This window comes from Electrophorus electricus, chromosome 4 (assembly GCF_013358815.1).
Source record: "Electrophorus electricus isolate fEleEle1 chromosome 4, fEleEle1.pri, whole genome shotgun sequence".
Taxonomy (NCBI): Eukaryota; Metazoa; Chordata; class Actinopteri; order Gymnotiformes; family Gymnotidae; genus Electrophorus; species Electrophorus electricus.
In genome coordinates this window covers 8,935,377-9,048,149 of record NC_049538.1, presented here as the reverse complement: position 1 = coordinate 9,048,149, position 112,773 = coordinate 8,935,377, and the positions used below count along the sequence as shown (strand labels likewise).

At 43.1% G+C, this 112,773-nt stretch overlaps 3 protein-coding genes and 1 long non-coding RNA gene across 9 annotated transcripts; 3 read left to right on the top strand and 1 right to left on the bottom strand.

Moving 5' to 3' along the window:
* The first annotated feature begins 11,187 nt into the window (after nucleotides 1-11,187).
* arid1ab (AT rich interactive domain 1Ab (SWI-like)) lies at nucleotides 11,188-59,991 on the top strand. Of its 2 annotated transcripts, XR_004775867.1 has the most exons (21): nucleotides 11,188-12,382; nucleotides 30,839-31,051; nucleotides 33,523-34,113; nucleotides 34,647-34,763; nucleotides 45,987-46,224; nucleotides 46,499-46,588; nucleotides 46,798-46,965; nucleotides 47,859-48,165; nucleotides 48,968-49,107; nucleotides 50,344-50,447; nucleotides 50,984-51,193; nucleotides 51,382-51,586; nucleotides 53,787-53,919; nucleotides 54,080-54,258; nucleotides 54,498-54,642; nucleotides 54,754-54,876; nucleotides 55,012-55,108; nucleotides 55,293-56,118; nucleotides 56,434-56,564; nucleotides 56,678-58,677; nucleotides 58,809-59,991. XR_004775867.1 is itself a non-coding variant. In XM_035525130.1 (20 exons), the coding sequence occupies exons 1-20, from the start codon at nucleotides 11,480-11,482 to the stop codon at nucleotides 58,562-58,564; spliced, it is 6,807 nt and encodes a 2,268-aa protein (XP_035381023.1). In that variant the 5' UTR covers nucleotides 11,188-11,479; the 3' UTR covers nucleotides 58,565-59,991. The 2 variants fall into 2 exon arrangements, 1 of the variants encoding a protein (XP_035381023.1); XM_035525130.1 differs by having other exon boundaries at nucleotides 56,678-59,991.
* Nucleotides 59,992-67,327: 7,336 nt separating this feature from the next.
* zdhhc18b (zinc finger DHHC-type palmitoyltransferase 18b) lies at nucleotides 67,328-88,156 on the top strand. 5 transcript variants are annotated; one of them, XM_035525475.1, is made up of 11 exons: nucleotides 67,328-67,607; nucleotides 68,072-68,406; nucleotides 68,863-69,023; nucleotides 71,550-71,705; nucleotides 72,205-72,342; nucleotides 72,859-72,910; nucleotides 73,109-73,211; nucleotides 73,347-73,459; nucleotides 77,557-77,653; nucleotides 79,232-79,308; nucleotides 80,186-80,273. In XM_035525475.1, the coding sequence occupies exons 2-10, from the start codon at nucleotides 68,165-68,167 to the stop codon at nucleotides 79,271-79,273; spliced, it is 1,104 nt and encodes a 367-aa protein (XP_035381368.1). In that variant the 5' UTR covers nucleotides 67,328-67,607; nucleotides 68,072-68,164; the 3' UTR covers nucleotides 79,274-79,308; nucleotides 80,186-80,273. The 5 variants fall into 5 exon arrangements, with proteins under 5 accessions (XP_035381368.1, XP_035381369.1, XP_035381370.1 ...); XM_035525476.1 differs by having other exon boundaries at nucleotides 79,232-79,312; nucleotides 80,186-80,230; XM_035525477.1 differs by lacking the exons at nucleotides 79,232-79,308; nucleotides 80,186-80,273 and adding an exon at nucleotides 88,139-88,156.
* LOC118241230 lies at nucleotides 83,079-98,094 on the bottom strand. The gene is made up of 4 exons (XR_004775907.1): nucleotides 97,813-98,094; nucleotides 85,828-85,890; nucleotides 85,325-85,413; nucleotides 83,079-83,562 (listed from the first exon to the last, which is right to left on the bottom strand). It is a non-coding gene; the product is annotated as an uncharacterized LOC118241230 (long non-coding RNA).
* A 516-nt stretch (nucleotides 98,095-98,610) lies between these two features.
* On the top strand, nucleotides 98,611-106,495 carry tent5bb (terminal nucleotidyltransferase 5Bb). The gene is made up of 2 exons (XM_035525683.1): nucleotides 98,611-99,077; nucleotides 104,857-106,495. Exons 1-2 carry the CDS (start codon nucleotides 98,922-98,924, stop codon nucleotides 105,871-105,873), a joined length of 1,173 nt encoding a protein of 390 aa, XP_035381576.1. The 5' UTR covers nucleotides 98,611-98,921; the 3' UTR covers nucleotides 105,874-106,495.
* Nucleotides 106,496-112,773: the final 6,278 nt, after the last annotated feature.

Below are 112,773 nucleotides of genomic sequence, written 5' to 3'. Positions count from 1 at the left end.
CTGTTAAATAACAAAGCAATTAATATTTCACTGAGGAATGATTAAACGTATAGCGACTAAGTGTCGACCGATTTTCCTGCAGAAAAAAATACACTCACATACACACAAGTGATCCGCGGAAGAATCCATAAGGTTGTCGGTCTGTGCTTTGTCTCTGAAAGCACACACAGTAAATTGAAGCGAGAATCGTCTTCAAAACCCGGAGTGGATTGTGATGTTATCAAGTACGAAAACCTCACATAAAATAAAACAGAGATACTATTATGTTATATCACTTGCAATTCCGAAGTTACTTAATAGTGACCTAAGAATGTAAATTATACGATTTGATTTCAAGGTCCCAATACAAGTCATTTACCCCTTCTTTCCCCGTGTTCAGTCCGAGCTGCCGACTGGCGTCTCCTGGGAGCCGGATCGGCTACTCTGACCTCTACACACATTTGATAGTTCTGGTAATGTAACGGGGATGAGTGTGATAGGCCTTAAATCCCAAGCAAAACACGTTAAGGACCGACTCTGTATGTCGGGTTAAAGGAGGTTGCGTTTCACTTGTTTGATGTTTTAGTAAAAGCACCCCAGTATATTCTGTATATTGTGTTATCATATTTAAAATCAAATATTTGAAAAAGTTGTGGCACTTTTTAAAGCTTACAGCGCAGAGCACCATTGCTGATACTAGCAGTTACTGTTCATGAGTCTGCACTGGTATGGAGGCACAGGTCCCTGCTGCCAAGCTAATTGGAAGCCAGGACTATGCAAGGGATTACTCACATTAATATTTGTCAGGTATTTGGGATTCCCTGCCAAATCTTGCTGTCTCCTGTTGACTGGCTCCTGCTATTCTGGCTCCATGAGTGTCTGCCAGTGACACGCCCCTCTGGCACTGCCGTCCAGTCAGACAGACTCTAGAGAAAGACCTCCTCCATGAGGAATCCAAGGGGAATTCAATCAAACATTGGGGGGCCTCTGTGTTCCATGCCAGCATGCCACTGTTTCAAAGAGATGACATATTAAGCGATTCAGAGTATAGAAAACTCACCATCTTATGTGAAATGAATCCAAACCCACGTCTCTTCACCAGCACATATCACAGAGCCCCTCTTATCAAGCCACACAAATGTCATAGACTAATACGAAAGATCTCAGTACATACATCGCGCCTCTGATTGAAAGGTCAACCCTAGCTCACGCTGCCTTGTTTTGATCCTGACTATATTAGCATCAGTTGTTGTTTATCCATGCCCGCCCTCCACACACACACACACACACACACACACACACACACACACACACACACACACACACACACACACACTAACTCAAGTACCCCTCCACCCACTCATCCTTGGCCTCGTCCTGCTTGTCACGTCTGGTTGACATGCAGCGCTGTGGTGACGAGGCTAGCCCCCTCCTCTCTTCGCCCAGCTGTCGGCGGTTACATAATAGCGAGGCCTTGTCGGCCTCGGCTGCAGCCTTTGTGCGCCTGTCACCGACTACGATTGTGGGCGAGATTAAGCAGCGGGTGAGCAGCCCCCGTGAAGGGGTCTCTACCTGATCCTCAACCACACCAAACCCAGAAGAAGCCCCCTTGCCGGCACTGAGCTGAGGGCCAGGGAGGCAAACAGCCGCCTGTTGGGCTTTTTCCACGCTCACTTTCATTTGGTGATTTGTTTGGGTTCGCTTTGCTTGTCTTTGCGCTTAAATCTCTTGGTCACATTAAAGGGGGCGGAAGACCCAGCAGGAGCGCGTTGGGCTTGTTTCCATGCTTGTTTTCGTTTCGTCTCGGGAGATAATGCGATATAAAGTGATGGTTCAGACTGTCACGCACACTTCTGCTGTCTGTTATGTCAGGATTCATTGCATCCCTGTCTTTTAGTCTCTATCTCTTTTGTTGTGAATTTGAAGTTGTCTTGTTTTGCAGGTAACATGCGATATATTGTCAAGATAGTACCTGACAGGTGAGACTATTATAATGCTAAGTGTGTACTGCTGTGTTCACTCCAGACGGCCTATGGTATAAACAAGACCGACTTACAATCACCATCAAAGGCTGGGCTTAAGTTTTGGGTTTAGCTAGCTTCATTGAAAAATATCCAACAAACACTGCTTGGACACAAATCCACGATCAACAGCAAATCCATGATCTACTCAGGAAAACCTTGCGTTTCCTTGAGACTGCGTTGAGTCTGGAATTTACACTGTCAAATATTTACTGGTCGCAAACACATTGTGTTATTATTTTCTTTACATGCCATATTAGGTTAATAAAGATCAGTTGTCTCACACCACATCCTCCAGATAGCTAAATCTCAAATGATCATGCATTTTAGATAGTGCCCTGCCTTAGACACAATGCCAAATACACCTCTGTGTTGATGAAAATCAATACTAGCAATTCAGTGGAGGTTTCTTCATTTAGTCTCTTCATTTATTTGTTCACTGCTTTTTCTGAATCTTGTCTTGTGTGGCAGATGGTAGGCTTTGTAGGCTTCTGCGTCTACAACAAGGATGTGCATGTGCTTCTAGTAAACATGCCTTCATAACAAGGTTATTGAGCTAGAAACTATAAAAAAAAAAATGGGAGCACGAGGCCGGGAGCATTGTCAATTTATAGCAAGGGTCCCTGATTTCCCCTGGGCGTGGGTTGTTAATTTAATGCAGTGTGGCGTTGTATACCCACACCACAGGAGTATGGAAAGAACAGAGACAAGATACCTTTCTAGAAGTAGAGCACCATCTCTCTCTCACAACTGCAGTCGAAGTGTCAGAGAGAGATGGCTGAGATAAACAGTGGTGCTGAATTCACAGCCATCTTACATGTGTGGAGAGCCTTTTCTTTTCCTGCTCCCCTCATCTCCCCATGTGTCTTGCCTTGTGCTTAGATCCAGGCCAGCTTTTCTCTCTCTCTCTGCCATAACAGGGAGCCAAGCCTTACATTAAATCTGTGTTTCTGCATAACCAGGGCCTCTTGTGTTTTTTCTAGGCTGCTGGGCCTCTGTCTCTCTGTCTCTCTCTCACTCTGTCTCTCCCTCTCTCTCTCTCTCTCTCTCTCTCTCTCTCTCTCTCTCTCTCTCTCTCTCTCTCTCTCTCTCTCTCCATCTCTCTCTATCTCTCTCACACACACACACACTCTCTCTTTCTCTCATGGAGCAAGTGCCTTATACAGGCAAATCCAGCCTCAGTAAGCCTCTCCCTGTATATGTGCATGACACGTTCCTCACCCAAAACAATAACCTCATGGATAGAAGGCAACAATCATTCAATTAAAAATGCACTTCAATCATGACGCATTAGTCCATTATTTTAGCCATAAGTTGTTACTTATCATCATATATATTCATCATATATATTGTGCTGTTGTGAAACCATCCCCTCTTAAGACAAGCCTTTAGTAGAGTAATAGACCTCGTTTGAATAAACAAGGAAAACACTTTTATTTTAAGCCAGTGGAGTGTATCTCCTGGCCTCTACCTGCAGAGAGGTGAAGTGTTTCTGTGAATATGCACTGTGGAACAGCGAAACACTCTGAAACCTGCTGTTGGCCCTGGCTGTTTTCTCAGAACACTTTTTATTATTACAGCTTCACTGCAGATCGCATTTGTGGCACCCGCTGCTATCAAAGAGAGCAGATATCAAAAAATTCTGTGTCCTTCTTTTTTTTAACAACAAAGAGAATACAAGCTCAATGGCCTGCTCTCTTTGCCTATGGGGACCTGTGTTTGTAGATATGGCAGCCCGATCTGTTTCACCAGGACAGTCACTGTTCATTAGAGAAAAAAAGGTGTATCAAGCAAATTGTTTATGTGTTGGTTTACATGTTCCCCTTTAGTACCACACAGTGACCCGGTCACATGCGACAATGGTCATCTGGTCATCGGCAGCGTTAAGTCGTTTTTGTTTTCGTTTTTGTGAAAGTGAGTAGCAAGCATGCTATGCCACAGTGACACATGCCAAGCAACCCCTTGGTTGGCACTTCGGCGTGGGCAATGTGCCCTTCGCCGGGCTCCGTGTTTGACGGTTGGGTGCCAGCACTGAGTTAATGCTTGATTAGGCCAGAGCAATGCTCAGCCCAGCAGTGCCTCCCAAGGTTCCAATTCTAGTGTCCACTCCAAATGTATGTGAATGATTTCCAAAGCTTGAGTGTTCCAAATTCCAAAAATAACATATGTCTGAGGTCTGGGCCCTCCATTTAGTCCTTGGACGAAGCCAAATTCAGCAGATTTGTGTGTTAAATAATGTACGGAGAGGATTTTAATACCTGGCAGCTAAGTTCCCTGTCAGTTATGACTTTTTATTGTATAGATAATAAATTCAGTCCGTCACTATATAAAAAACACGATAGTCAGAATAACCACAGGATGTCCCTGACGTTATAAAAACCGGAGGTTAGCTACCCTCAACTGGCCAGCACTGAGCATAAATGCTGTCACTTGCCAGTCCCATACAGACACATTCAGTATGGAGGCGTGGCCGTTCAGCAGCAGTGAAAGAGGCAATCGCCTCCTGATGCTTTCATCAACATTTCAATGAGCAGTATTAGAAACCCTACTCCTAACCGCCCCACCCCTCACCTTGTGCCTTCTCCCTGGGGTAATAATCAGCCACGGTAATAGCCCCCTCTCAACCCCCCTAAACCCCTCAAGGAGCCTGATGGCCTCCCTGAAGGCCTGCCACAAAGCCAGGCCGAGTTCTGTTTTCACAGTTGACTGGTGGGTGGTGTAAGATTCCCGAGCGCAGCAGTCAGGGGGTCATGTCTGGAGTGTGCCCACCCTGTGCCAGACCACAGGCTGCCTCCACTCTGACACAGACACGGCACAGGTAGAGCATGGCAGTTTTTGCTGAAAACCTACCATCCCTGAGAAATACTGTGGACATCAGTAACCCAGCATGCTTGTGGATGTGTCGTGTGTACGTATTCATGTCCTATTTCTGTATTGTTGCCCATGTTGTGTGTGTGTGAAACTTGTTTTTGTTTTTTGCCTTTTTATGTCAGAGAAAATGTCTTTAGGGTTAATTTACCTCGTGTTAAAAGAGGTTGATCTTGTTGGAACTACCTAGTAAAATAAAGGTTTGATAAGACAAAGAAAGGGATAAGGAACATATGCTCTTACATAGGGAAGTGTGAAGTCTTCCCAATCTTATCACATTTCTTATTACTCTTTCCTTTTTCCCCTCATCTTCCTTGCCTCTTTGATCCCTGTGTTCTGTGATAGCTTTCTTGATTTCCCACTAGTGCCCTGTCTCCTTTCTCTCTCTCTGTGTCTCACACACATAGGCCAAACTGCGCAGCTAATATATTCCTTAGATTTGAATTTTGCCTTCAGCTTAGCTTTTGTGAACGGTGCTGCTTACATGGCAAACAAGATAAAGTTTAAAGTGGGACCTTCTCTGAGACCCATGACACAAAGGCCCTTCTGAACACCACCGTGCTTTCACACCGAGCAGTGATGGTGTGTGATTGTGTTCCATGGAGTCACAGGCAGGCTTTTTTTTAGGGGGTGGTAGAACCCTCATGGTCTAACTTGGATGACTTGAATCCAGCATAAACAATTCTAACTCAGTGGTGGGTCTTTTTTATTTAAAGTATGTGTTTTGTTTTGTTTTTTCCTTAAAAACATTATTGTTTTATTGTCAAGCTAGTCTACTGTCATTGTCATCCTGAAACTTCAACGATAATATATGTTCATTTTGTCCTCACTTACCGGTAAAGATCTTCCTCAGGAGAAAACGGGCTGTCTGCTGTTGGCCAGATCTCTTTTTCACCTGCTCCATTCATCTTCACACACTGTCAAGCTGCTGATTGATACAGGCCATTCAAGGCCCATGCTCAACCTTTGGCAGCTTAATCATTCAATCTACTCCCGTGTGTCTTCTGTCCAGTGTGGAAGGTTTAGTTCTAGCCTGAACCTGGTAGCCATGCTTGAAGCCTGTTGGCACTACCTGTACCATTAGTTACTTCAAGCCTGACCCAGCCACTCTCTCATCTGCCACTCAGATCAAAGAGGAGAAGTGAAAGGGAGAACACACACATGCACACACACACACACACACACACACACACACACACACACACACACACACACACAGTGTAACATTATCACTCTGATCACTGATCAAAAAATATTCAATTTGTATGTAATTCATATTATTTTTAATGTTGTTCTCCCCCAAAACACAGAATGAAAAGTAGTGTTTTAAATATATAAATTATACTTTATGGCCATTTAACTATGAAGTGGCGTGACGGAGCTCTTTGGGAGATAATGAGATCAGAATGAAGACAGGTGAGACTAGCGTTCGCCTGAAGGAAAATGGAGCATAATGCCCATAACAAATTTCATGACCACACAGACATGTATTTTTCTTCCATCTTCATGACGAGAGCGGTGCACTTTGCTTGGGATAAAAGAGAAGGAGCCACCAGGACTGTGTGAGTGCTCTTAACCTTGCAGAGCTTTAGTGATGCCACGAAGCCTCTTCACAGGCTCCTACGCTCTGCCAAAGAGAAACTGGCAGTGTTTGGAAATGTGTCCTTTGCCGTGGATTTCGTAAAATGAGGGATTTTCAAGAATGTCAGGGAAAATGCCCCAGGCAAATTGCAGCTGCAGATAAAAGAAAAAAAGAGAGCAAAATGCCTTTTTTTCTAAATGGAAAAGGAGCTGGTGGAGACTATGCTCCTGTGCACCCTGAAACTGTCCCGTTTAGCCAGGTCTGAAAGCATGCCAGGCTGGGAGTTACACTCTCCACTGGACTATTTTCACCTTTGGAGTGGAAGAGGATTTCGTCTGGGGAGATGTGGCACATCGGGCTCACACTGTGTCTATGAAAGGAGATTTAATGGCCACTTAGCATTTAACGATAAAGCTGTCAGGATGGCATTGGGAACAGTACAGGATTTTACTGTTTTTTTTTTTTTAAGTGAGCTGAGCTTGAGTCTACTGCTGATAGTAGTGTCAGGAATATGACTATTGTATATCTTATAGTTATGTGAATGTTATAGGTCCCTTATACAGATTCTGTAGGCCTTGTCATAATACAGCAAGTGGTGTTCATATATTCATGTATTTTCTTTTATGATCATTAGAATACTACAATTAATCCATTCTACTATGGCTTCAGAGCTGAAGGGTCAGTTATCATGTAAATGTGGGATGTGTATTTAAGAAAATTCTAAAATGGTCTTCTTATTATCTGTTGGGTACCCCACGATACCCAACATACTGCATAATGATTCAAAAACATCCAAGGAAAAGTGATCTCACTGCTTATACTCTAAATTTGCATGAGAGAAAGTATGTGTGTGTGTGTGTGTGTGTGTGTGTGTGTGTGTGTGTGTGTGTGTTGTGCGTGTGTGCATGTGTGCATGCGTGCGTGTGTGTGTGTGTATGTGTGTGTGAACAGGTATACCTGCTGCTTGACTGTGCTGATTATCTGTCTGGGAATGAGTTGAGGTTCTATTGCAGTACTCAAAGTGGCACTTCCTTCCTGAGCACACTCCAGACTATGTGTTTCACAGCTGCCCAGCAACCTGCTGGAAGGAACCCAACCATGTGTGTGCATGTGTGTGTGTGTTTGTGTGTGTGTGTGTGTGTGTGTGTGTGTGTGTGTGTGTGTGTGTGAGTGTGTGAGTGTGTCTGCACATGTGCATGGAAGTTCCCATGGGGGTGTGTCCTCAGTGGTTCCTGTGAGCTGGCACGACTAAGACAGCATGTTGCCTAATGACATGAATGAAATTTGAGGTGTGTGTGTGTGTGTGTGTGTCTGGAGAGAGGGAGGGGATAGCTTTTTGAGCCAGGCTCTCAAATATGTGTGTGTGTGTGTATGTGTGTGTGTGTGTGTGTGTGTGTGTGTGTATGTGTGTATGTGTGTGTGTGTTCCTGTTGCGCCAAACCTGACTCCACTCTCGTTAGGAAATTCCATTCCACATTACTGGGTTGTCTTGGCAATTGAATGGCTCAGGTCCCAGACTGGTTCCCATGAGATTTAAAAAAAGAGTGAATTAACTGTCATCAGTGAACTTTTGCTAGGCTTGACACTTTCACCATTAGTTGACTATGTCAAATATTGCCGTTCATTCATTATACTCTTACAATTTAACTTTTTGCCACTGACCAGAAAAACCTCTCTGTGGTTAAACAAGCAAGATCTGTGAACTTTTTCAGTTTATGGTTGAGGGAGAAGCTGCAGATGTAGTGGGCCTGCACCCTAGTGTGGTTAACTCAGCCGATGGCGAGTCTGCAACTTCAGAATCCTTCACCTCGGTTGTGAAGTTAAATGTGTGGTTTCAACCTCGTAGCAATGGCAGAACAGCATGGCTTCATGTGCCTATTTGGTGAGCTTTCATCTAACACGTGCTCCAGAGCAAAATACAATGAGTCATCCCCAGGAATGCCCTGTGAAGAACCTATAAGAGCACTTGAGGGTTTAGGCAAATTTGAGGCTCGCTTGTATATGTAGGTCGTGTCAGTTTTACTTGCAAACATATTCAAGTAATGGTGAATGGGGTTTGATAGCACTGCCTCAAACAACGCTAGTGGATTTTTTATCTGGTGGCGAACGTTTGGTGACTTCTAAAGACATCCACCTTAAAAATAGACATCCACCTTAAAAAGCATGTCATAAGCCCTGGTCAGGATGCCTTGCATAAGGATTACTGAATACGAGGACTCTGCACATACTCAGGAAAACCTTAAATGTGACCACTACACTGCAATAAGTCATTGTTTGGTATCAGCTGCAGCAAATAGACATTTCCATGCCACTGCATAGAGGGCTTGGTAAACAAAACTGAGTGAAGGGTAGCCTTTTTGGCTTTTAAATAGCACCTGTTGTAATATTAGCAAGGTGGAGGGGCAGCTTTCTACAAGTTCACATTGTTTTTGCATGCCTTGTGAGCATCATTTCAAGATTAGCCACATTCCTCTAGAGGCCATGAAGGAAAAAAAAGAATTTCTTAATGCTAATAGGTAGATGCTCAAATGCTATCAACAGGTCCTGGTGATATATTGCCGCTACCTACCACCCTTGCACACAGTGTTGCTCGATATTTAAGTAAGGGTGGAAATCTTGAGAATAAAGCTGACTTTGGGCCAAATCCCTGCTGGCTGGGTTCCAGCCTTGTCGTCGTGGAGACGGGGGAGACCAACGCCTGCAGGCTGTGGGTGATGCATCATGGTCAGGCCTGTGGGGTGGTCGTGTAGAGGGACAAAGTAAACATCATCCCACTGCCACAGACAGAATGTATTTCGGTCCCCACGTGGGGAGCTCCCCCATCAGGGTGACCCAGGCACACGGTCCTGGCAGTGCATGCTGCTCAAAATTTTGCTTTCACTTGTCCAAACTAGAAGGGTTTTACAAACCAGAGCTGAAATCCGGCTTGTCCAGCATCTCCATTTATTGCTGTGCACAGACTGACCAAGAAAAGCAATGCAAATCTGAAAATGTGCATATGTAGGTGTGAGTGTGATTCATCCACTCCTAGTGAAGAGGGTCTCTGGCCAAGCATTTCTGTTGCTATACAACTTTGCTTCTCAGTGTAAAGGCCCAGATTCAGCCTAAGCCAGTCTGTTCAAAGAGGAGTGCCACCCCCCAAAGTCAATGGTATTCAGTGAGCTCCAGCTCTAATGGTCTTTGTGTTGGATTCTTAGCATTCAACTTGAATCATTCCTCATTCACAAGAATGTGCTTTAGTATTGATCAAATGCTTTAATCCTACTTTTAAATAATATGAAAAAGTCTATGAATTTACAAACAAAACCCATTTCATTCCATATTTTTTGTTGGTGAATATCTTGGAACAGACCGCTCAGAAGTAAGGCTCAAAGTAATTCATTAAGCAGATAAATAAACATAAATTTTATTCTTGAGGCCTAGAGATATCTCCTGTGATCTGCTCTATACTATGTGTTCTGTTCAGCACTCATAGTTCTGCTGATAGGATATATTCAGCAGCTGACCCCCTCCTACACATATAAAAAAAGGAGAAACACACACACACACACACACATAGGCAAATGAATTTGTCACTGACTAATACATCTCTTCCTGTTTTACAAAACAAAAGCAAAAACTTAAACTGAGGGGGATTCCTGTATCTGTGCAGTGAGCAAGGTCAGGTTGGTCGGTGAAGCTAGCACGAGAGACTGCATTGTGAAGGGGAAACAGAGCTGCTGCGCCCGAGCCGTGCGCTTCGCTGCCCCATCCCCCACACTCCGATAGCGAAGTTCTGCTGCTTTTGCAAAGCACTGAGGCTGCGCCGCTGAGAGAGCGCGAGCGAGCGAGCGAGCTCGGGAGAGCGCAGGCAGGCAGAGAGAATGAGAGGGGGTGGGTAGAGACTGAGAGAAGCGAAAGAGCGCATTGGAAGAGTGGGGGAGAGAGCATGGCTGTTCTCATTTAGTTGTTTGCTTTATTCGAACCAACCAGTTATTTGGGCACTGAGACAAATTGTGATTTTCACATTCATTTTACTGAAGGTGTGGTAGGGCAGATTTGTTTACTGAGGCTTAAGTAGGTTTTTTCCGTCCCTCTTTGCACTGCATTTCACTTTTTTTATTTTCACTTCCTGCTCTCAGTCCATCCCCCATCCTCCTTCCCTTTCTATCATCTCTCTCTCTCTCTCTCTCTCTCTCTCTCTCTCTCTCTCTCTGAAGCGCACGCACAGGCTGTAATTTCATGCTTTCCTCTCCACAGATCAAGCTTTATGCTGCAGTTATTAGCCCCCAAATTTTCTGTCTGCACATGTAAAAGTACACTTTCAGCCTGCTTAAAGGGATAAGTGAGACTACAGCAAGCACCCTGGTATAATTATGAAAATGTCATTCTTTTATGTTTTTTCATCGTATACATTGTAAATTCGATATATATATATATATATATATATATATATATATATATATATATATATATATATATATATATATATATATATATATATATATATATAAAACGTGTCATACACGTAAGCAAATATAAGAACAGAGGATTTAGTATTTTTTTCATGGGTTAATCAGTCTTAATGCTATCAAATAGTTTGATGTATAAACGCGTTTATTCCTTTTACAATATGTGAACTGAAACTACGCTAGCTCTAACTACATTTCAGACGTTTCTTCCCCACTCCCGATCCGTGCATAACGTGAAGATCCACCCCGGGTATTGCATTTAACTGCGTGCCTCGGTAAAATGGCTGTGTCTCGCGGAGCCTCGTGCTGGTTTGATCGGTTTCTCGCGCATACTGTCGTTCTGTAACAGAGGCCCCCCCACATTTTGTCGGTTAAATTAATTCCCGGGACCTTTATTTATATTCTTCAACTAACTTTTTTACTCAGAAACTGCAGAGAGGACCGGATCCGGTCTGGAGGTAGGGGGTATGATCCGGGACACGGGTACATTGTTATAAATAATTGTATTTATATTCAATGCTGCTCAGAGCTTGATTGTGACTGACTCGCTTTGAAAGAGAGGGAGAGAGAGGGATATCATGGCCGCTCAGGTCGCCACTCTCAACACAAGCCCGCCCGCCGAACTTAAAAAGCCGGATCGGGACCCACAGGAGGAGTCGGTACCAGGAGAGAAGCAGCAGGAAAATAAGGAGTCGCGACCAGATAGTGGATCTCCGGGACAGAAAGAGCTGCAGGACGGGGCCGATGTAGGAAATGCAGGGGGAGGAGGGGATCCTGACATGAAGAACGGGAACGGGAATTCGTCCAGGGTGAACAATAATAATAACCAGAATGATTCCGGGGGACCTGAAGGTAACAACCATCCCGGGATGGCTCACCACCACTCGGGTCCTTTCCCTCCACCTCCTTACGGTTACCAGCACTACAACCGGGCCCCTTTTCATCAACATGGCGGACAACAAAGCCCTGGCATGGCAGCTGCAGCGGGGCCGGCTGTGCAGCCGGGGAGCATGATAGACCCCTACCCGCCCAACTCACACGACCACGGCTTCCCTAACCACTATAACAATTACAGTCCATTTCCGAATCGGACACCGTATCAGGGTCAAGGATACGGCATGAATTCCCCGCGAAATAACCAGCCTCCGCCGGCTGGGGGACAGTCAGCCAAGCAGCAGCAGCCACCAGGAGGAACTACAGCAATGGTCGGTTCTTATAATAACCAGAGGTATAACATGGGAAACCCTCAGCCAACTTCAACCCCAACTTTAAATCAGCTTCTGACTTCTCCAAGCCCCACAAGAACCTACCAGAATTACCCACCAAATGACTATAACAATCAGGATGGGGCTAACAAGGGACCAGGGGACATGGGCAGCAGTAATCAGTATGGTGGGGGCCATCCGGGTTGGCAACAAAGAAGCCATCATCCACCCCCCATGAGCCCGGGAAACACTGGACAACCACTCAACAGAAATCAGGTAAACTTTGTTAGGCTCAGTACTTTTTCCCACGTTCAGACTAGTCAACGTGAGCTTATAGAGACCTGTAGTACTGCATAGAATAGCGAACTGCTGTGGACCTGCCATTGTTTCTCTATGTCTTCTCTAAAATGGCTGCCTCTGTTTTCCTCCTAACACAATTTTATATGAGGATCTTTTACGTGCTATAAGAGTGTAATTTTACTGTATGTCTCCACTTCTGGATGCTTGCATAGACTGATTTGTATTGCATGGAGTAGGTGTGAGGGGGCATGACTTTGCTTATGGAAATTGAGAAGTAATGGTAATTTTGTGAAGCAGAGGCACCTGAATGCACCAAAAAGACTGCGCAGTCGCTTTCTGTCTTAAGTTTCTTACAGTCAGTATTTAGGAACAACGCTGAAATGTTCATAGTTTAAAAACAAACGCTCTTTAGGCCCTGAGAAGTAACGTGCGTACCAGGATATATCTGTTTCGTTATGTTTGATAAAGGCGAATTAATTCGTACGTGGGGCCATTGCTGCGATACACAAAATGGCCAAACTCTTTCTTGCGAGAGACGCGTTGATATCCGAATTGTTTGTAACATTCTCGCTAGTAGACTCGAGTACCCGTTGATTTTTAAATAAGCATTATTTATTCTTTTGAGTATTGTCGTTTCGCCAGCGTACACCGTAATGTAGCGCTGTTCGCTGTCGCCTGGTAAACACGGTCAATGATTTGAGTAAATGCAGCCTGCTTTGCTTTGGGATTTGAATTATGGAGGTAAAATCCTTCTGTCAAAGCCAGGAGACAGTTGGTCTTGGGTTGACATGCTAGCTGAAATCTGATTGGCTCACATCTCCTGCTCTTGGCCATTTATAATTGCATCTAATGTAATGGCGCAAAGAGCCCTGCTGACGGGCTGCTGCTACTGCTGCACTTGACAAACATTTAAGACAAGGTTTGCCTGTTAGATGTGCAAAACACACACAGATCCAGTTAAAACGGCAAGTTATCAATCTGTGAATAGAATAACATTTAAAAAAATTCTATCCATGATCCTGTGTGCGTGTAGTATGTATGTATGTATGTATGTGTATGTATGTGTGTATGTATGTGTGAATAAAGGGTATGTATTATGTATATCTGCACTTTAATTGATCACACTGAGCTGCATTCACTTTCGTTGTCTGTAAACTGGCACTTGAACATGTATGTGATCTGGATAATTATTGCAATACTGCAGTTTTGCTTTGTAGAGAGACTATGTAAAGCACTATTCCCAGTAATAGAAATAGAGTATAATATAAAGTATATAAGGCTTTTCTGGTATAGGAATAATGCTTATCTTCATTTTAATTTGTAAAGCCTCCTTCAGATATTTTTTTTAAACTAATACTTCTCCCATCTTTTTTAAAAACAGAATACTGATTTCATAACGTAGATGCATGTTTTACTGATTCAAACAAAGCTTTTTCTTCTGATTCTGACATTAGATGCACTAGGTGTGGTGGTTCCTTTTTACACAGCATATGAGCATGCTGATCTAAGAACAGCTTATTCTCAACGTGTCTGTAGTTCTGACAAACTGAGGCTGTGTTTACAAGCCATGTGGATGTCAGCCAAGTGTCACTTCTTTGTGCGTCTTATGCATTCTCATTCTGAACGTGTAACCATGTCAACACTAATAAGCTTGTACTCGGGCTTGCATTAGAAATATTCAGAGTAGGATTTATGCATAGTGTTGGTTATTTAGCTTTTTGCCAGAAACACATCAACCAATTTGTTTTAAACTGGTATCATACATATTAATTTGTGATTCAGATGTTAAGAACACCACTTTTTTTATTTTTTTTACTACTGTCATTTCTAAGTTTTATTTTATTTTTTTTTATTTTTTCTCATGTGATGTTGCTGTGTGTAAGGGACACCCTGAAGCCAGGACTTTTTTAAAATTCAATTTGTGACAACCTCTGTAGGCTGATAAGAGTTCACTCTCCATGTAGGCTGATAAGGTATTGAAATTGCAGAGTTCACTCTGGTAGTCGTCTTTGAGAATCTAAATACATACAGTTGTCTTAAACTCAACAATGATTTTCCATGTGTAAATGCACAAGCACATTAGAAGCATTGTGTTGCAACTCAAATTCAGGCCTTTTTTGTTTTTTATATTGGCAAACCTGTGTCATGTGTGATTGTGCAGAGTGGATATTGTTGTACTCCTTCATTTTAATTTAATCCAAAGGTGCAATGTTGCTTTCTGTGTTGTTGTGCTAGAGAAGTGTCATAATGTATTGTGGTTTCATGATATTTAGGCTACATGTTTTATTTGTACAGTTGCAAGCTTGTATAATTCACAGTATTTGCGGATTAATGGGGTCAGTTACACATTTCTTATCAAAATGTCAGCTATCTACACGTGTGTGCTCAGATGCTATTTAACTTGCTAAGGGGGAGTTAGCTGAAGTGCAGCCGAGCTGGAAAGATTTAATCTGATTGCTGACTAACAGTAGCTAGTTAGCATCCGTGAAATAGTCTCTTCACCTATGTTAAAACCTTTTTTTTTTTTTTTTTTTTTTTTTTTTTAAATTGCACTAAAGACGTTAGTCTTTATCTGAAGGTAACCACTCAGTTTAGGTCAGACATTATTTAGTCTAAGGTATATTTCACAGTCATAAGTGAAGAGTTGCTAACAAACAAGATATTTTTGCTGTGCTTAAACAGCAAAACAGGAATGTAATTCCCTTGTTTAGGACTTTGTTCCATACACTGCTGTATTGCAGATATTTGACAAGCTATATTTGGACTGTTTTTGCAGCATTTTTCTTAAAACGAGTTTGATATATTTTTTTTGTCAATATTGAGAGCTCTGAAATGATCTTTGGCAATTTTACAGTCTTCAATCAGCAGATAGGATTCTTGTAGCAATTGTACATGGAAAGCAGCCTGAATCTTCCCCTCCACCCAATTGAAATGCCCCCCCCAATGAAGTACCTTGCCAGTAAACTAACTGACCTGGACCCTGAGTATGTGCCTACAGTGTAGTTCACTGAATATATTGAAGATTAGCCTATGGCCATACTTCGCACAGATGTTTTCAGACTGAGTTTCCCCTCAGAGTTGTAGTATGATGGAAACTTGGAAATGAACATGCATAATTTGGGAGCAGACTTTTTATTTTATTTTTTTAACAGGGAGCACTTGCCATTGGGAGATTATACTACGGTGTGTCCTGGCAAAACTGTGCGCTTGGATTTTTTGACCTCTTAAATTCATTCAGATTGTGTATGAAGTCATATTGATCCTACAGCCAGCCCCCCTGCTCAAACTACTGTTAAGATGAGCTATACAGGAAACACTTGCTAGACAATCAAGTTTGCTAAGTAGCTGGCTAGCAGAGAAAGTAACTGTGATGCATCAGCTGTCATGTATAGATAGTGTAATTGACTACCTAAAACCCAATTTGAATTTAGCAAATCGGATGTTTTTTGAATCTTACATATTTCATCACATTTTATACAAACAGTTTTGTATGACTTTTTTGCTGCTGTGTGAGCACAATGGCTTCTGGACAAATTCTGCTCTTGAAGTCTGCAGTTATGTTGACTCGGTCCCACTGCAAACTTGTAACAAACTTCATTTATGCTGTTGAACTAATGGAAAAGCCTTTACAATGCCACTGAAATTTCCCAAAGCTAAAAAAAAAGGCAGCAAGTCAATGTTTAATTAAAACAGTAGTGAAATGATATCCTACATTTGGCTAAAAATGCACTATAGCAGAGTAAGTAATTTGACTAATATCTGGGTATTGCTACTAAAAAGCAGGTCTTAACTAAACTAAATTTAACTTCTTTATAAATGTGTTTAAAGTTAATCTTCAGTAGTATAGCCTTAAGTCTGCTGCACACTACACAATTTTAGCCTGGATTTTGCTGTCGCAGACACATTTTTGGGCTTGGCGATAAATGGCAGCATGCACCCATGACGATGCACGTGTAGTTGGAAGGGTTCGGTGGTGTGATTTTTTTTTTTTTTTTTTAATTTTTCCCCGCTATGTGAGCTGTAATGGATCCTCCGATATTTTCAAACGTGTTTGAAATCCTCACCGATGAATCGTGTTAAGTCTTGTGAGTACCTTTTGCGTCAGGTAGAAGGAGCAGTGATGAGCAGCAGCCAGTCAGAATGCAATAGAAAGCTCTGGCAGAATGACTGGACTGCTGCTACTGCTCTATACTATCATTCTGATTACTTGCATCTTATACTTTTGTATGACTTCTGAAAAGCTGAAGTTAACAGCTGGAAATAAAAGCTTTTAAACTGTGAATCTTACTGTTGTCAGTGACATTTGTTAAAGTGTTTGTAAGAGAGAGTGACATTCATGGTTTGACTTTTTGGGAATTAAGACCTTTTTTAGCCTCTGCTGTTTCAGGCTCCTTAGCTTTCATTCTTTAATTCTTGACAACAGTTGAGTGATGTGTAAAAATGGGTTTAGCTAAGTAGAAACAATTACTATTAGAGTAGAATAGTGTTGTACACCTCTAGAAACCCCTAAATGTATGCATGGTTGTATTGTATGCATAGACATGGGTCGTTTATTTGCCCATGAGTGAGGGTGGATGTATTTTTGCATTAAACCTGGCTGTCAGGTTGCACAAAATACATAACCATTCCTTATATGGTTGGCCTGAGTGAACTCTAACAGCCTCATAACAGCCTGTGATCACTTGTGTAGTGTGCACCTCTATATCAACAAAAATAAAACAGGCCACAGGTGATAAATGTCATATATATTGTGAGCAGTATAGTGATTCTGAGATTTTGGAAGTCATGTATAATAATAATAATAATAATAATAATAATAATAATAATAATAATGAGTAATGTAGTATCCATTTGGTGTTATTTGTCCTATGTCAGACTGCAGTTCCTTTGGTGGTCTTTTGTGACCTTGTGACTTCACTTTGTTATGGGTGCTTAGGATGTCACATGTTGATGGTATGGTGCTTGGGTGATGTAGACCAGTCTAGTATGGAGCAAAATGTACTGTAGTTATCTTCTGACTGGTGCATTGTACAAATGTGCTTGTTTTTTTTTTCTTCACCATTTTTCTATTCAGTCATAAAGAGGACAATGTATAAGGTGGTAATATTTTTTTTGTTCTTGTTTCCATTCTTGTCTGATCTGGTTACATCTGAATTGTAACCCAGTCATTTTAAAGATCAAAATGTTAATTCCTTGCTGGACAAACAAATTTCCTTATCTGTGTATAGATTGTGTATTTTATTACTTATCATACTTCATTTGTAAGTTGTCCATAATTTATCTAATAATTTCTAATTGTGTAAAATGTTGGGTTTTTTTTCTGATATATTTTTTCCCCCTCAAGATATTCTTTTGTCTTTCAATTTGGCTATGTAGTCTTGAAATTCCGAATAACAAATTGCTGCAAATAGCATGACAAAAGTTTGGCACCTTCAGATGGTTGTGTAGTATGTTTTAATGTCAATTTCCTATTTGGTCTTGATTTGGACTCGTTGGGCTTTAGACTTGTTTTGAATTAGCGTCACTCTTCAGTACATAATTTGACAATTATCTTCATTAACTGCAAACTCCCATCATTCTTTAGTCGAAGTGGTTGTTCATTGTGAATATAAAGAGTAATCCTACATGGTCTGGTTATTTACAATTCAAACCAATATTTCAAGTAAAGTAAGTTTTAGGCACATTTTTAGGTTTAGGTAAAAGCATAATGATCTCCCCATGCCGATTTTTAATCATTATAAAACACTTTTTGAATTACTGGACAATTTGGTTTTGGCATCAGGATGATACAGTTGTTTTGGCAGGTGCGGAGTCACTTTTGAAACATGAGGAGTTATTCCTTCAAGATGGTGCAGATTTTAGACATGCATGCATCATTCCTAAATGGACTCATTTGTTTGGTCTATGCACAGGACTGAAATCACTGATTGAGTGAGGTGGGGTGTAGCCTACTTGCCAGTGTAGTTTGCCTTTCAGTGATCTGTAATTTGCTATTATTGCAGCATATGCATGCTGTTTAAAAAGATAAGTGGACTAGCTGGTTTGAGTTGGTTAGTATGGATGCACAGTTGGCAAGTCTGGCTCGATGGATAATTTAATTGTAACTACCAGTTGTTTTGAATATAAAATGGATTAGAAATCCTGAACATAAATTCTCTGTGGTTGTCATACATTACCACAGATTTTAGGTGTGCTACTATGCCAGAGGGGCTGACCAAGAGCGAGGCAGCTCTCTGAACCCAAGGCGCTACATTCCTGTGGCTGAAGCAGTGTACTGGCCTTGGACCTACGACCATGGACCCGGTCGTCGTGCTCACAATGACTCTCTAGGCTTGCACCTTTTGCTCTGTATGTTGGCTCTCCATCCAGTCTTTGTATAAAATACATTTATTAAAAACACGTGCTAAGAAGGCACTTGAGTCTCAGAGGAAAAGGGGTGGAGACTTGAGCCTCTTATTGGGTCTGTGTACACATGTTTCACTAGAAACATTGACCATGGAGGGGGTTTCTGTCCTTAATGTAGGTGCCTATAGCTCAGTGGGCTTTAGGTGATCGGTGAAGGTTTGTCTGCTGCTGCCACCCCAGGGTGCTGACTGCACTGCTGAGTAATGATTCCCAACATGCTGTCTCGTGCTCTGTGTGTGCGTGCACGTCTGGCTTTTTGGAGGTACGTGGAGGGTTTGTTGTGAACGATCCTTTGCTGCCTGGCGGTGACAGCTGTGTATGTGGGTGACGGGGCTGGGATGGGGGTGTGTGTGTGTGTGGGTGTTTGTATTCTTGGTGAACGCCTGAGGATCCGCTCTGACCTGCTCATGCTCCACGTGCCACTGCCACTCCGTCTCTTCAGGAGTGGCGGGGCTTCCAGCACAGATGACTTCTGAAGCGTAGTGCATACTGCCTCCTCACGCGTGCCATCCACGCGCTCCTCTGGCCTCGCTCGCCCACTCCTGCACCGTCTCTTCCTCTAACTCCAGTTCTTCAACCTTTGTTTCCTTCATTCTTATACCTAGACTGGCTCTTTCTTTCTTTTCCATTTTTTTGACTACCTTTCAGCTTTTTGCCATTTATATTAATCATTATATCGAGCATTTTCATAACTTCTTTGTCTTCTTATATATTTCAAATTTGTTTTCTGTGTAGTCAGAGACTTTTTTTTCCCCCCATTCTGATGTTTTATTTCATTCTGTTCGTTTCTTTTCTGTTTGTGTCTTTCTCCTTTGGATTGTAGCTTCCAGTTTGTGTATAAGATCAAAGGACTGTCACCAGTAGTCTAGGCCAGGGATGTCAAACAACAAAAGCCTTGGATAGAAGTTAGACTTCTCCTTGCTTCTAAATGCCCCATGAATCAGTAGCTAATAATCACCCCTTCAGTAGTTGAATCGGATCTTTTAAAGCAAGGAAAATGCACTGCAGTTTGTGGGAGCAGATGCGTGACTCCCTTAGGGTTAACCTACTTGACCAGGTAAAAAAGATTTAAGATTTTGTTTCAAAGAAATGTTGGATTTAAGATGTATTTTTAAGAATCATATATATATATATATATGTGTGTGTGTGTGTTTGTCATTTACTTTTAAAATGCAGCAGATTAGCATAGTAATTTCCTTCTCTAAACCTTTGGGTTGCATCTGTAGATTTAATTTACATAATGTCTGTGTTTTTGGTGAAATGGTATTAACCTTTAGATGGGGCCTAGAGAGAATAGAAGAAGCATTGCTGAATGTGCTAGTGGAAGGCAGTGTGGAGACGACGGTACAGCTGTAGAGCCACGGTTGTCTTTCAACACTCACGACTATACAAGTCATTCTGTGCAAAAAATGAGGGTTTTACACTTTCTCCCTGTGCTTTTTGGAATGCTTTGCTGTGTACTTATGTTGTATGCGACGTTTTAATGCATTAGTTTCCGGTTAAATATGGATTTGCAATTTCTCGAGTCCATTTGGAAATTGCTGAGCAATATTGCTAAATGTTTTTCTATTGTTCCAGGTATGTAGCAAAGGTCTTGCAAACATTTGTTTTATATCATGGACTGGTATGTATTATCAAGCTACCATCTTCTCAAAGTCTGATGCAGTGTTTTTCTTTGATCTTTATGAGGCTATTTTTGTTTGTCTTATACATTATCTGAAGATCACAAAGTAAATGTTCCCCGTCCCCATACTGTTCACTGTAAATTCAGACTAATTTTAATAATGAAGTCTGTTAACATGACTTGTATAATAAATCAAATGCATAGTTTCTTGACCCTCTGGTAGAATGTCTTGTGTTGTATTTTGTTCATCTCAGTTCATGTTGTATATTGGAAAGTGTCCTCATCTGAATTGGTCCTTGTAGTGGAGGCATTGTTTCCAAGCAAACACGACCTAGTTCATCTGAAAAATGCCTGAGATTTGGAGTTTGTTAAAGATCTGTCTCCGAAATGTCAAGAACAATGACCTTGATGATGCAAGACATGCATAGCTGGTATACTCTGGGTAGGAAATGATGTAATAAAATGTAATTGTTCATACTAAAGCTTTAATAAAATGTATTTGAGAAGGGCCAAGAGGTACTTATTCATATATACCCATACTGAACCCATTTCAAAATAACTGGGCCAGAGTGAGGTGCAACCAAATTTAAAGCTTGAACTAAGAGGTTCAGATCTTTATGCTGTTCTGTCAAATAGTCCAGAGTTTGAAAGACTTGTTCATTTCAGTGCAAAACCTTATCTGTGGCTTAACTATGTTCTCTATAAAGGTTTCCCTACTTACTCTACATATGGGCTACAACGTGTCTCAGTGTAACCATGTGACTGACTTGCATAAAGAATACTCAAGAGTACAGGAAAGCATTTTGTTGGTCTCGATCAGGGGAGCCCAGCTCCTGAGGTCCTGGGGATCTACAGAATTTCATAATCTATTACACCTGATCCAGATGTAACCAAGGTGTTCAGTGGCACCTGAAATTAGATCTAGGTGTACAGGAACTAAACTGCAGACTGTGGTGGATGTCCAGGACCCAGAGTTGCGCACCCTCATGGAGCCCATTGAGGTGTTTGGCCTGTTCTTATGTTCAATGGGAGAGGCATCTTGCTCTGTTTTGCTCCAGCATGACTTGGGGAAGGCGGATGGGGACATGGCTGCACTTTTTTAAATGTGTTTATTAGAATTGTCTGATATGGCATTTAAAATGTTCTGTAGGAGACATCTCAAAAGCTGGTTCTGCCCATCCCTTAATTCCACCCTTTTCTCTCAAGCTCATATTTCTTGTTGGGGCAGGTGTAATCAGGAGAAATGATAGTATCTTTCACAGAGAAAGAAGCATCTAAAATATATTGATTAGAACCCTTTACAAATTAAATAAAATGCATTCCCTCTTATGACAAAAAAAAAGAAGAGGGGGGGAAAAAGCAGGGTAATGGAATTTCGTGCATTTTCAGACGGGCGGCAGTTCAGATTGTAGCAGTGATTAGAAGCTTTACCGTTGCAAAGACAGGTGATTAAAATACGGCGACCTGTACATTACACCTCCTGGGATGACTGTTTAGAATGGAAATCACGTTTTGGAAGTAAAGGTGAATAAAATATTCTCTTCATAGCTTTGTGATGACAGTAATATTGTACATTTTAAAGCTGTACTACACCAAAGTAATAATTCCCACAGTGGACTACATCAGGCCAGGTAGATCTGGAGAGCATAACAGTTTTTTTTTTTTCCCCCTCAGTCTAGCCTGCCTGACATCTCCCTCCATTCACAATTTGAGGCCTAAACAGACATAAAGGATGAAGTTCAGACTGTATCTGTCATTTGTTTTGTGAAGGGCTTCAGAATTGTGTGTGTGTGTGTGCGTGTGCAGGGAACGCCCAGCCAGCACTGCAGTCTCACACCACTCACAGTACTGTAACACAAACACCAGCTCTGTGGCGTCAGGTCCTCTCATACACCTAAACACGCTGGGATTTGCATGCTGGGATTCTAATTTTGTTTAAGTGCGGCTTGCGAACAAAATTCAGAGGCAAACAAGGCTGTTTTGGCTCCATTTTGATCAAGTCAGCAGGCAAGTGAGAGGCCATGTCTCTTACTCGTGCAGTAGATGCTGTTGGTGCACATTCCTCACTTTATGCATTGAAGCTCCATGGTGGGATGTGTAAATGTACTCCTTGTAATGCTTTCTCTCTAACCACAGCTACTCTGACTGATTGTGCTTGGTTGTGTGTAGTTCACTCACAGAGGACAGTGGATTCAGGATGTTCAGATTCTAATGAATGTACTGTTAGTGAGTGCTGCGGCAGATAGCAGTCTCTCCTCTCTGTCTCCCGCAGTCCAACGCTCCCGACGCTCTGAGCTCCAGGGTCTGCCTGGTTGCCCCTCACCTGACTGATCAGGCCCTCTCTCCTTCCACTCTGCGTTTTCACAGCAGAGGTGTGCTCCAGGGCCAAATCTCAGAGTAGGCGCAAGAGCGAGGGTGAGATGTCATGGTACTGATAAAAGTGCTTCATCCATGCTCTATTCGCATGGTTGTCAGGAAAGCCTGGCAAGTCAAACTGCTACCCCCACCCCCCTCCACCTTGGGAATTTCAAATGAGGGGCCGGGAAGATGGGCCAGGAGGACAGGCTGTCATCCATTCAGCAGCCAGCAGCGAGCAGTACTCCCTCTCCAGTCAGTGTGACATGTTGACAGTCCAGGCATGTGGCTGTCGGAGTTATTTCAAAGCGGTTAGTTTCTACTTCAGAGGATGGCACAGAACTCTTAGAAGGTGTTTTTTGAGTGCTTGAGCCCAAATTTTTAGCCCAAGCAGAATGCCCCTGCCAAACTGCTGTGTACTCGAACACACACTCCATGTAACACAACGATGAGAGTGATGCGTAACATCTATCTTCTCCCAGCTGGCTAAAGTAAGCCATTTCCACTGCTGATCGATCTCGATCTCTCTCTCTCTCTCTCTCTCTCTCTCTCTCTCCCCCCCCCCCCCCCCCCCCCCAGTTTTATATCCACACACTCCAAATCTTTTAGAACGTTTCTGAACAGCTGGGTGAACATCTGGGAGGAGTGAGTGTGCGTGTGCTACTACTTAGCACAGATGAGGGGTGTGGCATAGGCAAGGCTGATCTCTGGGAGAATAAAGATGTCTCTGCTTTGAAAATCCAAGCCCAGTAAGCACTTCACAGACTTGAGTGTTTGGGATATGCTGTAGTTTCTTACCCTGCTAGTTCCACATACAGCTGGACAGGATAGAAAAGCAAGCTGGCAGTGATGACCTGGCTGTTTATAGTGGTGGAGATTGAGGTCCAAAGAAATTAGATAGGCACCTAATGTATACGATATAAAAAATATAATGCAGCAGTCAAACTTATAAAAAAACTCAAAAACTTAATTACATTTGGCAGTGGCTAAAGCTGGTACTAAACACTTCACAGAAAAATATTGGTTGGATATTTAACTGGACGCAAATGGAAATTATTTTGGCAGTTATGTTCTTGGTATATTTTAGCCGTTTCCCTAAAATACTGCCCCCAGGTCAGTGTCGGGTCTCAATTCCCTTGGGTTTTTCCATGTAGGCTGGCACATGTAGCAACACATGATGAGACGTTTTGAAGCAGCTCTTAGTTATGGAGTAATGAGGGTGGGAAAAGCAGTGTTGCCTGTTTACTGATCCTGGTCACAGCCTTTATGGTCTTCTTAAAACTTCCTTTGCCTAAATCATATTAACTGCTGTAATGAATTGGCAGCACTGGTCTCAGAGTAGTGCAAAGCAAACTGCCTGAGCATTCTCTGAGTGAGTGGTGGTCTTAGCTCTGTTATGGGGTAAACCCAGATAGTGGTGTGTGTGGTAGAACAATAGTCCTGGGCACCGTGGCTGTGTGGAGGATTAAATTAGCAGCAGTTGTTTATCGTGTATCCCTCGTCCATCTGTCTGATTCTGAAGAGCCAGTGCTGTCTCTGCAATCAGACACTGCTTCACCAACCCTTCCCCACCAAAACTCACAGAGAATATTAAACTCTTTCAGAATCAGTAGTTTTGGTAATTAATCCTTTAGGAAATTTATGAATTAAGTTAAATGGCCTTTTAAAATAATGAGAAGTGAATTATTTTTTATCTGTGATTTGTGATGCTAGGGCCTGCAGTCAAGATAAATGCCTTTTGTGATTTTTCTTATGATGAATAAAGGAAACTTTGAAGTTCACTTCAGAATGCTAAAGCAGTTAACTAAGTCTCTCTGGAAAAAGAAAACGGTCAGACAGGAGAGAATACTTGAGCTACATCTCCACAGTGGTGCATGTTGTTCAAGTATGTTTTGGAATAATTGAGGTGGACAAGGAGACTCAAAGGTTTTACATTTTCCAAAGTTCCAACAGTAAAAATGAACATGTTCTCAGTGAGCGTTACTGTCAGACGTTATATTTATTTGCCAACTGTTTTAAATGGGGAAACATGAGCAAAACTTCACACGCACGCACACATGCTGCGAAGCCTTCCTATCTCTTTGCCACGTGCTCGGCAGTGACTCAATCTGCCTAGTGGAACCTCCTCTGCCAAGAGGGCTTGACTTCTCTCTATGCAGATTAGCCATGTGCTAATTGCAGTTACTTAATTAATTATTTTTTTGGGAGGGAGTGTGTGGATGCTCTCCTAACTCGCTGACTTATGAGAGGCTGGATTGCAGCGGCGACAGAATCTGACTGGCTCAGTGTTTAAAAGGGATGGGCTTTTATGGTAATATGCGCAGGGGTATAAACAAATGCAAGACTTAAGCAAATATGAACACATCGTAATGTATCTGGAGCAGGGAGGTCAGACTCGTACTTTGGCCTCCGAATACAGGCACATAAGAAGTCTGACACTTTACTCATATACCAGGCCTTCTGTGTAACTGTGGTTTAGATGCAAAACAATGCGCTTATTTACATGTTTGGTTCTGTTTTTGTAAGGCTTTAAGATGTTTAAAGCCCTCTCTGCCTTTAGATATCATTGTTAAGGGGTTCTACACATGGATCCAGATGATGTCCCTTATTAACCTTGTAAGACTGTGTGCCGGATTAATTGTTACCGTTCATAGAAGCAGGATTTCTTGCTTTTTTTTTTAAAAAAAAAGGCTTTATTCTGTTGCAGAGAGATCTTGCTCTCTCTGACCTCCGATCAGGATAAATGAACAGCATTTCCTCAGGGAACAAAAGCCCGACTAGTGCTTCCTCCTCTCGCGGCTTTTGCCGAGGGGAAGCCCAAGGTGTGTGTATTTTGTATACAAAGTACCCCGTAGGTGAGATTTTTAGCAACTGGGGTGTTTTTGTAATAAATGTGTTGTACACCTCCATGTTTTGGGCATGAGGAGCTGATGTGTGGATTTCGATGGTCATTTAATTCAGTTGGTTATGGGGCTAGTTGATACAGGTTCCCATATTCTGGAATCAGCTTTGCTTTAGCAGCAGAAATATTTCGCATCTAATTGCTAGCGTTGAGTAATCAGGAGGAGTCTAGCCTGTTGCACTCAACATAATGTATGCATTCATAAAGGGTTGTTCTCTTTGTAAATAGACTACTGCAGTCGTTTATACGCCCAACAGTATTAGCATGCCTCTTGCATTTATTAGCGGTCCTCACTGTAGCTGATTGATAGTGAGACTCCGTTTGCATAATTTGTTTCACTTTGTTGTGTTTTGAGGTCAAGGCTCGAGGAGAGGTCACTACTGTGAGCCCTGTGGGCCTGACACCTGTCTCTCCTACAGAGACGCCAGAGCTCCGGAGTGTGTGGGGGATTTGACTTTAGTTGTTTTGTCAGCCTCTCTCGCAGGTCTGTGTGCATGTGCTCAAGGGCCTTTCGGTCAGAACCAGATTCACTAACCTGGGTGTAGCAGTGCTAGCCAATTATAAAGGCGCAGTTTAATACTGTAGTATACCTGTTAAGGTCGCAGTACTGTCCTGCAGCCATGTGCTGTGATACTGCAGGAGATCGTTACTGTAGCTGGCACACCAGCATTGTGCAAGAGAAGTGTCTTAATACTCTGATCATGAATTAAGTAAGTGAAGTCAACCTGCAGAAATGCTCTGAAGTTTTTACTTGGAGAAAAAACACATTTTGTCCTGTACAGCTTTAAGTTTTCACTGCACATTGTCAGATGAAACCATTAAAAGGCTTTATTTAACAAAAATATAGAAGTGAGAAGAAACAAACCAATCTTGTGTGGTTTTCTCCCTTCAGTCCAATCTCCTATTTTCAATGCATCAATTACACAAAGCACAGTTACATGGAGGAAAATTGGGGATGTTGATGGCCTACTCACACTACGGTCAAGTTCATGTTTATTTGGGACATGTCCTGAATAACGGTGGGCCTAAATCGCATTTGGTTTTGGAAGAAATAATGGCTGTTGTACATCCCAATCTTTTAAAAATCTTTTGCTCAAATAAAGAGGAACCTGACTGAAGGCCCAGGCTTCCACATTTATCAGCAGAACGTCTCGACGTGCTGCGACCAAGCAATGAATTTCTTGGAGATTTAGCAAGATTGTCAAAGGCTTAAACGACTGTCTCGTGTGGCATGTGTTTAAACTGACGAGGAGCTGCAGAGCAGCGGTAAGGCACTTGCTGCCGTCACCTGGCACAGGTGAGAATGTCTCCGGATCCACCCCCACTAGAATGAATGGGAAATGTAGCCATGATTACTTTAAAGAAAGTGTTTACACAGAATAAAACAGCGTATCCCCCTTGTCATCAGTTCTAACCTTTAGCTGTCTGATTTATGCAGTGTAAGCAAAACTTTGTTTAAAATGAAATGAAACCAAACCAATGCGGGCCAGTCCAATATGCTTTCTCATTTGAATTGATGTTGGTAGTGTAAAAATTGTATTATACTTTTATTTTATTTTTAGAAATAAAACATTGGCCACAGGTGTGACATGTTCAGCATGGGTTTAGCAACAGGAGACATCCATGTTTCCACTGGGCTGCCATGTTATACAAAAATCACCTTTCATCCAAGTCCCAGAGTGTATCTGGATTAGCCATAGAACAGCAAATTTCAGCTCCAACTCTTAAATAAGAGAACATGAACACTTCTTGTAACCATTTTCCACTTGACTGGTAGGTCATGAATCAAAACATTCCAGAAGGTGTGCTGAAAAACGGCGGACAGCTGACCCACATGACACACTCTGAATTGTAATGTCTGTTCTGTCGATTCCACTTCTACATGCTTAGTTGTTACCCTCTGTCACCATTACTGTTTTGAGCTAATCAGACTCCAGAAGAACCATGACCGTGTCTTTTGTGTTGGAGAGAAGCTGGTTCAAGATCAGCGCACAGGCTCCTACGTCCAGCCCAGACTCTGTGGGTGCACTTCTATCATTCATCCAGTGCCAAGAGCTCTTTATTAAAGCTGCAGGAGGAGCAGGACTGGCTCCAGTTCAGACACACACACACACACACACACACACACGAGCGCACATATATGCGTATGCGTACACACGCAGCTGGGACCTGTTACACTCTCACAGACAGACTGCCCTGTGTCTCACAGCTATAAATAGCTCTGGTGGTCTTCTTCAAGGAATCAAGCGGGGGGGGGGGAGTGTGTGACTCCGGTGGAAGTCGCAAACTGAGTTGGAGCGGCATGGTAATCGTGAGAAGCAATTAAGGTGGTGTAGTCATGTCTGTGTGACCTGGGAGAGGTAAGTGTGAGTGCCACTGAGGAGTGAATAAAACATGAGTCTGAAGATACACACACGCGCGCGCGCGCACACAAACACTCTTGCTCTTAGAAATGGCTTATATTACATACTGTGATGCCTTGTTTCTGTTAAAGCAACCTGGCTCAGCTTCCTGAACACTAGAAGGTTCAAACCCCTATTAGTTGGGGGGTGGTGGGGGAGAGAAGAAAGAAGGAGCCCCTCCTTCGTTCATGTGCCCTGTCATGTTGCTACAGGAAAGCCCAGCATGCAAGTGAAGCTCACGGAGCTGTTCACGGCTTTGAGCAGGTTTCAGTGCATCACTGGGCTCAGATATTTCCCCACTGGAGCTGTTCATCAGTAAGGAGGTCTGTTTAGTTTGTGTGTTAGTTTGTGTGTGCGTGCATGTGCAAATAATGAATCCACTAAGTGCTCCTCAACTACTCCACTGGCCCTTTACCTCCTAGCACTCCTGTGGTATGTGATCAGGGCCTGTAGCACACCGATGAAGGTGACTGGGATTATTGAGTGATTTATAGCTTGGTCAGATTTTTGTTTTTTAAGTTGCTGCTTAACATTTAATAAGCAGAACTTTGTATTCGCTTGTTTGTTTGATTCTTGTTCCTGTCATCCTGCGTGGTGTGTTTTTGTTTGTTTGTTTGTTTTTTTGGACCCCTTTTGGGGTTTTTTCTATGTGGTGGATTTCACTGTTCTGGCAGAAACACACACACACACACACACACACCTGTGCATTCAGAACAGCCTGTCAAATTCAGCCAAGTTGCTGAACTTGTTTGTTCATTCATTGATGCTACACATGCCATCTGTTTTATTTGATTTTAGTGATCAGTGCTTGAGTTGGTGAGTATTATGTCTCATGCATTGTAATTTGGTGAATTGATCTCCCAGTGCTCAGGCAAAAGTTGATGTGAGTTTCACACATGCATCAGTCTTCATTCTGTAAGTGAGGTTCACACTCGTGTGCACACACACCAGTCTTCGTTCTCCAAGTTCTCCGGTGTTTTCAGAATATCCGCCCAGCAGAATGCTGTGTGCTTGCTCTCGCTCTCCCGTCACCCCCCGATTGAAATACTCTGTGTGTAATCTTCCGCAGCTACTCCAAAGAAATCTGACATTGAATGAATCTAAACTCTTAAGGGCCAAATTTATAAAACCTCCTGCTAGATGTAACACAACATTTAACAGCAAGTAGCATTGTGGTAGCACGATTCCTCATTCATAAATGTGGATTGTCAGTGCGTTTTACCGTTTGCCCGATATATGTGGTGCTACTACAGGATTTTGTCTCATTTGCATATGACATCAGCAATTCATAATAGAAAACGCCACCTGAACCTCTCCAATGGTAAATTGAAAGCCGATGTATATGGGATAATCTTTTCTCTAAAAGTGTTTGGTCACACATGCAAGTCGTCAACAAAATTCTGCACATGCATGCATTTAACCAATTAACAACATTATTTAAAGGGCTGTATCTTGCATTTTCCTTTTCTATTTTCTCTTGATGTCTCCTGACATTTGTGTTTCTTTGGTCCAAAACCAGCCATAATTGGTTTTAATGAGATCGCTTTCCAGCCTCTTTATCCCTTTCACTTGAACAGGGTCTTTCTGCTAATGTGCCTTTTAAGAAGAATATGAAATAAATAAGCTCTCTTCTGATTGGTTGCTCTGTATTGTTTCTCATTAAGAAAGCATTCAGAGCAGAAATACGCCAAAGTGGGAGGGACTAAACTGCTTTAGGCAGAATTGGCAGAGATATGTAAATGAGTTTCTTCTCTTGAGAGAAGACTTCAAAACAGGCTGTTTTTGAAGTTGCATTACCATATATGGACTTTTTGGACTGGGGAAGTCAACGGTGTGTTTTGAAACTTTAACAATATTTACATGTTGCTTCAAAATTCCATATTTCAATAAAGTGAGAACCTCAGTTTTCCATGGTAGGGGCCTTTTTAAAAGGCACATTTTTGGTCTGTTAGGAGTCAGCATGATGACAAACTCTGCAACTGCCATAGTACACAGGAGGATATGAAGAGGAAGGTGACTTGCTTGCGCAGGAGTGCCGAATGCCATGGAGGAGAAGGAGGAAACTATAAACAGAGAGGCTGAGGAGAGATGCAGTTTTGCTGTCCTGCCATGATTTAGCAGAAGTACTGAAGGCATCACCCAAGCACTCGGCTCATCCGTGTAGTTCCTATCTTGGTGAAAGTTATGTTACGTTTTTATGTAACTGGCAGTTTTCTGTGCAACACTGGTCTCACCTCTCGGATTAGTCAGTCATCTGTCTCTTGCCGTGGGTTTTTATTATGTATGGCTTCATTTACATGTCAGGTTTGATTGGCCTTCTCCCAGGGCATATTTGAGTTTAGCGCAGTGGTAACTGTACACCGATTGCACTAATTATTGCCACGGTAACTTTATGAATAGGGATTAAATATTGTGTTTTGCATTTTGCGTGCTGTAGCGCAGTTACTGTCAAGTATTCTAGAAATAATAAGATTTGGGGTCAGATTCAGAAGTTTAACTTTGATAAACAGGTTTCTTCCTTCAAATTTACCAAGTATTTAAAAGCAGGTGAGGCAGAGCAACACAGCTGAACTGCTAATGTGACCCCACGTAATGTCCGTTTTGGTTCATTTGAGATTGTATAATTGGTCGAACTGCCACTCACAGAAAATGTTGCGTTAATGTTTCAGTAATTTTGTTGTACTGCTACTGGAGATGACTTTCTCTCTCTCCCTCTCTCTCTTTTCTCCCTGTTGTCCATGCAGCCTCCGAGCCCAATGGACCAGGTGGGCAAGATCCGGGGCCAGCATTATGGAGCAGGAAACCCCTACTCCCAGCCTCAAGGGCCTCCTCCAGGGGCCCAGCAAGGCCCTCCGTACCCCGGGCAGGGATATGGCCCACCAGGGCCGCAGAGGTACCCCATCGCCTTGCAGGGGCGTACCCCTGGAGGTATGGGGGCCATGCAGTATGGACAGCAGGTGGGTTCCGCTTGATAAGGTGACTTCATTTGTGTTCGACATGTTTCTGAAATACCCGTAGTGTTTTTCAACAGCACAGCAACTGCGTCGCTGTGTCTCAGGGCAGTGTTCCTTTAAGACCGCAACTACTCTGGTGTAGACAGACAAAAATGCAGACGTGTGCACAGGTGTGGAGCTGGCCTGTCTGTGCTCACCTCCCCCCTACCATCAGATGCACATCCTGTGCGTGTATGAAAGTGTTAGCCAGTTTACTATCGCAGGTTAATAAGTACTATCGCAGGTTAATAATAAGTAATATAGCAGTTTACTATCGCAGGTTAATAATAAGTAATATAGCAGTTTACTATCGCAGGTTAATAAGTACTATCACAGGTTAATAAGTACTATACCAGTTTACTATGGCAGGTTAATAAGTACTATAGCAGTTTACTATGGCAGGTTAATAAGTACTATAGCAGTTTACTATGGCAGGTTAATAAGTACTATAGCAGTTTACTATGGCAGGTTAATAAGTACTATAGCAGTTTACTATGGCAGGTTAATAAGTACTATTGAGTTGTTCGTTTGAGCTCGGTGCTCAAACGAACAACTGTTATCAATTCAGAGATGTGTTGAAATATTGGTAGTCCAAGTACTATAGCAGTTTAGGTCATGCATGCAGTCGAAGCTTTAAAAAATTTATGAATTGTGGGTTGGTAGAAACAAAAGAGAAAACATTTGATTTTTCTATGTGACAAATGATATTTTTGACCATTTCTTCTTGTAGAGCAATAACTTTCTCTATTTTTCCTTTATGAAGAATACATAGAAAACACACGTAGGACAAATGCCAAAATCCAAGTATTTCAGTCATTCTTGTGCCAAACATACAAACTTATTTTGCAGTATGACTACAAATAATTCCCCTTTACATCCTGTTGATTAATTTAAAAATTCAAAAGCTTTCAAAGTAGAGACTATAAACTGCTATGCAAAATGCTGCACTGTTTATACAGTTTAAATGACAGCTAATGAGAAAATGGTGATGGCAACCACTTAGAAGTAAAATGTGCAACATTTAAGCCTGGCGTCAGCCAATAATGGTGGTCAGCATGGTGACCTGCCCTACCACGAATAAAAGAAGGAAAGTGAGGCACAGCATGCGCTTGAGTGCTGGGAGCCCCACAAAGACCGAGAGGTCTCCAAACACCGTGGCCAACCCAGATATAATTCTGGGATTTGACACAGGAGCACTGGAGGACCACGATGGAGGCGAATGTGAAAGTTGCATTAAAGAAGTACCGTTGAGTTGTCGGCATGTGCTGTGTCAATCATTATGTCCTGAAGGATCAAGGTTTCACGTGGAGGAGGGAGAAGAAATGCCAATACAGATGTATGGTCTAAGCTCATACGGCCTTTAGTCATCAACCTAGAACGTTTCAGATAAGAGAATACTTCAGCTAGGTCGCAGGCCCGTGACACAGCAAAATGGTATAATGGCTAAGCAAAGCAATCCTGGCTTTGTAAAAGCTGTAAGCATAACAGCTGATAGCAGTGCATTCTAAACGTGGGTGTTATATCTCTTCTAAACATGGGTGTAGATTCTTCTAAACGTGGGTGTAGATCTTCTCCTCATGTTTATGAAAGTCGAACTCTGGCTGATGACATACAAGCTGCACGGGCTCTGCTACTGATCCACCCAGCAGAGTTAACACTCCTCTGGAACATGATCGGCTGTCAATAGTAGCTAGTGATTTTGAAGGCAGGTTTTTTTTTCCCCCAGTACTTGTTAGTACAGTTGCTGATGTTTTGTGTGTTGCAGTGGCAGCTTTGCCGTGTCTGTTAGGTCATGCCCTGGGCGAAGACAGGAAAATTCGAAAAATCTCTCCATAGCTCATTTGACTATGATTAGCTTTGGGTCTTGAAACGAAGGTCTTATTGCACACACGATATGCTCTTTCCATCTTGGTATGAAACGGTGGTTATTGTGAGTGTGTAGTAAAGCCAGCAGTCGTTGTGTGGCCTCCAAGTGCGCATGGGTGCGTGGTGAGGGGAGGCTGGGACGGGGCCTTCCGTGGGTTTGCTCGCCCACCGGGGTGCGTGGTGTTCCCAGAGAGCACGGAGACCCAATAGACTCTTCAGGTTGTTTTGAATGACTCTTTCAGGGGGCAAGGGGGAAATAAGTGCCCACCTTGTCACCACCAGACATTTTGTCTTTTACTGTAGCCCTTGTCTCCAGCAAGGTGGGTTCTTACTTATAAGATGCTTGGAAGAAGCAAGAAATTTGGGTGTTTTCCATAGGACCGTGTTCATCATGTTTGCTTCAAGTGTCTAAAATTCTAAGTGGACAGCAGAGAAGCTGTTGAATCAAAAAGTGAAAAGATGTTCCAGCATATTACATTGCAGAGATGTGCGTTAGTTAACTGAGGTTAGTAGATCGCCGTGTGGTGTAATGTTGCACTATTGGTTCTGTCTTTTCTTTCTCACTGTAGATGGGTTACGGACAGCATGGCCCGGGAGGTTATAGCCAGAGCCAGGGGTCCTACTATGGCCAGCAGGGCCCTCCTCCTCACGGCGGCCCCCAGCAGTCTCCATACCCCCAGCAGCACCCCAGTGGCCCTGGATCGCAGCATCCGTACTCTCAGCCGCCTCCTGGTCCACCCCATGCTCAGGGCGGCCCCCCTTATGGCCAGCCCCAGGGACCTCCTCAAGGCCCTGGGCAGGGCCAGCCTCCATACTCCCAGGCACCGCATTCCCAGGCTAGCCAGTCGCCGTACCCCCAGTCCCAGGCTCAGTCCCAGCCGCAGGGCCCACCTCAGACCAGCCATGGTCCCCAACCGCAGCCTGGATACCCCCAGCCCCCGTCCGGCCCGGGGCAGACGCCCCAGCAGCAGCCCCCCTCTCAGCCACCCCAGCAGGGCCAGCCTCAGCAGCAGCAGGCCAGCACGGTGCAGCCTCAGCAGTCCCAGCAGCCCCCGGGGCATGGAGCAGCCCCGCAGGGCCAACCCTCGCCATACCCCCAGACTCCACCACTGCAGACACAGCAGCAGTCACCCTACCAGCGCTTCCCGCCTCCCCCACAGGTAACGAGCTGCATTGTGGGTCCCATCAGCGATCAGTGAACCTTGGTATACCCTGGAGCTTTGGTTGTCATGGATGGTTGTGTGCTTGTGGAGGTGCCCATAAGTTTAAAAAAAAAAAAATGTTGGTGAGAACTGAATGGAATGCAAGTGCCAAGTTGAATAATCACACTTAAAAAATCACTGGTCCATGCTGTTAAATTTGTGTGTTTGTGCGTGTGTCTGCACGTGAGCCTGTGCACTGATAGCGCTTTTACTTGCCAAATAAACAGGATGTTTACTTTTGGGTCCCAGACTCCCACTGCTGACTAAAGGTCAAAAGAAGAACTGTGCAACAGAGCAGTTGTGTCAAAAATACACTGAGCCCATCACGTTCAGACTGAGACCTAATGCAGTGTTTTTAGTAGCTTAAAGCAAAGTGTATGACACACATTCAAGTGTTTGACACCCAGCCTTAGGTGTTCAGCTGCTGCAGCCTTGCCTCCAATTCTGTTTTTCCTCTCCACTGCCTTATCCCCCCCCGTATGTACCTTAAGGAGCTGTCCCAGGACTCGTTCAGTTCTCAAGCTTCTGCGCCGTCATCTAACCAGCCCATGTCCTCCAGTAAGAGTGGTACGGAGGACGGCATGCCGGGACGGCCCTCCAGCCTGCCAGTGAGTCCCCCCGCCGTTGGATAACTCTATTATTAACAAATGTCTGCTGTCCTGATTATACTTTTCTTTATCCTAGAGTCCCAACACTTGTTTCACCACTGCCATTTGTATGAGCATGCTGTCTCTGAGCTCAGTGTAACACTACTGTGCGAGCGTGTTTGTGTATGTGTTTGTGTGTGTATGTGTGTGTTAATTGTCCACAAGTGGGTGCATCACTTGATGGGGGACAGTGGCATGGTGCAGGGCTTCCGTTTTGGGTGTTGGATCCAGGACTGGGCTCGGGTGTGCAGCTTGCTCTGTGCCTCTCTGATGTGCTAGATGCACAATATGAGAAATATAGTGTGACTACTGTGCAATGAATGTCATGCTATTAAAAATGCATTGGGCAAGCACTCTATGGGAAACATTAAAAGATCACCAGGTATTATTTGTTGTTTGGATTATTAGAGCACCCAGAGTCATCACAATACCTGCAGACCACACACCTGGATCAGTGGAGTTGTACCAGATGGTTAGAGCGCACCGGAATTATTCTTGGAGCATTTTTGCGTGTTGCAGCCTTATGTGATATCAGTATTTGGTAATGTGATTGCAATTAAAATATACTGTGCAGGCTGAGGGATGGGTCTGTGTGTGCGTGTGTGGTTGGGGCTGGCTAAATGTGTTTGGTTGTCAGTGTTTGTCTGTTTTTAATGGTCAGTGAATGGCAGATAACTCCATCAGGGAATGCAAACAAGAAATTGTCATTAATGAGAGAAGGAAAGTGTGAGTGAGAACGGAGCAGCAGAGGACAGGAGGAGGGGAAGAGCGAGCGAGCGCGAGCGCGTGTGTGTGTGAGAGCGGGAGAGAGTGCAAGCACATGCTGTCTGTGCCAGTGGGGGATGCCCTCAGGATGTGGTTCCCTCTTCTTTTATTTATTTCTTTTATTTATTTATATATTTCTACTCAGCCCAACCAATGGCTGAGGCAGTCCAGGGTTCTGTGTGTGTGTGTGTGTGTGTGTGTGTGTGTGTGTTTCTTCTCCAGGGGAATCCCTGGGGCTGGACTACACTGGCTCTGAGAGGCCCCTGTCTCAACCTCTGGCCCGCCCCCTCCTCCTCTCCTCATGTCATCGCTCCAGCTGCTAACTATAGCTTGGCTGGATGCATAGAGGGAAATCACTTCTGACTGAACTTCTCATACTCCCACAGTCACAGAGCAGTTATGGTTTACAAAGCACAGCGCTTCTGCCTATTGATGAAGGCTCTGCGTATGGTCATTCTAGCATGGCGTATCCCAAAACCTGAGTTTTTGCACACACTCTCTGCTATTTCTTGGCATTTCTCTACACAAATTCTCCAAGATGGTGAAGGACTGCTGCTGTTTGTTTTGCCGTTCTTCTCTACTCAAGTTTGGGGGGGTGTTTTTGAGGCGATGCGGTCCGATTTAAGTTAGCAGCATATGTGAGGTCGTGACACACGAGAACAACCTGAATAAATCAGGAGGCAACCTAACAGCCAGTCGCTGGGCCACGTTATCCACCCTCAGAAAGCTGCCGGCAGACTTCTCACTGTCGGAGCACGGAGAGTAAGTGATGACGTTAATACTGACATGGGATGGTGCCCAAAGCAACGTGGTTACAATTGCTATGTGCTCACTCGTAAATGCTCAAAGATAGACCATGGCTAGCTGTTATATCCTCCTGGTCATTGTTGTCTTAGACCAGGAAGCATGGAGCTCGGTTCCACAACATCCCACTAAGGGTCAAATATCTGCTGTAGCCAGGTTAGTACAGCCATTATAATAACATTGTTCTTCTATTAACACATACTGAAGGTCATGATGGTCTGTTTAGATGAGGCGCAGTGCAGTTAACTTGGTGTAATTTAAGGTTTTGAGTGCAGTTTTGCCATCACAGCATTCTTGACATACTCAGCTCCAGTGAGCGCCGTGACTTGAGGCCTACAGCACTGCACAATGCAGTGTCTTACCTGCTCAGTCACATGATCGTCCCCAGCTAGACTCCAAGGCCCTTCCCCTCTCAATCGGCAGAAAACGCCAAAACATACCGCGCACCTCTCAATACTAGAGATCAGGACAAACTTCGAATTAACAGATCTTGTGAATTTTTAGCACTCAGTAGCCAAATACTGGAACCCAGCCAACCCTCCAGACTGGTAACAGCAAAGCAATGGTACACTGAAACAAGCTCAGCCGGTTCAACTCGTTCCAAGATTGTTTTTGCTTTGCTTGGCAATGGACAAATGTGTTGAGCAAATGCAAAAGCGCCTAGGTTTCTTTGCTCTGACTCCACTATTAGGCACATTTTGATAAGTGATGTGTAGGTTATTGTCTGCCTCTTTGAGTGGAGAACGCATGTAACCCCAGCCTCAAGATCAGCTATTTGGTGATCACATGGGATATTCAAGGCAACCAGTTTTTGTTTTTAGAAATGCTACTTTGCTAACATGAGGTTTATATGTCAGAGGACACTTTTTATTAACTTTACTGCTTAAGAAGGCACTACAAAATATGTTCCAGTGCAATTATTAGTCACTTAAAAGAGCAGCTTCCCCAAGCTTAGTCTCTTCTTTTGTTTTATATCTGAAACTGAGGTTTAACTGTTACTGCCTGCCCCATGTGTTTCACACTGGCTTGTCTTTAGTGGTCGGGTGTCACGGAGGTGACCCTTTTGCTTTGCAGGCAATGTAGATCTTCCTGCGGCTGAATGTTTTTGTGTGTAAACTAAACTTAACGTGATGTAAACCTCACCCAAACACATCACTAGCTGTGGTAACACTTCAAACAGCTTTTCTTTTTTTTGGATGTGTGAATGTTGCAGATTATTTCCACTGAGTCACAGCCGTCCCGTAAGTGACGGGTATAACAGCAGGATTCTGAGATCAGACTGCGCACTTGTGGACTGCCGTGGAGGTGGAGAGTAGAGGGTAGGAACGGCTGTGGCTATCTGAGATGTTTTTAGCGTTCACTTGTTTGTCAGCATCCGCGCAGGAGGTTCCATGTTTGCAAAGAATGTCGGGACATATGCAGATTGCTGGGAGCGTACTGCTATCTTAATCTGTTTTCAGCAAATAGATTAGTCACTCAACTAAAGTAGTGTGCAGTGTTTTTTCAGCCCCACGGTTGCAGGTCACGTGGCTTGAGGTTCGTGCTCCCGAGATGGAGCGTTTGGGCAGTGGTAGCTCAGTGGTTGACTTGTAATCGGAAGGTTGCTGGTTCAAGCCCCACCACTGCCAAATTGCCACTGTTGTGCCCCTGAGCAAGGCCCTTAACCCGCAATTGCTCAAGTTGTACTCAGTTATAATTGTAAGTCACTTTTATCCAAAGCGACAACAGCTAAATGCCGTAAAGGTAAAGATGGAACTTTGGGTGGCGTGTCTGTGCTGGATTATGGATGCCGGGGCATCTCACATACTGCCCACTCATTCCTGATCTTCACCCCTCACAGAGCTGGCTCAAGAGCGTATTAATGTTGGAAAAACATGATCATAATATAGCTTGTCATTTACCTTAAAATGTTGAGGGTTTTATACCATCCTTTTGACTTGAACAATGTTACAATATTTTTTTTTATCAGCAAAAAACTGACCAACTGTTTAAAAAATTTTTTTAATAAAAATTCATAACATGGTTTCTTTTGTCCGAATACTAGTCAGTGATAACTTTACTGCCCTTGTTTGGTTAGCTTTAAGGCCTGGCTCTGCAGTGGAAGTATAGTGTACCAGGACACTGGGGAGCACGGGTCCGGGGAGGGGGAATTTTGGATGTAAATGTTGTGTAAATAATAGATTGATTCCCCTGATTATAGCTTTGGAAGTAGAGAGAGTGAGCATCTTGTGCGATGATCACAATTAATTAGTTTTGAATTATCTCCCCTCCCCCCCCCCCCCATTAATCTCAGTGTATTGTGGCCCAACTACCAGCCAAGATCACATCAAATCCTCTCCCATTTGGTTGGTGGTGATGATGGTTAAATGTGTTTGTGCGAGATTCATTGGGTGTCTGGGACTGCTCTCGTTTTGAAAGTGGCACGTTCTTTTTCAGAGCTTGTGTGTTTGTCTTTTCATGTGTGTGCATGTATGAATATGAATGGTCCCTCCTCGGTGTTCTCTAATCTCTTCCAGTCTCTCCGAAGGAGCTTTTGTATGCTTTCCACACAATGGCTCTAATCCGGCTCCATTCCCGCCCCTCTGGTGCACCTCAAACGCAACGGCAACGTTGCGTGGCTCCTTTCCCAGCTCCCCCAGTCCTCCCCACTCGCACGTGCCCTCCACTCAGACCCACGGCCGTCCAGCAGTAGTCTTGTCCGTTCTTACCCTAACTCCAGTCATATCTGTTTTGCATCTGACTTTTCTTGGGCTTGTTTTTCACTCTCCTTTCTTCCTCTTGTGCTGCAAGCGTGTTTAAAGCCAGCAGGTGAAGGTCACACGGTGAACATGTGCGCACACACACACACACACACACACACACACACACAACTTGTTCAGGTTTCACTCTCTCCTTCCTCTCAGCCTCAACTGGAATACTTGCATTCAAATACTGGTCTTCCTCGACCTCCTAGAGGGGCCTGGAACGGTTCGAGTGGAAGGTAGAGCGTGAGAGCGGGAGGAGAAACAAGGGAAGAAGAGGGAGCAGGGGTAAAGTGATAAAAGGAGGGGTAGAATGGACAGAAAAAGTGGCTGGTAGGAGAGGAGAATGGAGGGAGATCTGGAGGCAGAAGCTGAGCCAGGCTCACTCTGAACCGTTTTCACACAGGAGCGCCAGTGGCTCACACCACGGAAGGACCACCCACGGCTCTCTCTCCCGCCGCCGCCCCTTAAAGCCTGCTGCCTGAGAGCCAAACATGCCAGCCATGCCAGAACTCTACCTCCTTCTCTGCCCTGCTCTCATTTGCCTGCTTTCCCTCTTTTACGCATCTTTTCTGTCTATTCTTATTTCTCTCCCTCCCTCTCTCTCTCTCTCTCTCTCTCTCTCTCTTTCTCTGTGTAAAATAGCTAGGTTTAGGCAGCAGCTCACTGCTGCTCTCAGCCCTGTTTTGCGAGCCTGTGTTATTGCAGTATTCAGAGTCTGGGGTGTGTTTCCTGTTGCTATTCTGGGGCCTGCGCTTCCTGTATGTGTGCGTGTCTTATTCAGATTCCAGGGCCTGTCTGTCCTTCTGTGGCTCTGGCTATGGAGCTCTTTTGCTGTAGATGTTTCCTTCGCCGTATCTCGCTCTCGTCGTGTATTAGTTTAGTTTAATTAATAGAAACGAAGGAGCACGAGAGAGCTGGAGATTTGGTGACTTCTTCCAGGGAATTTAATATTTGGTTTTCATTAGGTTTTTAAGTAAGTGTCATTTATCTTCTGTCTCGTCCTGATCTTTTTTTCATTCTCTCCCTCTCCCTCCCTCCCTCTCTCTCTCTCTCTCTCTCTCTCTCTCTCTCTCTCTCTGTGTCCTCTTTTTCTGTTTGTCCCTTTCTCGCTCTCACTCTTACTCACACCCACTCTATGCCCCTCCTCTCTCTCTCTCTCTCACGCTCTCTCTCTCCATTTCTGCTGGCTGAGCTTACTGCGCCACACCAAGGCTGCGCCTTACTGCAGCACTGTCTTCGTCTTCCCCCTCTCCCTCCCTCTCTCCTTCCTCTAGGTTTCTCCCATAACCTGCATTCTCCCTCCAAGTCTTTCTCTCAGCCCTCCTTCACCCCCCCACCCCCCCAAAAAAAACTCTGAACTGTTCCCCGTCTCCCCCCCCCGCCGCGCTGGCCTCCTCCAGCATGAGCCGACAGGCGAGTTGCTCCCTCAGCCCTCCTGTCGCTCCTGTGCTGCGTGTGTGCGTGCGTGCAGGAGCCGTAACTCTAGCCCAGCGCACAGCTCCACGAGGGGCGTTGCTCTGGAGCAGAGTGGAAAGGAGGCAGACAGGCCGTTTTTTTCTTTCCCTCCGTTTTTTTTTTCCCTCTATCAGGCGAGCGCCCAACCCCCAGTGTTCTTCTTCTCTCCTATACCTCCTCTCCTCTCCTCTTCTCTATTTTTGACTAGGCAAGGCAGCTGCTTCACTCACCAAGGCGTCTGTGCTATACTGTGCGTCTCCCTGCTACTATTGTCACCCACACAAAAGCCAACCACCCCCCACCCCCCCGCAACACCCCTCCTCTTCAGCGGCACACGGGAGCAGAGCTCCGTCAACCACCAAAACCTATTTGTTTTGATTTTATTCACCACGTAGTCACCAGACAGTGGAATGAAGATTGAATGCAAGCTGAATATTGCGTATTCAATTTTTCCTCCGTGCGTAGTTATATTTAAATTGTTTTTGGATTGGAGTTGACATACGAGGTGTGGCTTTGGAGGAGGTGAGGACTCCTGGGCTAAGGATCAGTACACACCATCTTTAATGCTGACGTAATCATCCGTCACCTGGTACACACGTTATTTGAATCGTTTACGGTCTTGTTGTTCAGCAGAGCAAACAGACACCCCGTGGGCCACACGGGCGCAGGTTGTTCCTGATGTTATTGGCAGAAAGACCATTCAGCACTTCATGCTCAATTAGCTGTCTTTAATCATTAAACAACCATAAGCTTCGATGAGAAGGCAAGCGCTCCCTCGCGCACAGCGCCGGGCTGGGTCCGCTCTCAGCGCAGTGCGAGTGGAGTCACAGTGCCGAAGCCGCGAAGGCACGGGCGGTAATGGCTGCTGGTGGAGGCAGGGGCCTCTCCCTCGCTCTCCATCTCTCCTTCTTTCTCTTCCACATGCGCACCAGCTCTGTGGAATGGCAGTGCCCCCTTATGGCCGAGTGCTGCGCTGCACAGCTGTAGCCGTGGCTCCGGAGCTCTGGACCGCGCGCCGCCCTCCGCAGGGTCCGTCCGGGTCTCGGCTGCTTCAGATGGCCGTGTGGAGCATGGCTTTAGTCAGCCGGCCGAGTTGAGCTGGCCGTCCAGCCGTTCTCTGCTAGGCCTCTTCGACGCCACGCTCAACACCCTTGGGGGTTTTTCGTATGTTATAAAAGAATTTGTTGTAGGGAGCCTGGGAGCGGAGGGTGCAGTGTGGTTGGGTTGAGTGTGTGGCAGGGATGTGCGCACAGTCAGGAGAGAGGGGCCCGTCATGAGAGGCAGGGATCTGTAACCTGAGAGGAATATACGTTATTTGATTACTATGGTTTTATTATGGCGGCATGTGGATTGTTTGTGTCTGTTTGTGTGATGTATACGTAACACGGGCATACACTGACATTGTGAGACAGAAGTAAAATTAAGTGTGTTGAATGTACACACAGTGTCCCACAGGCCTTTTCAAAGAGCTGGGAGGTACAGGATTTAATTAAAGTGTGTGTGAGAGAGAGACAGGATGGCTCTGGCTGGTTGCTCTTTGTAGTCTGACTGCACCGTGACCTCAGAAACCTCGGAAAGCAAGTGAGTGAAGGGGGGAGGGGAGTTGCCTCCTCCGTACTAATGTGTCGACGCACGTGGAGACTGCTCAGTTGCCATGACGACGCCAGAGACGCGCGGGTGTGTGTGGTTTTGTTTTTTTTTTTTTGTTTTTTTTCTTCCCTCTCCCCTTTTCTGTTTCCTCAGCCTCTCCCTTTCAGCTAAGGATGAATGGGCATGTGCGTGTGTGTAAGGGGAAGTTTTTTTTTTTTTTTTTGTGTGTGTGTGTGTGTGTGTGTGTGTGTGTGTGTGTGTATGCGAGAACAGGAAACGGGCCAACGGAGTGGATCAGCAAGCAAAGCCAGAGAGAGTGAACTGGGGTCATGTAAAGTATGCGACTGCATGTTGAACCCTGAATCCCCTCTCTCTCTCGTGCACACACATCTTGTTTCTCCAATGGATCTGTGTGTTAATTTGGATAGTTTTTGCTGTCATTTCCTTATCTTACAATAATAGACATATAAACCATATAAACAACATCTAGCGCAGTGTTTTCTTTTCACTGTGCCTACACAGTTTTCTGAGGAATTCCCGAACTCTTCCATTCATCTGTGGGTTCACTTTTCTGTATGGGTCTAAAACTGTGGAAACTGAAACAACATGGCTGCCACAGTCAGTATATGCTTCACAACTCAACATGGCTGACTAGCCCATTTTACGTTTAGCAGCCAGTTCTATATTGTAATGCTGCCCTCAAGTAAAAAAAAATAAATAAATTTAAGTCGTTCAAAGTTACTCTGTTAAAATGCTTTATGGTGTGCATCTTTGCCTAGTTAGACTGAGCATATGGTGGTGCTAGTGTAAAAGCTAATGTTTGTCATAAGATGGCTGCCACAGCTTGTAAAGGCTTCAGGCGAACTCATTCTGTCTTGTGCAGTTTCTGTGTGGCTTATTATTTGCTCATACCTTTCTCTATATTATTGGCCGACTTTGAAGCATTTAAATACCCTGCTTGGACCATGTGGTTCAGCAGTTATGTGCCACATGCCGAATACCTGCTGTCTGCTTTCTGTCAGGCTGTGGTAGACTGCAGAGACTCTGCACACTGCCTGGCCGAATGGTGTATGGGACTGTAACTTTAGGACAACATACTTACCTGCTTATTGTTGTTTATTACTATTATTATTATTATTATTATTATTATTATTATTATTATTATTACTACTACTACTACTACTACCACCACCACCTTTTATCACCTTTGTTGGCCAGCCAAAGCGCGTTCAGTAAGATGTGAGAAGTTAAGCTTCTCGTTTAACTAGAAATGTTTTTAATCTATTAATGTAATGTCAATATATCATTTTCCCCCTGCAAACATTATAAGATGTAGGCTAGCTGTTATCCCTGCTCTTCTCTCACTAACATTAAAGGATGAATGGCCCCTAATAGCACACTGGTCCCATTAACTCAGGCGTGTGTGGTAGTTGCGTCTGGCCTGATTAGCCCCGTCTCGCTGTCATCTCAGCTGCTGCGTGTGCTCAGTCTGGCTGTGATGAGTGGGCCAGGGCCAGGCTGCCACTCTCAGCGCGGCCCGTCAGCAGACTGGAGGCTCCCTGCTGCTGTGTGCAGAATTCAGCCTCAGAAATCGATGGCTGCGTCAGCGAAGCAGAAGCGAGAGGGCGTGCGCACGTGTGAGTGAAGGAGATTCGGAAGCCTGAGTGCCCGTGTGAGGACTGATTATGAATAAAGGTGTGTCCATGTTAACTTTGTGTTTTTCTTTGGACTCTATTTTCCCAAGCTCATGACCAGTGCATCTCTTGACCTCTGGGTCATCCTCGCCCTGCTACTTGACCTTGGCAACTCCTGACCTTCAGGGCATTTAGGGTCAGCCAGGCTGTGTCAGGCTCCTGTATTAGGAGGCTTGTGAGGGTTAACTTGGCTCGGCTCAATCCTGAGTCAGATGACTGGTCGTGTGTGTGTGTGTGTGTGTGTGTGTGTGTGTGTGTGTGTGTGTGTGTGTGTGTGTGTGTGTGTGTGTGTGTGTGTGTGTGTGTGTGTGTGTGAGTGAGAGAGATCAGGTGATTGTACATGAACTCTGCGCCTAAAGGCTTGTGCTAATCTGCTAAAGCTGGTGTGTGTGTGTGTTTTATTTTTTTAAATATCCAAAGCTCTTCGTATGTAATTCAGTCTGTCTGGCAGGCTTTTACAAATGTGGGGATGTGCACTGTATACTGCCCTACCTTTTGTTCATAAATTCATTAAGTTCAAACACACAAGCACACTTGCTCGTCTCACTGTAGCAGGGGAGAATTCCCCATAGTGGAATTATGTGCAGCCGTTACACTCCGTGTGTTGTTGCTGTGTAAAAAAACAAACAAACAAAAAACCAGTCTACAATTTTTAAAAAAAGATTTATTTTGACTTTTACAGTTATCTTCCCGCCGCCAGTCTGGGAGGCCGAGGGACCGTATGTGCTGCCTTCATGGCATATCTGTCCGAGCTGCTGCTCAAAGTCACAGGACAGCAGAATGTGTTTGCTGGAGAGTGCTGAATGCCAAATCTTCTATACGTGACCGGACAGATGCCCACGATTGGCTGCCATGGCTCTGCTGCTAGCCAATCAACGTAGAGGGAGCTACTCTATAATTCTTCCAAGCCAATGAGGGCACGACCAGTTTTGCCGACGTGTTTCCCCCAACCACAGAGGGAAAAAGAATAGTGGAGAATAGAACTATGCCCCTAGTAATGGGACTCAAGCTTTTTGGGATATACATCTTTTAGGGACTAAAACATGTACTAATGGGCAGATTCCTACAGATTACTGCAGTCCCTCAAGGAGCGAGGGTCAGAGACATGCACCTCTCCTCTGAGTTGTTCTTGATTAATTAATTAGGCTACATCCCCATGAGCCATTTAATCATGCCCTTTGGGTCTAACAGACACGCACGTGCACCAACACGCACAAAACAAAACAAAAAAACGTTTACACTTGGGCTTGTCCTCCTTTTAGAAATGTCAGCAGGGCCACGTTGGAGCGTGTGTCCGAGGAGGGAGGGGGTAAGTGTGTGTGTGTGTGTGTGTGTGTGTGTGTGTGCGCGTGCGGGCTGGTGGGGAGAGGGGGTGAAGCGGTGTGTGGGTGGAGGGGGGCAGTCTGAGTGGGAGTCTGATTCAGCGTCCTCCTGCTGTCTCTCCCTCTGGGCTTCCTCAGTCAGGTCATGGCCCAAAAATAGTAGCGGGCGCCGCTTCAAGTGCAAAACCGCCGACTTCAGGGCTGCCGCCAGCCTGTGAGTGTGAGATTTCTATGGGAATACTTGGCCACTGTCCAGTGTGTGTGTGTGTGTGTGTGTGTGTGTGTGTGTGTGTGTGTGTGTGTGTGTGTGTGTGTGTGTGTGTGTGTGTGTGTGTGTGTGTGTGTGTGTGTGTGTGTGTGTGTGTGTGTACGCATGTGTTTTTTCTTTCCTTTCCCATCCCCCCCCCCCCCTCTTCCCCTCTGATCTGACTGGCAGATGAGCTCACAAGTTTATGCTGAACAAATGGGCACGTGAGGACGGTTCAGTGTGTAAATACCCCCCTCCCTCCAGGGAGGGGTTCCACATAACCAGATTGATTTCAGCATCACCTCACCAAGTACACATGCTGCTCATTTAGCACGAGCTCGTTTTTTCAGCACTCGCTGTTTTGGTTTGATGAATGAGCACAGCCATAATTGAAGAAAAGGTGTCCGCTGGAAGTCCTGCCAAAGCCACAGTAATTTTTCACCTCTCCTCTCAAGTGTTTGAGCTGATGAATGTGTGTATATATAGTTAGTTGGCCTCGGTTATGGCACACTGGTTGTGTTGAATAATGGTACGCTCCTTTGCTCCCTCTTGCTCTGTTTTAGGATCTGGGTTCTATTGACGACCTGCCCACGGGCGCGGAGGGCGCGCTGAGTCCAGGCGTCAGCACGTCGGGCGTGTCCAGCAGTCAGGGCGAACAGAGTAACCCGGCCCAGTCGCCCTTCTCCCCCCACACGTCACCCCACATGCCGGGCCTCCGTGGGCCCTCCCCCTCACCTGTGGGCTCGCCTGCCAGTGCCACGCCCTCTCGCACCGGGCCCCTCTCCCCCGCTGCTGTACCAGGTGGGTCGACTGGCCGCTCATGTGAAAACACACAAGCTGGCTGTGTGTCGTTGTCTTAGATGTACACAAGCGTTAACAGTACGCCACAGTGTTTGGTAAATACATGTTCATTCACTTCAATAATAAATACACTTCAGTAATGCCTCACGTGAATGCTGTGTTTACACACTGTGTGTGTGTGTGTGTGTGCGTGTCTGTCTTTATTTACTGATAAAACTACCGATTTATTGCTCATCAGCCAGACGTTCAGAAACTTTGTGCCTGTCTCACTCAGGTAACCAGATACCCCCCAGACCTTCCAGTGTTCAGTCAGATGGAATTCTGCATTCTTCCATGAACCAGTCAGCCATGGGCCAGGACCGAGGTATGACCCTCCCCTCCTCTGAGCAGCTGAACTCACTAGTACTTCCTTCCAAACCACACACTCTCACGGTTGCTTTCAGCTTGTCTTGCTTCACTGTGTTGCTAGTATTTTGGTTATTGGCCATATCTTTGAATGCATTTGATCAGTCTTTGTGTATGTCTGTGTGTATTTATGTATGTTTATTTTATTACTTTTAATCTCTTGTGCAGTGTACATGAGGAACCCTCAGATGCCTGCATATGGTTCTCCTCAGCCTGCCTCAGCCTTATCACCACGTCAGTCATCTGGAGGCCAGATGCATTCTGGGATGGGCCCATATCCTCAGAACAACTCTATGGGCAACTATGGACCACAGGGAGGGCAGTATGGCCCTCAAGGTGTGTGTGTGTGTTGAATATAAAGGCAGGCGAGAAGGACACCCTAGCACTGCGGCCTGGGTGCCATTTATTGCCTGCTGGGTAATAGAAAATATCCCTGGTGATAATATATGATTATGGACAATTTAAAGCCACTTGGTCTGAAAGCACAGCCTGGGTATTGTGCACGCTGACGTAATTTGCTGCTACATGCTTGCTGCCTCCATCCTTCTTTTATGGTTAGAAGTCCTTCATTTCCCTCTCAAACTCGTCAAAGCAGTCCGAGTCCAAGCGCCACTCCAGCTAAGCCTCCACAAGCCAAGCTTCTGAAGCCCTCTGCTTAGCGAAAAGAATTTCCCTACTGTCCCTTAAGAGACCTTTTTTCTTGCTGTGGCTTTAAGAGCAGCTAAGAGATGAAAGCAGTCTTCAGACCTATCTGCAGCCGAGCTTGCTCGTTAGCCCGGAGTTTAGTGTGGCAGTGCAGAGGCTGACGCAGCTTGGGACGCAGCAGGCTTGCTGGGTCTGAATTTGCAGCAGTGAAGAGCCGTGTGATGTTAGAAGCAGCAGGAAGGGACTCGTGGATGACTTGTTTAAGTTAAAACTAAGGGGAGCTTCTGTACAGTGCTGCACTGTGGGATTGGAGGGGAGGGGTGTCGTGGGAGATGGAGATCTCTAGATGTTGAAGGACTGAGATTGCAGGGTGAACTACCTTAGATCTGTCATGTACCCAGTGATCTTGCAATCTTTTTGTTTTAGTCTCTCCTTTTTTCTGTTACCAATCTGTTTCTCTAAAAATAGGTAATTGTTTACGTTGTTGTTGTTGTTGTCTAAAATAGGTAATTGATGATTGCATTTTCTCTTCTCTTTTGCACTCCACCTCACCCTTTAAGATGACCCACCTTTCTTGTGTCCAGGTTACCCACGGCAAGCAGGCTATGGCACCATGCCCAGCTCTAACTACGCTGGCGCACCAGGCATGGGTGCCACCATGAACACCATGGCAGGGCAAGGAGGAGGGGGTCCGTATGGAGGGATTCCCCCTGGGCGCATGGGTCCAGGGCAGATGGGCACCAGGCCCTACGGCCCTGGCATGGGTCCCAACATGGGCGGCATGCCCCCCCAGGTGGCCTCGGGCATGTGCCCTCCACCTGGCATGAACCGAAAGCCCCAAGATCCAGCCGTGGCAGGAATGCATCACGCCCCTCCCAACTCCATACACAGGTAGCATATTGGTACTATATACTGCACTCTTCATCAAGCTGGCGCAAGACCAACTCGCAATTGCACAGACTCTTTCCTGTCATCTGTTGTTGTGCATAGCACAACCTCAGCTTTAGTTGGGAAGATTTTTCCCAATCCTCTGTAGGTTCTCCATGGCTTACGCACAGTCCCCTGGGGCAATCTTCAAGCATTTCAGCCTTTCAAAACCCCCGTATAAATCTTCTGTTCAAAAACAGGGAAGCACGCCATACGTCTGTGTCTCTTTGTGTGTTTTGTTTACTGAGAAGCTGCAATGAACAACAGTAGTATTTGCAAAACGGATTTGTAATTTGGATTGCAGTGTACAGAAATTTCACAGAAAAGTCACAAACCATATTGTTCCATTTTGCTGTTAGTTTGTTTTAAAGGCAAGCTGTCATTTTACACCAAGTGCACCACTCACTCACTGTGTGCATGTTGAGGGCGATGCCCTTGTGGTCTCGGCTGTGGAGTGGTGAAGTGTGATAAGGGCGTGAATTCAGGGGACAGGCTAGGACTGCAGAGACAGGACGGAAACGGTTAGGGTGCAGTTAGGTCCAGTTCCACACGAGGTTGATGTTCCGAGGGAGTCCTCCTGGCTAGGGAGCATAGGCAAAGGAAGAGAGAACAGAACAGACAGCATAACGCTATTGACAACCTCACTCTGGGCAAAGAATGAGGTCAGTACAGCGTTCAGTACAGCATTCTCAGTCTTCCACATTACTGTGAGATGATGGTCATGAGTGTTCTCATGAATAACACCGTGAACCCCTGTTCTCCTCAGGCCGCCTGGTTATCCGAACATGGGACAGGGAATTATGGGATCGGGCTCTCCATATGCCCCGCCCATGAACAGCATGCAGGGAATGATGACCCAGGCTGGGCCCTACCCCATGGGCTCCAACATGGCTAACAACGCTGCAGGTGAGCCAAGGCTGTTAACTAAAGTCCCTATGTGACCATTGCATCAATGCAAAAATAAACCTCCTTAGCCAACATTTAGTGTGTGAACCTGGTTTTATTGGCATTTGTGTGGGTTTTTTTTTGTTTTAATTTCTTTTATTTATTTATTTATTATTATTATTTTTTATTTTTGTGTGCGTGTTTGGTAAGTGCTTGGATTTATGAAGTTTTTGCCTTCTGAAGTGAGTGGCATTCAATTTTTACTGCCAGCTCAAATTAATCCTGAAGTAAATTAAAAGCATTTTAGTTTTAGTGGAAATTTTAGTACTACAGTTTCATTCAAAAGAATCACTTCAGTTCTTCTTGGGCTTCTTTAATATGTCTGTACAGAATAACCTTAATAATAACCCTCATAACCACGATACCCATTACAGTGAGCATAGTGCTGTTTTGCTCTTTCCATGAATTATTTGTGCACTAGTGGAAGTGAAGGTCTCTCTTTAGACCAGCAGAACTCAGGCTTGTAAAGAAGACACTATGAAGACAGAGAGCAGGACAGAATGTCAGTGTAAGGTGCACTCATGAGATTATGCAGAAGTGTTTATGCAGAATCAAACTGAACTGAAATGAGTAATGAAAACGTGGGCTATCCAAGCAGAAAAACAGAGGGTGACTGGTTAGAGTGAGGAAGGTCAACGGATCTGTGTAATTCTCACAAGTCCTTCCTTCATGGGCCTTTCTTCCAAAATTTTATTTCTTCATGGGTGCTATGGCCAGAGCTTCCTCTGAAGATGCATAACAGCAATTTTGGTGATTTTTGCTCTCACAGTTCACCATGCAAATGTGTCTTAGTTTTTGACCCATTTATTCCTTTCGTAACTAGCTCTTCAAAATAAAACATTTAAATGCAAGGTACTACTTAAATGTCACCTTTCACTGTTTACTAAAATAATAATTATTAGCTAGCTGTTATTAGCTACCTTACCTAAATATTAGTCCTTTTATCTGCCTCAGTTATCACACATTGTTTTGAAACTGCTCACTTTTGAAGATGAAACACCCACTAATGACTGAGCTCAGCAAGGCTAGGCAATGGTGTCATGCATCAGTGTGACACTCTTTATAAACAACGTTGGATGAAAATATATTGTGAATACCTGTTATTGTAAATACTTTTTGATGTCATGATTGTGTGATTCATGTGCTTTGTTGAATTGTGAAATGCAGATACATAAGGCACATAAGCTTCTGTCTCAGTTCCAGGTATGGCTCCCAGCCCAGAATTTGGCATGGATAAGCTAAACCAAGCTCAGAAGATGAATAACAAAGTCGATGGGACCCCTAAGACTGAATCGAAAAAGGTGAGAAGCTGTAACTATTCCAGCTGATTAACATTGGTTCTGGGCTTGCACAAAGCTCATTTGTACCTTAACATTAGACGGACTCTTTCTTGGGTTTTTGCTGCATCATTATCTGCTGCTGTGTTTCAAGATATTCATGGTGAACTCCAGCATTTATAGTGACGTCACCTGTAAAAGTTGACTCCTTTTGGTTCCAAAGGACAAGCACGTTCAGGCAAAAGCTTTCGAGTTATAGATTCATGCCTCTGAGACATGGCCACCAAGACCAGTGGTGTCCGTTCTCAAGTTCTCCAAGCTTATTGTGCATTTCTGGTGCTGTACCACCTGAAGCATACTCCAGAAGCACTAAAGCTGAGTTCTTCACACTGTTTAGTCTCTGATCATTTCACATAGAAGGTTTCTATATGGAAGTCATTTCCCACCTTTTAAGTTCTTTTAGATTTTTTATTTTTTTTTAAATAATGCCCGTCCTTCTTTTCCTAATGTTTCCCCTCATTTTGCCTCTTGTCCTGCGCCCTCGTTCCTCATCTCGGCAGAAGTCGAACTCCTCCACCACCACTAACGAGAAGATCACACGGCTCTATGAGCTCGGCCCGGAGCCGGAGAGGAAGCTTTGGGTGGACCGCTACCTGGCCTTCGCCGAGGAGAAGGCCATGGGCATGAGCAACCTGCCCGCCGTGGGCCGCAAGCCTCTCGACCTCTTCCGCCTCTACGTGTCCGTCAAGGAGATCGGTGGCCTGACGCAGGTGAGTGGGGACGCCCCGACCAGATCGGCTTCGTGCCATCCTCATTTACACCGACGCTTGGCTGAGGGCCAGTGGCTTTAGGCAAAAGTCATCGTCCCCCCCAAAGTCCTTTTGCTTTTTCGTAATCAAATTGCAACCACTTCACACTTCTCTCACTTCACATGTGTCTCGCTCTCGCTCTCTCTCAGGTAAATAAGAACAAAAAGTGGAGGGAGCTGGCTACGAACCTCAACGTTGGCACGTCCAGCAGTGCCGCCAGCTCTCTGAAGAAGCAGTACATCCAGTGTCTGTATGCTTTTGAGTGCAAGATTGAGCGTGGCGAAGACCCGCCGCCTGACATTTTCTCCAACGACCCCAAAAAGAACCAGGCCAAGATCCAGCCCCCCTCTCCAGGTCCGTGCCGAGCCCTCGGCCACACTAAACTGCGTTTTCTTGCCTTTGCTGTTTCAGGGTGATTGAAAGACTAAGTATTGTCCTTAATGCTTGGCCTCTCTGGATTTATGTTGAGGCTTGTCAAGGTCTGGTGAAACCCTTGTTAGATCCCTACTCCCTTTTACCTGGGGTTTTGACTATTATTTGGCTCCTTGTTTGCATCATGTTTAGAGGGATGTATTTTTCTTTCAGAATATTGTACAACATTTAAACACTGTTTTTAATGGTTTATTTAAATGTGGTTACAGGTATTGTGAAGAAGGCTTTTTGTACAGAAAGTGACTTACAAGCACATGACACTTTATTCTGGTTTTACTTGTAGCAGCCTCTTTGCCACATATAATGTGCTCATAAACTGCTGTGTTTTATTGAACTACATTAATTCTGATGTAAAATACATTTATAGATCATTTATCACTTCCTCTATTAGTTTCCCTGGCTGTAAATCTCTTGTGCTCTGGCGTGTCGTAATATAGTCGTTAGTGCCTGTGTGCGACTGCTTGATGTTGGTTTCATTGCTGGTTGGAAGAACAGTGTTTATGGTCATTTGTGGCGCCGCCAGTGAGCTGCGGTGCTCTGCGTGTTATTAGCCTCTACCCCAGCTGGGCTGTCTGGTGCTTCCTGGGGCCTCCGGTGCTGTGCTGGCTCCACTAGTGCCTGTCGAAATCATTCAGAGCCTTAACTGTTATTGCAGCTGAGGTGGAGAGCCAGGAGCTGTGTATTCCACCCTGTGACTGAAGGTGGCTGGTTCCCTGCTCATCCATGCAGTAGACCATCTCTGCATGGGCACAGAGCATATGACATGACATGATGCTTACAGTCTCGAGAGTTCAAGGACTGGGTATCTGTTTGGTTTGAATTGCACGCACACGTTTGCCTGATGGGCAAAAGGTTCCTTTAGCCTCAGCACTGGTGTGAGAAAGCGGCAGCACTGAGATCACGGCGCAGGGAGAAGGGCGGGGGAGGAGAGAGTAGGGAATCCTCTGTGATGTGGAGCATGTCTGTCTGGCACCAGGTCAGGGACTCCATGCTGACTCCCTTCCCACAAACAAGGCTGTCTCCTGGAGGGCTGACCCGAGCCAGAAAATGATGAATGGGGAAAAACGGTGGGGGTGGAGGGTGGCTGTTAAGTTAGTTATTTGTTTGTTTGTTTTTTAATCATGTCTTTATTTAATTTTTTTTACCCCTTCCTTCCTGTGCTCCCGCTCCCTATGCCTTCCCCCCCCCCCTTGTGCTTCCTCCCCCTTTTATCCGTATTTGAGGGAAATCCTTGCCCAGAGGAAAGAGCAGAAGGAGGGGTGTGTGTGCGTGTGAGGGAGAGATTGAATGAGCCCTGTGTGTGTGAAGTGTGACAAAAATAAATCCGACCTGGTAATGACCCCCCCCCCCCCCCCCCACGTACATGTTAATGAATGAATGCATGACTCATCACCAGCCGTGCCAATGGCAAGTCCTTCAGCTGGGCTCCGGATGGAGAATCACATGTGGCACATGCTGTCTCTGTGTGTGTGTGTGCGTGCGCGCGCGTGCTTTCACTCTGACATACACACGCGTGGACAGGCGTGTCTTGTGCTTACTGCATGCTCCCCCACAAACACGCACTAATCCACACATGTGCTTTCTCTGGGCCTAGTACTAAACTCATTGCCTAGCTTATTGTTAGTGGTGCTGTGGCAACATTGTGTAGAAGCTGATTTGGAACTCGTAACTGGGGGGGGGGGGGGGTGGCCTCCTCAAATTGGATTAAACCCTGCCAGGATGTTTGTGCCAAGAGCTCTCGGAGAAATGGCAATGGAGCAGCACGGAGGCACATAGACGAGGCCACCACATTAGTGGAGTGCTTTGTAAGACATGTAGGGCTTGAGCTCAGGCTTCTGTGTCTTTTGGTGAATTTTAACCGTGGTGAGGAACAACACAGGATTCCAGTTTTGGTGAAAGTGGTTCAGTCATGCTTGTTTGGGTAGGCCTGTGTCTTGAACCTGCTTGGTCGGTGCTTTCCAGTTCAAAATAAACTTCAGAAACCCTGTTCTTCTTATTAACCTGTGGTTCACCAAGTACCACACATTGTATATTGTATTTAAAAAAAACTTACTAGGTAATGAACATTTTGAGTTTGGTAAAGCAACACATTTGTGACGGGATTGCCTGTGTCTTTCTGTAGCGGGATCTGGGTCTCTACAGGGCCCTCAGACTCCCCAGTCAACAAGCAGCTCCATGGCTGAAGGAGGCGACCTGAAGCCTCCCACCCCTGCGTCCACACCCCACAGCCAGATGACCCCTTTGCCTGGCGTAAGGTATGTCCAGGGCCTCTTATAGGCTTACACTGGTAATTAAAATGATCGCCAAGAAGTCTGTGTTTGCGTCCAGGTAATTTCTTATGGTTTCAATGGCAAGAGCAAAAGATTAAAGGTGAGAGAATCACAAGTGTGTTGTTTCCACTTAACTCTTAAACAGGAGCAGTGTGAATCTTCAGGACCCCTTTACTGATGGCGGGGACCCTACCTTTCCTAGACGGAACTCTATGACGCCCAATTCCAGCTACCAGCCTGGCATGAGTGGTCCACCACCTGATATAATGGCTCGCATGGGGCCTTATGAACCCAGTAAAGATCCTTTCAGTGGCATGAGGAAAGGTGAGAATGCCTTGTGACCCATCTTGTGGTTAGTTGTAGACTAAATATGTAGTATGTAGAAGTGTGTTTAATTGAAGAAGTAAAGGCAAGTTCCTGAGTCATGTTCCTCATTTAACAAAAATATATTGGACAGTAGTAAGGTTCTTGCACTCCCGAATAATAATTCTGTCTGTTTATTTTGATTTTGTCATTAAAGATAAAAGATGGTTTACTTTATGGTGTTTGTCATTTATTTTCAGCTCCTGAACAGTTTATGACTCCAGGACAAGGCCCCAACAGTGGCATAGGGGAGCAGTATAACCGAGGCCCCCCGGGACCTATGGCCAATATGCAGATGGGCCAGAGACAGCAGTATCCAGGATATGGACCAGGATATGACAGAAGGTAGGGATTAATTTATAGCTTTTTGACATTTGCATCCAAATGTCAAAACATTTGAGGGGAAAAAAAAAAAAAAGTCTGTAAGTTCTTATGCCTTTTGTTGTCTCCTATCAGACAAGAGCCAGCCATAGGTCCAGATGGCAGCATGGGTCCTGGTGCTCCACAGCCCAACATGATGGCTTCCAGTGCTGACACGGGGATGTACTCGCCCAACCGGTCGCAGCAGCAGCAGCAAAGGTCAGCATTACTTGCACACTTTTTCTTGTCTTCTGCAAATGTGATGTGTATTACTTTTTTACTGTGACATGTAATGTGTGTTACTTTAAAAAAAACAAACACATGTCTTAGGTGTGTGTTCTCCTTTTTATGCAGGCATGATTCCTATGGTAATCAGTACCCTGGCCAAAGTGCTCCCCCTGGTGGACCATACCCAAATCAGCAGCCAGGAATGTACCCACAGCAACAGCCGGTTTGTATTGCACGTTCAAGCTTAAGTCTTTCACTAGATAATTTTCATTGTAACGTTGGTTACATAAGTAGTCATCAGAATTATTTTTGTTAAATGATAAATTATTCAACTATCTTTCTTTTTATTTTTGATGTTTTGATAAATAATTGACAACTTTTCAAAAATTGTATCCCCTCACATGCAGAATTTCACACAGAAGAGACCTGTAGACGGTGGTTATGGCCCCCCACCAAAGCGTCATGAGGGGGAGATTTATCCATTCAGTGGGCAGCAGCAGCAGGGTCCTCAGCCTGCCAGTGGCCCTCAGTCCCAGCAGGACATGTACAACCAGTACAACACGTACCCTGGTCCAGATCGGCGCCCACCTGGCCCACAGAGTCAGTTCCCCTTCACTTTCAGCCGGGACAGGGGCCCTAATGCTGGGGGCCCTAACTCCCAGTCCTCCATGCCACCGCAGATGATGGGCAGCCCTATGCCGTCTGTTCCCGACGGGCCCCAGGGTCCTGTGTGGCAAGGCCGCAATGACATGAACTACCCTAACTACCCCAGCCGGTCGGGCCCCCCCGGGGTTCCTGCTCAAGCTCCAGGTTACCATGGCATAAATCGCTCAGAAGACATGATGCCTTCAGACCAGCGAATGAACCATGAAGGCCCCTGGCCTGGCCACGTCACCCAGCGCCAGCCCTCCTATGGGCCTGGAGGTGCTGGTCCACCTATGTCCAGAACGCTGCAGTCCAACTATCAGTCCCCTCAGAACCACATTCCACAGGTGTCCAGCCCGACGCCAATGCCAAGGCCCGTGGAGAACAGGACATCGCCTAGCAAGTCCCCCTACATGCACTCGGGGATGAAGATCCAGAAAGCAGGGCCTCCAGTCCCAGCCTCGCACATAGCCCCGCCCACATCGCAGCCTCCCCTCATAAGGAGAGATGTAGCCTTCCCACAAGGCTCTGTGGAAGCTACCCAGCCCATCCTCAAACCACGTCGCCGACTCACGATGAAAGATATCGGTAAGAGACTATTCACACCAAGGTCTTGCCTTGTTGATGCTTCTGACTCGTGACCCATTTTTGCATAGTTTCTTAAATTCACTTTAAAGGTTCTTTCTTATAGCATGATACCCACATGTTTAGTATCAAAATATTCAGACAAATCTCAGTTCTCTTCCTAATGAGGTATCATTTGGCCTAGAGCACTGCATAAAGAAATAATATGGCCATAAAACTGAAAATATGATGTCCGTTTTTAGAACCATATCATTTCATGTGAAAACATATCTACTCATGTGAACCAACCAATTGTGATTTGATTTCATAAATATGCAGGAACGCCAGAAGCCTGGAGAGTCATGATGTCCCTCAAGTCAGGCTTGTTAGCTGAGAGCACCTGGGCCTTGGACACCATCAATATTCTCCTCTACGATGACAACAGCATTTCCACCTTCAGTCTGTGTCAGGTGAGACTTTGTGGTTATTGCACCACTAAAGATGTCAGAACTCTATGGTGCATCACAGACTGAATAAGGTGGCTTGTCATTTAAATTAGTCTGATGTACATCATTTCTTTCAGCTTCCTGGTTTCCTTGAGCTGATAGTGGAATACTTTCGTAAATGCCTCATTGAGATCTTTGGCATCTTGAAAGAATACGAGGTGGGAGATCCCGGACAGCGCACGTTGATGGATCCAGATGCTGTTGACCCAGAGATGTCCGATGAAGAATGCTCAGAGGTAGAGCAGATGGACGAGGAGGATGAGGAGGATGAGGAGGACGAGGAGGTGGATCAGACATCCCAGATCCAGGTCAAGAAGGAGAAAGATGAGCCTGTGCAGGGCCAGAAATCCACTGAGAAGCTTGAAGAAGAAAAGGAAGGTGAGCCAAGGTCACCTACTCCATTGCAGGACATCAGTACACCCCAGGAGAAACCGAAACAAGCTAGCAAGTTTGACAAACTTCCTATCAAGGTGGTACGGAAGAAGGACCTATTTGTCATTGGGCGCACGAGCAAACTGGGCCGGCGACAGGCGTTCGACAGCGGCCTGGTCCACTGGAGCGTTGGCGGAGGTGACACTACGGAGCACATCCAGACCCACTTCGAGAGCAAGTTGAAGCTACACAAATCCTATAAACAGGTGCCTGTCAGTGCGGCGCCCCGGAAGAAGGCGCCTCCCGTAACGCAGGCTGTGGCTGAAGACACGGAGAAGGCTCAGTTGAGTGTGCAGTGGCAGCAGGAGCAGCAGCCCGGGTCCCAGCATCGTCGTTGCTCGGACCAGCCGTCAGAGGACAGGAACACAGCCAGTGCCAGCGCCTCCTCCAGCATCACAGCCACCATCGACGATGTGCTTTCGGCCCGGCCCGGCTCCGTGACAGAAGAAGCCGTGCGGGGTAGCACCGAGAGCGACGAGAAGAGCAAGTTCCTCTTGGGTGTGGATCTGGCACATCAGAGCGGCAGCGTGAAGATCCTGGAGGACGAGCCACACAGCAAGGACGAGACGCCACTGTGCACCATGTCTGACTGGCAGGACACCCTTGCTCGCCGCTGCATCTGCGTCTCCAACATCGTCCGCAGCTTGTCCTTCATCCCCGGCAACGACCACGAGATGTCCAAGCACCCAGGCCTGCTGCTGATCCTGGGCCGCCTGGTGCTGCTACACCACAGACACCCTGAGCGCAAACAGGCACCCGTCACTTATGAAAAGGAGGAGGAGGAGGATGAAGGGGTCAGCTGCGAGCGTGATGAGTGGTGGTGGGACTGTCTGGAGGTGCTGCGTGAAAACTGCCTGGTCACCTTGGCAAACATCTCAGGCCAGCTGGACCTCTCGATCTACCCTGAGAGCATCTGCCTGCCCCTGCTGGATGGCCTCCTCCACTGGGCTGTGTGCCCCTCGGCCGAAGCCATCGACCCTTTCCCCTCGCTGGGGCTTAACGGAACACTGTCCCCCCAGAGACTGGTCCTTGAGACCCTCAGCAAGCTCAGCATCCAGGACAACAACGTCGACCTCATTCTAGCCACGCCCCCTTTTAGCCGCCTGGAGAAGCTCTATGGCTCGCTGGTACGTCTGGTTGGCGACCGCAAGGTGCCAGTGTGCCGGGAGATGGCAGTGGTGCTACTAGCCAACCTGGCTCAGGGCGACAGCCTGGCAGCCCGGGCCATCGCCGTGCAGAAGAGCAGCGTGGGAAACCTGCTGGGCTTTCTGGAGGACAGTCTAGCAGCCACACAATTCCAGCAGAGCCAGGGCTCGCTGCTACAGATGCAGGGGGCGCACTTTGAGCCCACTAGCGTGGACATGATGCGGCGAGCTGCTCGTGCTCTGCATGCCCTAGCCAAGGTGGAGGAAAACCACTCGGAGTTCACGTTGTACGAGTCACGGCTACTGGACGTCTCTGTATCCCCCCTCATGAACTTGCTGGTATCCCAAGTGATCTGTGACGTACTGTTTCTGATTGGCCAGTCATGACAGCTGTGGGGTGGCTCATTGTCCTCCACATCCATTTCCTTTCTTTTTTTTCCCCAAAAATCTAAAAATCTGCGTGTGAGTGGAGGAAATATAATGACATGAATGACTTAACGGTATGCCCCCTTTTTGTTTAGGTTTTTTTTTTTTTTGTTTTTTTTGTTTTTTTTTCTTAAAAAAAATTAATTTATGCAAAATCACCTCAGATTCCACTGTCTCTCCTTTCTACCTTTGCTTCTCTCTGAAGGAAGGATTTCATGAAGTCGTAATGGATTTAACACATGGATAAAACGGAGAGACCAACATGGATGAACGACTTGAAACCCTAGCCTGCGAGAGCGCGCTGCCCTTTGGGAAGGACTTTTTTTAATTAAACAAAAATGTAGATTTAAAAAAGAAACAAAAAAATTAAAACAAGATAAAACTGTAACCAAAGTTGCTGTCACGTTTACAGTGAGTTTGGGGAATAAAGGTGCCCATGTCCACTTGGATCGACTGGGCTGGCGGGCACAGAGACCACCGTTATCTAGTTCGTGTTTGGAGGCTAAACAGTTTCAGACTCTCGTGTGTGGTATATGTTGCTGTAACTTGGATGATATATATACTCAGCCCTAAAGGAACCAGGTCATCGGCTGTGAACAGACATTTGTAAATGGGAGGCCTGTGCAGTAGATTGTAGGACTTTTTTGTACTGTACACCTTAAAAAGAAACTGTAAACATACTGTAATAATACTGTTTCACACTGAGATAACGCTGGCTTGGCAGCAAAAACTGTAGTTTTTAAAAATGATTTTAGTTCATGTTGAGAGAGGAAAAAAAGGCTTTCCCCCCAAAGTATTGTGAACCTACAACACCCCGACCTCTTTGTCCCTCGATTGTATGACTTGACCCTTAAAGAAATCACCTCTTAGGACTGGTCTTGAGCTCCAGGTGCAGTCCAGGCTGCAGTGTAAATAATGATGTTGTACATTACACTCTTTGCTCTCTTCCTCTTTCTCTCACTTTATGGCACTCTTCACCATTTTTAATCTGACAAATTAAAGGTTACACACGAGATCCCTTCATTGCGCATTGCCATGTGTTTATTTAAACCCTTCCTTCCCACTCATCAGGGGCACAGCATTTTTGTTTTTTTTTTATCCTCACTGTGACCCCAGTTCAGGTGTAGAGAAATATATCAAATCAATCATGTCTATGGCTCCATGCAAGATCTAGATTCAACCAAACATGGGCAATCCCTAAAGACGTCACCCTCACTCCCCAGTGCTATGGATTCTGCATATTTGTATTTCAGACGATGTAGCTAAAAACTTGATGTAAATTCCTTTTTTCCCCTTTTTTTGGCTTAATGAATATCATTTATTCAGTATGAAATCTTTATACTATATGTTCCACGTGTTAAGAATAAATGTACATTAAATCTTCGTAAGACGTTTGTGATGGATTTATTTGAGTATAACCAGGAATTTTAATGCCTTTGACAGAAATCATGCCTGATGAATTGAAGTGAGGTGCATCTCCTCACCATGCCGGCTCAGCACTTAAGGCATTAGCAGGCAAAATGATTCATGCATCCTACTGGGAATTTGTTCGGGTTCGCAGTACTGGAGGGAGAGACGCCTTACACCATAGCTCTTCCAGTCTTGCCCAAGACACCACCAGTTTCTTTTTTAAATGTACTTCTAAGGTGAGATTTACACAATTATTAATTTAGGCATATACTCGTATGTGACAAGTGGAAAATAGTGTTCACTTTACCTGGAGACGTACGATAAAAATGACACCGGGAACATTTCCGTCACCAGTCAATGACGTGTTAAAGCGGCTTAAAAGCACGTGTTGACGCTTTGGAATATTTTCTCATCCCTAATTCCAGAAGGATTCAAATAGTACGGGCGACTTTAATACTACTATTTCCCTTTCACTACTGATTACAAACCTTGTCTATTGTATGCATCAACTCGTCTATAATACAGAGCTGTAGTGTTTACCTTTTGTACAAGGCATTTTCTGAGAAAGGTCAGCGTGAGCCGCACTGCTGTGGAGAAAATTGAGAAGCGACTGAGGCCACATTTCAAGAGTGTTTGTGGTTTCAGCAAAGACAATAAAATAATACGATACACGGGCAGTAACGCTGGCTGCCTCTAAAAACCATAATGTAAGCCTTACCAAATGGTTGTGTCATTGGATAACAAGCGATTGAGAAATTACTATAGCAGGCCTAAAGCTTCTATATATCTGCTTATCCTGCAGTGCCATCTAGCGACTGCTCTGTACTAGTTCTAGACCAAATTGGGCACATAACCTGAAATGGCTGAGTAGGCCTCTCTGAGGTTATGTAAAGACATTAATTATTTTTATGCGAGTAGTTTGCGTAGATTGTCGGGCACTTATTGATGTAAGAAATGTTTATTTCGTCATCGGTAACAATGTTTTGAGAATTCCAAGCCGTTCCACTCCTCATAAAGGAGTCAAATATTAGTACATATTCATGATGGTGTAATTACACTTAGGCAAAGTGTTGCAAAAGTTGTAATTGTAGTTGTAATTATAGATTTTATGTAGCTAACGCTAGCTAATTTGGCTTTGTAGATGAGCAATGACATATTTGATGACTGTGTTTTCTTATCCTTTATAATCTGTACTACAGAACAACAAACTGCCTCCAGGAGTGCAGGGATGTTCCTTAAGTCTGCCAGATCACACTCTCAATGGAAAGATCCTGGTGATTTCTAGAGCCACCAACATCTCTTATACCATTCGCCTCGGTGAAAGGGTTGCTTGGAGACCCAGTTTATTGGTGCTGAGATAAATTTGATATAATATAATCTTTAATTTAGTCTTCTTAGAGAGAAAACACTGACTTCCTATTTGTATGATCTTTGAAGACAGTGACCAAAAGTGTTGTACTGTATTGTGTTTCCAAAAAAGTATCAAAGGTGAAAAGGGGAAAAAAACAACATTAAAAATAACAAAAGGTGTTTTTCATCTGTGAAACTGTAATGCAATTGACACAACCACTCCTATAGGAGATTACCATCTTTTAATGGCATGAATACTACTGGCTATGTTTCTGAGTGTATGCTTGTGCTACAAACCATGGTCAAACAAATGCTCTTTTATCCCATTTATGCTTTTTCAGTATGTATAATATCTCAAACATCTCAAATACTATCATTCTATTTATGCAAATTTTTAAAATCCATAAAAAATATATTACACGAAGATCATAGCTGATATGTACTTGGTTTCACTAGCCCTAGTGTAACCCTAATAATGACAAAGAAATGTTTATAATAAACATCTATAATAAACATAAAAAGCCTCTTTTCAGTACTCTTGATTTTATTAACACTACCAGTATCATAATCCTAATTTAATTCTAAAATATATTGCTTGTTAGATCTTAGTCTTTTCTCTTTTTTGTATCTAATGAACACATTAAAGTACAAAAACAGCTTAGTATACTGTTTAGTCAACCTTTATCCACCAGGAATATGATACATTAACACAATTATTGTTTATGATTCATAATTGTTCACTTCATGAATCTTATATTTAGAATTTACAGAAATGAATTAGATTGTTAATTATGAAACAATAAAGATCCTTGCAGTACTCTTAGTTTCACTAACCCTAAAGCAAATCATAACTGCCCTTAACCATAATCACGCACTAGCTATGTTATTGCGTCATCCATTGCTCAGTTCATTACCAGTTCCTTCCTTCTGTATAATTGATGTGCATAATTATGTAGAAATAAAGAGCCTATTTGTAGTTTCATTTTGCTTAACCATAACGTGACCCTACTTTAACCATAACACAAATAGTTTTCATTTGTCATTGTTCATTATACATCAGGGTTTTCCTTTTGTTTGAAGAACACAATTATTAAGAAATACAAATAACCTTTGCATTTTTAGTGCAAATACAGTTATGTTTATTATGCCACAGCAGCAGTACTCTAGGGCTACTAAACCTATTCGTGACCCTGCTCTACAAACAACCCACACCATGTCTTACTAAACCAATTCCTAGCCCTGCTCTTCAAACAACCCACACCATGTCTTTAAACTGCAGTAAACTGCTGCTGATCCAGAAGTTAGCATCTTTAATCATTTTATACTGGTAATCTACATTTAACTGATGCTTTTATCCAAGGTGACCTAAGATTATGACTGAATACAAGAAATTAAGGACCTTGTTCAGTGGCCCAGTCATGGCAGCTTGGCATAGTGGGGTTTGAACTGGAAACCTGCTGATTACTAGTTGAGTACCTTGCCCACTGAACTCCCACTATTGGAATGTTGCTAGCATATGATGTAATGAGTGCTGTGATGTGGAGAACACATGGGGTGGATCACTTTATGCAAGTTAAATTGCAGTGAACAGGGATCTGCTTTCACCAGGCAGTACTCTATGCTAATTTCACAAATTTGATTTTTAACAATATATATTGAATGGTAAAATGAGAGATATCAGTGAACAGGAGATTATAATCTTTCAAATATTTCTCACATTATATTGCAGTTAAAATATACATGTGGGCTTTTATGTGGGTTTAAATATACCTGTAGGCTATAGGCTATATGTGGTTTAGGGAGTTGTGGCACATATACAAGTTATTTGTGCTAGGATTACAGTTATTTCATGGATTTGAATATGAATATGTCAGGGTTAGATTTGGTTAAATTTTAAACCTAGAATAATGCACATTTGTTCTGTATAATTAATTCTAAATACAAAAGACACTCCATTTTTTTAAATTTTAAGGAAATAAACAATATTTGTGCTACAGGGTTAATTTAGGATCATGTTAATGCAATTAAGCTATTTCTGTATGATTATTATTTGTAAATAGAAATAGTAAAATCAATTGAGTCTTATATTTACTGGATTAGGCAGTTAGGGATAATGAATCCATTGAGCAATGAAACCATTATGTAATCTTTGTTACTTACTTGATGCTGTTTTTTTCTTGCTTTTATAATGGTTGGAGAATTTGCCCCAGTGAGCAATCATTCACCACTTTTCCCTGACTATCTCAGTTGTATTAGAAAGACCTACACAGAGACATTTATGGAGTTACAGTCTTCTAAAATATGGTGAGCAGATAGTTATATTTAAGCCTACATTTATGGCTGTACCTGTACTTGTACCTGTACCTGTGCCAGTACCAGTACTGTACCTGTACTGTACCTGTACCTGTAATATACCTGTACCTGTACCTGTACCAGTACCTGTAATATACCTGTAACTGTATCTGTACCTGTACCTGTATCTGTATCTGTACCTGTACCTGTACCTGCACCTGTACCAGTACTGTACCTGTACCTGTAATATACCTGTAACTGTACCTATATCTGTACCAGTACTGTACCACAAAGACATCCATCAACCACTTATTGCAGGAGGGTTCATCACCAAAGACAAGAAAGTAAGCATTTCAATAAATGAGATTGCATATAGGCCTTGTTCAAGTTCAAGTTTCAAGTTTGGTTTATTTGTCACATACATAGTCATACACAGTATAACTCGCAGTGAAATGGTTGAGAGTGCTCTGTCCAAACTGAGGGAAAAGAAAACAGGGGTGCATAGAGAAATATGTATTCTATATATGTACAAAAATATATTAACAATGTATGTACAATATATGTATATTATGTTTATATACACAATGTACAATGTATATGGTTGTGTATATATGTATGTACACAATGTACGGAATGTACAGATCCGTTTTGTAAAAAGACATATTTACAGTTTTTATGTTACATGGTGGTAATTGAATATATATACAGTTATTGAATATATATACAGTTATGTTACATGGTGGTGAGTTTTGTATTTTAGCAAATGCATAGAGCAAAGTACAGCCATAAAACCCTCGTTTAACCCTACTATATAATGTCACCTTAAAGTGGAATATATATTAGTGTTTTATTTCATGGTTCAGGTAATTTGCTCTTTGACAGAGATAAATCATTACAGATATCATCTCCTAGATGTTGAGAAAGACTGGGCCCAAAAGCTTAGAGTTGAATAGGGAAGTTTCAGTCTCCACTGTTTCACAGTACTGATCTATTATTCTGAAAGTTGACTTTCCAGGCATAGATAAAATAATAATTTAGTTTACGACTGTGCTCACCTGTCTCCAGAAAGCCAGCCTTAACATACACGTTCTGTCTCCCAGGAACAGCTGTTGAGAAGGATCCTTACTCTCCAGGAGAATGGGGTCTGATGTCACAGTGACATCATTAACTGGCTTTCTCAGAATGGGAGGACATTCATTAGAAAAAAAAGAATGGTTTTAAAACTAGTGCATTACACAGTACAGGGTTAGGTTAGAGCTGTAAGAAGTTGGAACAGGATTCAAGGACCCAGTCATTATGCTCTCATAATGAGTTATTTCTCACAAAATAACTACTAGGTCATTTATTCAGTAAATGCAACCTGAAGATGCATGTATTACTCTGATTATTGATCCTTGTCAGGGGGAAAGCTGCTCTCTCATGAACCTTCCAAACATTCCTGAAAGCAGTATGCAGGATGTAGGATGGCCCTTCTGCTTGACCCACAGGCCAGAAAATGGCAGTAAAGGGAATTGTATTACTAAAGCAAATATAATGCTTGTATTTGGAAGACTTGTTCCTATAAAGGCTTCCAGACATTGCATGAAATCACCAAAAAGGTGTGTGTGGAGAGAGATGAAACTGGAGAGGCGCTGGTAGATTAACCATCAAGAGAAACAAATTAAGGTATATACCTAAAATATCTCCTCCTTGAAGTGCAGAAGGGCAGAATACATAAGAAGTGATTGTTGGTTAATCCCTCACCTTTCTTTATTACAGAATCAGGGCTCTGCTTCAGGGAGGACAAAGCAGGGAAAAGCCGGCTAAACTCAAAAAGGAATCTGCTGGTGGTGAACGACTCACTAGCCTGAATGATAAACAAGGTGAATCTTTTCCTTGAAGAAAATAGATGATGTTTGTTTTTAACACCATTTTAATTTGAAATTATTTTGCGTAGTTATAATGTTTGGACTGTCACAATTTGAACATGCACATCCTAGAGATTCAGGTGCACTACTGCCCCCAGTAGAAGCCTCAGGACAGTTTATGCATTACTGTGAGGTGAGTCTTTACTGAGGTGTTACTGAATAAATATCTGTAATGTGTCTGTGACACTAGCGTAACTGAATTGCCTTTACTATGACATACATAAGATGTATACTATTCTTATTCATGTTTTCATAATATGCAAGTAAATTGATCATTATCATATTTGATAAATAAATAATCAGTTTGACTTCAACAAGAACTACATCAGCTGAGCAATACAATAATGTGACTTATAAATATTTATGTTGTATTATAGATGCTGAGGTGATTTTCTGTGGTTCTCTTCCATCCATAGTGCCCAAACTGGATCATTCCAGTGTATTATTCAGAAGCTCTCCAACATGTAAGCCAGTTGTGTTCCTAAAGATCTGATAACCTGTTGAGTTTAACTTTAACATTAATCTATTCTAACATGATTGATCTAGCTATTTGAAGTGCTCATTAAGATTAAGAGCTAAATGGAACTCTGAGAGATGAATGAAAATCTGCTATGAATTTAAAGGGTTTGATAACACAAATCCACCTCTGTTGGACACATACATTTATTATCTCTTAGTCATATTTTAAATAAAGTAAGCTTTCAAACGTAGCCATTTAATCAATTATCTTTTGCATTTACAATAGTATATTTAAAACGTAAATGAACTCTGACACCTGATGGGTCTGGGATAAATAAATCAGTTTGAAAAACTCTATGTTCTGACAAAATGTCCCAGAAAGTTCGGTTAAGAAATAAAAAGAGCCACCGGTGTTTTCCTATTTTCACATCGGCTGATGTTCAAAGGGCACTGAGGCAGGAGGCTGATAAAGATGAATCCACCATATGAGGAAACATCACTTCAGTAGAGAAGACACAAAATGCCACGCAGGCCAAAATATCACAGCTGATTAAATGTCTATTTAATATCGTGACCATGTCTACCATGAATTCCTTACCACTTGATGCATTATTTAAAGTCCCAGCAACAACAATAAAAGGTATTTACTTATGTTCTACAGTGTTTTATGTGATTCATACAGCTAAAGTTTTTACTTTCTGATTCTTTTCGAAATAGAAGTAATAATTGTAAGTGACCTGAGGTCATGAAATGAAATAATAATTTGGGTTTTAGTGGCGAAGCAGGCCATAAAAGACCAAACCAATGACAAACAGAACATCGCCGCGAAGTCCAATGAGTTGGAAGTCCTTCAAGTGGAAGAGAGTAAGACCCATTCCACGAGTAGACTCCAGATAGCCAGACGGGTCGACAGTCCAGTGGTACTGCTCACTAGGTCATCAGAAATGAGGCTTTCTTGAAAAGCAGGCACACTCCATCACCTCCTTCTTCCCCCAAATCCAGTACATCCTTAACAGCAACTGAAATTATTGATGAAATTATATGTAAACTGTAGATGGGACACTTTGACGATTAAGCTGTCTGGTTGCAACCTAAATAAAAATAAACTGTGACAGCTTGGGGTACATTATCACTTTAATAAACAAAAGTGTTGTGTTATTCCAATGTGTTTAGGCACTTGGTTTCCTAAATAATTTCACATCATCACATATATTTTTATGAGTATATGACGCTCTGAAGTCATAATAGGTTACATCCCCCCGCCATTATCTTTACGTCATCGTTTCTCCACGATACTGCACGCCGTAAAAAGATAGGTCTGTCGTAAATACCTCTCGTGTATAAGAACAAAAACTGGTCCTGATGAAGAGCTGATACAAGTCAATACGTCGAAAAGATAACCAGGAATGCAAAAGGCTCTCAGAAGTTATTTTATCTGATTACACCCTCCCGCCGAAAGGTTTAATTCTACATTTAATTCCTCCACCGAATGGCTTGGTTTCGCACGCAGAAGTCATCTGATGCCGTTCCAGCTATTTGTTTAACAGGAATAACACTTTGGCGTTTGGGATGGTAAACGATAAGGGGTAAGATCATATCGACTAGGAACATTTAATAACGTAATATAACTTCTTAGCCAGCTAGCAATCAATATTACTTTTACGTTATCTTTACAATGAACATTTACAATGAGCTAGCTAAAATGATCGATAAATGATCGATAGCTAAAAATTCCGTGTTGCAGAGTTGAGGCTAAAGCCAGATGCAAATCTTTTCCGTTAATTAAAATGTATTAAACTCGCTAACGTTGGCCAGCTAACTGCAGCATTGTTTGGCTAGTGTATGCAAGGTGAGCTTGCCAGCGACATTAGTTTCGTCACTAGCTAGTAAATCTGGTTAGTTTGACATGTTTCGACAGAGCCGTCCGTGAACAGCGGGTGTAGCACACGAGTGCTGCCCGTAATGACATTATGTCTGATGTTGGATACGTGGGTTCCGTCTGCTGGAATGACACTCATCGATTGCTAAATTGTCGTTGTGTCCGAAGCAGAATCTCGTTGGAAACCGGTGACCGAGCGACTGGAAACATCACGATAGCTAAGCATTGGACAACATTCTACACCATCGAGAAGGACGACAAACCATGAAAAATTGCGAATATCAACAAATAGATCCTAAGGCACTAGCGACACCATCGCCTGCACCGACTCCTTCGCGACCTTGCCTAGAGAAGAAACCCAAACGGCTCAAAAGAAAATGGGAAGTGTTTCCTGGGAAGAATCGTTTTTACTGTGATGGACGGATCATCGTCGCTCGTCAAAGCGGCGTACTTCCTCTGACACTGGGCCTTATCCTCGTTACTAGTGGACTGTTTTTTATATTCGAGTAAGTACAACGCAAATCCCAAGTCAGTGTATGTTGATATACTCACAATCTAGCACACTTCGCTTTTGCACAGCAGTGGGCAGAGTACAGAGTAGTTGTTGAAGTTCTTAACATTTTATTTTAAGGTCTTAAATGTGTAATTAATAATGTGTGGATACTTAATATGAACTAATTTATTAATTATTGCTCTCGTTTCCCAATAGACTCAACCACTGTCTTCAGTTAACCGATTCAGAAGCGACAAATCCTGGGTCTTACAGGGATGCATATTTAACCATGCTTGCATTCCACAGCTTTTGCCAACTTCTAGGTTTTTTTGTTTTGTTTCTTTTACTGCATTGACCCTGCGTTAAGCATCTTTAAAACTAGGTTGTGCTGGAGGGGATTTATTAGTGGTGTTCTGCTTGAGCGTTCCAGAATCACTGTTGTACTCATTGCTCATGTCTGTGTTTTTAGCTGCCCTTTTCTGGTTCAACACCTGACCAGCTGCATCCCGGTGATTGGCGGTGTCCTTTTTGTGTTTGTGGTCATCTCTCTTCTTCAGACCAGCTTTACCGACCCAGGCATTTTGCCAAGGGCAACGCCAGAAGAGGCTGCTGATATCGAGAAGCAGATTGGTGAGAGAACTTGCATGTGTGCGCGTTTGTGTTCTTTCATTAATTTGCGTTGTTTCATTAATTTTCATTAATTTGTTCATAGCAATCATTATACATAGACAGAGGGGGAGAGAGTGCAAGAGGTGTTCAAAATTGTGAAGTTCACAAGGTTTCCAGAGAAACAGGATGTTTCGGACAGAGCTCCTTCAAAATATTTGTGGTGGCTGTCTGGTATCAATCTGTAGTTGGTGCTCTTTTGCTAAGATGAAGTTGAGCTGCTCTGATATTGCTCGCGGTCCCTGGCTGTGCCACCTGGGTTTAATTGTGATAAAAATGAAAGGACATTTTATCCCAATCTCAGTGGATAGGACTAATGTAATGTCCTTTGTGGGCATGAAGCAGTGCTTGTGCCAGCTGCTTTATTGCTGGTATTTTTAAGATGGTACACTGTCTAAAAGCACTGAAGCCCCTATGTTTTCAGTGGCTCAGCAAGAGTGAACCCATTACAGTAATATTATAGCATTTAGGTTCTCATTCCCATAGGTTTAGATTCAGCGCAAGTGTGTTGTGCTCAGATGTGTTTGATGTGTAGATTAGTGAGGCAAAGTGATCTATCATACTTGTTTTGTATTTTGATTTATTCTTTTTTTAGTGTTTTCCAACAAAATGGTTCCCACCACATACATACATTAATACACATCCGCTTTCTCCATAAACTGAAAGGTAGGTTTGTTTCACATCTGTGAAAGCAATTCTTATTTAATAATCTGTGCTATTTCAGGCTGGTTCCATATGTAAATTTATGAATTTACATAAACGTGTGTTTCACCACATTTACATTTAGTTTACATTTGGTAAACACCTCCTTGATCTAAACTCTTGGGAGTTCCAAGCTTAACTTGCAGTATATATTGCATATACAATGTATAAAATTAGCCATCCCAAAATAAAGTAAATAGATTTATCTTAATTATAAATGACACAGATATTTGTACTGTAATATTTAAAAAGTACTGACATTCAAAATTAAATTATAATGTGGTGGTATTGTTATTTAGTTAAAGTGATTTTGCCTTTTATAGAGGAAAATATTCTGCGACATAAATAACTAACTGAAAATGCTATTTGCTGAAGTATTCAACACCAGTGGTGTGGCAGATCTGCGTTTACGCTGATGAAAGATATTGCCCTACTGAGGACACAGATGGCTTAATTGGCTTCCATCTGTGAATCATTAAAAAACTTCACCTCTTCTGGATAAAAGACGCCCTCCCCCCCTTATTCAAGTACCATTTATCAGTCTGAAATTCTGAAAGAAGGCTATAGACCAAAGACTCAGTGGCTTTCCAAGGAAATTGGAGAGAAAGTTAGGGATGCACAAAATGTGAAAAGGGTACAAAATAATATCCAAGTGTGTGGATGTCCCACTGAACACTGTTGGACACACTGTGAGGAAATGGAAGATGCATCAAGACGACCCAGGCACTGCCTAGACAAAACCGTTCCTCAAAACTCTGCATCAGAGCAAGAATGGAACTTATAAAGGTATAAGTCACAGAGGGGCCAACAAGCTCTTTGAATAACCTTCCCAGTTCATTGTGCAGATTGCAGTCAAGACGCATCAGTCAACATTATCGTAAGCTCTGCACATAACTGGCCTGTGCGGGAGCGTGGCTAGAAAGACGCCATAGCTGAAGAAAACCGTATCAGACCATCAGAGTTTTGACCAAGATTAAAAGCACTGCGTGGCACAGACAGCTCAGACCTCAGTAACCAACTTTTCCAGCAGTGAAGTATGTGGATGGCGCTGTCATACTGTTGGGATCATGTTATGGCCTTTTCACAGAAGGCATTGGGTATCTTTATTAACACTGAAGGATGGATGATGCAAAACATGGGAAGATACTGCAAGACAGCTTGCTATAGTCTGCTTAAAAAAAAACTAAAGTTTGGGACAAACTTCTTTCAGCAAGACAATGGTCTCAAGCACAAGGCCAAAGCAACACAGGAGTGTTCTACATTGGCCAAGTAAAAAGCCAGATCTTAATCCAATCAAGCATCTGTGGAAACCATTCTGAACAACTTGGAGCAAATCTGCCTGAAGAAACAAGGAAAACAGTCACTCCCAATCAGTGTGCAAATCTGGAAGAAATTTGCTCCAACAGACATAAAGGTGCTTCTGCCAAGATTGGGTCTAAAGAATTTGAGTACAATTATGCATGCAGTTTTTTTCACTGATCTACTGACAAATATTGGCTTACAAAATGGAATTTAAGAGCACATATAAGTTTATGATAAAATCCTTGCTGGCTACACCTGTAAATTGCATTCAACCTGATCACTTTTATGGGGGCTGAATTCAAAGCATGTCCATGCTTTGAATTCCCAAACCCTAAATTACTTAAGATTCTCGATTACAGTTTAGTTGTAATAGTGCATGAGGTGAAAATCACAATTTTGTTGAAGTTTGCAGGACGATACCCCGACTTATGTAGCTGTGAATAGCTTGTTTCCCTTTATCATGCTCTCTGGTGTTTGGTCACACAGATAATCCCATCAACTCTTCCTCCTCCTACCGCCCTCCTCCTCGCACCAAGGAGGTCGTCATCAACGAGCAGGTGGTAAAGCTGAAGTACTGCTTCACCTGTAAAATCTTCCGCCCACCTCGCACCTCCCACTGCAGTCTGTGTGACAACTGTGTGGGTGAGTACCGGGGACATGGGCATGACTCCGGCTCTGCAGGGAGGGGGGCATGACTCCGGCTCTGCAGGGAGGGGGGCATGACTCCGGCTCTGCAGGGAGGGGGGCATGACTCCGGCTCTGCAGGGAGGGGGGCATGACTCCGGCTCTGCAGGGAGGGGCTATTTCCTCACTCATCATTACTGTTGTCCTCCAGGGACTCATTCACGTCAGGTTTATGTTCGTGGGGGCCGCAGAAGGCCATAACTTGCAGGCTCCATATTGGTCTGCATCTCTGCAGCTGTGCATCCATGATGAATGTTATGCTGAAGACAAATGAGAAAGGTGGCTTTTAGGTTCCGTGAATTAAGGAACTCGTACTGTACGTCATTCAGCTTGTTTTTTTGTTTTCATTTATCTTTGCCCAGTGTTAGCTGTTATATCAGTGCTCTGTCTTAACATGCTCGTATGTGCACCAAGGAATCCGTCTTGACAAGCCCTTGTGCTTTTTGCGTTCCTTCAGAGCGGTTTGATCACCATTGCCCCTGGGTTGGAAACTGCGTGGGAAAGCGAAACTACCGCTTCTTCTACATGTTCATCGTCTCGCTGTCCTTCCACACCGCCTTCATCTTTGGCTGCGTGACCACGCACCTGGCTCTGAGTATGTAGGCTACTCCAGACCCTATGCCCCTCATCACCTGCACTGGGGTGCCTCCTTTGTGCTGACCTGAGTAGCGTTGTCATTGTGCTCTTACAGTAGATAATCACAGATACTTTCTGTGTGGTCTGAAAAAAAAACAAGATAGTGGGAAGTTAGAAAGGTTATTATAAATGAAGCTTTTACGAGGAGTTTCTCTGATTTTATATGTGATTTTAACCCAAATAATGTCGAGTGAAATCTTTTGGGTTGAGTGAAGTCTGCTGTGTTGGAAGGGAGAAAGCAAAAATGTGTAGCACGTAGAGTGAGAATGCTGACTTAAAATATGAAACCTATTAGAGTTTAAAGATGATTGTAACCCAGTCCGCAACAACCAGTAACAACGGGTCTTGTTCTGAAAAAGTTCGTTTTTTTCTTTTTTTCTCATCTAGAAGCAATAACCTCTCACACTAACTAGTTAAGTGACTTCACAGATGGTGCAGAATGACGATGATAATGATTTTTGTTATTTATTTACAGGATCACAAGGAGGAAATGGGCTGGTTTTTGCACTCCAGCAGAGCCCTGCCAGATATCCTTTTGCCCATAATTCTGTTTACCTTTTGTCTTCTGTTTGAATCCCTTTGTCAAAAATAGCTGATTGGCCTTTAGGTGTGACAGATATTTGGTGCACATGTTGTTGTTGTTTTATTTTTACTGGAAAGCTTTAAGTGCAAGACCTTTGATCTGTGTAGTTTCTTCATTAGTTTTATCCTTTACTCTTTTTTACTGCTTTAGAGCTAGTGGTTTGCTTCTTCTCAGTGTGGTCCATTTTGGGCCTCTCAGGCTTCCATACATACCTGGTTGCTGCTAATCTCACCACAAATGAGGATGTGAGTGGTGTTCATTAATATCTTTTAGCCCAACAATTGTGTGTACCTAAAGAGGTTGCGGAAGAAGTTCAGTTATATTAATTTTTGCCAATTTCCAGTGGTTACCTTGTCTAAAGCCTGCATTTTCTCTTCCAGATAAAAGGTTCGTGGTCAGGGAAAAGTGGGAATGAAGAAAGTGGGAATCCTTTTAGTTATAACAACATCTTCAAGAACTGCTGTTCAGTGCTCTGTGGGCCCATGCCTCCCAGGTGAGTGTGGGATGCAGCATTCACTGCGTCATTTACTTGCACAACATCCTCTGATCAGTGTGAATAAACACATTAGATACATGGTGTGATACAACTTGCTGCCACTTCTCCATGGAGTTGTTTTGAGTACATTTTGTCTTGGTGGTGGTTCAACAATCTTTCAGCTTTCGAACTGCATCATCGAAGAATGGGAGTTTCTATTTTCCACCGTCACGGACGAATTATACTTCCTACCCAACCCAGGAGCCTCAGACGTAGGAAGCTACTGCTGTGGCGCCATGCTGCTGCTACATTCCAATACTGTTTTACCCTCTGGCCTTTGGCATGTCTTGCCTGCGATGATGTGATCTTTTCTTTGCGCAGTTGGTGTTGGACTGACAGAACTCTGCTTTTTGGTAGCCTCATCATTGTTTAGGAAGGAGCAGCTCATTTTTATACTTCAATGTTTTGATCCTTGAGTGATCATGTATGCTGGTGGGATTAGACTTATTGGTTTCATCTGGGTGTTGGTGCTCAATGGCTTCTAGGCCTTGTCTTGACTCCAAGGTGTATGGCTTTTGCAAGGTGTTTGCAGTTGTATGATTCCCTAGATACATTAACAGCTTGTTTTACCACCTGAACTCACCACACTCTGCTATGCCCTCTATCTGGTCCAGTAGGATGAAAGGATGTTGGAACTTTACAGCTGCTCATCTTGGGATAAATTTCAGCTGCCTGAAACATCTCGCTATAGACCTTTGGTACTATGAACAGAGCACACAGCGTTTGGGCTGTCGTTCTATTTTCTCAGTATGTTATAAATAATGCAACCATTAATCCGAAATTACACCCTGACTTTATAACTGAACTTTATGAATGACTGACTTAATTTTCTTCAACATCTTTTGATGTATTGCGATCTCAGAACTGTACTTGAATTATGTTAACTCGGTATGCTGATTTCCCTACAACAGTCTTCAGGAACACAAAGTAGATCCGGTTTGCTCATTTGGCCTTAATAATGATAGTGTTGTTGGTTCTAAGATTGGTATCTCGGATCATCTGTTTTAGTTTTAGGTTTCCTTTGCTGAAATCTAAGATGATAACCTATCATAGTTTTAAATCAGTTGATCTTCAGTATTTTTTCTGCTTTGATGCAAGCTTCTTTTTATTCTGGTAAAATTAATTTATGCTGTCCAAAAGAGATCTCAAATCACAACTACACTTTCTCTAAAGATCTTGATGCATGATTGTTCCCCTTTGATGACCCGGTTTGGCTGCCTTCACGTTACTGGCCCTGGAACACTCCTGAGGTCTGGGCCTTGAAGGCCACAGGCCATTGCCTTGAGTGACTGTTTAAAAAAAACTGCCCTTACTGTTCAGTACATGGCATACAATGAACACTTTAGTATATAGGACTTCAAATAATGCTGGTCATTACATGTGATCATGTAATGACCACATTACATTTCTTCCATAATTCTAGTAGGCCTGATCAATTTTTCAGTACAGTAAACATGCATCTACAATTTCTGCCTTCACTGAGCTATGTGAAGCATTTATTCATTTTTTCTATAATGAAACTAATTCTATTTATAACCTTTTTAATTAGTCAGAAAATCTGTATGACTTCGTACTAGAGGAATTTCTCTTTGAACACCATGTTCTTTTTTTTTTTTTTTTTTTTTTTTTTTAAATCACTTCACTCCAACCACTATGTCCAGTGTCTGAGTTAAGAAATGTCAGTTTACCACATGCCAGCTGGACCACACTCCTACTCCTTTACTTATTGTCTCTCAAATATCTCTGGATCTATTTCGCATTTGGTTAATAAATGCTTGCCATGAATTGTCCTGTCATAATTAAAAGTTGCTGCAGTCCTAAAAAAAATCAGGCCATTTAAAATATTTCAGACAAATTTCTAATTCCATTTTATTGCTAAATTGCTGAGAAGTTGTTTACTCAGTTATAGACTAGTTTCCTTGTCGTATCTGTTCTAGTCTGGTTTTCAAGCATGTCATAGGATAGACAGCTCTACTATTCTATTCTATATACTACTATTATTATTATTATTATTATACTACATATTCTGTATCAGTGATCAATTAGTATTCTACTTCTTGTAGAGCTTAGCTCTGCTTTTGATGCAGTTTCTCATGATGTATTTATTGCTCATCTTTCTGTTATTGGTATTTCAGGTTTGTCTTAATTTCTTGGCTTAATTGCTACCTCACCGATGGACAACAGTTAATCACTATTAAACAGTGTTAATCCTCTATTACTTATGTTCTCATGGTATTCCCCAAGGTTCTGTTCTTGGCCCACTCCTTTTCATAATTTACATGCTCCCACATGGACATATATAAATAAATAACAAATTTATATATATATATATATATATATATATATATATATATATATATATATATATATATATATATATATATATATATATATAAATAATTTGCATGGATTTCTTTTTCACTTTTCATTCTGATGATACATCGATTTATTTCCCTTGCCTCTTCCCCTCTGTATATACAAGTAATATCCAGACTGAAGTTCTAATCATTGCTCCTGAAGCTTGTGTAGCACCCACTCTAATGTAATTTTTGACTGTCATCTATTGAGTGCAAGTAAAACCCTCACATGTCCATAATCTTGGAGCCAAATTTGATTCCTATTTAACATTTGAATACTATATTGGCTCACTGTCTTTTACCACCTCTGTAAGATTTCCACACTCTGCCCTATTCTTAGTAATAATGATACCAAAATGCTGGTTCATGCTTTTATTAACTCTTGTCTAGGTTACTGTACAGCTCTTATTCTGGTCTCCTAGTTAAGCTCCTTGCTAAAGTTCAGTAAGTCCGAAATCACACCTGCCCATATCATACCTGTTCCTTATAAACGACGCTGGTCACTTGTCCACTACCGTATTAAATCTAAATTACTCCTTTTTAAAGCTTTAGGTGGACTTGCTCCTTCATACATCGATGAATGTCTTCATCCCTATGCTCCAGGCATGGGGACATACTCAGTGCGTTAACGTTTGGCATGGGGAAAGCCTCTCCTCTTCATATCAGTGTCTGTGGGCTTACAGGGCTGACCTAGAATGTCTAAACAGTTGTGTGTCTGATTTATTGTCTTATAGACTTGTTTGTCTTCATTTCTGGGTGCTCGTGAGACATGATGTAAAATTATGTATGATTTGCTGTAAAGTTAGATATTTTTCATGTTTGGTCCCAGGTTCAGATGAATCCTACCCGCTGTCTTTTTTTTTGGTAGCTCACTATAGGCTCTGGTTTACACTGAGCAGTTGGTGTGATTTGGAAGTCAGGTTACTCTAGTTCAGAGCCAGAATGTGCATTTCACGCCCGTAAATGTCTTCATTTGGTGGTAGAGCATTCAGTGTAATGACTTCCTCAGAGTCTTTGTGACATTTACTTCTCTTAATTTTCAAAACAAATTTTCTCTCTTTAAAACTTAATCCTGATTATGATTCTGTTTAGTTTTATGTTTTGTGTTGTGAGAAAAGGTGCTGTATATAGGTGTGCTGTGTGCAAGCTAAGCAGGTATAACGATGCTCCAGTTGCCCCTCGCCTGGTCTTCATGCATTTGATTTGGTGAAGCAGCTGTTGCTGGGTCAGATGCATGTGGTGTGAAATATCTTGCTTTTCAGCACATTTGCTGAATCAAAATGCAGTTAATTATGCTTGTGTCGATTTTCACCTTAATTTGACTTGAGATGACATGATTAAGGGACAAACATGATATTTGCAGTGATCCGAGTATAGTCGTAATCTGATTTCTGATCAAATTTATAATGTACATGTTAATATTAATTACTAATTGATTTACTTATTGAATGATATGATTTGTACTAAATACAAAACAGATATACAACTATCTGTGCAATGCAGTCAGTGATGTCCATCGATGGTGCCAAGTTATTACCATCAAATTCAAGTTGGGGTAGCTGAGCCTTCACAGTGTAGAAAAATTTTGGCTTGACAAGGTCACCCTCTCCTTGACACATTTTCTAGCCACACTGACAGGAAATCCTGTGTGATGACCATTTTCCTTTTTTTTTTTTTTTTTTTTTTTTTCTGTTGCAGTTTGATTGACCGAAGAGGCTTCGTGCCCACGGAAGATGAGGTCCGGGCCATCCCCGCGGAGATGGAGCTTCCCTCTATCAAAACTGACATCAATATGGTAGGACGCGGCCCCACATCAGGGCACGCCCCCCCTCCCTTCCTTCCCCCCAACCCTTGAGCGAGACACCCCTCCCTTTCAGAGGTCCCCTCCTGCCTGATTGCCACCACGTATGCTCCACGTCCGCACTGGATCACCCATAGGAATGTACTGTGTTGCGTTAAGGTTTGGCGTGGGGAATGCCTCTCCTCTCCATATCGGTGTCCGTGCCACTGCTCGTAGGGCTGAACTGGAATGCCTAAACAGTTGTGTGTCTGATTTATTGTCTTGTATATTTGTGTCTCTTCATTTCTGGGTCTTCATATTTGTGTCTCTTCATTTCTTGTGAGACATGATGTATAATTATGTATGATTTGCTGTAAAGGTAGATATTTTTCATGCCCTACCCATTTTTGGAGCACACTATGAGCTCTGGTTTACACTGAGCGGTTTGTGTGATTGAAAGTGTACTTCACGCCCATAAATGTCTTCTCAGAAAGGGCAGGGGAAGTGAAACCTTGAGCTTGAGCAGCTGTTGCGGTACTTTCATTCCCGTAAAAGGGAGAACTGAAAGCTTGGACGTGTTTTGTCAGCTGTTCGATATCTCAGATTTGATCTTTGTACTACTCATACATGGTCTGAAAATGACCTACTAGCTTGACTTGCCCAATGTTCCAGTGTATAATTAGTATATTTTTATAATATATCAGAATGTTTACATGCCAGCTCAGGGGGTTTGTGTGGGTGTGTTAGTCTACTGCTTTTGCATTAGGTTTGTGTGATACTGTTCCACTGTTCAGTAAGGGACAGTTAAATGTAGAGCAGTATTGTTTGATTTGTTAACTGAGGGGGAAAAAAGTGTTTACAGTCCAGAACCATCAGGAGGCTTCTCTTTAGCCCGATGAACCTCAGAACCTTTGCACTATGGAGATGCTGGCCTTGTCCACAGTGAGCCACACAGACTCTGCTGCTTCCTGTAAGCGGCTTCTCCTCGTCTGTATGCGTTTTCTGCCTCACACGTAACAGAGGGTAGCCATGTTGAAACCACGAGCAAGGAACTCTACTCACCACTCCCTGCGGATTATGGCTTCTCTCATTCAGATTCAAGCCCTGCATTCAAGCCGAGTTGTTAAGCGTTTGTCTACTAAACTAATTAAGGTCTTATTTGTGGCCTCATTGATGTGCTTTTATGCTGGAGGGTTCCACACAGGAGTCTTATCTAACAAGTGTGTATGTGAACGTGAGAGAGAGTGAGAGAATCTGAAAGAATTTCTGTGTAATTATTATACATGTGCACATTATATATATATATATACATATATTTTAATTTTAAATAAACTCTTGTTAATACACAAAGGTGTTTGTGCAGATTTGTCCAGTATGGTCCCTGGTATTGAACTGAATAATTTTATTATTAGTGCTTAGTCTTGTAATGATCTGAAAGTGTTATGGTTGTGTGTGTGCACATGTTTGTATGTATGAGAGAAATGTTTGTTTAAAAAAAGAGCCCTCTGATACAGCTGTCCATTAGTCTCCTTTGCCCTTTAGTTCATGTGCTCTTGAGCCATCCTGCAGTAATGTCCATGTGTGTATACCCAGGAGGGTGACTGCCTGGATTTTGCACTGTCCTTTGCCAGTTGATGATTCTGTGGATATCGCCAGTGCGGCCTGGGGAGGTTGGTAAGACTTAGCTTTTCCCCGCTGGTGAGCTAGACTTGGCCTGGCCCTGGGCCTGGGCCTAGGTTTGGGTTTGGCCCGGGCTTGGCTTGGCCTGGGTCTGGACTTGGTCTGGTATAGGTTTGGTCTGGGCTTGGCCTGCATGCTGCCTGGCTGCACAGGGCCACCTGTTGCACTAAAACCACAGTGTGCCTATTCTCACACTGAGGGGGTTTATCATGTCACACCATCAGGATTCCCTCAGATCTGCCCTTCCTGTTACACTAAAGTGTGTGTGTGTGTGTGTGTGTGTGTGTGTGAGAGAGACACTACCTCCTGCGCAGTATATCATTAGTGTCTGACATACAAATCAAAAGACTTTGCCAGTATGTATTTCTTCCTTCAAATTGTATTCAGTTGGCCAAATAACTAGCTTTTTTGTTAGAATGCCTAAGGATTTATTACAAGAGCTGGTGTTATTGCTTAAATAGGCATTTCTTTATATACTGTCCTTTTGAGTTCTGTTATGCTTCAACAAAAGGAGACCCCCTTCATGTGATGGAGAAGCCACAAGTCCTGATGTAATGGCATCCTAAAGAGTGAATGTGCCTGACCCTTTACCTCCATACTGTCATCATCTCACCTGCATGACGCCTCTCTGCCTGACACTTGCCCCTCGCTTACCTGATGTGCTTGTGGCTGAGTTTGTCATTTATTTTCACCTCTTTGTCCATTTCAGACAGCTTGTCTTAACTGTCTTCCTTTTGGTTTTTCTGTCTCTTCCTCTGTCCCATCCACCACCCATTGGCCCCCATCTTTACATTTTCCCTTAACTTTCTGCCTTTTCTTTAATTTCCCATCTCCTTTCTTCTATCTTTCTTTCATCCCTACTGCCAGCGTACCCAGGGCACTAAAGGCCTGTCAGAGATGGCTACTCACTCTCTTCACCCGTCCAGCACCTCCCCTCAGGCCATACCCCCAGCCCTGGACACCCCACGCACCGTGGCTCCCTCCGCCACTCCAGGGCGGCCTAAGGCCTCCAGGGGGCGGCAGCTGGGCTCTTCGTCCCACAGGCATCACTCTCAGCACAAGAGCAAAGTGAAAAGGACCACCCCTCAGGCCCCCCACCCGGACCCCACCTCCAGCTCTCCTGTCTCCGCAGCCCCAAAGCGTGGCCACGGCTCGAGGAGCCACAAGGACCCGGAGCGCCGAGAGCCCAAGTTCTCACCTCTGCACTGATCACACCTCACGCCGCCTGCAGACCAAATGGAGCAGGAAGGCGGGTGTTCCACCCAGCACACATGCGGACGGAGGACGTGCGCTCTCTCGATCGATCGATCTGGATCTGCTAGTTTTCTTTCTCTGTGGATTGGCTATGCATTAGACTGACTGACTAGCAATGTTTCAGAAAACCTGCTTTTAAGAGTTTTCACACTGAGCCCCAGTGTGAAAAGGCAGAACGAAAGCACATGCACAGCCTGGTCAGGGCAGGTGCTACAGGATATGACGTGAGGACATGTATTTCTGTCCATCAGTTTGTGCACTGGACAGTTCATTTCATGGAGCTCTAGTACCAGATCCTAAACATCACATCCTCCATTGGAGCGTGTGACAATACAACTGTGGATCCACAGACTAAACAGCAATAATTTTACAAGGAATATTTGTGTTCTGTATTTTGAATGAGCTCTGGGATCCATTTATCTGGCCTTTGTGGGTATGTCTGTGCTATACTGGTCAGGCCTGAGTGAGCCACAGTCTACTTTATGCAATTAATAGTGCATGTTTTGGAAATGTAGTTCATGCTTCATTCGTCACTAGTCATGATTTAAATAAAGTGACCTGTAAGTATAGCTAGTGTCCTTAGTTTCCTGTAGAGTTAGACTTGAAATAGAACAACTTTCTCATTTGCCTGAGTTTTATAAAAGGACAAGAAAGATGTATTACCATACAGTAATTCAAGGGATACTGGAAGATCCAGTGTATTTTGTGTGATATTTCAGGTACCAGGAATGTGCATTGCTGTTTATTTTTGTATTATTGGGTGATATTTGAGGCTGATTTTATCATCTTCATCTTCATCATCATCATCATCATGACTGGTGTATTTGTTCTTATGGCAACCCCAAGGCTGTAAAAAGTAGACCTTGATTTTTAATGGATCCCCACTGTCTTTTGGTAATTGATTAATTAGCAGTATGTAGCAATACATCCCTGATATGTTAATGGTTTATCATAAATTTGACAAACTTGTCAGTGTGGATGGGGTATGAATATCCAGGTCATCTTTTAATATGCAAATGAAAAATGAAATATTGATGCAGGAAGTTGATGTTTACCCACTTTTCCTCAAGACGTTTGCAATGTTTGCACAAATAAATATGAAAAGCGAACACGGTGGCGTGATTTTGGTGTACATGTGTGTGTACCTGCCTAGCCTTACAAGGTGTCTCACTAACAGGTTCATATTATGTATTAGACTTGTGAAGCTATTTTGTAAAGCTGTTCCTTTTCTTTTTTCCCCCCCATGTGTGTGTTCTGTTTTTTTCCTAAGTGCAAATCTTTCAATGGACCTAAAGCCACAATCAGGGTTTTTTTTAAGAACAAAAACGTTTTGCCAAGGAGTGAGTCAGGGGCCCTTCATATACAGCACTGAATGCAAGTACTGTGACCTGATTTATATTTAAACCGCAGCAATTCATCTTTATTGGTATTAAACTACAGACTTGCATGTCTATATTCTGCCCGATAAGGGTAACAATAGATGTAAAATAGTCAGAACGTTCTGACTGACTAACAAAAGCATCTGTATCTTCGCTGGTTGCGGCTTTAAGGTTCATTCTGTGTATGTGCGCGTGCACACATGGGTACGTGTTCTCTGTATGAGATTCCACAAGGGCTTGCAAAGTCAACTTGAACGTGACTTTAAACACAAAAAATAAAAAGAAATGTGAAATATCTTAGTGTCATATCTTAAAGGCTTCACTTGTCTTATCAGCTGTTGAGATTCACCTGGGTTAAGAGTTTGTCTACTGAAGCAGGCTCAGATCTTAGCTTGCTAAAGTTGGCATAATTACTAAGAAACTAAAACAGTCTCTTATTACTGACTTTAATTTACAATTACATGTACTTGTACTAATTCCTAAGATGATTTTATAGTCACTAACGGTTTGCCTTTGTAGTTCTGCCACTAGATGGCAATAGTTACTTCCAAAACAGCATGTCAGTTTCAGCTCAGTGCAGTGCAGAAAGCTGATGGTTGTGTCGTCTGGCAGTTCTGAAGTAGAGTAGTGTGTGTGTATGTGTATATATCTATCTATCTATCTATCTATATATCTATATATATATATGTATATACATATATATATATATAAAATGTGTGTGTATATCTATATCTATATAGATATAGATATATATAAAATATGTGTGTGTGTATATCTATATCTATATAGATATATATATATAAAGTGTGTGTGTGTGTGTGTATATCTATATAGATATATATATAGATATATGTGTGTGTGTGTGTATGTAAAATTATACACACGTTTTTCCTCACTCACCATCCTCTGGGCCAATTCTTTTTCCTCCTCCAGAGGCCTGGGAGCTTAAAAGGTACTACAAAGAATCTTAGCTGTTCCCAGGACTGCACTCTTCCGGACAGAGATCTGGGATGTTGTTCCTGGGATGTGCTGGAGCCATTCTCCCAGTTTAGGCATCACAGTTTAGTGCTCCGATCACCACAGGAACCACTGTTGCCTTCACCTTCCAGAGGACTGTTGTAATAAAATATTGTATTTTTGTATATTGTAATGAGAAGCACTTTGATTGCTCAGCTGATGAAGGACTTCTTTCCAAATTTATTTTCTCTGGAAAGTTGTGCTTCGCTACAATTTTAAATATCTCCACACCTCTTTGTACAGTACTGTAGTTACTTTGCATTTGTATATAATTCATAGAAATTTGGAGGAAAATATCAAGCCAGAGCAACAAGTGAAGCTGACAACTCTAACTGAGATTGTGCACATTGACTTCAGCTGGTGACCGTGTTGCGAAGCCTGTAGGTAGCGCTGGTCTAAATGTTGCCCAAATGCCCACATTTTCTCATTGTCTGTGGCCACATAAATCACTTTGGCATTTGTGATGTTCTTCTGAGCCTCCTGTGCCCTGCCCAGTAGAGGGAGAGGGATTGTTGGGGCCTGGCTCTCGCCTCCAACTCCAAGGCACATAAACCATCATGGAGCAAAAAGGCCTCTGGAGACTTTCATGAGTTCCTTTGGGAAAGAAAACATAAATTAAGTGACCATTTTTATGGAGTGTGCTGCAGAGAGATGGGTGACCTTGTGCCGGGAGGGTGATTCCCACATCCAGGCCACCGGGGACGGGATTTTTCCAGGAGAGCGAGCTCTGGATCACAGCTCTGCATTTCAATTTGCTCCGTTCCCTTCATCCATACTCACCATAGCGGCCTGGGAGGCAGCAGCATTCCAGACATGCTGGGAAAAGCATTCCAAATTCACCTGTTTGCACTACTGAAGTTTAGATAAGGTGTGTGTTTCAATGGTGAAAGTACAGAACTGTTTACACTGCGCCAAAACTCAACAGCACACATGCCTCCTCCTTAAGTGCATGTTCTTGTTTATCATGCAAAGCTGAGCTTAGTGGGCTTATGTAGGGTGAAAAACAGCCTCAGGTGGCCATGTATGTAGCTGCCGAACAAATCCGGCCCGCTCTGGGGTCGGACAGTACAAGAACAGCCTTTCCTGTCTGGCTGGCTGGCAACTGCGGGAGAGGAGGCCGCTTGTGTCAATATGTGTATGTGCGTGTGCACTTTAAGGGATGCCTGTGTGTCAAGGCCTCTTTTGTGCCCTATTTATACTGTCACTGCACTCAGATGCAGAGCCACAAGGCACTATGAAGAGCCCTCCAGCTGTGTGTATGCATGTGTGCTCCCTGTGTCAGCTGTGTGTGTGTGTGCACATGTGCTCCCTGTGTCAGTTGTGTGTGTGCGCATGTCTTCTCCCTGTGTCAGCTGTGTGTGCGCATGTGTGCTCCCTGTGTCAGCTGTGTGTGTGCGCATGTGTGCTCCCTGTGTCAGCTGTGTGTGTGTGCACATGTGCTCCCTGTGTCAGTTGTGTGTGTGCGCATGTGTTCTCCCTGTGTCAGCTGTGTGTGCGCATGTGTGCTCCCTGTGTCAGCTGTGTGTGTGCACATGTGTGCTCCCTGTGTCAGCTGTGTGTGTGCACGTGTGCTCCGTGTCAGCTGTGTGTGTGCGCATGTGTGCTCCCTGTGTCAGTTGTGTGTGTGCGCATGTGTGCTCCCTGTGTCAGTTGTGTGTGTGCGCATGTGTTCTCCCTGTGTCAGCTGTGTGTGTGCGCATGTGTGCTCCCTGTGTCAACTGTGTGTGTGCACATGTACTCCCTGTGTCAGTTGTGTGTGCACAAGTGTGCTCCCTGTGTCAGCTCTGTGTGCACGTGTGCTCCCTGTGTCAGCTCTGTGTGCACGTGTGCTCCTTGTGTCAGCTCTGTGTTTGTGCATATGTGCTCCCTTTGTTAGCCGTGTGTGTGTGTGTGTGTGAGAATGTGTGCTCCCTGTGTCAGCTGTGTGTGTGTGTGTATGTGAGAATGTGTGCTCCCTGTGTCAGCTGTGTGTGTGTGTGTGAGTGAATGTGTGCTCTCTGTGTCAGCTGTGTGTGTGTGTGAGAGAATGTGTGCTCCCTGTGTCAGCCGTGTGCGTGTGAATGTGTGCTCCCTGTGTCAGCTATGTGTGTTTGTGCGCACCCTGTGTCAGCTGTGTGTGTGTGAGTGAATGTGTGCTCCCTGTGTCAGCTGTGTAATTTACTATATATTAAATTTAAAGCATATTACTGAGTGACCCCACTGAAAAAAATATGAAAGGCTTTTAATTGCAAGAGTACGAAATGATTCTGGTTAATCATGCGGTTTTATGTGTTAACAAAATATTATAAGGATTTATAAATCTACTATAACTGAAACCAACAGCTAGTGTAGTGTTGCTGCAACAGGTGTGACATACCTTCTCTCACTCTTCCATCTTTCAGATCCTGGCTGGAGAGTAAGAGAGGCAGAAAGGAACAAATGGAAAAAAGCGTTCTCAATGAAAAGCTAAAAAGAAAAGAGCACACAAATGATAGTCAGATGGTGCAGCTCTCACGGTAACACTATCAAAGCTGATGACAGAGCTGCAAGTCCCTCATTGCCCTGACCATATGCTGTACTGGGCGTACCGACGGTCAGGTACCAGTAATTACTCTGCCTGTCAACAGCTGGGTTTGCAGGGCTGGACAGAGGCATATGTACGTTATCTAGAGTGACACAGAAGACAAATGAATGTGGTTGGGGAGGGGAGGGGGTGTTTGTGTGAACCAGTTCTGGGTATTCCTTGAGTGCTTGTGGATTTGGGGATCGCGGTCTTTATAACTATATAATTATTGTATGTGAAACACAGCAAAAAAAATTGCAGGCAGATGCACTGACTGAGTTGTCATTAATGTGGCGGTGACGGGCGATACCTCGTACCTCACATCTTCTGTAAGTTATTGTGGCTCAGGCTTCCCCTGTCCCTGACAGGCTCCACTTTCCCTATTAAAAGGAGAAAAGTGCTTGGTTTTCCTGTCACTTCTTTTTTTCCCCCCCCTCATAACCTTGTAAATATCCAGTGGCAGAAACCCCAGCAGCGTGCTGATGGAAACTGTGATGGTACATATGGTCTTCATGTGTGTGGGTGAAGTGGGGGAAGCCATCGCCTGCTGTAACCAGAGAGGCTGGAAAAAGGAACCCTGGGCTTTTCCCGTCCGCTGTCCCTCGCACCATATGATTAACGTACCTTTGGCTTCTAGAGCTATTTTGTGATAGAATTCCAACAGACTCCCGTGGTGGCATATCTTGTGGACTGCCGAAATTCAGGCATCCTTCTCCATCTCTATAACTTGCCTCGCTTAACCCTTTGCGTCGCTGATAGCCTAGCTTGTTTCTGCGCTCCGGTTTCCTCCTGTTTGGCATCTCGGGTGTGGCTGGTGCAGCATGACGACTGCAGTCAAAAGGCTGTTCCCCAAACACCAGCCTTGTGAAACCACCTATCAGTGTTTTGTTTTTCCTAATTACTTAATTTCTTTTCTGAGGCTTCATGCTAGTGACTGTACTCATGTCATGTACATACTAATTCCATGAGCATGGGACCAGCCGCCTTAACCGAAACAAAATCTTCTCCCAGAACATCTTACAGAGGTGGTCCATTGAACTACCATTCAAATTTGAGACTTTGTGAGAAAAAACCTTCAGTTTAGTAACTGGGAAAATATAAAGAGTTCTGTCAGCTGTCAAGTGGCTTTGAATGCTTCTACATCGAAACTGTGACATTCCAACATTTGCTCACATTGTTTTAGTTCTTCATTTTGTAAGGAAGACTCTTGCACCTTGCAAAATTCTAATAACCCTAATAATTCTAATAACAAATAAAAGAAACTGCTATTAAAACTTCCTATAGTGTGTATCCTTGAGCTATGTCAACAGCACAACATTTAACACAACATACACTTTGCAAGCAGATAGCTCATTTCCTTGGCTGCCCTCATTTAGAAGAAAAAAAAACGTAAACATAAAAGCAGATGTTTCAGAATCAGAATCACCTTCACTCGCCTGCACAGATTGGATTTTTTTTCTTGGCACACAGACCAATCTAGTCATCTCAAACACTAACAACAAACAACCCTGAATGAAAACAAATCGATGTAGGACATACAGCTCTGAAAAAGAAAACCAAGCCTTCAAAAATCAGCCACCTTTGATGTAAAATACGAAACATTTGAAAGGACAGAAACCCAAGGACTGCATGAGACAGGTTCTTCGGTTTCATTACGAGTTTCTCCCTCTACGCTGTACAGATATATTTCTACTGATATAATTCTTTTTTTATGGACAGCAGACTGAGTTGAGACGGACTCTCTAGAACTGTTAACATCTAGTGCTTCTTGGATTAAAGATGATGTCTGACAGTCCATCTGTCTTTATTCCCTCATTTATCAGCACACCTTTGCCATGTGGAGATTGGGCCAACACGTTGGAACAGCCCCAACACATGAACCTTCACCCGGAGCACAAAGACGTGTCCAAAACAGATCTATTGAGAAGCTGGACGTCACAGTGCTGCCTGAGTGGTGTGTGTTCGTGCTGAGAAGATCTACCTAGCCAGAGCCAGGCTGTCACCGCAGGCTTGGACCAGGGACACCCCAAACTCGCACTGAAGAGCTAAAGCCAATTTCAGGAGACTCAATGTCACCTTCCGTCAGTCCACTGTCATCCCTCGTTACCTGTGTGTATTTACACTCCAGACAACATTCGATGACCATCATGCACATATGTTATGTGCCCACACGAAAGAAAATAATTCAAAAGGAACCTGCTGCTTTGTGAAGGCGCATGCTTCTTATAACGAGTATACTGAGATCTAAGTGACTCCCTCCTGTTCTTCAGATCCTTCCATACAATTGCATACAGTAACATCAATAATCTCAAATGTTCCACCTGTTTTCTGGATCGTTAGCACAACAAAATTACTTCCATTGGCCTGACGCCATCTGATGGCCGATCGCCCAGTCAGTGCGTCACAACCGTTACAGCCACTTTTTGGAGTCATTCTGTCCTCTTCCCCCAGTTCATTGAAGCCAAAACTGTGTTCTCATTTCTCTTTATTGGCCTGTTTTGGGGAGCAGGAACAATAGGGTTATCTTTCATGCTCTGAAAGAATGCATCTTTTATCGGCTGTTGTTTCTGTGTCTCTGCGGTCATGTTACCTCTTTCGCTTTTATTTTTTTTCCATGAGGGGAACCAGAAAGTGGACTAAGAGGAGGTGGATGTGAGAGCGTGGCTATGCGTGCCAGAGAAGCGGAAATTGAGAGCGGGAGCGATAGACAGATAAAGGACGGGAATGGAGGACTAGATCCTGGAGGGCCGCAGGCTGGGCTCTGTGCACAGGCAGGGGCTCAGCAGCGTGGAGAAAAGTGAGTAGTCAGTACACAGAGGGCCTCCAGCAGTGCGTAAGCTTTTACCCTCAGCCCACAAACCCCCATCTCCACCAGGAGGCTTGAAATGAGCCATATATACCTCGCACCTGCAGAGAGGGGCACCCCCTGCCCAAGGCAAGGCCCACAACATTCGTTTCTCACTGCAGAGTACAGGATGGAAAAACTTTTTTTTTTTCTTTCTTTCTGTATATTGAAAACACACACACACACACACACACACACACACACACACACACACACAACCTATACACTAGTCTAGAAGCTTCTATAGAGTCCATACATCAAAGACTGTCGCTAGCATTTTGTAAATCCTAAAGTTTTACTACTGCTGTGCAAGATGATTTTCTGCTATGGCAATCATTATCTTAGTACTATAAAGATCTATTTTGTTAATGCTAAAGGCATGTAATTTGTGTGGAGTCATTTTATAGATTTAGATTATCTAAATAGATATAAAAACAAGAAATAAAAACAAATAAATAAATTTTAGAAATGCTATGGACAAATGCAAACTTTACATGCAACACCGATGACCTCTCCATAGTCTGAGGTGTGTAGTCCTGCATTGCCAGATATGGTGATGAACGGGTAATAAGTCTTTTAGACAAAATTACAGGGCTTTAAATGTTGAAAAATGGCTCTGCAGGGAACAGACCACCCTCGATAAACCACAGTTTCCATTCAAGTTTCAACACATGAATGTGAATTCGTGTTCATGCTGTAATCAGCTAAACTGGTCACAGCACCTAAACTGCGTTGCTGTTGTTGCTTTTTCCTCCTCCTCCTCCTCCTCCTCCTCCTCTAGTGCAGTCCATATTTGCAGTCATTTCACATATACACTGGTGTAGAGTATAATGAAAATCTTCTCAGTAATCTCTAGTTGCAAAATAATCACAAAACCTGCAACACCGACCTCTTCCTTCTTTCTCTTTCAACCAAAGTGCACTCCTTCACACTCTCGTTTGAGTGGGTGTACGGCTAATATCGCAGCCTGTAACGGTGCGGCTGGATTCACGTGCACAGCAGTGGTGATCAGGATGCTCAAAGCATTGCTCTGACCTTTCCAGCATCACGGTCAGTTTGCTCTCCTCCATATATCAGACCCCTGTCCTATGCAAATGAATCCCAGCACGATACCTCAGGAATAGGGCATAAATCCACTCTGTACGCCAGTGCCTTTATCAGATGTGCCTTAAAACATATTAGGATCATCACAGCTCGACTTCAAAGGACTGCAGTATGTCAATGATATGACGCATGCCTCTTGCTCTCACATCAAACGCTAGCGGCTGTGATGAATTTATGTGGCCATAAAAAAAGGATCTTGGGCCGAACACAAACTGTTTGACATCTGGGCTCAATCTTCAGCATTGCGTGTAATCAGTGGCATGGACCCTTTGTTCTCTGGGAGGGCACAGGGGCTGCCAGTCAGGGGTCTCAGGTAGAAGGGCGCACCACGGCCCTGCTGGATCCCATCAGCCACTAGACTGCAGCTAAACAAGGCCCCCGTTCTTTAGCTACTGTAGCTCTCAGCAGCCTTTTAAATGAAGGCGCATGCTCTTTTCATTACACACATTTTTAGGCCTAACGTTACCCTAAGAAAACTACAAATATTTTTCAGTTGTTTAGTAAGCATTTCAGTTTTAGTTGGAATGATGATAATTTGTGATTCCTTTCGTTTACTTTTTAAAATTCTTTGATGTCTCTTTTTTCTTTATTCGTTTTTCTTTTCTTTTATTATATTATATTAACGCTGATCAGGAGCGCCACGTTTGAACTTTCTGGTGCAGTCCAACCATTTTATTCCAGCTCTCCATCCTTCACTGTCTCCGTAGTATTAACGCTGTCCTCTGCCTGCTATATTATGGGTTCACCAAGATCACGGCACAATGGCAGATTATCTTTCTGCTAAAACATATCTTTCTGCATGGCTATATCTACCCAGAAAGTAGCGTCTTCCCAGGTTGAAAAACCCCCATCTGTACTGGAATAATACTCTATAAAAACGACTGCCACATACAAGGCTGTGTTCTGCTTCCTGGAAGGATCCTCAATCATTTGTCCTCAGGAGTTTGCTCATTATATTCTTCTCCATTGCCAATCCAGGTGCATGCTTTGGCTTTAGGAGCAGTGGTCCACGCTGCTGGGTAGTCAGACTTTGGGATTGCTTCTACCTTTCAAATGCCGGTGTCGGCGCTTCAGGGGGTAGGAACAGACACATAAATATGCAGAAAGCATAAAGAAACCTTTTAGTTATTCAGAGTAAAGACATGACGAATGACGTTTACTCAGTAATGTTAGCTATTGTTCAGAAATCTAACCTAGGTTTTACAGCCATTGTCTGAATGTACTGCTGTTTAAATGATCAAAAGGGAAAAATAAACATTTATAAATTGTTTTTTGAAGATATGTACAGAACAGTGGACACCGTTTTGTGGCCAACATTGTACACATTCATTGGAGAAGACCAATGACCCAAGAGAGGTTTGAAGGAAAGTTGATCAAACTGGATTCTTATTACAGATCTGGTGAAAGCCCTTGGACAGGCAGGGAAATGTCTTCAGGATTATACACCCACTTACGGTGACTTACTACCACTGGGTAAGGCTGTTTAATACAGTGAAATCTAATGTCATGTCAATTTGTAATGCGTACAAAATGCTTGAATAAACTATTTTATGAGTTGCATTCAGTCTGAATGGACTGATCAAAAACATGTTTTTCTTTTCCTGAATTGTATGGATTATTCTTTGTTTTGTATTCAGTGTGACTGATTTTCTGGATAGGCTGTTGAGCTTTGTTGTGTCATGTGACTTGGTGATGTCATCATCAACCTGAGGCTGCCATGATGAAGGGCATATGGAGTCTTCAGCAGTTAACCTCGAGCATTCACAACACAACTGCTCCTGGTCTGAGGTTGAATGGCAAGCAGACACACAGTAGTCTGTACGGGAGAGGAACCAGAGGAGCACCCAATAAGCCTGATAAGTGCAGCTCAGATTACCAAACACATTTTAAAGTGAGAGAAAGCCTGTGTCTGTATCTATAAACCTCAAGGCATGCTTTTCTGATTTTTGTGATGGCCCAGGGTCTGTGCCTGGGTTTATGTATTTGTTTTTTCAGTCTTATTTGAAGTCACAGGGCCTGTGCTATGAATATTAATTATGCTGTGTTTTGTTTTCCAGCTCAAGTGACATTTTAGGAACACAGGTCCCATCATGTCAGCCAATCAGAGAAAATGCCAAATCCTGCATGTAAAGATCGTATTTCTAGGATCATTGTTATTTACATATATCATTAATTCTAACAGTTTATACACAGAGTTATAGAGATCAGTTACTAGATACTAATGGCTTGCATTTATTTAACAAATTATTAGTTTAATCTTTCTCTATTATTGTAAGAGGTTCTTGGTTGACAAATGTACAAATGATGGGATCTTAAGGATATATCACCATTATTAAAACAGGTCGATTTCAGGGCAACATGTTTGAACATCCGTACTTTTCTGTATAAATTATGCACACTATTTCTTTTAAGCATGTGGCTAGAATGACAACTATTAATCTGATCTGTTGTGAGATGTGTAATATAAACTCCTCTCTTTTGAAAGTTTTCTTCAGTAAATAGTCAGTAAATAGTCCATGACTTCAAACAATTTAAATACTCTACTTGCAGACAGTTCTGGAAGTGGAAATAAATCAATTGTAAAGTCACTTAAAAGGTTGATAAGGAAAGTAACTGAAAGGTTTTGGTTTTATGTGTGTTTATTGTAAAACTATGAAATGGAATACTGCAAGTTTTTTGAAGAAATTTTAAATAATGGAACAGTTAGAAACTGGAACTTAGGAGACATTCAGTTGTCTCTGAATGCAGTGCTTGGTGGATGCTTGGCCAGCAAATATCTCAGCATACTTGCATACTTCCATAGAGTTGGGCATGGAGCTTACGGAGGAGCATACTGGCGGTTAGCATGGCGGGGATTCAGCATATGCTGAAGGTTGATCGTGTTTCACAGGGATCCAGGATTGAGGATCCTGCAGTATCTGGACTTACACATTTCCAATCTCTCTGCTTGTCTCACAGTCAGAGTCCTCAAACATCCCTGACCTGTTATCAGAAGAAAAGGATCGCCAGCTCTCGTGCACCCCCTGTACCCTCTCATTCTTCTTATCTGGGAAGAAAAGGGCCACAGTTGTAAAGGGAGCCCTCTTCCCAGGCTCCCTCTGTGCAAGTCGTGCTGTGGTGAGCTACAGTGCCACAAGACAGTGTTTATTTTCCATACACAGTGGAGCAGGTCAGGGAGTAAGCACAACCTAGCCGTCTGGCGATTAGAGGAGAGACAGAGGAAGAAAGGGATGTGGAGAGAGGCTGTCATGGAAAGATGGGGGGCCATTTCCGTGTCACTCAGCTCGGTTCTTAGTGAACAAGCTCCTTTTCTCAATTTGCAGCACCATATGTGATTTCTAGCATTTATGCATTCAGGCTTTATCAAAAAGCGCTCAGGACAATATAAGGTCATTGTATCACTTCTGTGAATTTTGATGGCTATAGTGGATGCTTATGCACATAAATGTGCGACCTAAAAGCTTAATCACAATCATGTCTGGGCTTGATGTCTGCTGATATAATTTTGTCTGCAACACTGAAACAAACTTCAAAAGTAGTGGTGTAAGCCAAATAGCTTCCGTTTGAATGTGTGGAAAGATTGTTTGATTTAAATCACTGCTCAAAAGTGGGGGGCAACAGTAATTACCACAAAACAAGCCATTGCTAAGGCACATCATCATGTGGATTCTTTTAGATTATAACTGTTTCCAGGCAACAAGATGTTTCCAGATACCAAGGGCATCGCTGTTGGCATACATGACTTAAAACATGGTTAGATACCATATGTTTATAAATGCATGCCTTTATATCAAAGCGTTCTGTATGCCTGAAATAAAATTAAGCTCACCTTCAGACTGAGTATGACTGATAGTGACTGACACAGTAGCAAAGGGAGTATCAATTTATAACTAGATTCACTACTGTTTTCAGTGCATCAAATCAGAGTTTTGAAATATCAACAATACTCCTTGTCAAACATGCATTGTGTTTACCATGGACTAAATAGGTCTCTGTCTTACATCTTGATCAATAAACAGTCTCAAGCCATTCTGTTTGTCCCTGTACCCTTAATTTGAGGAAATGCAAGGTGCTACAACCTGCGTATCCAACTTGGCCGCCAGCGATGTAAAAATCCAGTGGACAGAAGCGACAGCCTAATGAAGTAGATATATATTTGTAAAAAGCAGAACTATTAAAGCAGCATGTGGATGTACACATGTTCTGTGGTTTCGTGAGATTCTAACTGACATGCAGTAGGATGCATCTGCAGATGTTCTTTATTAGGAAGGTTTCAGGAGTGACTGCCACTGTGAACTGAATGGCCAAAAAAAAAAAAAAAAAAACACAGACAAGGTAATCAGAGGCACATCCATAATAATTAAACAGACACAGGCAGGCAAAGTTAACACATGGAAGTGTTAAAACCACAAAGTACCACGGAAACAACTAAGGCTACATCATGTTAGTGCAAACTGACAAGGCTGGAGTAAACCAGGAAGAATGTGTGTTAATAGGCCTAAGAAGAACAGATTTGATGTGGGGGCAGTGCAGGAAAGGATCGACCAAGATCAGAGAAGAAGAAGAACTGCCATGGAGACTCCTGGGGTTGAGACTTTGCAACATAAGGAATAAATGCATTTTTACACCAAACAGGTGTGACACTTTGAGGAAACTGATAGGTGGTGGAGTGCTGATGAACTTAAGATAGCTGTGGGAAGACTGAAGCACAGGTCACTGCCAAATGTTCTGTGGATTAATTAGGGTTTAGAGTAAGCAGTTTGTTTAACAAGCATTAATTAAATGATTTGTGCTTGTTACAATCTCATCTACTCTCTATACAGACAGACACAAACTAATTAAGTTTGAACCTGCCCCCTTGGAAAAGCATTCATTATGTCCTGTCAATTATTTTAAAGTAAATGAGAAACAAGTTAATGTACGGCAGCTAAAAAAAAAAAATAAATAAATAAAATAAAAAAGACCATCAGGAACATTGCAGGGTAAAAACATCTGCTAACAATTGACTTTTTTCTCTGTATTTTAAGGTTTTCACTCCTTCATGACTTTTTCCATTTTAACCTCTGGTTCCTTTAATTCTACAGTCCAAACTTTTCCATAGTTTTTTTAAACATACGTTAACTCAGTCACTAGATAGCATGATACATCTCTGCTTAGTGACCTTATTACTGCTGTTCACTTTGTAACAAACACTAGCAGTTCACTACTGTCACCACCTCCTCCTTAATAACAATGGCACTTATTGCATAGTCTCTGGACATATCTTCAGTGTGGTGAGATTATCCATGGTATAAGCATGCATGGACTATTATGTAAATGCATTCATGAAAGTAAATAGCAAGGCTGAGGTACCAGGGAGCTGCAGAACCATGTGTGGCCCAACACTGGTGACATAACACTCTCATGGCTCACCTGCAGTATGCAAAGAATTTCTCTTTCTAAAAGCTTTAACATAACCCCGCGTTGTCAGGAAAAATACCCTGCGCCTAAACAGTGCTTGGCCTGACATAAGGTGGGTGGAAAAAATGCATTATGGGGGTTAATTATGCAGTTATTATTCATATCCAGGATTGTAATCGGGAGTTAAACATTCATTTTTGAATATAGGTATGCTTATCCTGCATATACTGCCTGTGCGTTTGCTTTTATGATTTTGTTAAAAAGGCTTTAAAAATAATAACACATTTCCAGTTGAGCTCTGACTAAAGAGTCATACAATGGGATGTATTTGGGATAACAAATATGCTAATTCATAATTTTCATAAACACAACACTCTTGTACCAAATACATGGGATATTTACATTTAGTGAACTTACTAGTGTTTGCTGAATCCAGTGTGGCTTAGTTGTTCAAACTAACTAGGGTAAAAATATGATGAAATTTAGGATAAGATTATGAATATGTTCTTGCATGAAGCCCAATAACCATCAGAGCGAGAATACATTAAGAAGCTTTTGTAAGTATGTAAGACTTACAGTATCATCATAATCCCTTGTGAATGTCCTTGTGGATAGTATGGAAAGGACAATGAAGTCCAGAGAGAAATGAACTAGAGAAGTGTTGCTTTTCAGAAGTTGACCTAGCCTCATTGCTTTCAGTGAATTAAGAATTTTGACTATGCATGCAATTTGATTCACCTTTTGCCCATCAGATATCATGAGGAAATGCAATACCCTGCCCCCAACACTGCGCAGAAAAACAGAAACCTGTGACATTTAGAGTGCTGATAAACAGGGCAGCTCTTTCCTTTTACTAAACATGTGGTTTTCAGTATCAAGCACATTCACATTTACAACCATACACTGTTACCCAACTACTGACAATTAGTCATTTCATAAAGCACAGTTTTAGTTGCTTACGATGTAGTAACATTGCTTTCTGTGAGTATACTTAACAAGTAGACAGAAATGAAGCAGAAGATGACCAGTGGCTCTCATCAGCGCTGTTGTCAACATACAGGAATTATGAAGCCTGCTCAAGCACCCAGGTTCACAGATAGTTTTCTTCAGAAAGGCTATATTCAACTTATGTATTAGCTATTTTACTAAATGAAGTCTTTTTAAACTTCCTGTATGTTCAGATAAGGTCAGATGTGCCAGATTGGCGCAGAGGCACCATGGCCCAGTTTTTTAAACTTATTGTAGCCAGAGGAAATGATCTGCAAAAGCACTTCCTTATTCCCCCTACACTCATACACGAATACATTCATACACACATCTCCTTTGCCTTTTCCAGAACACCTTTCACACTGGATAATTGCTCAGTTTACCTGAACATTTCTAGTTAAAACCCAATAGCAATAGATCAAAGTCCTATGACGAGAAAGAAACAGGGAGTGTTGCAGGCCCCGAAGGTCTCTGTTTGCTAATGGTGCAACGGAAAACAGGAGATGTTTGCAGAAGTGCAGGCCTAATAGTTTGACCTGGCACATACCAAAAGGGCACATTTAAATTACAGTTGAAGTGTAAAGATGTTAACTGAAGCAGAAACACTCACGGGGAGGGAAAGTGATCCTTAGCTTTGAGGCAGGACTTGGACCGTCACAAACTGGCTGTATAATCTGCCACATTTGCTCATTTTGTTACATTGTTTTAATTCAGTGAGTGGTCTTATGAGTTCATGTCCATCATGCTTACCTATTTGTACATACATTTGTACTAGTTATAGGCTTAAAAATTCTGTTAAAACCCAAATTTATTACACTTTTCATAACCCCCCATTTGTTTTGACCCAATGTACATGTGTGCATATATCTATTAGATCCCCATTTAAGATTAAACGCACACGAGCCTTCATATGCCATCCTCTTGCACTTCTCTGACTGGTTGGCAGCAGATGTGGAAAACCTTATCATGAGGTGTGTCAAGGCCTGGCAGCGAACAACAAGGCCAGAGAAAAATGTACCAGTGAACAGAAGTGTCCCACCTGCACATGTTTAGCTGCCAGTGCTTGGGCAGACTTTCCCAACACAAGTCCTGTTTAATCTCCAGTGTCAAACAAACCACGAGGGATGTGACCTGAAGTCGCTGTGTCTGACTCAAACCAGCTTACGTCCTTATGCCAGTCTCAATGCTAGTCTTTGACAAAGTGAATGACAGAATCCCTGCAGAGGATATGGATTTCTCTGTGTGTATATACACATTATGTGTGTGTGTACACGCATACGCATTGACTGTGTGTTGAAGATATAATACGTGTGTGTTTTAGATATTTTTCGTGGATTTGAGTGCCTTTTTCATTACAGTCCTTTGGAGTTTTAATTTAGGAGATAACAACCTTTTGATAAGATGGCTGAGCTTGCTAATGTGAAGTGGCTGTACTGGGACAGGGGTGGGGTGGCGGATAGACAATACCAAGAGGCCCCCTTCATGCCCCAGGCCTGGGCTATTATTAGCACAATGACGCAGGTGCTGGAACGCATCACAACATTGTGTGACCAGGACAACCTCTGTTGCCAGGGGAACAGGGATTAATACCACAAAAAATAAATAAATAAATAAAACAAAAAACAAAAAAACCCAGAAAGGCTGTGACGCGCCACACAAACCAATAGATTATAAGTATTTTATAATACATTTTATTATATGAATTTTGCCCTTAACTCACTCAACCAAAATAACTAAAAATAATTTTTGCTTTTAATATAAATATGTAAAAATACACATTTTCTTCCATGTTCCACAAACATCAACATTTTTATGTTTTTCCTCTAAGTGTAAGATTATTTGTCTTATAGAAAGAGTAAAAAAGAGACTCGTACATGTGCAAAGCTGCTTTGTCACAACAATTGTTGTAAATTCCCTTCCTTTTTTCTTTCTGTAACCTTTTTTCTTTCTGTAAATGTGGTCTTACCTGTTTTGGAGCTCTTTTCATTCTGGTCTGTCTTGGAGTTCTGCTTCCCCCTGTAGACTATATTCAACCAACGTACTCTCCAATGTTTCTTTCACTAGTTCAGGGTCTCGATTGTGCAGGATCAAGCTTCATTCTGCTGGGGCTTTAGCATTTCCCAATATTTCTCTAGAAACTTCACTCTGTTCTTCTTTTAATAATTTCAATGCTTGTTTTGCTCATTTGTTTACTTTATCTTCAAACTTTAATTTGCCTGTTAATTTACACACACATCTACTGCAAGTTCATGTCCTACAAACATCGACCATTTCCATGCTGAATCAACCTGCCGAGACCACAAGCTGACTACCATTAAAACAGTCTTTCTTTTAAAAACACATGTGTAATGAATACAGATGCATTTGAAGAGCAGTGTGCATTTTAAAGAAGGCAGCACGTCCTGTGCCTTTAAAAGCAGACGAATGGACGCTCCGAGGAGAGGGACGTTCATAACATTAAAAAGATACAGCCTAATATTTTCATACAAGAGTATGAAGGCCTGACCCAGGGAAAATATGATGCTTTTATGTGCCTCAGTACATTTTCCATTCCCATAGGTTGTACGAGTGTGTTATCGACCAACAAGTCCTGCATATTTTTTTCCTCTCCTTCATGGGCGAGATACTGCATTTAGTGGCAGCAACCAGTGATCACTGCATGGACTCTGACGCACGGTAAGTAGGCGTGTGCACGAGGAGTTCTTTAGGGGATGTTTAAATATTCAAGAAGCTCCGGTTCAACCAATCACGTCGAACATGATAATCTCTCTTCGTTAAAAGCCGTTTGAACGATCAAACTAGACAGTTTACGAAATAGTTGTCTTCTTTGTTGAGATAGGTGTGGATTTGAGGCCGAACTGAAATATTTATCGCGTACAGTTGACTGTCAAATTTTGAGGGTTATGCTTTGTAAACTATGTCAACTTTTTAAACAGTTTATTACTTCAACACGGTTCAAACTTCGTAGACAAGGCCATTCTGAGTTGAATAACAACAAATTGGAAATCGAAAGCTAGGGATACGCATACGGACCTTCGACCACCGCAGAGATTAGTAACTCTGGATAGCTTCGCCATGTCCTCCGGGGATGCGTCGGAGCAAAATCGGCGGTTCTGTGTTTTGTCTTGGGAGCAGGTGCAGCGTTTGGACTCCATCCTTGGAGAGAGCGTCCCGATACACGGACGCGGAAATTTCCCCACGCTGTCTGTTCAGCCACGACAGATCGTACAGGTGAGCTCAGGCTTCATCAACGTCTTCATTAACTCTCGCAGCTGTAGACAAAATTAGTTTAGATAGATCTACAGTGCTGGCTGTTTGTCTATTAATATGTAAACGGAATTTTGGAAATGGAAACGTAATGTCTTTTTTTTTTTCTTTTCTGAAAAACGTTGGTTTTGGCGTCTCCACTGTGGTATTTTATGTCGCTAATTCATTTTTCATAAACCTCCATATACTACGTTTATTTCGTATGCAGATTGCTGCCACACCGGGGGTAAAACAGCGCATTTGATGTTGTGGAAATCAGGAAAGCAATCTTTAAACTACATGGGCCACGGTCGGCTGTTTTACTTTTTACTAGCCAGCTGGTTTTATTCCTGCTGGTTAAACCCACATGCAGTGCGTCATGCTGAAAAACTGTGCAGTTTTACCTTTAGATTTTACTTCTTTTATGTAGTTTAACTACAGTAATGTTGCTAGTAACTCTGCAGATACTTTTCTCTCATTGTTATTCCTAAATACTATAATTGCAACATTAACGTTTTGTCGTTGGTTGTTGTTTTCAACTCAATTACAGTTGTTGCGCTATCACTTTTCTTCATTAACTTACCAGACATCATCCACGGATTCAGCCCGCATTTGTTTGCGTTCTCACTCGCGAGGGACAACATATTTATTTTATAGAATCTGGGCTGTATAACTTTTTTTTTTTTTCCACGCGTGTGACCTTTTATATAAATAAACGTTATGTCTTGCCCCCAAACCTCTTTTTAGAAAGACACATTTAAGGAGAACTGTTAGATCATATTTGAATAGTGTACCCCTTACGGTTAATTGACCTCGTGCGTTTTGCGTCAGATCCTCAAGTTCCAGAAACCTAAACCTGAATTACAAAGCTTAATTTACAACAGGAACAGAAGATTCCTCTCCTTGCAGTCCTTTTATTTATTACATTTCAACTACAGCATAGCCTGTTCACATCATTAATATGATCAAGATATATGACACATTTACTCAATAGCATAAAGGTTTCGGAACTAGACCTGCCTCCATGAAAGGGGCTGCTTGAGCGCATGCAGTGTCTGCATGAATCATTAGTGCGCATCCTCAGGAAATTTATGGAAAATAGAAAGCTGTAAATGGAGCTTGCAGCAGTGCATGTATAGCAGAAAGGGGAGGGACATTGAGGGCTTTCAGTGGCATTTGTTGAAAGTGCTTTATAAACCATGAGTCTGTAACATATATATGAATTATACAAGTCTATATGTGGACCAAAATATAAAATTCTTTCTCAAACCTTTCATTACATAAGTAGTGTAATGATATTTTTGGCAGGCACAGTTGATCTGTGTGTGTGTGTGTGTATGTGTGTGTGTGTGTATATATATATATATATGTGTGTATGTATATATATGTATGTACACACACATTTATATATATATATTAGATCATGTTAAGATCCTGTGGAACTTGCAGACAAAATGGTATTGGCTAAACAACTGGACATCGTGGTGATGGATAAACACCAAAAGAGGGCCACAGTGATGGATGTAGCAATTCCTAGTGATTACAACAACAGGAAATGGGGACATGAAAAGCTCATGAAACACCAAGGGCTGCAAGAAGAGTTGGAAAAGATGTGGAAGGTGAAGGCAACAGTGGTTCCTGTGGTGATCGGCGCACTAGGGGCTGTGACGCCTAAACTGGGAGAATGGCTCCAGCAGATCCCAGGAACAACATCCCAGATCTCCGTCCGGAAGAGTGCAGTCCTGGGAACAGCTAAGATTCTATATAGTACCTTTAAGCTCCCAGGCCTCTGGAGGAGGACCTGAGCTTAAAGGAAAAAGAGACCACCTGAAGGAGGGAGAGTAGTAAAATAAAAAAATAAAATAAATAAATAATAATTTAAAAAAAAAAAAAAAATATATATATTTTATTTTTTAAATTTATTTTTTTTATTACACACACCTATCTATCTATCTATCTATCTATCTATCTATCTATCTATCTATCTATCTATCTATCTATCTATCTATCTAATATATAATATAATTACACACACTCTCTCTCTCTCTCTCTCTCTCTCTCTCTCTCTCTATATATATATATATATATATATATATATATATATATATATATATATATATATATATATATATATATATATATAAATAAAATTATTCCCCACTTACCCTCCACCAAAATACTCCCTTAGTTTGCCAGTTTGAAGAGTTATTTTAAACAGTTTTCAGGTTTTCACTCTCTTTTGATCCATGTTGAATTATACAAGTCTATATGTGGGCCAAAATGTAAAATTCTTTCTCAAACCTTTCATTACATAAGTGGTGTAATGATCTTTTTGGCAGGCACAGTTGACCTGTTTGTGGGTCAGAAAATTAAAAGTGATGAATCCTTTAAGCAACAGTAGCCTTCTGGTTCAGTAGACTGGGTCAGTGCTAACAAGAACTCTGTGTAGTATGACCAGCTGCTCAGTGATCTGATCTCTTGGGACAACCTGGAAATTAAGCATACAGGAAGCACATTGATAAATAAGACATATACAGATTATTCATATTATACAGAATACACTACTGCTTGTATTTTATGTTTACATTTGTAATTTTTGTTGGTTTTAATGATATAGTGCTGTAGAAGTATATGTAAGAGCTGGACTAGGTTTGAATATTACATTGTTATATTTAATTATTATTTAGCCCTACTGTTTGTAGAAGGGGAATATAAGTGGGGAAAAACAAGAAGACGCTTATAGTACTTACTGTTTGAGGGTAGTGGAGAAATATTTGAGGACAGCATTCATGATGAAGTGACGCCCACATCTCCTAGCAACCTCCTCACAGCCAGTGTGTGAAGCTCAGGTATCTGACTGCTTTTCAGCTAGGCACTGCCAAGCATGTCTTATAAGAAAATGTTTGAGATGGTCATCATCTGATGAGATGGTTAAATGGTCCAGTTTGTAAACTTGGACATTTAAGTAACAGTCAGATGTGAAACATTTGTTTTAGTACATTTAACAAATCCAACATGCAAGTGACATAATATCCAAATTCCATATCCAATTCCAGTGCTTTATATTATATTAAAAACACCCTTTCTGCTTAATTTGATGCAGAGCTACAGTATCTCCTGAGGTGTTTGGTTTTGGAGAATCCTGGAAGCAATTGCTAAAGGAAGTAGCTAAAACATTAAACAGGAACAGGAAGCTCTCGTTACCCTTCTACCTAGTTCTGCCTAGCCTTTCTTTGACTTTGGTTGGTTCCCATGTGATGCCAGAGAGAGGTCGTAAGCACTTCATTCATCCAAGCTATCTGGCAGAGTGCAGGGTGCCTTGATTGGTCTCCAAGGTGCAATGAAGCCCTGTGCTTTTGGCCTGTACCCCAGGCTGGACCTTTAAAAAAAACAGCAGATTCCTACAGTCGTGCGAAAATGAAAGTTCATAAGCACCACTGGGCCAGTGCACACTGTCGAACCAGACCCGGAGACTAGAATGTGCACATGTATGCTGATGTGTGTCCCGCCAAGGGGTTGTCAGCACGAGACAGACTGATGTTTTCTTGTAGGGTTTAAAAAAAAATGTTTTTTTTAATGAGTCTCCAGCACAAGGTCGATGGAAGTGATCTCCCGCATTTGCCTTTTCAGGTGTTTTGGAATCTCCGAAGCAAATGGATTTTTCAGTCTGTTTTGGTTGGAAAAGCAAATGGTAGAATAATTGTGACTTAAGGGCTAGGTTGTAGGAAAGGAACTCTTTTCCTCCAGTTCTGCCAATTATTAATTTTTAACATATTTCCTGTACTGAAATATATCTTATGTTAAATACATGTATTTACTAGTGAAGTGCCTGTATAGCATAGAAAACAGAGTAGGTATATTTCTTTCATGAATTCACCTGATTTCCATCTATTTGGAAAACTTTAAACATAAGCTTTGTGAAATATAACTTTCCGGTTTTGTAACTGGTTTTGTTGGGTATTCAAAACTGTGTAATTATATCCAAGACACCGATATGTTGGAAAGTCATCCAATAGAAAGAGGCCCAGATCTGTTTTTTTTCTTTTTGAAAAGCTTAGGCCTGGAGAAAGTGTCATTTCAATGTATGTACCATGGCAGTGGACCATGTGCCTGTCACTAACTCAGTCATCATGCAGGCACTTTAAAATTTGGCCTTTGAGTTGGACAACCATTGTCGATAAGCTTGTATAACCATGGCAACAGCTAGGTCACCACATCACCAGGTGTGGTGTAAGCAGTGGATGGTAGCAGGCAGGGAGATGGTCTTAATTCCAGACTGAATGAAATAGAGCAGCGGTCGTAGGCATACTCTGTGGGCTTGTGGGGTACCTTGCTGACTGACTGAGCCTTCATGGGCTGTGGAGAACCTGGAGGAAACTCGGCCTGGCTTCTAGGAAACAGTAGGCAGGATGTTGAAGGCCCACCTGCTTGAGTCAGATTAAACAGCGTTTCTAAATGGACAAGATGAGTTCTCTTTACACAGAGAATTAACTTGATGTGAAAAACTGCATGCTTTTAATCTGGTTGTACTTGGGAAAGGTCTCTGAACAATCTATACTCCAAAACTGACGATGTTTGGCCAATACATAAGTAGTCTGAGGAGTTGTTGGTGTGTGCATTGTTTTGATTTGGAGGCTTTGATTGTGTTGGTAGACACCTTGACAGACTTGTATTTATTAAAATAATTGTATGCACTGTTACAGCAGTGGATCAGTCACAACTAATGGTATCTACATTGAGAGTAGTCTTGAAGGATTATTTCTGTTGTTTTTTGACTGTCCTTTTGTTCACTGGGTGTAACATTTGATACCATCTTAGGGTATCGGGGTCATTGATTTTGACTTCGTTACTGCCATAACCATAGTGTACTACATGAAGAAATGTGACAAAAAGTGAAAATTGATAGATATTCCCTAAGCCTAATCATTATATGCCACCAGGGTTGCACTGAAGTTGCATTACCTTGGACCCTTGGATAACCCTGCAGTTCAAAATGAAGGGCTTGCGTGACTGTGCAGAGAGACTTGGATCTAGAGCACCCTGGAGCTCTTAAAGAAAGACAAGCAGTGACTTGTCAGTTCCCAAGGATAAGCCACATGCTTTTGGAGAACTGAAACCCGCCTTGCGGAAAGAGATATGGCTACCTCTGTCGCGGCAAGCAAGCATGTGTGTCCGTTTCTAAGAATGGTGTGCGAAGGAGAAAGATTTTCTCTTTTGGTGCACGCCTGACCAAGAGAAGTGGAGAATTATTTAGTTTTCCATCGCTGACTGAGAGAGAATTTCAAGGTGGCCCCTGGCTTATATGATATCTAGATTGCTGAAGCCTTTGAAGCTGAACTGCCTGCCTACAGGAGCACGCTGTATATATAACCATTTGTCAAAAAGACATTCAAGATGAAGTGGATGATAATATACATGATATAGTGATGCACTATAGATTTGCCGTGAACTCTTGTCCTCCATTTTGACTCACTTGCTATTTTAACAGATTTAGTTTTACTGTAAGAGAAGTTATTAGTTTGGAATGTCTCTGACGGTGAAGCAGAAATTTGTGTTTTTTGCATTGCTTGTAAAATTCCAGTGACAACTTGAAATATATGGGCAATTTTAAGCTTGAAGTAAATGAGTGACAATAAGATGACTCAATATATTTAGAAGTTTCTTCTTGTAACCATCTCGCGCTCTCTCTCTCTTTCTCCCGGTCCTTGTCCCTGTCTTTCTGTCTTCCTTTCTCTCTTCGTCTCTCACGGCCTCTTTATTGCAGGTGGTGAGGGCCAGACTGGAGGAGAGCGGGGTAGTGGTTCGTGATGTGAAACTCAACGGCTCCGCAGCCAGCCACGTGCTACACCAGGACACAGGCCTGGGATACAAGGACCTGGACCTGATCTTTGGACTGAGTCTGACTGACGACAGGACCTTTCGCCTGGTGAAGGATGTGGTGCTGGACAGCCTGCTGGACTTCCTGCCAGCAGGCGTCAGCCGCGAGCGCATCACCGCCCTCACCCTGAAGGAGGCGTACGTGCAGAAGCTGGTGAAAGTGTGCAAGGACACAGACCGCTGGAGCCTCATCTCCCTCTCCAACAACACGGGCAAGAATGTGGAGCTCAAGTTCGTCGACTCGCTACGCCGGCAGTTCGAGTTCAGCGTAGATTCCTTCCAGATCGGCCTGGACTCGCTGCTGCTGTTCGACCGCTGCTCCGAGACGCCCATGTCCGAGAGCTTCCACCCCACTGTGCTGGGCGAGAGCATGTACGGCGACTTCGAAGAGGCGCTGGGCCATCTGCGCTCCAAGATCATCGCCACGCGCAGCCCCGAGGAGATCCGCGGTGGCGGTCTGCTGAAGTACTGCCACCTGCTGGTGCGCGGCTTCCGGCCCGCCTCACCGGCACACATGAAGACGCTGCAGCGATACATGTGCTCGCGCTTTTTCATTGACTTCCCCGACGTGGGCGAGCAGCGGCGAAAGCTGGAGGCCTACCTGCAAAACCACTTCAGTGGTATGGAGCACAAGCGCTACGAGTGCCTGGCCACACTGCGCCGTGTGGTGGACGAGAGCACCGTGTGCCTGATGGGCCACGAGCGCCGGCAGACGCTGGCACTCATCTCCGCGCTGGCTCTGCGGGCACTCGCTGAGCAGCACGCCATCCCAGCACTGGCCAACGTCACCTGCTACTACCAGCCAGCGCCCTACGTGCGCGACGTCAACTTCAGCAACTACTACGTGCCCTCGCCTGTGCCCACCTGCAGCAGCTCGTACCCCACGTGGTTGCCCTGCAGCTGAGTGTCGGGACATGTTCTATGGATGAGACACTGTCTTTGAAGGGGTTGGCCCATCTTTTTAGGGTCTACCTTGCATTGTGGACAGGAGGAGATGAGAGGGAAAATGTAAATGTATAATTTTTCTTTTTTGCCAAATCTTCAAAATGCTACTACTTATCTCTCGTCCCCCCTCTAAGTTATAATGAACACTGCTGTACAGTAAAACCAGTTCGAGCCAGTCTGTGTTGTTTTTCTGCTCCATGTTTCTGCATCCCTTTTTGGGACTTTTTAGTTGGTGTGCTGAAGACCGAAGGAAGGGGTAAAGTACTCCACAGAACCTTTCTCTATTTCTTTGTGTAATCCATTTGTATTTTACATGAAGTGTTTAACTTATAAAACTATTCTCTTCTTCTGGGAGATAAACAGAAAAAGACAAGAAAAAAAAGAAAATCTCCACAAATCTCCACACCAGACTGTGGCTGAATGTGCAGAAGACTGTGGTTTCCAATCTTCCCTCTTATTTGAATTTCCTGAGGACCAAAGATTTTAATTGTAGTTCTGTGACTGGAACATTACTTCTGTGATTTACAAGTGCCTGAAACCAACCACACAGAGAATTAAAAATGGTGAATTTTTCAACCAAGGCTGCTGTACTGTATATTTTTAATTTGAGGGTCATGAACTTTCTTTTTCAAATCAAAAAAAAATTAAAGGTCAAAAATGCTGCCAGACTGTTTCCTGCTTTGAGAAGCACATGTAGATTTAGATGTTTTAATATAGTTGGTGGGTCTGTGATTTCTGCAGAGATAATTTACAAGTACAGGATGGGAGGGTAGAGAAGGGAGTAGGATATTTTATAATACTTTATGCCTGTTGAATAGTAAATCTGTCAGAACGGCCTGAGCTTTCATTCTTTTCCTGTTGTCTGTCGTCTATCTTTTTGAATGCCTGCTTCTCTTTGCTTTATTGTCATGCTCTCACGCATGCATGCTACGTGTGGGTTGTGTCTCACTCTACCAATACATCAAAGCAACAGAAAACCACAACTCTTCCTCTATTGTAACCATAATCCAGTCCACTGAGGGCCATGCTGTAGCTGGGTGAGTGTCTGATGAAGGGATTTCTCTTGTGAGCAAAGAGTTGACAAGTCGCAACTTAGAGAATAGCTGGGTAGGAGACGCACAGATGTGCATAACTTGGGCATTTCACGGTTGAGCTGTGGGCTGTAATCCCAAACACGCCCTATTTGTCAGACTGTCTGTCTCGGCTACTGCCGAGAATGGCATTCCAGCCTGATGAACAGAAGAGTGGAAAGCAGCATCTCCTGGAGCTGTACGGGGACTGTAAATGGATAGGGCACAGAGATGCTTCTGGGAGTCTGAAGGCTTCACTTGTAGAAATCGTAGAAAGATGGATTCCAAACACTGAGCTGACAAGCCAGTCTGAGTAAGAGGGAACGTGTAGCTACAGTAGCAAAGCGGGGGTTCTGTTCTGGGTTAAGCTGTCTGGGCCAGATGTCATAAATGTCACCGGAAAACAGCAAGGAAAAAGTGAAGAGCTTTTCCACTGGAAGAAGGAAAACGGCACCGCCCTCGAACAGACGATGTCTCATTCCTTAAGGAAATGGAGCACTTCTTGGCAACTTGTTAATTGTAATATAGAATTGCAGTTAACGAGGTACAGGAAAAAGCTTTTGCAACAACAGCAAAGCAAATAGCCTGTCGCATCAAGCCAAGTGTGACAGATTTCCTACGATGTTCATTTAAAAGGCCTAATAGGCAGGAAAAAAAGCTTCATCAGAAACAATAGGCAACAAAATCTTTGTTTTTTTTGTCCCACAAATTAAAATAGGTAGACCTTATAATACTTCTTATGCTGAATTACATTTTTTGTTGTTGTTCTAACAATTTTTTAATCAGGTATGATTTTATGTGACAGCAATTACATTTTACAATAAATATGTTATGTATTCAAGTTTCAAGTTTGGTTTATTTGTCACATACATAGTCATACACAGTATAACAAGGCTGTTAAAACACTAAGCACATGTACAAATGTACTTTGTACGCAATGTACAGGTATATAAATTTTACTTATATTTGACCTCAGGAATATCCTTCTTCAGTGTCCAGCAATAGTCTACCAACATAGAGGGGCTCCATTTTCCTACTATCCTTGATACCACTTTTCAATACTACACATAATGATATGCGAGTATACTGGAACAACAGTAAAACATATATTGGTAATAGAGACATTTAAAATATATATTTGGATTCAGAATGTAAAAAAATACATACTAAACAGGTATTTTTTTTGCATGGGACAAAATCTGTTAACCAGTTTTTCATGACCAGGCACATGTGCATTTATTCCTACCTAAAGAAGGAATGCATCATTTTAGTGAAGCAAAGTACTTATCCAAAATAAATAAATCAATAAAAGATTAATGACTTCGTCCATATTTTCTTTTTTTCTCATTTGGGAAAAAGGACTGTAAGGTAAACAGAGGCTACCCTGCACATGGAAAGTACACAAAGAACTGAATTTTCCTCTGGGGAGCTATACTGTAGTGGAACCCAAATGGAAAGCCATATGCTCTGCTGAGTGAAATTGTTTCCATGCACCCTGGTGCTATCTGTGAGCTGTATCTATGGACAATTGGCAAAGCAAGCAGCGACAAAGACAGTTTCATCTTAGATACAGCACAGGCCTCATGTACTAATTACATTTAGAGTTCCTCAAAAGCTGGACGTACAGTGTCCAGGTTCCTGCAGCTCTAGGGTTCACTTGGTGTGTGTTGATCCAGGGGTTATGCAATAGCTCCCTTCTCTCTCTGATAGTGGCAATAAAAGTTAAATGAGTCAGAGCTTTACTCACAGTTATCGGATACTGGAAGCAGAAAAACCTGAAGAATGACTGTGTCCTAGAGAAACTTCTGGGCAGGCTAAGGTGGGTGTGTTCAGTTCTGAGGCCTCTGTCACATGCCTCACCCCTTATGTCTATGCTGGGACCTGACACATATATAGTCTATGGAACATTGGTGGACACTGCAAATCTGATCTATACTGATACGAGACCAGATTTGTGCTTTGTTTTGGAAAAAGGAAGGCATAGACTGTCCAGGGTAAGTATGACCACACGGGGCCCCTACAGTGTACACAGTGTGTGATGGACTCTTCCACTCGGGCTGGCGTCCTTATTCCCTCATGAAGTCAGACTACCAGCATGGAAAACCATAATTTTATTAATTACCAACTATTTTTTGCTGTATGAGTCATTCTGTCTGAACAGAGGTCTGGTACAAACCTTGCTGTGTGTTTGTCTGAGAAGTCTATTCTCGTCCTCACTGCTGCTCACAAGGCCTTGTCACACGCCATGCTTGCTAACCTCTGATTGGGCTAAGCTGAAGTGAAAAGACCACAAGAAAATGGTTGTTTGTTATGAAAGTGATGTGAGTCGAATATAAAACAGAAGTGAGCACCACTTTTACATGGTTACAGATAAGTTACCTTTGATAAAAGGGCACCTAGGATTTTGATGCCAGTACAATCACTGTGCATGGGTTGGTGTGCATTCACATACACAAGAGAGCACACACACCCCTCCAACCACCAATCACATGTCTGATTCACGACACACCTCTCAGCCATGTCACTGCTTACCTTCATATAAATGCTGACCAGGCACATCTGTTTCCTATGACTTCAGGGCTGCATAAACTCCTATGTTCCTTCAAGCAGTGCTCTGCATTAGCCTTCTCAATGGATAAACGATACACTGATACTTGCCACACTACGGTGTTTACTTTTGTTCCTGTTTCTGTTTATCCTCCCATTTTTCCTCTGTTGCTAAATTAGTTTTGTTTTTGTTTAAGTGATCAATAAACCTGTTTTGTTAATGTGCTCACATCTTGTTCCACTGTCTCGCTAATATTTCACAGAATATGAAGCCAACAGAAAGTAGCACAGCGAGGAAACTTAGCCTGGCATTGAGCTTACAAAGGAAGGCCTTGGGAAACCATCAGCAGGAGATGCTGGAACAGAGGCAGGAGATCCATCAGAAACTGATTAGCCTGAATTAGCCTGGTTAGCCTGGTTAGCCTGGATTAGCCTGGATCAATTGGTCAGCTGCATAGAGGCCCTGTCAGCCTATGCTGCTCTGGCACATGCTCACCAGGTTCCATCTATGGGCCAAGAGCTTTCATCATATCACATCCGGAGGTTCGTGATGGGGACCCTGAAGGTTGCGAGGGATCCCTGGTGCAGGGTGAGCTTTGTCTACCAGGTGACAATGCCTGACCACACAAAGGTAGCCTTTGTTCTTAGCTGTCTCACAGGAAGAGCCAAAGCCTGGGGCACAGTGCTCAGACAGCACTGACCCGACTTTATAAAACAACTAAAGGTGGTATTTACCAGAAGTTACGGAGAGCCTGTCGGAGAGCCCTGCTATGGCTCAAGCAGGGCACTCACTCGGCAGTGGACTGTGCCTTGGACTTCCAGTCGATGGCAGCTGCTACTCACTGGAATGAAGAGCTGTTGATTGACATCTTCGTGGATGGATTGAGAAAGGAGTTCCAGGCAGAGTTTACCTGCTGAGAGGAGGATAAATCCCTGGATGAGGTGATAGACAGGGCAATCCTGCATGACCAGCTTCAAGAGGAACAATGCCTCTCCCTGCGCTCCCCAACCCATCCATGTCCACCCCAATCCATCCACACACCCCAACCCGTCCGTGTGCACCTCAATTCATCAACACACAACCCAACCCATCTGTATGCACCCCAATCCCTCCACACACAACCCAACCCATCTATGTGCTCCCCAATCCATCCACACACCACAAGCCATCCATGTGCACCCCAATCTATCCACACACTCCAATCCATCCATGGGTTCTCCAGGATGAGAAACCCAGCTGCCATGGGAGCCCATGCAACTAAGCAATGTGTGCTTTACTTACGAGAAGATATAATAAGGGGGTGCAGTGGTGGTTCAGATCATGTCTGCTCAGCCTGTCATCTCTGTCCCCCCGTATTGCATGAATCCAGTGTGTGCAGTGAGAGGGTGAGTGGTGGCACACTGGCCATTTGTGCTAGGTGCGAACATTGTATACTTTGTGATATGTCTCTGTAAAAGCACTAGTGGACTCAGGGGCGACAGCCTGCTTTATGGACTTTATGGACCCTTGTCTCTTCTGCCAGCTGTGTGAGCACTGGATCCACAAACCAGCACCTGTATACAGAACACCTCTTGTTTTATTTGATCAATTCCCCACTTCACCCCATCACTCTAGGGTTGCTCAGGATGAACCAACATAATCCTCTCATTTCAATGCCAGACACCCAAATCCTGAAATGATTCCCATACTGCTATACACACTGCCTCTCATCAACATTAATAACACTCCAGTCCACTGCTGTCGAAAGCCCTGACTCCAACCTCACTGAGCTTTATTGAAAGTATTAAAACCAGTAAAAGCCACTCAGCTACCCCCCCATTGAAAAACTGACTGCACTATAGAGCAACACCTGCTCCTCTTGTTGTCAGGTTTACCCATTGTCCTATGAGGAAAACAGGGTATATTCCCAAGGTATTAGATAAAGGCTACATCCAACTCTCCATCCCTACTGCCTTAGCCAGTGTGTTCTTTGTTAAAAAGAGACATGCCTCTAGCTATGTGTAGATTACAGAGGATTAAATTCCATCCTCACAAAATACCTCTTCCCATTACATTTGGTGCCCACAGCCCTAGAATAGTTAAAGTGTGCTATGTATTACACTAAGATGGATATACACAGTGCCTATAATTTCATTCTAGTCAGGGAAGGAGGACAAATATATATTAATGACATTTTGATCTATTCAGCCTCTCTGGATGAACATGTGCATGCACTATGTCCTCTGAACACTCCTGCAGAACAGATTGATGTAGAAATGTGGGTTCCAGAGAGCTCACTTCTTGGATTACATCATAGACAAGCCAGAGTTCGAATGTAACCCAGCAAGATTGAGGCAGTGACCCAGAACATCCCTTCTTGCTCATTACAGATCACTAAAAACCTCCAATATCTACAAACAGCTAAATGACTTAACTCCAGTCTAGCCTGGTGGTCCCTATACTTTTCACACTTTCACTTTCTCAGAGAACCCAAAAGCTGATGCCCTCTCATGCCAGTGCAACTATACACCCACAAGATTATTACCCATCCATCAGCATAACTCTGCTGGTCACATCAACTACTATGTTGGCATCACTGCTGCGATGAGAACAGTCTATCACTTAATTAATGTGCAGTCATGTCCGCATCACTCCTGCACTGAGAACAGTCCACCACCTAAATTAATGTCCAGTCAGCAGTCATCCTGTGGTGAGAAACTGACGTGCATGGTCTCAAAGGGCCTGAAAACAGTATAGCAACAGATAGGATAAACAGTTTGCAAGTATCCATCAATAAAATGCATTATTAGATAGGACTGCCTAATAATGTGCCCAGTGAGTGTAGATATAAGTGTTTTCAATAAAGTGGGTGATGAACATTCAGCCAGACTGGTGAACTCTCAGGTGAAAATCCTTCCCACTATGAGAAGGCTGGTTACAAAGAATCATACTAGAATGGCTCAGCACTCATAATACAGTTTTACAGGTGCTGGAGTATGTCTCCAGATATGTACAAGTGTGTTTTCAATTCTTGGTTGATTGCAATACATTTAACACTGATTTTAATTATATATTTTTATAATTGCCAAGACACGAGACAAATTATGCTTAATTTCACAAAACTCTAAATACAAACTGCCCACTCATCTTTACTAACTTCAAGCTTTCATGTCAAAACCAAACTCTCCACTCAAAATCAAATTCACCACTCAAAACCAAACTCTCCACTCAAAAGCATGTAATCTTACATATAAACTAAACT

Bases quoted from the DNA above. Each gene is read 5' to 3' on its own strand.
- zdhhc18b (XM_027020713.2), top strand. From the start codon at position 68,165: ATGAAAAATTGCGAATATCAACAAATAGATCCTAAGGCACTAGCGACA. The intron at 68,407-68,862 runs GTAAGTACAACG...CTGTGTTTTTAG, and splicing joins GGACTGTTTTTTATATTCGA to CTGCCCTTTTCTGGTTCAAC. The intron at 77,654-80,185 runs GTAGGACGCGGC...CCCTACTGCCAG, and splicing joins TCAAAACTGACATCAATATG to CGTACCCAGGGCACTAAAGG.
- tent5bb (XM_035525683.1), top strand. From the start codon at position 98,922: ATGTCCTCCGGGGATGCGTCGGAGCAAAATCGGCGGTTCTGTGTTTTG. The intron at 99,078-104,856 runs GTGAGCTCAGGC...TCTTTATTGCAG, and splicing joins AGCCACGACAGATCGTACAG to GTGGTGAGGGCCAGACTGGA.
- arid1ab (XM_035525130.1), top strand. From the start codon at position 11,480: ATGGCCGCTCAGGTCGCCACTCTCAACACAAGCCCGCCCGCCGAACTT. The intron at 46,225-46,498 runs GTGGGTCGACTG...TGTCTCACTCAG, and splicing joins CTCCCCCGCTGCTGTACCAG to GTAACCAGATACCCCCCAGA. The intron at 51,587-53,786 runs GTCCGTGCCGAG...GTCTTTCTGTAG, and splicing joins GATCCAGCCCCCCTCTCCAG to CGGGATCTGGGTCTCTACAG.